Here is a 144,179-nt window from a genome sequence, read left to right as displayed (position 1 = left end):
TTTATTGTTGTTCAGTTACAGTTGTCCCGCCTTCTTCCCCCTTGCTCACCCCTGCCCGGCCCCCTACTCCCAGTCAATCCCCCCATTGTCCCTGCCCATGAGGCCTCTATTCCTGTTCCTTTGCTTGCCCCTTCCCCTTCTACTCCCATTTTTTAAAAGATTTTATTTATGTATTTTTAGAGAGGGGAAGGGAGGGAAAAAGACAGGGAGAGAAACATCCATGTGTGGTTGCCTGTTGCATGCCCCCCACTGGGGACCTGGCCCCCAACCCAGGCATGTGCCCTGACTGGGAATCGAACCGGCGACCTCCAGTTCTCAGGCCGGTTCTCAACCCACTGAGCCACACCAGCCAGGGCGTTTACTTACTTTTAATCTGTATATTCCCTGCATAGGCATGGCATACTATTTAGGTAATATATTTAACAAATTTCCATTATTGAAAGTTTTTGTTTTGTTTTTTATTGAATTTATTGGGGTAACATCAGTTAATAAAATTATAAAGGTGTCAAGTGTACAATTCTACAACCCATCGTCTTTGTCCACCACCCCAAGTCAACTCTCCTTCCATCACCATTTATCCCCCTTTCCCTTTCTCTACCTCCCCCTACGCCCCCCTTCCCTCTGGCAATCACCATACCGCTATCTGTATCTATGAAGTTTTTTGTTGTTGTTGTTGTTTAATCCCTTCACTTTTTCCACCCAGCCTCCAGCCCCCTCCCCTCTGACAGCTGTGAGTCTGTTATCTATCTATAAGTTTGTTTCTATTTTGTTTGTTAGTTTATCTTGTTCATTAGATTCTACATGTGAGTGAAAAGAAGTTAGTGTTGTCCCTATAAAAATTTAAGACATATGGTCTCTCTATTAGGTGTAGTGCCAATGAAGGAAACTGTGAGTAACATGAGTCAGATTCTCCTAGGATTTAAATTACTCAACAGTTGTAAAATGTGTACCTTTGGCAGATGCATTCGCTCTTTCTGGTTTACAATACCTCAGGGTACTGTTTTGTGGTACAAACTGGAACCCAAGGGAGGTGACTGCATTTTAACATTTTAATTCAGCTTCCAACACACATAAATGCATGTGTATGTGTATATTTTCTCTGTGTGACTTAAAGCAAAAGTCAGAAAAAGTATTCCTCAAAACTTTAAGATACGTATTTAATTTCATCAGACTTCTGTGCTTCTGGCTAGAGAGAATTGAAACAGCCTAGAGAGTATGAGTCAACGTGAATTTTTTAAAGAAATTAAAAGCCCGTTTAAGATATTCTGTTGTGTATGAACACAGACTTGATCTTTTTAAAGTTGATCTTTTTAAAAGTCTCAATGAGTTTTAACTTTGTGTGTGTGTGTGTGTATATATATATATATACACATATAACTTTATGTGTGTGTGTGTGTGTGTGTGTGTGTGTGTGTACACATTTATGGATGGATTTTTTTTGAGTCATAAGTGTTAAAGTTTTCTCTGAGTTTTGCAGGCCAGTCTAGCATGAATTAAAGGACACTGAGAAACTTCACAGGGCCTGGAGTCACCATTTTTGGTGAGCAAGGCTATTGTTTGTGACAGAGGCAGGAACAATAAAACAGCTCCTCTCCGATCACGGGAGCAATCCTATGGGAGGGGTCAAAGACCATTGGCCTCTTTCTCTTTCTTCTGTTTCTTTGACTCTCTTATGCCTGGATAGGTGACCACTATTTGCCAGCTCTTGAATAACCGATGCTTCATTATCTTTAGTCACAATTGAGGGCTTTCTCCATGGTATTGATTCTGAATGCTGTGCAGAGAATGGCTCGAGGGGGTGGCAACTGGGAAAAGAAAGAGTTCAGAATCGGCTAGAAGTCCAAGACAGAGCTAATGACGTCTCGAACTAGGGTGGCGGTGGTGGAGATCAAGAGAAGCGATCTATTTTACAAGCAGAACAAACAAAACTTACTTAGAGATTGGGTGTGACGCATGAGAAAAAGAGGGGAACCAAGGATAAGTCCAAGGATTGTGGTCTGGGCAACTGAGTGATGAGGATCACTATACAATGAGTAGGGGTTGGGGGGAGATAAAAAATTTTGGTTTTGATACAGTTATTTGGAATGACCTATTAGACATCCAAGTGGAGGTCTTGAGTAGACAGTTAGATATCAGGAAATAAACATGAACTGGAGATATAAACTTGATAGTCATCAGAATACGGGTGCTGTTTGAAGTCCTGTTACTGGATTTATGGGTACGGTGTAGACATAGAGGAAAATAGAGGTTAGTAACAAGCCGTCAGGTGTTCCTCAGATTTAGAGTCATGGAGCAAAGGGGAAGCTGGGCCAGCAGAAGGAATCGGGACGGGTGATACAGAGCAATAGGAGAAAAACCAGAATGGAATATCATGGAAGGAAAGAGAGAAAAGGAAGTATTTCAAGAAGATTCAGTCTTGGCTCATGTGGCTCAGTGGACTGAGTACTGGCCTGAGAACCAAAGAGTCACTGGTTCGATTCCCAGTCAGGGCACAGGCCTGGGTTGCAGGTCAGGTCCTCAGCAGAGGGCGCTCGAGAGGCACCCACACGCTGATGTTTCTCTCCCTCTCCCCCGTCCTTCCCCTCTCTCTAAAATAAATAAATAAACTCTTTGAAAAAAAGAAACAGGATATGGCGCACTACATAAATGCTACTGAAAGATAAAGTCAGGTGAAGAGAGAAATTTCATGTTGGATTTTGCAACATGAAATGGTTGGTAACCTTGACAAGAGCTGTTTTAGCAGAATGGCGGGAGCAGAAGCAATGCTGACATGGACTGAAAAGTGAAGGAGTAGTTATAATGAGGGTTGATCATGTTTTGGAATGTTTACAGTGATACAAAGCAGAAGGTGAGGCAGTAGCTAAGAGATAATGTGGAGTTAAGACAGTTTTATGCGAAGCAAATCTGTATGTTAATAGTGATGACCCAGTAGAGATTTAAAAAAGTGAAGGTATAGGATAGAATGGGAAAAATTGCCTTCATAAAGTCCTCGTGAGGGCAAGGAAAAGAAGGACCTTGAACGCGTTTGAAGTGGGTCTTTCATACAATAGTTACCCATAATAGAGGATGTGAATACAGATGCAGGCTAGTCGGTAAATTTGGTCGTGGGACGATGCAACAGGTCTGATCGTTTCTATTTATTGCAGTAACAAGTGAGGCCATCAGCTGGGAGTAAAGAACATGGGGAAACTGGAGGTTTGTGGAGAGAGGGTGTGGAGAAATGATTGCCTCGGAGAGTAAAAGGATTAATTAATTGGGAAATTGGAGGATGGCCGGGGAGAGCTGTTGGACACTTTGGGGAATTTTTCTCATAAATTCTTTTTTAAAAAGATATTTTATTTACTTTGTTTTAGAGAGGGGAAGGGAGAGAAACATCCATGTGTGGTTGCCGCTCACGCGCCCCCTACTGGGGACCTGGCCTGCAACCCAGGCCTGTGCCCTGCCTGGGAATCGAACCGGCGACCCTTTGGTTTGCAGGCTGGCGCTCAATCCACTGAGCCACACTGGTCAGGGCTTTTCTCATAAATTGTAAAACCTGAAGTTCATCTGAGAAACTCAGATGAAGCCTTCCATGGTGCAGTCCACTCCTAGTTCTAGTTACTGCTGCCATAGATGGAGCCCGAACCTGTACCAATCGGTAAAATTTTATCTGCTTGGAAAGGGGAATGCACAGGATGACCACCTCGTGGCCTCCAATATATGGAGCACCTAGCCAGGCTATCCCAGAGAGGTTGGGTGGACCTGTGTGTCTCCCTGCACACGATGTTTGTGCTCTTCGAAATGCCGTCAGAGTTCCAGAAACTTCTTTGATTTCTTTACTTTTCCAGCCCTCATATGACCTTTTGTTCTTTGATCATATTCTAACGGCCCCTCCACTTGGCTTTTCCTTTATCCTTTGAAACTGTCAGGCTGGACCATGGTTTTAATGATATACTGAGCACATCTGTCCCACATACTCTCACAATGTCAACCTCGCTGTGGGTGGTGAGCAACGGAATGAATGATAGTGCCTATGTAACATCAAATAGGGTGTTTCAACATTTTCTGAAATAAGATAAGGAAGAGGAATTTCTTTTGATACAGAAATAGGAAGCCACACTGATTGCATTTCTGAAAAATATGGGGCGTGGGGAGGGCTCAGCTTTGGGTCCAACAATGGTGATTTTAAGGTACGGTGACCAGGATAGTCTCACTTTCTGTCAGTGGTTCCAGTGTAAACATTAACAGTCCCCTCAGTCACACTCATAAGTGTTCTCGTTTGGACAATTAATTATAGGGGCACTCTACTTCAAGGGTCTGAAATATTGACTAATTCTGGAGAAATCTGTCCCCAGTAGCTATCTGCTATTTTTCTGGAAGCCCGTGTGCTCGTAACAGCAGACCACCTCCGTCACCACTACCCCTAGGACCTGGTCTAAAAAAAAAAAAATCTCACCATGTTAACCTGGCCCTGCCTTCTACTCTATAATTTTCTATGTTTAAGCTCTACTGTCTGACTTCCTACTCTTAGGTTGTGCAGTATGCCATGGCTGTATGATAATGCAGGTCTCTGTATTCACCCTCTGTATTCTGTGTCTGAGTTACTTTTGTGGACTGTATTTTTTCTGGGGATAAGTGTTTTGCACACAGTACCAACAGGAAGTAGAGTTTGTATTTACCGTATTTAGCTGTGTCTAATGCGCACCCACATTTTGGGGCGCATTATACACGGGATTATTATGCCCATTGTTATACCCATGGTGTATAATCAGTATACCCATGGTATGTAATCATTATATCCATGTATAATGTGCATCATTATCTTTCTGTCAAAGATTTGGTCAAAAGAGAATGCATTACACATAGCAAAATATGGTAATGCTCTTGCCTTAAAGGGTCACTTAAAGCTTAAAGTGGCAGCTGAAATGAAACACTTTTCTACAACTATCTAGTTGAAACCAAGGCCTAGGTCTGGATTAATAAGTTGAAATTCGGCTCAAACTGGAAAACTTAAAGGTAAACAACAAGTCCTCTAGGCACTGGGACCTCCTACCCGCCCCCACTACTTTCTATGGGACCCTTCTCACTAACACAGCCATACTGCTGAAGCTAGAGAATCTGGGAATGGTCCCCAGATCCGGGCTTTAGATAGGCCTCTTTTCATCATATGAGGTACACTACCGCCTCTGGCTTGCTACAGAAAAAGGCCTGGACCCATGAACTGAAATCCTCCATGAAAGGTAACGTGGCCCCTTTAAGACCTGATGTACAGAATGTTCAGGATCTCTTGATTCTAAACACTGTGACATCAGAGAACAAAGGTCAGAAGTGCTGGCGAGAGACCCAAGAGGAGTTTCATTGCCAAGCTCTGTCTAGGTCAAACTTTTAAGAATAATGCTTTTCTTATTATGTTTTCTCCTGGTTGTTTGTTTCATTTTGAAGAAGGTTATAAAGAGAAGGCAGAAAAAGAAGGCCCAAAGGCAGAAGAAACATTATTAAAGAGAAGAGGAGTAATAATGGTTTGTCTCATTCTTCCTGTTTGTGTTAGTTTGATTTTTAGGTGATAAATAATCTTTATCTTATCTTTAATATTGTTACCAATAGAAAATTAAGCACCCCTCGGGGTAGTCGTAGATATAAGCTGATACTTTAGGATGAGTCATGGTATATGTTTCACATAGTACTTAATTTTTTAAAGCCAAGTACAAAAGATTACTTAACAGTCTACAATCAAATTTCTTCATGTTAAATTATGTCTATCGAAGTAGCTATGTAAAAAATGTCAATTGAAATGGTCCTTTTACAATGTTACCATGAATGTGTCTATACAAATAGGGTCTGGGTGGGTCTGGTCTGGATCCACTGTTATATGCTTCATGTTTGTGTCAAAAGGCCAATTTCTTGCTTTGGTGCCCACTAACTACAATTTACTCTTTTCTTCTACACTTAGTTAAAGTACAGTCTTTAAATACCAAGTGTTTATTAGTGGATTTATATGTGTTACCTTCCCTCCAAAACTCTCTGCAGTATGTCTTAGCTGTTTGATGATGCACACCTCTGTATTCACCCTCTGTATTCTGTGGTTGAATTACTTTTGTGTACTGTATTTTCTCTGGGGATAAGTCTCTTATAGTGACAATAGGAAGTAGAAGTTATATTTGATCCTTTTGGGTGGAAGGGCCACTTAATGCTTAGAGTGGCAGCTAAAATGAATCTTCCATATGCATTTCCTCTTCAGTAAGCCATTCTCCATTGTAAGTGGATAGATAGATAGACAGATAGATAGATAATAGATAGAGATAGATAGATGATAGATGAGAGAGAGAGAGAGAGAGAGAGAGAGAGAGACATAGAGAGACTTGCTAAGGTATCACTGTAATACAAAAGCAGTTGCCTTTTAACAATACCTTTGTCATTTTTTAGGATCAGGCCTGGGGACCCCGTGACTTCTAGATATTTAACATTCACAATCAATGTGGGCTATTGTATTCCAAATTTCCTTAAAATCATGGCTAACACTTCCTCTCTTCTTTAAACAAACACTATGTGCAGAGTCCCTGGAGCTTGCCCGTTCAGAGCGGCCTTTCGAGAAGTCCTGTTTTTCCACCACGACAACTCTCTGAAAGGAATTACAAGTAAGCTGTCCCTTAAAAAGAAATGTGCAGGCTTGTAAATACTAAAGGAGAAAGCAAAGTAGGGTCTTATTTAGAGTTTTAGTAGAGAGTTTTATGCATTTAGTTTTCAGCAGGAAGTGGGGTTGCAGACAAGGGAGGACACAGTAAGAGATAATGTTTCTAACTATGAATATGTACTGGTGTTCAACGCCAGAGCCGAATGAAGGGACTAGCCAGAGAACATGTCTGCGTAGCACACAGACACAGACGCCAGTGCATGACGACGGTAGGACAGAGGCTGGGAGGAGGAGGGCAAGGGAGGGGGAGGGGACAGTAATAGTGGCAACGATACAAATAAAGTAAAAAAAAAGAAGATAATTTTTTAACACATTTCCTGAGAAAAAAATCAACACTGCTGAAAACTAATGTGTAAGATTTTTAAAATTGTGCTTCTTTCATTTGTCTAAGCATCACAGGAATTTCTCAGAAATTCCACAAAGGAACATAGAAAGTCTTCCTTCTCCAACCCCCTAATTTTAGTGACAAATAGCATAAAAGGAGAATTTTCTTTTTTGTATTATGAGCGTATCATTATTTTATTATCTCTACTTAAGCAATCTAATGTGACTTCTGGATGTTTGGATGATTTCATTTATTTCTTTTCTAGAAAATATGATGGTCATTTATTTCATCACAACTCAACACTGTGTGAGTGTTTCATTTTTTAAAGTATCCTGAAATCTTTCATGTTTATCTTTTCATTCACAATAGCCTAATGATTCAAAAAGAGGATACTCCATACAGCTACCTATCTTATAATTTGAATGGCTCTCCAGGGACAGCAAAACCCGAAGAAAATTATGGCCCCAAGTACTCCTCAGGCATGCACATGGAGCCGCTCTACGTATGTATCATGCATTTCAGCTTCTATACATGGCTATCATCACCATAGTTTAAGTAAACACAACACAATGATCAGACCTTGCTGGAGCAGAATGATACCACAGAATCAGTTGTGATACAGATATGAAAATTTAAGTTTATAACACTCACTATCACTGTTTCACTGTGTAAAATGCCATTAAGATATTGAGTCATAGTCAAAGATATATATATATGTATTTCATGGTATATATAATTATACATTTTTATATACAGTGTATGTACTAATAGTATACTATATAGTATATGGATATATATAGTATTAGTATATATACTATATATACTAATACTATATATATCCATATACAGTATTAATTTCCATATAATATACTAAGTATCATAGTATATATAAGAAGTTCTATACAAAGCATATATGAGTCACATGAAAATGTTAGTGAATGGAATAGTATATATACTATTTCATATGTATTGATATACTATATACATGTACGTATTTACAGCTTACTTAAATTTGCAATCTTTTGAAAGGAAATTAGGGATCAAAGGAAAGCTGATTAATTGCCATAAAACTAACTCAGAGGTCTCATGGGTCTCGTTAACATAATTAGTACATTGTCATAATTTACCAAGGTCAATGGTTTTTTGTGTAATGTACTTGATACATTAAATAGTACATTGCTCAAGCTAATGCTGAACACTCAGCTACTTTCTGATCTCTAGTTACAAGATACATTAACAGCATACAGTGCAAACTGCGTTTCTTTGTACAAGTTTTAAAACAGCAATCAGATAAAAACAGTGAAATGGATGATCACTTAAAAGCTATCTTTTATGAATTTTGTTGACAAATGCAATGAATTACAGAAAAAATAGAATGAATATCTGGTGTTTGTTGACATTGTGAGGGGGGTTTTTTAGGGTGGGGAACATGTTTAGTTGAGTTGACCACAGAAAAAAAATTAGCTTCCCCCCAAAACCCACTATGAGGAGACTGATAGCACCAAGATGGCAACATAGGCCATTCCTGACTTCAACTCCCCTCACAAGAAAAGGAACTAGCAACCATTCATGAACAAGACACCACCGAGACAATCCTAGGACACAGGAGGGAGGCAGAAACCAGGAGAGGCTTCATTAGCTGGTTAGGACACGTGGCTACAAAGCGGCCGCACTGCTCCACTGCCTCCTCTGAGTCTCTGCTTCCTCCAGTGGCCAAAGGGAGCCCAGCACTCTGACTGGGGAACTCACCGGGAGGCGTGTTTGCCTGATTTGGGTCCTCAAAGGAGGAGCTTTTCTGGCCCTAGGCCTGGTTTACCCACACTCAGTGGAGGGGCTGCGTCATAGGCCCGCCCACTGAGGAGACTGTTTCCCGGCCCCTTCCGGTCAGAGGGGCTGGAGAGAACGCCAGGAAGCTGCATAGCCCGCAGGAGTCCAGCCTCCGGAAAGGCAGGCAGAGCTGCTCGCCTGCAAAGCAAGTTAGTGGCCCTGCTCAGTCAGGGAACTTGGCTGTGGCTGGCTTGAATTAAGATAACAAACACAGAGCTTTACTGGCTTAAGAAGCTGCTTCTAAGACTGTGCCTTGGCAGAGAAACTAATTCCCAGACCAGCTCATTCATAAATTACAGCTCTTATGGGAGAAACTCTCAAAAACTCGGCTCTTCTCACCGACACAGTAAAGAATTACAGGCTAGCGCCCAACTAGCGGACAAGGAAGGTTGACTAATGCTAAGTTCTCCTACGAAAGGAAAGCAAGGGTGGCTCAGGGATGGCAAAAGGAGGGTGGCCAGAGGCCGGGGGGGGGGGCAGCACCCAGATGGTCAGGGGCCAAGTGGCTAAAAGCCGGGTGGCCAAAAGGGGTGGCCAGGCCCCCTTCCCCACCAGCCAGGGGCCGGCTGGCCAGGCGTGTGGCAAGAGAGCCATGAGGGCCAGAGAAGAGTCCTTTGTTCGGAGGACTTACACACTTGGTGGGATGGGGGAGGGAGTGGCCTGTGGACTGTCCGGTGAAGGAGGTGCCAGCTCCCCCCCTCCCCGGGGGACGTGCCCACCCAAACGCAGGTGCGGGCGCGGCCCGTTAGCCCGAGTCCTTGTCTGGCTCCAGACTCCGTTTGCTCATCTTGCACGGGGCGCGGGCAGGCGGTGACCCAACGCTGCTGAGGGGCTTGTCCGGGGCACCGCGGGCCCCTCCCCTCCCCCTTCCCGGCCTTGGGCGGGGCCCGCAGGGCCCAGGTTTCCCTTCCCGGCCCGCGGCGAGGTGCACACAGACTTTTCAAGGCCCCCTCCTGCTCCGCCGCAGTTTCCCTTGTTGTTGGGGCGCCCGGCAGCCGTGTCGGACCAGGCCCAGGATCGCAGGGCCAGCGGCTGGGCTTTCGCTTTTGGCCCCCGGACTAAGTTCCCTGTTAGATCCCAACGGCCAGGGCCCTGCCTTTATTTGCCCTCTGGCTGCTCATCCCATGGTTACATTCCCTCTCAAATAATAGGGACCCAAATCTTTGGGGACTTTGGGCTCAGGGCTTCTGGGTCAATGGGCAAGGCATGTCTCCTTCCTCCTCTCTGCCTTGGTTTGCTGTATATCCTAATATTCCCCCCTTAAGCATTCAGAACCCAAATTCTGGGGTTCCACTCTGGCAGGTTCCTGCTGTAAAAGGGATGTTCAACCTTCTTTGGGTTCTGTCTGCTCTTTATCAGTCAGACGAGGTGGAGGGAAATGCCCTTCCATCGGCCCATGATAGATGTCCGGAGCCTCCTGTCCCAGAGGTTGACAGTTGTTCATAACGATTATCTGTAGCCTTTATAGCCTCTATTCTAGAAGAGATAAATGTACTTAGTAAGTTGCCAAATAGCAACATTAGTATTATAATTAATAATGGTGCCGTGTGGTGGATCCAGGGCTCGATTCCCAACATCTTTAGGGAAGAACGCATTGTCAGCAGGATGTCATAGGGACCCGTCCATTGTTCGGCTCGCTGCTCTTCAGGGTCTTGTCTTCCAGGTCTTTACTAAGACTCAGTCCCCTGGCTGGAACGGGTGCAGGGGCTTGTCACGGGGACAGAGCAACGTGCAATGAGCAAACGTGTGCAAAATGAATAACTGACACAACCTACAAACGAGTCTCTGAGTCTGCAGGACTGTCTTTTGCAAGGCCTTAGCTGGAATGACCTTTAACAGGGGCCATTGGCAGATGCTTCTTGCCTGTCAATTGAGCACTTTTGATGATGTTACAAACCCCGTTACAACTTCCAAATGAAAACAAACTTGGAAGACAGTTGGCTGGACTTGTCTAATGTCTACCACTGAGAACTGTGATTTTCCTGGAATCATGGTTTTTTTCTTAAGATCATCCTTATTGTCACCAAAGGGACTACATTAAGTCCAGTTTTACTTTTGCCTGTTTGTTCGCATAAACACAACTAGAGCAGCAATTGATCTTTAAGTCCGCTTTCCTGGAACTTACACAAGGAACCTTTTATTTATTTATTTATTTATTTATTTATTTATGGTTGTTCAAGTAGTTGTCTCCATTCCCCCCCCCACTCTTCCCCGCCCCACCCACCCCCACCTCCCACCCTCAATCCAACCCCTTTTGGCTTTGTCCGTGGGCCCTTTATACATGTTCCTTGAAGACCCTTCCCTTTCTTTCCTCTATTATCCCCCTGCCCCCTCCCCTCTGGTGACTGTCAGTTTGTTCTTTATTTCCATGTCTCTGGTTCTATTTTGCTTGCTTGTTTGTTTTGCTGATTAGATCCCACTTACAGGTGAGATCATATGGTATTTGTCTTTCACCGCCTGGCTTATTTCTCTTAGCATAATGCTCTCCAGGTCCATCCATGCTGTCATGAAGCACAGGAGCTCCTTTCTTTCTGCTGTGGAGTATTCCATTGTGTACATCTACCACAGTTCTTCGATCCACTTATTTACTGATGGGCACTTAGGTTGCTCCCAGCACTCGGCTACTGTAAATTGTGCTGCTATGAACATTGGGGTGCACAGGTTCTTTTCACTGGTGTTTCAGGCTTCTTAGGGTATAATCCCAGAAGTGGAATTGCTGGGTCAAAAGGCAGTTCCATTTTTAATTTTTTGAGGAAACTCTATACTGTTTTCCACAGTGGCTGCACCCGTCTGCATTCCCACCCACAGTGCACGAGGGTTCCCCTTTCTCCACAGCCTCGCCAGCACTGTTTTTTTTGTTGGTTATGACGGCCATTCTGACCAGTGTGAAGTGGTATCTCACCGTGGTTTTAATCTGTAACCCTCTGATGGCTAGTGATGAAGAGCATCCTTTCCTGTGTCTCTGGGCCCTCTGTATGTCCTCCTTGGAGAAGTGTCTGTCCAGGTCCTTTGCCCATTTCTTAATTGTCTTCCTGGAATGGAGTCACATGAGTTCTTTATATATTTTGGAGATCAGTCTGATCTCCAAATGGCAAATATATTTTCTCATATGGTTGGTTTCCTTTACATTTTGCTGATGTTTTCTTTAGCTGTGCAGAAGCTTTTTATTTTGATGTAGTCTTATTTGTTTATTATTTCCTTTATGTCCCTTGCTCTAGGGGACATATCAGTGAAAATATTGCTGCGGGGGGTATCTGAGATTTCCCTCCCTATGTTCTCCTCTAGGACTTTTATGGTGCCGCGACTCATATTTAAGTCTTTTATCCATCTTGAGTTTATTTTGGTGAATGGTGTGAGTGGGTGGTCAAATTTCCTTTTTTTTTTTTTTTTTTTTTTTTTTTTTGCATGTAGCTGTTCAGGTCTCCCAAGACCATTTGTTGAAGAGGCTACTTTTACTCCATTTTATGCTCCTGCCCCCTTTGTCAAATATTAATTGACCATAGGTACCTGGGTTTATTTCTGGGCTCTCTATTCTGTTCCATTGATCTATGTGCCTGTTCTTATGCCAGTACCAGACTGTTTTGATTACAGCGGCTCTGTAATATAGTTTGATGTCAGGAACTGTGATCCCTTCTACTTCGTTCTTCTTTCTCAAAATTGCTGAGGCTATTCGGAGTCATTTACGGTTCCATATAAATTTTTGAAATGTTTGTTCTATTTCTGTGAAATATGTCATTGGTACGTCCCGCAAGCGCAGCTAGAACTTGGGCATGCTGGGCCTCCTTCCACCCGTCCTCCTCAGCCCTGGCTTCCCTCTCCTGGTTGCGGGGCGGGAACGTGGATGGGAAGGTGTCTATGGAATGGCTTAGGTGGCACTGTGGTAGGAAATGGCTTGTGTTTGTAGCATAGGCCTCCTCTGTCCCTTAAATGGAAGTACGTCTGTACATATGGGACTTCTGAAAAGTGATCAAGCTGGAATATGGTATTGTAATTTAAGCTCCTGTATACTGGCTAAGATTCCCCGTCCCCAGCATTGACATTGGAGCCAAGCAGTGTTGCAAAAAAAAAAAAAAAAGATTTAGTTTTTCCTTTAGTTGTAATTGATTTAGTTGTAAAAAACCTCTTCAGAGGTTTTTTTTTTTAAACAAAACTGACAACCCCTTTGCTAGACTAATCAAGGAAAAAAAGAGGGAAGACCCAAATCAACAAGATTACAAATGAAAAAAGAGACACTATAACTGATACCACAGAAATACAAAGGATCATAAGAGGCCTTGGAAGCATGTGACCTACCAAAACTGAATAAGAAATATAAGATCTGAATAAGCCAATTATTTGTAAAAAGATTGAATGAGTAATCAAAAATCTCCCAACAAAGAAAAGCCCATGATCAGATGGCTTCAGTAGTGAATTTTACCAAACATTTAAAAATTGACATCAATCCTTCTCAAAGTCCTGATACCAAAGCCAGGACAGGGTACTACTAGGAAAGAAAACTATAGGGCAACATCCCTGATAAATATAGATGTAAAATTTTCAATAAAATACTAGCAAACTGAATTCTGCAGCACATTAAGAAGATTATTCTCCATGAACAGGTGGGACTTATCCCTAGGATGCAAAGCTAGTTCAACATGGGTCTTGGTACTGATATGTAGAAGTCAGACCTAACGTATAACCAAGAAAATCAAACATAAACAAGCATCCAACCAAAAACTTCTCCACAGCAAAAGAAACCATAAACAAAGTGAAAAGACAACCTACAGAATGGGAAAAAATATTTTCAAAGCATGTATTGGATAAGGGGTTAATATCCAAAATATATAATGAACTCATATACATCAATAGAAAAAAATAATCCAATATTAAAAATGGGCAAATAGACATTTTTCCAAAGAAGATATGTGGATGTCCAACAGTAGCATGAAAAGATGCTTAACATCACGTTATTAGGGAAATGCAAAATAAAACTACAGTGAGTTATCACCGTATGCTTGTTAGAATGGCCGTGATTAAAATAACAAGAAATGACAAATGCTCGAGTGAATGCAGAGAAAAGAGATACTTGGGCACAGTTGATGTGATTGTAAATTGGTACAACCTGTATAAGGAAAACAGTATGTAGGATCCTCAAACAATTAAGGAGAGGCCCACCATAAGAGCCAGCAACTTCACTTCTATGAATATCTCCAAAGGAAACACAAACACTGGCTTGAAAACATACATGCACCCCCATGTCCGTAGCAGCGTCGTTTACAATAGCCAAGGAATGGATACAAACTAAGTGTCCCTCAATGGAGGAATGGATAAAGAAGTCGTGGTAATCCAGGCCCCGTTACCATGACTTCCTATCCATTCCTCCATTGAGGGACGCTTAGGCCATTGTAAATAATGCTGACACACGGACACAGACAACAATGTGGTGACAGCCAGAGATAGATACGGATGGCAAGCGACTGTGCTCTGGGCGAGGGGCGCAGATGATAATTTGTTGAGTTGTACACTTGAAACCTGTATGGTTTTGTGAATCAATGTCATCCCAATAAATTCAATAAAAAAGATACAAAAATAGAGAGAGGGTATAACAACAAATAAAAACTTAATTTCTTTCCAAAAATAAGCTGTACTATAATTATACAATGAAATATTATTCATCCATAAAAAAGGAAATCCTACCATTTCTGATGACATGGATGGACCTTGAAGGCATTATGCTCAGTGAAATAAGTCAAATACAAGCACTTTAGCCCTGGCTGGGGTGGCTCAGTGGATTGAGCACCAACCTATGGACCAAAGGGTCGCTAGTTTGATTCCCAGCCTAGGGCACATGCCTAGGTTGCAGGCCAGGTCCCTCATAGGGGACGCGTAAGAGGCAACTACACATTGATGTTTCCCTCTCTCTCTCCCTCCTTTCCCCTCTCACTAAAAATAAATAAATAAAATCTTAAAAAGAGAAAAAAAAAACAAATACTTTAGTACAGAGACTCTGGATTACACAATATCTAAACTTGTCTGGGTGAATTATTTTACAACTAAAGTATTGAATGCTTATTCAAAAGCAGCCAAAAATTCATTTGCTAAATGAAAATATTTTCATGATATTTTAAATCATTAAAATTTATAATGGTGATTAAACAGATTTCGAAAATGACTCAGATATTATATGCTCATTTCTGCAATATATAACCACATCTAAACAGAACAGAAGTTTTATTAACCAATGTCACCCCACTAAATTTAATAGTAAAAATTTGATTAAATGCCATTAATTGACGTTTGCTATTTTTGCCTTCTTGCAGAAATTTCCAGCTCCAGGACTTCCAAAGTCAAACTACATCCCGAGAGAGAAACAACAAATTGGATACCAAAGTTCTGAAGAGCAAGAATTCCCTTATAGGATAGGCCGTGTGCAGATAATACCTGATTATTAAAAGTTTCTTGCAATCAATTCTTATCTCTTTTATACCTTTCGCTTTACCTTTCCCCTCCCTCTGTGATCACAGAGCAAACTTTCATTTCCAATATCTAACTTCATTAACTCAGTAGGGGAGGTAAATATGTGTTATCTCCAAAATTCAACATAATACTTGCTTCCCGATTTACCGCATGTATCTTCATAAATTGCTCAGTGAAATGCACAGAAGGGTGGTTACAAATTGCTTTTAGAAAATTTTGATTACTTTAGATTTACTGGAGAAATCTAAGAAATTGCACCGACATCTCAGCATATAAATAATGAATTTTATTTGAAATGCGCAATTTGATTATACATTAATTCCTTAAAATAAACTAAGAATTGCTTAATGATTCCTGTAAACCGAGCGTCCCAGTGGAATGATCCCAAGATCTGGGTTCCTCTTTCCTTTCTTTCCCTTCTTCCCTTCTTTCTTCTCTTCCTTTATTTCTCCTTCCTTTCATAAGTGGAATCTAATGGAAATAAACTGACAAACGAAATAGGACCAGTGGCATGGAGATGCGGAACAGGCTGAAGAACATGTGTGCATATATGCATGGTCCAGGGACACAGACGGCAGTGCGGTGGGGGGGGGTGGCTGGGGGGCCGAACAGGGGGACACAGGGGACATCTGTAATAGTGTCGACCAGAAAAATAATAACAAAATAAAATAGAAATAGAATAGAAATAGAAATAGAAATAAAAGAGAGAGATTGCAGGCCCTGGCCAGTTAGCTCAGTTGGCGAGACTGTTGACCTGACACATCAGGTTATGGGCTGTCTCCGCTAAGGGCACATACAAGAACCAACTGATGAATCTTTAAATAGGTGGAACAAGACATTGATGTTTCATTCTCTCTTTTTCTCTCCCCCCTTTCCCTCTCTCTCTCTAGAAATCAATTAGTAGAAAAAGATAGCCATTTCACACCAACTCCGTGCCAAACACTGGTTAGTTACTAATGCACAAAGATGAATCTGAGACAGTCCCCGGAGCTCAGACTGGTAGAAGAGACAGAGACAAAAAAAAATATATCACTTATTACCCCATGTGATCAATACAATAATAAAAATGTATACAAGAAAATAGAAAATGTCAAAGAACAATTAACCAAGCCCAAGGAGAAGTGTGAGGCTAATGGTGAGAAAGAAGGCCATTAAAACATGAGGTGATGCCTAAGCTGTCATAAAAGTGGGAGTTAGCTTTATGAAGGGAGGTTGCGAGAGAGTTTTGAGAGGAAGCAAAAAGCACAGAAGTAAAAAACAACCCGGAGCACACAGAGACTTTCAAGGGGGAAAAAAGTGAGGAAGCAAACAGTGTACAAAGTGAGGCTGAGAAGGTAGGCAAATACTACTTCATGGAGGACCTCAAATGCCTTGTTTGGTCAGAATCTTATTGATGATGGGAATAATTGAAGGATGGTAAGTAATCACTCAGATTTTATGTTTTAGACTGAGCACTCCAATGGCGGGGGAGAGGGTGGATTTGAAGGCCTTAAGATGAGACACAGCGCAACCTGTCAGGAGGCAGAGATGACAAGTCCTGTCACTGGAGCAGTGAGAGCTGACAGGAAGGGCTTAGAGGAAGCACAAGGACAGGGCCTGCAGGCCCAGGAGATGCCACACATGAGAGGAAGGAGTTTTTGTTGTTGTTGCTTCAGAATAAAATTTTTTAAGAAAGACATTATTTTATTTTTTTTTAATTTGTTTCTTTTTAGACACAGGGGAAGAGCAGGACAGGGAGAGAAATATCCATGTGTGGTTGTATCTTGCGTACCCCCTACTGGGCACCTGGCCCGCAACCCAGGCCTGTGTCCTGACCGGGAATCAGCCCAGTCATGTGTCTTGACTGGGAATCGAACCGGTGAACTTTCAGTTCTCAGGCCAGCACCCAACCCACTGAGCCGCACCAGGCAAGGCAGGGAGGAAGGAGTTTTTATGATTGAAAAGATGTTGGCACTATTCAGGGAGGTAGGTCTCTAGTGGGTCAACAGGTCAATAGGCAGGCTGGGTGGGGCTAACAGAATAAAAGAGCTCAATGAATAGAGGCAGATTAATGCCAAAGTAAAGCCGTGCCTGCCAGACTCAATTGGGCCATTAACGCCACCCAGTCATGTGACCACAGAATAGGCCACTTCCCAACACCCCGCAGTGATTATCTGACATCTTTCCCTGAGCTGTGCCCCATCCCGCTCTCACACCCCCATTCTCTGGACATGACCTCGCCTTTTAGTTTAAAGAGTAAATGGAATCCACTACACGGAAACTCTTGACCTTCTAAATGGCGCTGCGTCCACCCTCTTATTCCAAGGTGTCACCCCATCTGACAGCAGCACGTTTACCTTCCTGGGAACCCCAGCCTCCCTGGCCTGTACTTAAATGTCAGTTCATCAAGTTCCCTCCTTTTCTCCTGCATATCTAGCCCTGGCTGGTGTGGCTCAGTGGATGGAGTGCGGGCCTGAGAACAAAAGAGTTGCCAGTTCGATTCCCAGTCAGGGCACAGGTCTGGGTTGTGGGCCAGGTCCCCAGTCCCCAGTAGGGGGTGCACAAGAGGCAAACACACATGGATGTTTCCCTCTCTTGCTCCCCACCCCCATCTAAAAATAAATAAAAATTTTTTTAAAGTTTCCTGCATATTTTCTTCCTCTCTCTACTGGCTCCACCTTATCAGCTAAAATATATATTGCACTTTTAAAAAGTAAAATATATGGTATTTGTCTTTCACTGCCTGGTTTATTTCACTAAGCATAATAATACTCTCCAGTTCCATCCTTGCTGTTGCAAAGGGTAGGAGTTCTGTAACTGACAGGGATGGGGGGCAGGGAGGGTGATAACAGGGAAAGAAGGGGAAGGGACTAGTCAAAGAACAGGAACAGAGGACTCAGGGGCAAGGACAACAGGGTGGGGACAGACTGTGGGGGGGGGCGGGGCCTGGGAGAGCAATGGGGGGAAAAGCTGGGACAACTGTCACTGAACAACAAGAACAGTAAAAAATAAAACCCCTCTCTGGAAGCCACAAGAATATGCTTCAGAGACCTCTAACCAAGGGCCCAAGCTACCTTGCCCTGAAATCAATGCCTGCATTTGCCTGGATAGGACACTATTGTGAGTCCATTTCCAAGAGCCACGGGACTCCCTCCTCTGCTGGAGGACTTCCTCATGGCTTTGCTGAACCTTAGATTGCACAGCAGTCCAAGACACTTCCAACTTTTCTTCCCTTTCTCCTTCACTCCAAGTAAAACTCTCTCAGACTTTGGAAGATCCTTCTCATTGTCTCTCTAAAAAAAATAAAAATTATTGCGTATTCCGATCCCACACTGATGTTTGCGCCTGGGAGGACCTACGTAAACATGCCCCCTGAATGTCGTATCCCCTTGCAAATTCACTGTCGTTCCCTTCACAGTCAAGCTTCTGGGATGAGTTGGGCACTCCCTGTTCATTTCCTTCTCTTTCCCTCATCCCTCAGTTCGCACAGATGAGGGTTGAATACCTACTACACATATTGCCCTGTGCAGATTAGGGTTGTGATAGCCCCTGTGTCACCAGATCTAATACATGACTTAGAGTCTTTATTGTGCCTCTCATCAACACCCACCGCCAATGACCTTGTCTGGAACATTCTCTTCCTTTGGTGTTGTGAGGCCACGCTCTCTTTGTCTGAGGCCTGACTCTCTGCTGCTTCTCAGCCTCTTTTTGCTGGCCTCTCCCCCTACTCAATTCACTAGAACTGGAGTTAAGCCCTTTTTTCTTTTTACCCTATTCCTTCTCCATAAGCAATTTAATGGCGCCATTATTTTAATGATCATGTGCCACAGCTCTCAATTCTATATTGGCAGGTCCACGCATCTTCCCGACACTCCCATGTGGCCAACCTCTCTACTGGGATATCTCAAAAGCACTAAAAGCTTAATATTTCTTTTTTAAAAAAGAAAGACTTTATTTATTTATTTACTTTTAGAGAGGGGAAGGGAAGGACAAAAAGAGGGAGAGAAACATCCCTGTGTGGTTGCCTCTCGCGCACCCCCTACTGGGGACCTGGCCCACAACCCAGGCCTGTGTCCGGACTGGGCATCGAACCAGTGATGCTTTTGTTCCCAGGCTGGTGTTCAATCCACTGAGCCACACCAGCCAGGGCTAAAACCTTAATATTTCTAAAAGGGAGCTCATCTATCTAGATGCTTGTATTTGGTTCCTTTGGCTACTGTAACAAGTTATCAGGAACGTAGTGGGTATATAACACAAATTTATTCTCGTACAGTTCTGCATGTCAGAGGTGGGACTTTGACATGATGGATTTTACTGGGCTAAAAATAAGGCCCGGACATGGCTGCATTCCTCCTGGCACAGGAAAGAATCCATCGCCTTGCTTTTTCTAGTTTCTAGAGGCTGCCCGCACCCTGGGCTCATGGCCCCCGCCAATGCCAGCAAGGGCGGAGGGCGTCCTTCTTACACGGCGCCACTCCAAACTCTCACCCCTGCTTCCACTTTCAAGAATTACATTGGGAAAGACAAATACCATAGGATTTCACTCATATATGGACTCTAAAGAGCAATATAAATGAACAAACAAAACGGAAACGGGCTCATAGAGTCAGGGAACAGGCTGATGGCTGCCGGGGCGGGGGGGCTGGGGTACTGGGTGCGGAAGTTTTAGGGATGAAGGAGAACAGATGGGCAGTTACAACATAGTCGTGGGGATGTAAAGTACAGCACAGGGAATAGAGTTGATAATATTGTAATAGCTCTGCACGGTGCCAGTTTGGTACTGGAAATATTAAGGAGAACACTTTGTAAAGTATATGACTGTCTAACCACTATGCTGTGCACGGTACACAGGGCAATACTGAATGTAAACTGCAATTAAAAAGAATTAAAAAGAATTAAATTGGGTCCGCCCAGATAAATCCAAGATAATCTCCCTATCTTGAGATGATCAGCCGATGAGCACCCTTAATGCCATTTGAAACCTTCACACCCCATTACCTTTTAAGGCGACACTCAAAGGTCCCAGAGATTATCACCTGGATGGATTTGGGGGAGGGACACTATTTTGACTATTGCCTAAGACAGAAACTTGAGAGTCATCATTTAATTCTTAAGCTCTTTAGCACTCTGTGTCTTTTAGGGTTACATTCGCAAACAAGTAAGGGGAAACCTGATTCAAGTAGCTTCAAGAGCTCACGAAAGACTTGAGGATATCTTCTGGGATATCTTCCCAGTGCACTGGTCTTGGCACGTGGCTTTCCCCCTCAGCACGTGGTGACCATCCAGGTACAGGGCGACTGTTTCGACGACAGCATCACATCCATGTTCAGGAGGAAGGGGTAATAGCAAATGAATAAAGGGGTGAAGTGCCAAATATTTGTCCACTGTCTGTCTATTCTAGAAAACTTTCATGAATATCCCTGCTCAGCCGTGGTCACGTGGCTAGTCCTAATTTCTAAATGAGTAACTTGCTTTGATAGCAATGAGGGTTTTGTTAACAAAAGGGGAGGGGAGAATGGATATTGTAAGTGTGTCCAGAGACGTCTCACACCCGCCGTAGATAGGATTCTAACCCATGCAGCACTTTTTTTTTCTCTGACAGAAAGGCAGTTAAAGGTGGGTAGACGAGGGATTGACTTAACAACTGTCTCTTCAGCTACGCTGTTGTTTCCAGAAAATGTTCAACTGCCACTAAATGCTCAACAGTGAAGTTGCTGCCACTCTTGTCAACAACTAAAGAGGAGTTCATACGATTATTCCAAAGTTGGGGGAGGAAGTGTGTAGCACAGTGCTTCTGGAAACTATTATACTCCCTTGTATCAATAAAGGGGTAAGATCTCATTAGACTTGCTTTGTATAGCAGATGGGAGCATCTAGCTATTCTCTAGGTCTTTGAAGAGTAACTAAATAGACCTCCCTCATTCCTTAATTACTCTCTCTCTAGTTAACATTCGGTCCCTTGGTATTCATTACTCTCTTGCTCTGTTTACTCTTCCAGAACCCTTTCCTCTTTTCTTTTCTTGGCCCCGCCCCTCCCTGCCTTACTTTCTAGCTCAGTGTCACCTGGGAAGCACCCTACAGAAATGACCAAGTTTCTGAGGCCCCTTAGGAGTTCTGCAAATTCCATGGCCTGCAGTATTGAATGTAGCATTTTTTTTTTCCAGATTCCATGAATGGAGGTGAGAGGGAAAAAATGTAGGTCTTCTAGTCTAGGCTACAGTGAAGCTAGTTCTTCCTTAGAGCATTTAAAAGCAGACACAGTTTCTCCACCAAAACTAGGACCCACACCCTCCTGGATTTAAGATACATCACAAAGTATCCTACACTAACCTGTCAACTACTTGTCCTATTCTTTATCGATCTCTCTTTAATCCCCTGACGCGGTGGGTGGAGGGATAGAAGGAGTAACTGACAAGTCTCAGTTGCCTTTCGGTGTAATTAGCCACCAATCCCTGTTCCTCCTACTTCCTAGTATATCTCAAATATGTTCTCTTTCCCAACTCTGTCTCTATGAACTCTGCCACTTCCCTGGGCTAAGACGTCATCTATTTTTTCTCCGGGGCTATTTGCAAAAAAAAAAAAAAAAAAAAAATCTTAATTGAATTTCTTATATCTACACTTGCCTCCATTCAATTCTTTTACCACAGTACAGCAAAGGTAATATTTTAAAATGTAAATCTAATCTTGTCCCTTCTCTCCTTAAAACCCTTCAATATCTTCCAATTACCCTAGAGTAAAGTTCCAAAAAAAAAAAAAGAAAAGAATAAAGCTTCAAGTCTTTCATAGAGTTTAAAAGGCTTTCCCAGATTCCATGACCCAGGGTCTCTATTTGTCTCTATGTATCTATCTCTCTATTATATCTATCTATCTATCTACCTACCTATCTATCTATGAATCTATATATGTATCTATCTCTGATCTATCTACATGTCTATGTCAAGTGTATGTTAGTGTGTAATATTTATAAAATACTAAGATGTTAGCACAAAATATTGTGCATGTGTTATCTTATGCAGTCCTCACAAAGTCCCTATGAGGTAAGTAATACTATTTTTCCCATTTTATGAATAAGGAAATTGAGGTTTTGAGTAGTTTAGTAACTTGTTCAGGGCCACACCATTAGTATCAGAATCAGGACTGAAATACAAGCAGCTTAACCCCGAAGTCTGTAACCACCACAGTATATTGGTTCTTCACACGCCCTTCTCTATCTCGCTCCCCGCTCTAGTCATACTGGACTTTCAGTATCTCTTCTAAGGCCTGTTATCCCTCTGCCTGGGTAACCTAATCAGAAAGAAGCCTCATGGCATTTAGATGCTCTTTCTGTGGAAAATGGGGCCATCCCCCAAAATATACAATGGGGTAAAGAGCAGTAATAGTGGACATCCTTCCTGATTTTAGTGAGAAAAGATTTCAGCTTTTCACCTTTGAGTATAAATTTAGCTGTGCATTTCATATATGGCCTTTATTATATTGAAGTCTATTTTATCTATAGCTACTTTGTTGAGGTTTTTTTTTTCATAAATGGATGTTGTCTTTTGTCAAATCATTTTTCTGCACCTATGTAGATGATCATAAGGTTTTTATCTTTCATTTATTTATCTTCAAAAATGGTCTTGGAAAGGATAGACGCAGACATGATAAAAAAAAAATGAAACCAAACCACCTTCTTATACCATATACAAGGTAAACTTAATATGGATTAAAGACAAATGCAAGATGTGAGACCATGCAACTACTAGAAGAAAACAGGCAGTAAACTCTTTGACATTGCTTTTAGTAACATTTTTTTTTTGGTTGGGTATGTCTCCTTGGGTAAGGGAAACAAAAGATAAATGACATTACATCAAACTAAAAAGTTTTTGCACATCAAAGAAAACCATCAACAACATGAACAGAACACCTCCTAAATGGAAGGATATATTTGTCAATGAAAAGGGGTTAATATCCAAAATACATAAAAATCTCATACAACTTAACAAGAAAAAAAAATCTGATTAAAAAATAGTCAGAGGAACTGAATAGAAATAGATATTTTCCCAAAGAGCACATACAGATAGCCTAGGGGCCTCTGTAATCATGAAAGAATTGCAAGTTAAAACCACAGTGAGCCCTGGCTGGTATGGCTCAGTGGATTGAGCGCCGGTCTACAACCCAGAGACGGTCACAGGTTCAATTCCCGGTCAGGGTATATGCCTGGGTTGTGGACCAGGTCCCCAGTAGGGGGCACTCCAGAGGCAAAAACATGTAGATGTTTCTCTCCCTCTCTTTCTCTCTCCCTTCTATCTTTGTCTAAAAATAAATAAATAGAATCTTTTTTTAAAAAACCACAATGAGATATACCTGTCAGAATGACCATCATCAATAAATCAACCCTCGTGCACTGTTGGTGGGGTTGCAAATTGGTGCAACTTCTAAGGAAAATAGTATGGAGTTTCCTCAAAAAGTTAAAAATAGAACTATTAATACCATAGGACCTGACAATCCTACTTTTGGGTATTCATCCAAGGAAATCCAAAACACTCATTCAAAAAGATATAGTCATCCCTGTATGTTCGTTATTTCTGACAGCCAAAATATGGAAGCAGCCTAAGCATCCACCAATAGAGGACTGGATAAAGAAGATGTGGATAAGCAAGGAGCTGTAAAAGAAAGCACATAATAAATATTTTTAGAACATTTTATCCAAAACTTGCAAAATATACATTCTTTTCAAGTGTACATGAAACATTCTCTAGGTAAGATCATATGGTTAGGCCACAAAACAAGTTTCAATAAATTCAAGATTAAAATGATACAAAGCACCTTTTCAGATCACAATGGTATCATACAAAACTAGAAATTAATTAAAAAAAGAAAACTGGAAAAAACACAAACATGTAGAGTCTAAACAACATGTTGCTAAACAACCAATGGGTCCCCAAAGAAATCAAAGAGGAAATCAAAAAGTACCTTGTGACAAAGGAAAATAAAAACACTACTTTCCAAAATCTAGGAGACACAGCAAAAACAGTTCTAGGAGAGATGACAGTGATAACAGAAAGAAGAAAATTTCAGATAAACAATCTAACTTTATACCTAAAAAAGCCCTAGAAAAATAAAACGAAGGCCAAAGTTAGTAGAAGGAAGGAAATAAATAAACATCAGAGAGGAAATAAATGAAATAGAGACCATTACAAAAAATAAAAAAGATCACTGAAACAAAAAGCTGGTTCTTAGAAATGAAGAACAAAATCAATAGACCTTTAGCCAGAAATATCAAGGAAAAAAGAGAGAGAGCCCAAATAAATACAAACTGGGAATGAAAGAGAAGTTAACTGACACCACAGAAATACAAAGGATCATAAAAGGCTATACTCTTAACATTATATGCCATTTCAATACATTGAAAAATCTAGACGAAAAGGATAAATTCCTACAGACACACATCTTTTCAGGACTAAATCATAAAAAAATATAAAATCTTAATGTACTGATTACGAGTAATAAAATTAAATCAGTAATTTAAAAAGTCTCAACAAACAAAAGTCCAGGGCCAGAAAACTTCACAGCTGATTTCTACCAAACATTTATAGAAGAGTTAATACTTATCCTTCTGAAATTATTTCAAAAAATCAAAGAGGAAAGAGCACTTCCAAATTTCATGAGGCCAGCGTTACCCTGATTTCAGAACCAAACAAATACACCACACAGAAAAGAAAATTATAGGCCAATATCCCTGATGGACATAGATGCATAAATCCTCAACAATTTATTAGCCAAACAAATTTAAAAATATATTAAATGGATTATACATCACGATCAAGTAAGATTTATTCCAGGGATGCAATGATGGTCCAAAATCCACACACCAGTCGATGTGATACACCACATTAACAAAATAAAAGATAAAAACCTTATGATCATCTACATAGGTGCAGAAAAACCATTTGACAAAATTCAACATCCACTTATGAAAAATAAACTCTCAACAAAGTAGCTATAGATAAAATAGACTTCAGTATAATAAAGGCCATATATGAAACTCACAGCTAAATTTATACTCAACGGTGAAAAGCTGAAATCTTTTCTCACTAAAATCAGGAAGGATGTCCACTATTACTGCTCTTATTTAATATAGCTTTGGAAGGTCTAGCCACAGTAATTAGGCAAGAAAAAGAAATGAAAGCATCCAAATTGAAAAGGCAGAAATTTAACTGTCACTTTCTGCAGATGACATGATAATATATATAGAGAATCTTAAAGATTCCACCAAAAAAACATTTCAACTGAAAAATTAATTCAGTAAAGTAACAGGGTATTAAATAAAATTAATTTTCAGAAATCTGTAGCATTTCTTTTTTTAGCCCTCACCCAAGGATATGTTTCTATGGATTTTAGAGAGAGAGGGAGAGGGAAAAAGAGAAACATCAATGTGAGAGAGAAACATTGATTTGTTGCCTCCCATATGTGCCCCAACTGGCGATCAAACCCGCAACCTAGGTGTGCGCCCTGACCGAGAATCGATCCCCCAACCTTTTGGTGCATGGGGCAATGCTCCAACCAACTGAGCAACCCAGGCAGGGCAGTAGCACTTCTATGTACTAATAGTGAGCTATCAGAAACAGTATTTAAGAAAACAACCCCATTTATAATTGCACACAAAAGATTAAAATACTTAGGAATAAGTTTAACCAAGGAGGTGAATGACCTGCACTCTGAAAACTACAAGATATTGTTGAAAGAAATTAAAGACAACACAAATAAATGGAATGGTATATTGTGCTCATGGATTGGAAGAACTAATATTGTAAAAGTGCCCATACTACCCAAAGCAATATACACATTCAACGCAATCCCCATCAAAATTCCAATGGTATTTTTCACAGATCTAGAACAAAGAATCCTAAAATTTGTATGGAACTACAAAGACCCCAATTAGCCAAAGAAGTCTTGAGTAAGGAGAACAAAGCTGAAGGTATCACGGGCTCTGATTTCAAACTATACTGTAAAGCTATAGTCATCAAAACAGTATGGCACTGGCTCAAAAACTATTGCATAGATCAGTAGAATGGAATAGAGAGCCTAAAGATTAACTCACATAAATATAGTCAATTAATCTATGACAAAGAGTCAAGAAAATTCAATTGGGAAAAGATAATCTCTTCAATAAATGGTGTTGAGAAAACTGAATGGCTATATGGAAAAGAATAAAACTGAACCAGTATGTTACACCATATACAAGTCCTTTACACATTTTCAATTGGGTTTTTAGTACTTCTGCTATTAAATTGTGTAGGTTCTTTTTATATACTTTGGATATTAACTCCTTACTGGGTTATGATTTACAAACATTGTCTCCTGTTCAGTAGGTTTCCTCTTCATTTTGTCGATGGTTTCCTTCACTGTGCAAAAGCTTTTAAATGATGTAATCCCTTTTGTTTATTTGCTTTTGTTGCCCTTGCCTGAAGAGACTCATTTAAAAAAAATATTGCCAAAACATGTTTCAAAAACTTCACTTACTATGTTTTCTTCTAGGAGTTTTATTGTTTGGAGTCTTACATTTAAGCTTTAATTCATTTTCAATTTATTTTTGTCTTGTTCTTGATTTTAGTGAAAAAAGATTTCAACTTTTCACCACTGATATAAAGTTAGCTGTGAGTTCGTCATATATGGCCTTTATTATGTTGGATATACATTTTTCCTAACAAGACATACAGATGGCCATCAGACATATGAAAAAATGCTCAACATGGCTAATCATCAGGGAAAAGCAAGTCAAAGCCACAGTGAGATATCACCTCACACCTGTCAGAATGGCTATTATCAGAAAGACAAAAAAAAAAAAAAATAAGGACGGGCAAGGATGTAGAGAAAAATGAACCCTTATACACTGTCGGTGGGAATGTAAAATGGTACAGCCACTATGGAAAACAATACAGAAATTGCTCAAAAAATTAGAAGCAGAACTACCACATGATCCAGCAATTCCACTTCTGGTTACTTAATCAATGAAAGCAAAAACACTAATTTTAAGAGATACATGTTACCCCTATGGTCATTGCAGCATTATATAAAATAGCCAAGACACGGAAGCAATCTCAGTGTCCATAATAAATAACTGAATAACGAACATGTGCATATATACACACACATACCATAAACGGCTGTCAAACAGCATCCCGAGCTGATGCAGGTTGAGTCCCATGCTTCTTCGTATAGTAATCACAGACAGCCCTGCTGGGTGTCCTTGCCTATGACTTGCTAGGCATTGCAACTGTCTTCCAAGCTCTCTTCTCCCTAGCTGATGAAATAAAGTAAGCACATCTAAATAAGTAGACATAGGGTGTTAAATGAATTAAAAGAATTGGCCCTGGCTGGTGTGGCTCAGTGGATTGAGTGCCAGCCTGCAAACCAAAGGGTCACCAGTTTGATTCCTGGTCAGGGCACAGGCCTGGGTTGCGGGCCGGGTCCCCAGTAGGGGGCGCGCGAGAGGCTGCCACACATGGATGTTTCTCTCCCTCTCTTTTTCCATCCCTTCTCTGTCTAAAAATAAATAAAATCTTTTAAAAAATTGTGATTTCTGTGATTATTTGCATATGTTCTACAATAATTAATTGCATTTCTTGTGTAAAGAAGAACTTGCTCTCATCAGAATAGGGCTATGTGTCTGTCCTGAAATAGTTCGTACAGGAAAAACAGAATAAAATCCTGAGTTCTTTTCTTTTAATTGGTAATTGTCAGAGTAAGGAGCTGGTCTTATTTACATCAAATGGTACCCAATGCTTTCTTTAGGACTATGGGTGGGGGGAGGTCTTTCTCTACTTCCTCCTTTCAGTATTCTTTTTTTAAAATTTTAAAAAAATTTTTTATTCATTCACACTGAACAGCTATCGTTGTGTTGGCTGTTGTCATTTTTTAAAATTTAGTTTTAGAGAGGGGAAGGGAGGGAGAAAGAGGAGAGAAACATCAACCTGTGGTTGCATCTCACGCGCCCCCTACCGGGAACCTGGCCTGCAACCCAGGCCTGTGCCCTACACTGGAAACCGAACCAGCAACCTTTTGGTTCGTAGGCCGGTGCTCAATCCACTGAGCCACACCAGCCAGGGCATTGGTATTCTTAATAAAGTGGGGATTTTTAATATATTCAGTGTGTTTCAATCACTTGCAGTTACTATTTTTTTCAATGCTCTGTGTACTTTTGACATGATCCTATTAGTCTCATTGTTTTCTTTCTCATTGACACAACCATATAACACAATCTCATCTTATTTATTTCCTATGTCAAATCCCAAATTAGCTATTTTCCCCAAGAAGTCCTGATACTTCTTATGCAGGATAATATTTAGAGACCTTTTGTGGGTCATTTTATATTGTTTATTACAAACTAATTTCAAAAAACTGTACTCTCAATGTTGATTTAAATTGTTTTATTACAAAGTTATTTAAACATAAACAACAGCAGAGCTATGTATGAATAAGTGCCTTAGGCTTACAGTGCTTATCGATCATAAAACCAAAACAATAAACAACAAAACTAATAAGTGAACAGCATTAATTTTATGCTATGCATTATATGGTTTTGCTAGGACTGAATTACAGTTCATAACACGAATGTGACTCCATAGTGGCGTATTGAGTGCCGCTCGTCTTATTATACACTATGGGATGACTCACTTCCCCCAGCACTTTATTCTAACTCCCAAGAAATTGTATTATGTACAGCACGTCTGTCATAGGAGCATATAATTTACAAACAAAAGTCCGACACCATTTGAAATCAATCCCAAAACAAAGTGGTACTATCTGGTATCAGTGTGCTTGTAAATACAAACACAAGTGTGAGAGTTGATCACATATGCCAGTGTTCAGTTATAAGCTGGTCTTCTAGATGACCCAGAGTGTGCTATGTTAATTAATTTATTTGTAAAGATTTTACTTTTTTTTATTCTTAGACAGAGGGAGAGGGAGAGAAACACCCATGTGTGGTTGCCTCTTGCGCACCCCCAACTGGGGACCTGGCCTGCAACCCAGACATGTGCCCTGACTGGGAATTGAACCGGCGGCCCTTTGGTTCACAGGCCGGTGCTCAATCCATTGGGCCACACCAGCCAGGACAATTTTAGATTATTTCCTTGGGAGATGGTCAGGTTACTATTAAAGCCAGAAGGCTAAGAGTTTTCCCAGAAGAGGCCGAGATCAAAGGGAATATAGCTCACAACAAACTGCAACTGCAGGAGCAGATAAGGAAGGAGAGACAGCAATATGTGGTTTCTAAATGCACCACAGCAAGATACTACTGGCCAAGATTAGGGAGGTAAATAAGGGGCCTGAAGTGAGCGGGCTGCAAAACAAAGCAAGATGCAAATTCCAAAGGGTTTCTGGCACCTCATTAATATTATTGATCTTGGGGCTAATATGAAACTGCAAAAACTCTGAAGCTTGGATATAAAAAACACTATTTAAAATCATAGCACAAACAAACAGCCATCCTTCATGTAGCATTCAACGCACCCCTTTAAATGAATATTGACCAAATATCTCAAAGACATATGTTGGATGGTCCTCTATGTTGTTGCCCAAGTGAGATTCCCATAAGCCGCCTTCTGTCCTCGCCTGGGTTCAACCCTGACTTCTCATGGGAATGGAGAGCAATGTTTAAGCAGCGGAGTGAGATAATCAATTTTTTGTTACGCAAGCGATCTCTGTGGTAGTATGGACTCTACACTATAAAAGTTATCAAGTGGAGTCAAGAGAGACTTGAAGCAGAAGAATGAATCAAGGAGCTACTGCAGAGTCCTATTTGGGGGGGGGCTTAATTTGAGATATTTTTCTGATTTGGTGATTTCTGATTTCAGCATCTGATGAGCCAATGCTCGCAGAGAAACTCCTTGGGAAGGTCTGGGGCAATCTAGATAAGAAGGTATGTGAATCTGAATGAGGTAATCACATTAAGTATGGAAGAAAGGAAAGAATTCCACAGCTATTAAGGGAGTAGAATTCGCAAGACATTTTTGATCAAGCAGATGTCGGAGAAAGATGGGAGAACGAGGATAATCTTCAGGTTTTAAAAATTATGTACTACCATGTACCATTCACGAAGGTCATTGCTAGAAAACCCCCCACATCGTTCTTAACTCTCTTCCATCCATGTCCTGTTGGAATTGTCACTGCTAGGAAAGTTTTCAAGTAGCATTTGCCAGAGTATCCATCATAGAAACACGTCATGTATAGGAATATGCTCATCAAAATACCTTTCTTCATCTAGGTGGGGAAATCACAGTGTAAATATCAGGTCCCGCAGAAGTAAGGCCGGCTTGAGTGTGCTTGGTAGGGTGATAATGTGGGTGTCACATTTTATAGTTTTCATTTGAACATTTCACCCAAAATATTGTATGATGTGCTTGAGTGTGATAGTGTTATGTTGCTGAATGACAGGTTTCTGATTTTGTAATAAAAGATTTTTGTAATAAAAAAGGGGCCTCATTTGTGCTGGACCGTGTATATAATACCTGCAGGGGATGGCAAAGGGCAGCGTACAGGCCAAATCTGGAGGGTTGTCTGATTTTGTGAAACTCTTGTTTGTACTTTATTTTATCTTTTGCCCTTTTTTCATGGCTGCGACTAAGAACGGTTTTTATGTTTTTAAGAAGGTGGAAAATATTCAAATAAGAATTTTGTAGGACACATTAAAATGACATAAAATTCAAATGTCAGTGTCCATAAATAAAGTTCTACTGGAACACAGCCATGCTCATTTGTGTACACATGGGTGCTTTTGTGCTACAGTTGCAGAGCTGAATAGTTGTGCCAGAGACGGTATAGCCCTCAAAACCTAAAATATTTATTACCTGGCCCTGTGCAGAGAAAGTTTAAGGGAGCCTGGTCTGGAACTGCGGTGGGGCTTTCACGTCCTGTGTTTATTTTTCTGAAAACCTTTAGTGGTGTATTAGGTTAAGTGATCCGGAGAAATTATCTATCTAATCAAGAGCTATAAAGTGTTTCACTTGTGAAATAGTCCAATTATTTACACCAAGGCAGTGAGTTACTTTGTTTATTTTTAAAGGCGGCTACCCTTTCCCGGCTTAAACACTGCTGTTTATTTCAAATGCTCATAGTACTGAAGCTACATTTTCCGAATACAGCATAAGGCTCTTTGCAAATGCAAGCTTTTAGCCACATTTCATCACTTTTCCCCCAAGCCGTGAGCAATGAGTTTCTCACTGTTCTCCCATTTTGTTCCGACACAAGTCGAAAGGGACAGATTCAAAAGATATTTAGTGTTCACTTCATTTGGGTCCGTTGTCCACCTTTCCCCTTGCATGCCTTTCTTCACTCTACTTTGTTCAACGAATTGCCTCCCATTACGGACTATAAAAGGAATGACGGGAAAGAGGGAGGGAAACGGCAAAACACACATCGGTTTAGCGGGGAGAGGCGTACCTGTTATCACTGTGGTCAGCCTCATGGGTGAAATCCTCGAGGGTAGGGCCGATTTTTAACAAACGTAGTCCAACATCTATTAGGGGTTCAGGGAGTAGCCATTCAGTCATTGATCCCTGCCTTCCCCCCGCCTCCGCTCCCTCGGGAAACCCGGAAAACAACCTCTTCCCAAGGAAACTAACCAGGGGCGCGCCGAGATCCGGGCTCGGGCAGCAGGACCGGCCCGGCGCCGCGGCCCCCGCCGCCCGTTGGCCGGGTCTCTAAGCCCAACGGCCGCGCGGGCTCCTCGGCGGCCGCGTGCGCGCGTGCGCGCGCCGCCCCTCCGGCCCCTTCCCCTGCAGCAGCGATGGTGTGACGTAATGCAGCCTCAGCATGTCAGCGGCGAAATAAAGGAGGACGGGCGGCGCGCCTCCCAGACGCAGAGTAGCTTGTGATTGGCTCGGGCCGCGGAACCTCGGAAACCCGAAAGCGAGGACCTTCCCGAGCCACAGCTGCCGCCCCCCGCAGAAATCCGGAGCGTGGTCAGAGTCCGACCGGCGGCGGCGGCGGCGGCGGCAGGTAAGGAGGCTCCTGGGGACAAAGTAGAGGGACTCGGGTCCGGTGCGCGCGGCGCGGCTGCTGGGAGGGGAGGAGAGGCTCGCACCCAGCGCGTGCTGTGCGGCGAAGGGAACAATGGAAGTGGCGTCTAGTCCCTGGGCTTCCCTCCCCTTCGGGCGCACGGTTGGGCTCCCCTGCAGCAGCTGGTGGCCGGAGGGACTGAGGGCGGTCGAGTGCCTCCTCCTTCGCTGACCTCTTCCCTCCGCAGGCCAGAGCCTTTGGGGGCAGGAGCCCTCGTTGAGGCCGTCGGTGGTTTAGGGTGACGGGAAAATGGCGGAAAACAAAACGGTGAAGCGAAGAATGCGACGTCCTACTGGCATTTTATTTCTGCGATCCCCCCCCCATATTCGTTTCACTCGCCCCCCCCCACGTCTCCCCAGCCCCTGTCCCCCGCCCGCCGCGAATGGTAACCTTGGAATTCGCGAGGGATGGCGGCGTTTGCGAGGAGGTGGCACCGGATCGGGCATTTTAGGGGATAGGGAGCCGTCAGAGCCGGGAGGGGGGGCGTGTGCTGCAAGTGTCGCCTCCGCTAAAACACCACCATTTTGGTTCTCCGCCGTCTCCCATGTAGCGGGGCACAGCGGCGGGAGGAGGGACGATGAAGGGTTGGGCAGTACGGCGTGGATCGCAGCGGTGGCGACCGCCGCTGCACCAAGTGGAAGCGGGGAGGAGGGGAAAGGCATTCTTGTCTCTTCGCCTTTCCGCGGCGGTGGTTCTCCTGTTGGGTTAAAGATCCGCTCAGATGGGTTATATTTGAAAAGGCACGTGCGTGCGTTCTGCTCGAAATGATTGAAACTTGTCATGTTCTCGGGAGAGGGAGACTTAATGCAGGAAGAGGGTTGCGTCCAAAGCTGCAATACTGCTACTTGCCAGGGCTCCTTTGTCTCCTATCTCTGCAAATACTACTTTCGCATTCTCTTGCTCTCTGCTTTAGGATTTCTCTTGCATCCTTCACCCTCTTTACATCACCGAAAAGCTAGGTCCTGAATGAGCTGTGTTTACAGCAGATGGCTGAGCGTAACGTTTGTCTGAGATGTGATTTCTGCTCCTCGTACATTGCTGGAAAGATGTTTACTTGAAACATACTTGGTGGTTTACCTCCATTCAAGAAGGATTTAGGATAGACTCTTGGGAAGCCCGAGGAGCCTACCGATCTACCGGCTATTGAATACTTAAACTGATGTTCTCATACCTCATTTATTAGTGATCTTATTGAAACTTCCTATATGGCAAAAGAGGTGCTCGAATTTATTTATTTGGTATTCAGACAGCGTGGCACTTCCCATAATAGTTGCACGACGTGTTCAAATTTTTACACTTCACTGAGCGCTAGTGCAGATTTTTCTCTGTAGATTTGGCAAGGATAAACCTTGTCCTTGGTTCTCTTTCACTTTCTAAAATACGATATTGCTAGCGATTTTTCAAATGTGCTTTACACAACATTTTGGTTGCACGAGGTGGTCGAATTCGCTTATTTGGTAGTAGATACTTGTTTCTGTTGGGATCCCTTTCGTTGCTTTTTAGATGAACAGATCTGAACACATCAGCCCAACTGAAAAGGGTAAAGAAAAATTCTTGGTTGTGTAAGAGATTTCGTTTCAAATGTTTTAAAATATCTAATTTTAAATATATTTTTACAATAGGTAAAGAAAACGTTTTTCCAAAGAAAATAATATAGTTCAGAAGGAAAAATAAAAAGACATTGCTGCACATTGTATTTTACAATATGTAAGAAAATCTACAGTTTTTTCAAGACTCTATACTAAGGTGATTAACAAATTACAGTGTTTTATTTAAGAACTAAACAAAATTCAGTGTTGAAAACATTTTAAAGACATTTATAGTTGTTCTAATACTTAGTGATAAAGCAAGCAATTGCTCTAATTAAAGTTGAAACAGTACACTGCTTTAATTTTAAAAATAAGTCCTCATGATATTTTAATTTATCTCTCAACACACAGGTAATTTATTGTGAACTCGACTTCATTTTGAAGGCGGAAAACGATGTGATATTTCTTAAAAAAAGATAATTACAGCCATGAATTTCTACAATCTTGTCATTTTGCTCATACATAAACAAAATAAGCTCTGAAACATTGGTACACAGAAAGATCACCTGCTGCTGTAGGATTGTTGTGTACAGGACTCAAATGTTGATAGAGGACCCTCTGTGGGACTCCCATGCCTCCTGTGCATCTATAGAACTTTAAGGCAAGGAAACAAATCTTAGTGATCTCCTGCACTTAAGGAATAAAGCGATTTTATGGAAGCTTTCTAAAACGCTCATTAATGATGTGACACCATCTTTTGTGCAGTACAGACCTGTTTATTAAACACTCCTATCTAAAAATGAGATACACGTTTTAAAAAAATTTGCAGGTTTTTGTTAATTTACTTAGAATCTTATCTTTGAAGGGAAAAGACACATAAGTAATAGTAAGAACTATGTTGAATGACAACATCTGACTTGAGGTTCCATACTCTCTGGTGGTCTCAGATATACGATAAGCCATTTGAAATGAAATGTGTTGATCCCTTGCTTTCAAAATTAGCATGAGGCTAGCATGACTTTCTTAATCATGAATGAAAAACAAAGTTGTACAATTACAAGTGAACTATATTCTGTAAGAAACAATGTGCTAAAATGTTGGTATGTGATTGATCTTATCTCTACCATATTTAGGAAGCAGTCATGTTTCATGAGTCCTCAAAACTGTGAGACAAGAGAATGTAGTAGAGTGAGCTCAGAAGTCCTTACTGACTCAAAGAACTCCAGGGAAACTGGGATAGAACATTTTACAGTCTAAGTAGAACCCCCGGAGCCGGAGGTGAAACACCATATTATCTGCAGAGCTCGCTGCAGGGCTGATGTGGGTCTGGAAGAGATGGATGAAATTCACTAATACTAGACACCCGAGTCCTCTAGTAACGTATAACTATCCCAACTATTGTCTGTTGCCATCTTTTCCTTCTTTTTTCTTCTGCTTTTATAACCTATATTTTAACCGGAACTTCAACACGACAGTTTTGTTCTTTTGCTTGCTTCTTTCCACTTCCCTATGGCTCATCACCCTTCCTGTGTCTTATCCTCCATGAGCTTTGCTTTACTTCCACTTAGACCTTTAATTTCTGGTTGTCACGTGAAGCATCTAATCAAAGTTTTTGTTTTGTTTTCCTTTGTGATGAGATTTGCTCGCCTGGTTGAGAGGCGTATTTTCAATTGCATTTTTGTCTCAAAACAACTGACTGGCCTACGTGTTTTTAAACTCTTTTAAAAACCATTTCTTTTACAGAGATTTGTGAATGAACTTTGCTAAGTATGGATTCAGGTGGAGGAAGTCTTGGATTGCACACCTCAGACTCTAGAATGGCCCATACCATGATTATGCAGGATTTTGGTAAAGCATTTTCTTTGTTGTATTTTTTTCTTTCTTTTTTTTAAACATTACAACAAACTAAATATCAAAACTGAGTTGAGGAAGGGGAGAGTTGCAATGACAAAAAATGTTCTTTTCCTAGGAAAATTCATTTGTAGGGCTTATTTCCTTAAAACATTCTTAAAACTTTGTGGGAAGGCTGAGGGAAGGAAACTTGGAGTATAGTGGTGATACGCTGTTAGAAGCGCAGAACTCAATTTGCATACATACCTATCAGTTCTTACCTGTGCGAAACACTAAATTAGCTTTCTAAAATACATTTGAATATGAATCATTAATACAGCCGGACAAGGAAATTCTTCAGTCCTTTTAAAGAAGTTAGATGTCTCTACGGTGATACAGGAAAATTATACACTAGGTGATTAATTGTATTATGATACTATATTCTCAGAAAGTTGTGACAAATACTATTACATTTAAAAACCATTAAAAGATTCCCTATGTTTCAGTAGTCTCTTAAGAGTAGCCATTGGGATGAAGGTGATAAGCTTGCTTTCACAGTCTCTGAAGAAAGGAATTTGGGCAAGGTCAATCTGAATTGTAGAAGATAGGGGTATCTGAAGAGTACGAGCCAGGGTTAGGATACTAACTCTTGAAGAAAGATCAGAGTGAGAGTATCAGAGGCAAAAAGACAAATGGTAAATGGGGATAAAAAGTAAACAGAAAACATGAGGTACTGTGAAATTGTCAAAGATGAAATTAAGGATGCGGACTCTTTGCTCAATTAAGAAAACTACTACTACTGTTTTCAGATAATATGGTTGGACATATTATTATTTTGTACTCTTGGAAGGCCCAGAAAACATTGGATTCCAGGCTTGGCAGTCCATAAACTCTCTGTGTAAACTTGGGCAAATTACTTAGTTCCCTTTTATGAGGGGGTTGGACTAGAAAACATTTCAGGTTCTCTCCAGTGTTTGGATTCCTTGATGTTTCTTCCTGATGAACAAAGGTATGGTGTGTAGTTCAAGATCAAATGCGGAGGAGATCAAGATGAGCGTGTAGTTAATTGATGAAACCTGAAAGGAATCATGGATTTATTCTGCTAAGACTCCGCAGTGAGTTGCATTGATTATGAATGACTTGGAAGTGAGTTGGGGTAAGAAAAGTACAGGAATAAATTTTACAAGAAGGGCAAAGGGCTGAAAAAAACAAAAACAGATTTTGCAAACAATTTTGTGAATTCTTTGCTAGAGATAGCTTTTAAAATGCTGGAACACTTGAACTTCAATATGTTAAGTTTTGGTTGAAATGTTGACTTTAATTTTTTACTTTTTAAAAATAGATATTTTTAAAATGTAAGAAATACAGTATTTCTCCATTTAATACAAAATGTTACCTACATTGTAGCATTTGGTAAAGTACCAGACCTCCTCCCTTCATTCCTGAGGAAGTTACTTGTTAGCAAGTAAAGTTCCTTTCAAAGACTGGAAAAAAATGTCCAATTGCTGCTGGTGCAGTGGATATTTATTTGTGTTCCTCTTAACTTCCTTTTCATTGTTCCTCAGTGTTTTTTGAGGGTTAATTAATCCTTTATTATGTCTAATATTTATTTTCTCTTAGTCGCCAGGGAAATAGAACATGTGTATGGAAATATTTGTGTGTACGTTCTTTTTTTCCTATTTATTTTTATTGGTATAATATACCATACAATTCACGCTTGGGAAAGAATACAATTCAGTGTCTTTTAGTATAAAATGCAACCATTGCCATTACCTAATTTCGGAACGTTTCATCATCATAAAAATAAACCTCATACTTATTAGCAGTTACTCCCTCCATACCGCGCCCCGACCCCCCGACGTAGGCCACTAATATTTCTGCCTATGGATTTCCCTATTCTGGATATTTCATATAAGTGGAACCATACAATATGTGGCCTTTTGTGTCTGGCTTCTTTCACTTAGCATAATGTTTCCAAGATTCAGCCATGGTGTAGTAAGTATCAGGACTTCATTCCTTTTTATTTCCAAATATCTTTCACTAAGCATAATGCTTTCAAGTTTCATCCTTGTTGTAGCATGTATTTCATTCCTCTTTATTTCCACAATAATACACCACTGCATGGGTAAACTCTCGTACATTTTGTTCATCCATTCATCAGCTGACAGAGGTTTGACTGGTTAAAATATTTTTAATGCATTAGAATGCTTTTGTGTTTGACCTAAAGCTTTGCATCTTAGACTGGAGCATGCGTGCCCTGGAAGGCATGTGGCGATGTGCCAGCATGTACCTCAAAGCCCTGGATAAACAGCACGTCTTGGAATACCTTTCATATGAACCGGGGAGAATACACGTAGACACACAAAGACACATTTAGACTCCTGTAAACGTGTTACAGGCTAGAAAGCAAAGTTTTCATTTACTCTCCCCTTTCTTTTTATGAGTAATTAAAAGGGAAAATTTGAGAACCACTTTTAGAGTTTTAATTCAAAGCCCTTTCTAAAAGGAATTCAATAGACTAAACCAACTTTCTTATACCATAAAAAATTGAAAGCCACAGTTTTTTGTTAAACAGCCGTTCATGATTCAGTTTCCTAGGAGTATTTTGTGATTATTGGTTTTTGAAATGATGCACTCTTTTAAAATTCTTTTTAAGTTGAATTTTATGATCTTTTAAATTTAACTGAATTGACGGCAACTAACTCGATTTTACATTTTTGGTTAAATTATTTTGCTGAATATCCAATTAGGTCCAAAATGGCTAATATGGGTAATATCCACTCATTTGTGTTTAGGGATGTTATTGACCTAAAGTATACATTAGGTCTCCATTTGTCTTTAGTAAATAAGTTCTGAAATCTTGGAGGGTAAGAACTCTTTATATTTTTTTAAATGTGTAGTTCTAAGCTCAATCTCATATATTGGTGTTTTCATTTTTTTTGAATGTTTTTTTTAAGAAATGCAAAGGTCTCAAACAGATCTAAACCTAAAGGGACCTTTATTGGAGGATTCTCAGCCCTGCTCATTTAGGTTTCCTTCTGAGAGCAGACTCTCTCTGATTAGTGCCCCCTCCACCCATTAAACTTTCCAAATTCTGAAATGTAATTAAAAAGTAGGCATATTCTCTTTAAATTTCTGCTAACATGAAAGATAGATTATTGCAAGCCCATCCATTAATAATATCTGTGAAACGGAGTTCAGCACACACAGGTAGAGCTAGCTAAGTAAATACACCGTGTGGCACAGGATCTCAGTCTCTAAGTTCCATAAGGTTCTTGGTTGGGGTGGGATGGCTACTCCATGAAAAATCTGAAACATGAATTTAATGCAGAAATTCATTACACTGCTTTCTTTTGAAGAATATTTGAGATTGTAAAATTTACAGCATTATGTAATAACCTTGCTCATGTCTCAATATAATGGTTGTCCTTGGAATCTGTGCCATTGAATGTACTAGTTGTTGAAGATTTTATTGCTGCAGAAAGTCTGTGTTGCTTTGGAACCTAAATATAAAAAAAAGCAGCCTTAGATAGTGGCCCAGGACAGACCCAACAAATACCAAATTGTATACTACCCCTCTCATGAAATTCCAACTATTTACATTTAAGTGAAATAACTTTAATAAATGGAAAATCATTGGAATGATGACTTATTTCTTACTGTTATCTGCTTATCTAATTGATTTCACACTTGCGAGTGATTTTTTTCTTACTGTTTACAATTTTGTTACCTAGTGAGATAAAGTTGAATGCCATTTAATGCTTTGAAATTTAAGTGAGTGCCTATGTGGTAGATCTTTTTACTCTTTCTCAAACTATTCCTTGAGTAGTGATCCATTTGGTTAATTGTATAAATCTCTTAAAAATAGTCTCTAGAGTAAACAAATTCTCTTGTTTTTTAGGTAACTACAAAAAAAGTAAGTCCAATCTGGAGTCCAACAATCCTAAACCATACTTACTTTCTATTTAAAATGTGGATAATAACAACTCACCTTATAATACTTTTGTTCTGAGGCTTAATGAGATAACGTATGTAAAAGCATTAGCAAGTTGCTTGGCGCATAGTCAGTGCTCAAAATATATAGCTATTGTATAGCTAAATATGTGACTTTGCTTAGAAACACAATGGACTCTAACAGATGAGCTGATAAGAGGAAAGAGCAAAATTTCATAGGAGCCTTGGATCTAATTCTGAGTAATCTGCCAGTATTGTGGGAAACTTATCAATTCTTGATCTAGGCTCTTTGAGAGGAATTCAGGGTAAGCAAGCATTTCTTTTGGTTTAATCTGATTTATTTTGACCTGTAAATTCCTCCTAGAGTAGAAGCTAGGTGAACTGAAAAGCACTTGTTTCATTTTTGCAGTCTTTCCAGCCGGGTTAATCTGAACCCAGGCCAGCGCTAGCATTATTCCATTCTCTCCTCGTGTCCACGGTCAGGAACCAAACTCGCCTCCAGTCATGCTCTAAAATAAAGGGATTTGTCCATAACTTAAGTCTGACTTGTGCAAAGGTTTTATCAAACATTAATTCTATTGTTTATATACATAGAATTTCTTTTTTTTATGAGCAAATCCACATTTATTTTAACACCGTGTCATTTTCAACATTTCAAAACCTCCAAAGTTAGCGGGAGCCCTAGTTCCCTGGAACAGCATGGCAGAGTTCCTGAATGACATTTGTCACCTTTCTCTTCAAATCCCTAGCGATTCATCCGATTCAAGTTCACAGCTTTAGAAAGCCAGGAAACATCCTTCCAGCCAGTCTCCTCCTCTGGTTCTTGGTCTGTATTTCAAGGGAGGGAGGTCAAAATGTTCAAACCAGGGAACAAAACTAAATTTGTCGATCTTTTTAGTCCCTTTTTTTTCTGCAGGGCTCTCCCCTGCCTCCCCCAAAGCTATAAAGGAGGGATTCGTTGTCTTCCTTTGCTCTTATCTGACATAGCATTTCAATACTGTGAATTTTATAGGCTTACCATTTAATTTCTCCTTGCTAAAAGCCATATTGCCAGTCTAGTTGAATGCCAAATGCGAAATCTCCCCTGGCCCATCTCTGAAATGGCCAATGGCGTGACAAGCGAAGAGAAAGTACTACGTGTATGCATGCTCCCTTTGTCTACAAGATTCTCAAGATGGAGGCTGTGTTCTTTTGGGGTAATACAGCGATTCAAGTGAGAGTTTGAGAATACTGAGAAGGATACAGAAGGGTCAAAAGGAATAATCCTGAAAGGCAACTTTCTCTTCTCCCTTTGTGCTTTGATCGGTTAGGGCGTTAACAGTGTCCAGTTGTCTTCCATAATGAATTGGTTAACGATAGTGAATACTGTATAGCAAATGACAGGTTCAGGTATCACTTTCTAGAAAGTGAGCATTATATGGAAAAGGCTTTCTACTGGATTATTTCACATAGATAGTTTTACAACCTGGTCACAAAATTCTGTTACATTGTTTTCTGTACTATCCCAGGGAGACAGAATTTAACAGATTTCTTCATGAAGCGATTATACACGCTCAGAATATACACGCAGGGGAAGTAGGAGTTGATGTTTATCATGGCGCTCAAGAAAATATTATTTAAAGCTTTTTTTCCCCTGCAGATTAATTTAGAATTTAGAGTCCCTATCTAGGATTTCTTATCAAGACAAATCTTTGTCTAAACTGAGTTTGTTTTCTCCCCCAGAATCAGAGGGTAAAGATGCCTTCCACTTTTCTGTGTAGTAATTCTTATAAGTTAAAGAAGTTCAGTAACTTTTATGGTTATAGTACATATTTTATAATATGTGTTATATTAAGCTTCTCATTTTTAACTCACCTAATTCAACATACTAGCTAGCATTCTTTTATGTTTGTGTGTCCTTTTTATCTTTATTTTAATACTTTGAAATACTAGACTAACCAGAAGTAGAAAAAAGGTACATAGGGTTCCATTTACCCTTTACTCATCTTCTTCCAGTGGCGACATCTTTCTAATTGTAGTACAACGTTAAAACCAAGAAAGTAACATTGGTCCATTACTGTTGACTAGACTACAGACCTCATTCTGTTTATACCATTTGTAGCACACATTTGTGTATGAGTGTGTGTACTTCTGTGCAGTTTCTTCCCATGTATAGGTTTCTGTAAACACCAGCACAGTGGAGATACGAACCGTTCCATCACTACATGTATGCTATGCCAATACATGCACACACACACCTCCGCCATTGGCAAGCACTAATCTATTCTCTGCCTGTATAGTGGTCTGATTTTGTGAAGGTTAAAGAAATGATTCCATTTATACATTATGCAGTATTGTAAACTTTGGTAATTGGCTTTTTATCACTCAGCATACTTTTCTGGAGATTTCATTCAAGTTGTTGGGTATACCAATAGACTGTCCCTTTTTTTATTGCTGACTAGTACTCCATGGTAAGGATGTGCCAGAGTTGGTCTAGCCAGCCATTCACTTCTAGAGGACATTGGTTTTTTGTTACTATGAGTAATAGTTACGATGAGGTATTATGAATATTCATGTAGAGTTTTTTTGTGTAAACATATGTTTTTAAAAAGATCTTATTTACTTATTTTTAGAGAGGGGAAGGGAGGGAGAAAGAGGAGAGACACATCCATGTGTGGTTGCCTCTCGCGCGCCCCCTACTGGGGACTGGCCCGCAACCCAGGCCTGTGCCCTGGCTGGGAATCGAACTGGCGACCCTTGGGTTCGCAGGCCAGCACTCAGTCCACTGAGCCACACCAGCCAGGGCTAAACATATGTTTTAATAACTCTGGAAAAATGCCCTAGCGTGCAGTTGTTGGGTTATATGGTAAGTGCATGTTTAGTTTGGAAAGAAACTGCCAAACTGTTTTCCAGAGTAGCTGCTACATCTTACATTCCCTCAAGCAACATATGTGAGATCAACTTTCTCTGCATCCTCACCAACCTGTGCTGTTACCATGTTTTTTTTTTTTTAATTTCAGCTGTTTTAATTGGTGTGTAGTGATGTATCACTGTGACTTTATGTTTTCCTTGAAAATAAAGTACATTATTTTTAAGGTCTTAATTTAGATTTTATTAACATTGTTTTCACCCCACTTTCTGGCTGGTGATGGTTTTTATTGCAATCAAATTGTCGGTGATTATTTATTTTTTTTAACGATAGTTTGCCCACGACTGTTTCATACTTAAAAAATATTTCATGTCATCTAATAGATCACACAGAGTCCTTTGAATTAATAAAATTACTTTCTGGATAATTGTTTGTGTTGTAGTGGCCGGCATGGCGGGCACTGCGCATATCGATGGAGATCACATTGTTGTTTCCGTTCCTGAGGCCGTGTTAGTCTCCGACGTTGTCACAGATGACGGCATAACCCTTGATCATGGCCTTGCAGCTGAAGTTGTCCACGGGCCTGACATCATCACGGAGACCGACGTGGTAACAGAGGGCGTCATTGTTCCTGAAGCGGTGCTCGAAGCCGATGTTGCCATTGAAGAAGACTTAGAGGAAGAGGATGGCGATCATATCTTGACTTCGGAACTGATCACAGAAACCGTCAGAGTACCTGAGCAGGTGTTCGTGGCTGACCTGGTCACTGGGCCTGGTGGACACTTGGAACACGTGGTCCAAGATTGCGTTTCAGGAGTCGACTCTCCCACGATGGTATCAGAGGAGGTTCTTGTAACTAATTCAGATACAGAAACTGTGATTCAAACAGCCGGTGGTGTTCCCGGATCTACAGTTACCATTAAAACCGAAGATGATGAGGAGGAGGAGGAGGAGGATGATGTCAAGAGCACTTCTGAGGACTACTTAATGATATCACGTAAGTAACACATAAAGTCCATAATTACTTGAGGCATTGCTTTATATATAGCCCGGAAAGGTTTTGTGGAATGTGGGATCTATTCAGTAAAAGTCAGGGGGGTAATTTTGCTGAAAAATAACAAACTGACAGGGACCAGGGCGGGGGTAACAGGGAAAAGAACAGGGAGGGGCACGCAAAGGAACAGGAATAGAGGCCTCATGGGCAGGGACAATGAGGGGGTTGACTGGGGGTAGGGGGCCGGGCAGGGGTGAGCAAGGGGGGAAAAGGCGGGACAACTAACTGAACAACAATAAATAATAGAAAAACAACTTTTTTCAAGGCTGTATTGTTGAGATGCCTTTTTGAATTGGCTCAGATTCTTAATTTACTCAATGAAAATTCATACCCAAATGAGAGTAAATAATGTAATTTAGTAATATCTTAGAACAGAAGCAGATTCGGAAGGTTCAACAGGAACATTAACTGATACAAAATTTTAACAGTAAAAATATGTATTTTAAAATGGGATATGTATTTTAGGTAGTTACTGCTTTCTTTTTAATATGGCAAGTACTAGAAGTGTCCGTTCACTTCTTAGGAATTTGAACATGACGTGTTCAGGAATGTGTAATTAGTTTTGAACGAAATACTTGAAAAGGAAATTATAAACTCAGGTTGTTTTCTACAGTTGTTTTTTTTCCCCCCTGTTTGCGTCAAAATGTGTGTTTATTCCAGACCGCTTTACTATGTTCTTAAGACACTTCATCTGAAGGAGGAAGATAGAAATATCTTGTTCTCCTTCTGAGTGGTGGGGTTTGCCTGAACAGCAACAATAATAAAAATCTAATAATACGTCATTGAGGGAGATAGATGTAGGGCTATACTTCCTAAAATTGGAAGGGATTATGCTGGAACTAGGAAAGAGTAAGTGAAGACTTCACATTCTATGGAGGATTTTTGTCCTTTTTAAAATAAAAAATGGTTGGGAACTAGAGTATGTGCTCTGTGTGTGTACAGTGATTGTATGTTATATGCGTATATCAGTGAACTTAAAATGAAAAACAAATTAGATTAATTTGTAAATATGATTCTGAAGTCTAATACGTGTAGTTTTTCCTCTCTGTGCAACGTTGAAGGTGAATATTTACATTGTTTTTAAAGGAATGAAAGATTCCTTTTTAAATTAATGAGGATCCACTAAAGCAACTCCATATTTACACCTTAACCTGCATTTAAAAAACTATTCTTATGATTATATAAAATAATGTGGCATAGTTGATAGTTTTTCTGCACCAAAATAAATTCAATATGCCCTTCAAAGAGTACTTGTCAAATTGAACTCTTTGGTATTGATGTAGTCTAAAATTTAGATATCATTATATATTGTGACTAACATATCTTCTATGATTTGGTTCTACAAAATTTTTTTTTAAGTTTCTAGAATAGTTGAGATTACTTATCTTCATATTATTATATATGTCAAATACAGAGGATTTCTGTCCTTCTACTCTAATAGACTGAAAATTACAAAGAACAGTGTATTGCATGAATAATATTACAACTACAGAAGGGCCATTCTAAGGGCAACTTAAACTGGGGATTAATTAACTCCTTAATTATTAGTAGAGAAACAGCAACAGTTTTCTAAAAGTCCTTTGAAAACTTGAGCATTTTTTATTTTTGGAAAGCAGGATATACAAATACACAAACATTAAATATTTTGATATCACCCATTTTCCCACCACCCAGCTCCTTCATTATATTTTATAATGGTTTTAACAGTCACATTGGGTCTAGGTACTCTTTCTTACAATTTTCATATATTTTATTCTACTCTATTGTATATATTAGTTTTTCTTTTCTTTTTTTCATCTCTTAATCTTTACTTCATTTTCTTTACCTCTTGGTTTATGTTGGCCATTGAGTCTTTAAGGAATTAAGAATATATTGCCTTGAAAGGACTTAGTGTTAAATTAACTTTAAGCATCTTCTTCTTTATTTTTTATCAAGATAGAGATTTTCAAAATATCTACAAGAGAAAGCTGAGGACTGGAAACAGACTTCTGTCTTGTTCCTGAATCCCCGAATAATCCTAGAAGGAAATCCTGACAGTAGCTGGGTTTTAGAGGCAGAGAGTTCAGCTGCATCTCACTATCTGAGCTGCATCTGAATTTTTCCTGCTTTCAGGCCAAACTTCACAAATTCCTTGTCGTAGTAGCTGGTTAGGCTCTCTCACTTGTGCCTGGTAACTTGGATATTAATATGGGATAACTATCTGTCTAAAGTTACCCTAGATTTGTTTTTGCTTTAAAAATACCTAACACCCATTAACACATTTACCGGTGATTTCCTTTATAAAAAACACATCATTGAAGGAGGGAAGTTCCTTTAAATAATGAACCAACGTAATGTATTTAGATTATGTTTGACCTATAAAATCAGCTTATATTTCTTTCAGGAACATATTTTTATATAAGCAAAATATCTTGATAGGGCCATCAGCTGAGATCTCATCACTCATTAATTTCAGGGGTGAAAGAGAAAAGTTAATACATTTTGTAATCTTTTTTTTAATGAAATAGCTTTATTGATAGATAGATAGATAGATAGATATAAAATTCACATGCCATACAATTCACCATTTAAGTTGTGCAGTTCAGTGGTTTTAAGTATATTCAAAGAATTCCACTACCAGCATCATAATCGATTTTAGGATATTTTCTTCAACTCACAAAGAAACCCCATACCCTTTATCAGTCACCCTGGTTCACTTTACCCCCACCCCCTACCAAGCAACCACTGATTCAATGTGTGTCGCTATAGGTTTGCCTATTCCAAAATTTTTATGTAAATGGAATTACAAAATATGTGTCCTCTTGTGTCTGGCTTCCCTCACTTAGCATAATGCTTTCAAGTCTTATCCATGTAACGTGTCAGGACTTCATTTTTATTACTGAGTAATATTTTACTGTGTGGATATACATTTTATTTATCAGTTGATGGAGATTTGAGTTTACTTTTTGGCTGTTATAAATAATGTTATGAATATTCATATACAAGTTTTTGTGTAGATACATATTTTCAGACCTCTTGCATATATATAGCTAGGAGTAGAGCACCTTTGTAATTAAATGTCACTGATTTTTTTGTTTCTGCATTGTAAAAACTACAAATCCTTTACACATATCTTGACCCCATCCCTGTGGTACATCAATACATTGTATCCTTTAATATATCCACCGTGTAATTTTAGAATGCACATAACATAAAATGGATACAGTAGAAAGCCTACTTAGCTTTATAAAAGAACATTACATTGTACATTTTTCTAAAAAGAAAGTTTAATTATATTGTATCTATGGTTTATAAAAGAACATTGAACATTATGAGCACTTTCCACTGCTGGCCAACAGCGCACCTTACTCGTTTACGTTCTGCTTAGTGCCAGCAGAAATCTATTGAGTAGGTAATATAACCTACTTCATACCGGGCGGAATGGCATATAAGTTGAGAAACAGCACTGTGGGACTTGAGTATTGTAACCCTTGCAACAAGCAGAAAGGTTCAGTTTCAATGTGGGGTCTTTCGAATACTACATGCATTAAGAAGAGTCTTTGAGGATCTATTTCTAAAGTTGGTGCCCTGGCCACCACCATCCCACCAACCCCTGCCAGGACACCCCTCCCTCCTCCACACACACCCCCACCCCCACCCCCACCCCCACCCCCTCCCCAGGGGAGAGCCACTAGCCCAGCCGTAGAACTGTTAGCTCTACCCTCTCAACCCCTGGTGACCCTAGCTTGCCAAACTTGTGCTCCGCCATTTTGTCAGTGAGTTGTGGCCAGCCTGGTCCCCAGGCACAGAAGGCTCTCCAGGAGATCAGGGCGGACTCTGGGAAGAAAATGAGTTGTGTGGTTCTTGGCAGGGGGCATTTTCCCCTCTCACTTCCACCTGGCTCCCCCCCCCCGCCCCGCCGTGCTGTGCAGAACCTTCCCTTCCCATGACCAAACCTGAGTCTTTTTTGGGCCTGATGAACTTGGCTGTCCTCACCCTGAAGACTCCCTGAGACCATTTAGCGGTACTGGCTGGCCTTCATCTACCGTAAGAAGCTAGAAAAATCTCAAACTATCTAAACTTACACCTTAAAGGAACAAGAAAGAAACAACAAGTGCAGGCAAAATAAGTAGAAGGAAGGAAATAATAAAGATCAGAGTGGAAATAAGTGAACTAGTACCTAAAAAACTATACAAAAGCTCAATGAAACCAAGAGCTTGTTCTTTGAAAAGATGCACAAGCTTGATAAACCTTTAATCAGACTCATTAATAAAAAAATAAAATCAGTGATGACAAGAAGTAACCTCTGACACCACAAAAATGCAAATGACTATAAGAAAATATTAGGAACAACTGTATGCCAACAAATTGGACAATCTGGACAAAATGGATAAATTCCTAGAAATAAACAGTCTTCCAAAACTGAATCAAGAAGAGACAGAAAATCTGAACAGACCAATTAGAACTAACGAAATCAAAGCAGTAATTTTTAAAAAGCCTGCAGCAAACAAAAATCCTGGACTAGGTGGCTTCACAGGTGAATATTACCAAATATTGAGAGAACTAACACCTATCCTCCTCAAACTATTCCAAAGAATTGAAGAGGAGGAGACTTCTGAGCTCATTTTGTAAGACCAGCATTAGCCTAGTTCCAAAACCAGATAAAGACACCAAAAATAAATAAAATCATAGGCCCGATGAATATAGATGCAACAATCTTCAACAAAACATTACCAAACCGAATACAGCAATACATCAAAAAGATCATACACTAAGATCAAGTAGGATTTATTCTGGGGGTGCAAGGTTGGTACAATATCCACAAATCAATAAGTGTGATACACCACACAAACAAAATGAAGGATAAAAACCACATGATCATATCAATAGATGCAGAAAAATCATTTGATAAAATCCAGCACCCATTTATGATAAAAACTCTCAGCAAAGTGAAAATAGAGGCAACATACCTCAACATAATAAAAGCCATATGTGAGAAACCCACAGCCAACATCATACTCAGGAGAAGCTAAATATGTTTCCCTTAAGATCGGGGACAAGAAAGGGGTATCTGCTTTAGCCACTCTTATTCAACATAGTACTGGAACTCCTAACCACAGCAATCAGACAAGAAGAAATAAAAGCATTCACATCGGAAAGGAAGAAGTAAAGCGGTCATTATTTGCAGATATAATGATACTGTATGCAGACAACCTAAAGATGCCACCAAAAAATGCTAGAACTGATAAATGAATTCAGTAAAGTGGGATACAAACTTAATATCCAGAAATTGGTTCCATTTTTATATACCAATAATGATCTATCAAAAAGGAAAAGTAGGGAAACAATCCCATTTTCAATTGCATCAAAAATGAAACTACCCAGGAATAAAATGAACCAAGGAGGCAAAAGAGCTGTACTTGAAAAATTATAAGACACTGAAGAAAGGAACTGAAGAAGATACAAATAAGTAGGTGCACATACCGTGTTCATGGACCTGCACAGGAAGAATTAACATCACTAAAGTGTCCAAACTACCCAAAGCAATCTATAGATTCAACGCAACTCCTGTCAAGATTCCAATGGCGTATTTCACAGAATGAGAACAAATTAATCAAAACATTTTTATGGATCCGCAGAAACTCCGAATAGCCTCAGCAGTCTTGAGAAAGAAGAACAAAGTTGGAGTTACCACAATACCTGTTCTCAAACTATACTACAAGCTATAGTAATCCAAACAGCATGATACTGGAATAAAAACAGATATAAAGATCCATGGGACGGAATAGTGTGTCCAGAAATAAACTTGCACCATAATTAGCACAATATTATTGACTGTATTCCCTATACGGTACTTTGCATCTCTCATAAGTACTTTGTAACTATCAGTTTGTACTTGACCCTTTCACCTCTTTCCCCAACCCTCCCAACCCCCCTCCCTGTGCCAAATCACCACTCAGTTCTCTGTGTCTATGAGTCCATGTCAGTTTTTTTGTTTATTTTGTCCTTGAGGTTCCACCCATATGTGAAATCCTATGGTATTTGTGTTTCTCTGATCTATTTCACGGAGCCTAATGCCCTCTATTTTAGCTGACTTTGTTCAGCATAACATTCTCAGGGGCCTTCCATGTTGTCATAAATTGCAGAATTAATACCCCCTGTGTGAAAAGAAACTATTATACCAAGAATATCAAATACTTCACCATCTTTTCAAAATTTCATTTTAATCTGCTCCATTGCCCTTCCACCAATATATCAATATTTGCCCAAAATGTAGTAATAGAATTAGAGGCTCTGAAGGAATTACATTATTCCGTTTACTTATTTTGATCATTTTGGTGCTTTATTTCGTAGACAATAAACTATTTGAACTCTTCAGTAGTATCAAGTAGTTTATATTTAATCACAAAGTTAAAGTAAGTTTGCATTGTGAAAGAATTTCTGAAATTTATTGTCTTTCACTATTTTAAAAGGCGAAAGGAATATTTTTGAAAATATAAGTATCAAACTTGAAAGTGAGGTAGAGAAAATCAAGAGTTTGATCCATTTAGATCTTCCTGAACTTACTTTTTTAAGAGTACTGGGTTAATCACTTTTTTAGTGTTACTTTTTATTCTGTTTTCAGTAGTTCTGGAATTGTTCATATGTAGTCAGAAGCTTCATAATATTGTGTTGCATATATGAAACTATGATGTCCATAATAAGGAGCACATTTTCAAATTATACTACATTTTAGTTTTTCAGGGACAAGTATTGAAATAAAAATTGGTAAGCATTTAATATTTGGGGAAAATATATTTAATATTTATGATCAAAGAAGAAAGTTTATTAATATAATCATTGCCTAGTTTGTGCATAGTTGCTATGTGAAACTAACTGTTATTCTTAAAGACTATAGCAGAGAATCAGAATTTTTAAGTATACTTAAAATGTAAGTAATATTTTCAAATAATGTTGCTTTACCAATGTATATGATTTTGAAGTAAAGCATACATTGGTCAGTGTTGAAGTGTACAAAATCTCTGGTTTGAAGTTGTCTTCCATTGACTCAACAGAAATTAAGAGTATTGACTAATATTTTATTTTTTTAATGACTTCCAAAAAGTCCTTTTTAGAAAATCATTCAGGTGTTTTCTGTGTTTCATCTCTTTTTTTTCATTACTAGATTTCATATGTTGGTTTTAGAAATACTGTTTTTCTTTATTTGGGAATTGTTTATGTGACCATATTTCATGAGCACATTATGTTATTAATTTTAGCATTAAGATTTAACTTAAAATGTTGGACATGATGGAAGATTGTTTAATCTTTTCCCAAACCATTTTAATTAAAGCTGCAGTGTTATTAAATGTCATATATAAATTGAAAGCTGTGAATTGTGTTTTTTAATATAATTGTGATCACTTAGTATATCTGATTTTTACGCCATTTTTTCATGAAGCAGGCCCCTTTTAGTGGTTGCATAATAGGTCATTAAGTGAATATAGTGGGTGAGCGATTAACACATAATTTCATGTGGCTTAACACCCACTAAATATCAGTGGTACTTTTTGACTGAAATAGTTTCCTCTTTGTATTTTACAGTGGATGACGTGGGGGAAAAATTGGAGCATATGGGGAACACACCATTGAAAATTGGCAGTGATGGGTCACAAGAAGATGTTAAAGAAGATGGATTTGGTTCAGAAGTCATAAAAGTGTATATATTTAAAGCTGAGGCTGAAGATGATGTTGAAATAGGTACGAAGACCAATGTTAGTTTATTGTTGTAACAGAGATTAGAACGTATCTTTCCTGGACACTATGCTAAGACGGACTTAAAAGTACAGATTGTTTTTATAGGTTTCCTTGGGGGTGGAATATAAAAAATTGTACGTGAATGTGAAGCAGGAATGCAGAATATATCATCCTTAGATTCTTTTATACATGAGTAGAATATTACAGTTGACTAGTAAAACAAACAAGAGGATTTGGTTCAGAGTGGGAAATTATAGTAAGTATTTAGGGGCGGGCTGAAGCCAGAGACAGCCTGCTTGGATTTTAATCCTTCTGCCATTTAGCTGAGTGGCCTTTGGGGAGTGAGTTAAACTCCTTCTGCTTCAGTTTACATCCACAAAGTAGCTGTAATGACAGTAAGTACCTCCTAGGACAGTTGTGAGGATTAAATGGGGAAATCCATGTAAAAGACTTCAATAGGGCTTGGCACGTAAGTTTGATGTGTTAACATTTGTTATTTGTCACTGATGACTGTGAAGTTAACGTGTAAATTATGAGAAAACTCTCTTGATATTTAGAAGTTTATGTAGGGGGATATTTTTCTAAAGGAAAGTATTTCTTCTATGTTCTCCTTCTTAGGTTAGGAAATCATTCCATGGTACTTTGCTAGTTTGATGCATGTTTTCCTTTTTAAGGCGGAACAGAAATTGTCACAGAGAGCGAGTATACCAATGGACATTCCGTGGCTGGAGTGCTTGACCAGAGCCGAATGCAACGGGAGAAGATGGTTTATATGGCAGTGAAAGATTCTTCTCAAGAGGAAGATGATATCAGTAAGAAAAAGGGGCACTGGAGTGACTTATCTGTAGCTACCCTGAGTTCTTTGAAAAAAATTAAGCAATCTCAGAGATAGACACGTTGTATAGGAACAAAAGTCATTGAAATGAGCCTGACCCTTTGCTAGGGTAAATGTCTTTGCCTTTCTGACCATTCACACAAACATGAAACACTATGTCCAGACACCAGGGATAAAGAGATCAGTGGCGTACTGTCGCTGACGTCAGTGTCCCCGCAAAGATACAGGGAATTACGGAGAATCTAATTTGTGTGTGTTAACGGCTATGCCACATGTCTGTTCTCACTGAATTTTCACAACTCACCTCTGAGGGAGCTGAGACTACCCGTTTTATGCAGGAGAAGATGCTCAGGGAAGTTAAGTAAGTACCCATGATCATCCCAATAGGGAGGAAGGCAGAGTTTGAATTCCTCTCTCTCTCTCTCTCTCTCTGTCTCTCTCTCTGTCTCTGTCTGTCTGTCTGTCTGTCTCTCTCTCTCTCTCTCTCTCTCTCTCTCTCCCTCTCTCCCTCCCCCGCCTCTCTACGTGGCTGTCAGCGCTGTTGGCCTCTCTGGATTCCCCGGTGGAAGGGCTCACTGACCCTTTGTCTCCTGTCCCTGAGGGATTAGCTGACTAAGTATCCTTCCAAGTCCAACTGCCAGGACCCTTACTCACTATGCTTTTGAGGGTCTCCAAGTAGTTGCTGCTTAAAGGTTCTTGGGGCTGAGGACCAAGGGGCGACAAAAGACTTTCCAATTTCCTTTCCTGCCATCTCCGTAGGAAGACGTTCTGTTCTCTGCCTCCTGTCTCCTCGCCTCTCTGGAGGAATGCAGGCCTTCCCTGAGGCGTCTTCTGTCCTCTTGCCATGCTGAGAAAAAACCACTTTGTCTTGCCCTAGAAGGACAAGAGCGTGACTTGGACAGGACCCAGCTTTACGTACGCTGCCTTCTTGTCCCCACTCCTCACTTCCTCCCCTTAGAGGCTGTGGGCAACTGAACTCCAAGCCCGAGCATGAATAATAGGCCACTCCGGAAAATATCAAAACAAATGAGACGAGAGGATTTAACTGGAGACGTAGAGAGTTAAATAACTTAATTGCTATTTGCTCTTTTATTGTTTCAGCCGTTGGTAAGGAAAGGGGTGCAGGAGAAGGCGGGGGGGGAGATTGAAGCTTGGGTTAGCTCATTCCAGAAATCCGTGGGATGTGGGACACTTAGGCCAATGACTCTTTCTGCTTAATTTAAAGAACAGAAACTAAGAAGAGGAGCACTTTTTTCCCACATTTTTTTCCACGTTGCTTCTGTAGTGATTAGAAGATCCCATTATGTAAATCAAAAGAAAAGCATAAATCCAAGCCACTTTTCTATTTAACAGGTTAAATCCAAATGGGTTATTTCACATGAAATATACTAATTTATCTTCTAAGTTTAATTTTTTTTTTACATCAACACTATATTTTTAAGAGTCTCACTTATTGTTTTGTTCCTCAGTAAAGTCTCGGAAAATCCTGCCTCTTAAAGGTGTCCGCATATCCTTGAGCACCAGCATTATACATATTACACGTTTAATGATTTTTATTCAAAATTGTTCCATTACTAGTACTTTGACCATTTTTCATTGCGTGCACAGTACTGCATGTAAGTTTCAGTACGTGAGATAGCATGGACCACCTTCTAGTATAGATTTGATGAAAATGCTTTCTGCGTTTCAAAGAACTATCAGATAGAATTATGGAATACAGTCCTTTTAATAAAGTTGTGATGCCCGATGGACTGTAAAATCAGTCAGTATATTTCAAACGCACATGTTCTATGTAATCTACAAGTCATTTTTATAGGACTAGGTTCTAAGAGGAGAAAAGAATTTTGATAAATGATTGTCTCTTCATGGCACTAGCTTCCGAAGGGCCTAATGTAATTTGCAAATTAACCAAATTGAAATCTTGAAAGTTGAAGGCTTTAAATTGTTTGGAATTTTTACCTACCTATTAACTATTTGGGGTTCTAAACAAGCAGTTATTTTTACGATTTAGGTTGCTCTGAAATAGCAGCTGAAGTTTACATGGAAGTCATTGCAGGGAACAGGAAGGAACTTCTGGTGTCAGTAACAACATTGTCCCTGTTGTCGGCATTTTCACCTGATAAGTACATAACATACCTATCCGATCGGCCTTTAGGTCGTTAAATATCCTGCCCTTTATGAGTTGGCTAATGGTATAATATGTTCTGCTGTACACTGATTCGCCTCCAGTTACCGACGTGATTTTTGGACCATGTAAATATCTTGTGTTATTTAAAATGAACCTTGCTTAATGCATTATTTTTTCAAGTCAGATTTATTTTAAGTCCTACCTATTATAAGTGAGTGCCAAAAAGTTTTATTTTTCTAAAATAGGAATATTCTTTGAAAATTGATCCTCCCCCTTTTGGAAAATCATATTTTCATGTATTAACACCACAAATAATAAGATTTTGGGATTTTTAAAAGGAAAAGAAATCCAACCAAGTGTGATCTTCTAGAAAATACATAATCAAAGGTAAATTTATCAAGTTATTTTTTTTCTTTTCTGTTTCATCTCATTCCTACTTAATTTCCAAGATGGTACAGGTATACTCTTTACTTTGAGAAACTCTGGTGTTCAAATGCATTAATTTATCTTAACTTGGTTTTCCTAGAGGTCCATCCATTCAGTGAGCATCTTCAGATTTCAACTCTGCAGAAATATCTACCAAGTTTTTGTTTAGAAACATTGTTCGGGACACTAACAGTTCCGAGGATGCTGGCGGCGGGCCTTTTGTTCAGTGTATGAGATTACTTAACCCATGGGAGTGGAGAAACTTGGCCACCAAAAAAGCCTAATCCAAGGAACGGTGGTCGAGCAAGATTTTATAGATTAAGATGTGACCCGCTAGTAATCATTATATTCAGCATATCAGTGTGTAATTAGTCTTTTTTTTAGGAGATGAAAGGAGAGTTTCACGAAGGTATGAAGATTGTCAAGCAGCAGGTGAGAGAGCTTTATAAGTGAGCTGTAAATTGAACAGCCAGTTTTACATATTGCTTGGCAAATGAAGAGTTATTAGTTTGTATGTACAGACATATTTCTCGAATGGGCTCTTACTTGCTTGATCGTATCTGATTGGTTACATAGGAATTTGTCTCTTTGGGGGATTGATTAATCTATATACAGCATAGTGTATGTTATTCTGTGAATGTAGTTAATTTAGATTTACCTCAAGATACACGTATCAGGCAGCCTACCACACGGTCCACAAAAGGCTGCGATGGAAAAATATAAAATAGGAATTATTTTGACAGAAATGTAAAAATTGTCCATGACATCAACTACTTGGTCATATTTTCCTTGGGGAAGCACTGTTTTCTAATTGTTTTTATTGCAGCCTATAGATTTATATAAGTGTTACATAAAACCCATGAGTTAGCGTGTATTTTTTTTTAGATTTTACTTATTTATTTTTCAAGAGAGAGGAAGGGAAGGAGAAAGAGAGGGAGAAAAACATCAATGCGTGGTTGCCTCTTGTGCGCCCGCTACTGGGGACCTGGCCCCGAACCCAGGCATGTGCCCTGCACTGGGAATCAACCAGTGACCTTTGGGTTCACAGGCCGACGCTCCATCTGCTCAGCCACACCAGCCAGGGCGGTGTGTTTTTTTTTTTTTATTTTAATATACTCCATATTGTGTTATACCATGGTTAAGAAGTAGTTCATTTTATTTTCTTAGGCCAAGAGACTTTCTTATGATATACTGTATGTCTGTTCTCTTTCTACCCTTAGGAGGTGTTTGACTCACTAAATGTAAATGTAGAATTTCAGAGGAAGTAATGAGGCAAAATCATGCTATATAAACTAAAGAGTTTTGTAGGTCTACATCTTTAAATTGCATAACACAACAGATTGCTGCAAACTGAGCTTTTATGAAGTGCTTTATTCTGTATGCATTGATCCCACTGAAACTGTGGTAAATTGTCTGCCGCATCTACCTCAAAATACCTTTTCATACTTTTCACATTAAGTAAACTATTCCAAAGCATATATGCAAGAGTTTTCTTGTTTGTTAGTGTTACTCATAGGCACCATGACGATAGTGGTCTACTGACATGTGTATTTCTGGGCTAAATCTCTCTGATTTCATAGCCTTCATTGTTGATAAATTCATCTGATGCCAAGGTTTCCTTTGGGGTCGTGACAGTTTTTCATGGTACAGTCACCTTATCAGTTTATTTTAAAATTCATTTTATGGCATATCCTCTTTAAAGTGTCTGCATAAACTTTTGTGTGTGTGTGTGTGTGTGTGTGTGTGTGTGTGTGTATGTAAGCGTGTACCAGAGGATCACATGGGTGTGTTTTGTGAAATTTACTACCCCAGTGTGGCATTCATTAGTAATGGCACCCCGAGGCCCTGTCTTCTCCAGTCACTGATCTAACAAAGAGCAAAAATGTAGACATCTCTGGAGTTTAATTGTGTATCAATTTTTCCAGGAAATACTCTGGATTCAACATTAGAAAACAGAAGTAGTACAACAGCACAGTACCTTCAAATTTGTGATAGCATCAACACGAATAAAGTACTTAAACAAAAAGCCAAGAAGAGGCGAAGGGGAGAGACGAGGCAGTGGCAAACAGGTAACGTATTAGTACTTCGTTTTACAAATGTTATAATGATTGGAAATGGGGAATTAGCTTTTTGGAACCGAAGAAAAAACCGGTTGTTTCAGTAGAGTTTTGCTCCCACATACCTGTTTGTGTTTGGTCTACATAGTTAAGTTTCTTTTTTTTTCTTTCTTTTTTTTTTAGTATGTTTGAGTGGTACTTAATAAAACGATGCTTGTTTGCTCTTTACCCAGATGATGTTTTTAAAGAGAATTTTCAGGTTGGTTTTGCAGTAAAGGCTGCCTGTTTCTAGTGTACAAACTGCATGTAATATAGTATTTTGGCAGATGAGTATTCTATAGCGGAGTGCTTCTCATTAATTTTTAATGATCCACTTTATGATAAATTGCTTTCAGTGTGCATTTTATCTTACAAGATTTTATTCCACTAGCGTAGTTCTCACATTGTGAATGTCAGGTAATTTTGGCGCTTTTGTTATGAAATCCTTTCAACAGTCTGGCCAAATGTCACAACTTCCCTATTTTTTTTTAATCTAGCTGTTATAATAGGCCCTGATGGACAGCCCCTGACAGTATACCCTTGCCATATTTGCACAAAAAAGTTTAAATCAAGGGGATTCTTGAAAAGACACATGAAGAATCATCCTGATCATTTGATGAGAAAGAAATACCAGTGCACAGATTGTGACTTCACAACTAACAAGAAAGTGAGTTTCCATAACCACTTAGAAAGCCATAAGCTCATTAACAAAGTTGACAAAACCCATGAATTCACAGAATATACACGAAGATACAGAGAAGCTAGTCCACTGAGTTCCAATAAACTTATACTAAGAGACAAGGAGCCGAAGATGCACAAGTGCAAATACTGTGACTATGAGACTGCAGAACAAGGACTATTAAACAGACATTTACTGGCTGTTCACAGCAAGAATTTTCCTCATGTTTGCGTCGAGTGCGGGAAGGGCTTTCGACATCCTTCAGAACTCAAAAAACATATGAGAACCCATACTGGTGAGAAGCCATATCAGTGTCAGTATTGTGTGTTTCGGTGTGCAGACCAATCAAATCTGAAAACTCACATTAAGTCTAAGCATGGTAACAACTTGCCATACAAATGTGAGCATTGTCCCCAAGCATTTGGTGACGAGAGGGAGCTTCAACGCCATCTGGATTTGTTTCAAGGACATAAGACACACCAGTGTCCTCACTGCGACCACAAGAGCACCAACTCAAGTGACCTTAAGCGGCACATCATATCTGTCCACACTAAGGATTTTCCTCACAAATGTGAGGTCTGTGACAAAGGTTTCCATCGTCCTTCTGAGCTCAAAAAGCATAGTGACATCCACAAGGGCAGGAAGATCCATCAGTGTAGGCACTGTGACTTTAAGACCTCAGATCCGTTTATTCTGAGTGGCCACATCCTGTCAGTTCATACCAAGGATCAGTCATTGAAGTGCAAAAGATGCAAGAGAGGGTTCCGACAACAAAATGAGCTCAAAAAGCATATGAAGACCCACACCGGAAGGAAGATTTACCAGTGTGAGTATTGTGAGTACAGTACTACAGACGCATCTGGCTTCAAGCGACACGTGATATCGATACATACAAAAGACTATCCACACAGGTGTGAATTCTGCAAGAAGGGATTCCGAAGACCATCAGAAAAAAATCAGCATATCATGAGGCACCACAAGGAGGCGCTTATGTAATGAGACCAATATCAAGAAAGAAGCTGTTTGGAGAATTTGATATGCTACGTGGCAGGAAAATTTCACAAACTCTTTCATCTGGTTACAAACTTGATATTAAATCATAACTTTACATTCTTTGTATTAAAGATATTTGAATTGACAGGGGGATCTCATGGCCCTTGGAAAATTACTGAAAGAATTTAAGAAGCACCATAGAATGGCTGTAGAAACACTTCCTGTGTCGATTTAATGGGATTATATGCATAAACTATGGGAAGAGCAAAGACTATGACTTTATTTGGCTGATCATACCAGAGATGTGATTCGGAGAAAAAACATACATAATTGAATAGTTTAGCAAGGATTTGCTATGACAAGTAAGTCTCACTTTTATGGAACCTTAGCAATGAGATGGGAGGTAAAATGCAGCCGCCCCTCACTCATGTACTCATTGAGCCCTTTATATGGTACCTGGAAAATAAATTCCAGAAATCCAAGTTCATATATTAAAATCAATTCCACTAGCAAACGGGTGAGAGTCATTCAATACTATTCAAAAGAATTTCAGAGCTGTTAAAATGGTGATCACAGGGCAGGGTGTTTGAAACATTAGCATTCCGTGCTAAAGTCTGAGGTGAAATCTAAGGATTAAAGTTCCCCTTTTCCTGATGTTCAAGTTGACTGTTGTTCCGTATGGCATATATAACAGAAGTATATTTGAGTCAAATATGGCTTTCTAGAACGGATGCAACCGGTAGTGTTGCAAACAAAGGTAGCACTATATTTCTTAATGATTTAAAGATTAAATTGAGAGAACGCAGTTTTCTTAAATATTATTACGTTTAGAAGGTTTTTTTAGGACAGTCTCAGCAAGTATGATGGTTCCAGTCTTACTTGCTCTAATGTTTAAAGGTGCAATTTTATGCCATTATTGAAATTTTTGATTTTTAAAATCTATATACCATATAGTTAACATGAATTTTCAATATGAGGCAGTGTTTATTGTTTTGTTAACAAAACACTGCGCTGCCAATAGACTTCAGAGGTGGATATTCCGTTTACAGTGTATAAATTTAAAATATGCATCCCTTTAACAACGCTTTGTGTTAGCATGCTGCAAATCAAAATGGCGCTTAATATAAAAAGCTGGTTTAGGGAAATTTAATGAAATCCTGTTCATAAATGTAATGCATATGATGTGTACTTTTAAGTTTTAGTTGCTTCATGTTTACACTCAGCTGTTCAACATAATTAAAATGTAATTTTACTTCACACTATATCGTGGCTTTGTGTTTTAACTGATGTTCACCTTTCTGTTTTTGCACCAGATAAGAATCAGTTCCTTGAGAATAAATTTTTTATCTTTCTTAACTTCAGAATATTAAATTTGGAAAATCTAAAATTGTGTGTTATGTGGCTGTAAATGATGTACACGCTGTAAAATAAGATTGTCAATGTTACGTGGGATTATTATTTCTAAATGTTACTCATTGAAATGAGCATACAATAAAAAGCATTTATTGCACTTCAAAGTTGTACGAATTTATTTAAAGTGTTGCTGAACTCTTCATTCTTTACCGAAAGATTTTCCACTGAAAATTGCCCTTAGGCAATGTGGTCTGCAGTTTAATGTGTTGTAGAATTGTGTGCATTACCAACAATGCAAGTTAGGAATTTAAAGTAAACAGTTATAATGACTGGCATGATTATTCCTCAGAAGTGTAAGCTTTTGCTAAAACCATGACAGAAAAGCTCTAAAGGTGCCCATCTTAAGACTTGATATTTAATATTTTAGAAAAAACTAAAAATTTATAACCTAATTAATAAGTAACACAATCCTGGGAAATGAATCTAAAATTACATTCCTAATAGAGCATTGCACAGTCAAGAGGAAAACTGTTAAATGTTTGAGAAAGGTTTCTGCAAATGAGCATAAAAATTATCTGCTATATTCAAACTAGTCATCGTTCAGTCCAATTCATGCACCTGGATATATAGCACTGTTGCTTAAGACTGTCAGTTGGGTTAATTATACTTTAATGATCACTAACAAAAAGAATATGCTAGTCATTCCTTACATGGTACATCCGTGCTTTTTTAAGCTTTAATATCTGTAGAATTCACTTAGGGATCTTGTTAAATACATATTCTGAGTCGGTACTTGTGGGATGGGGCCTTCAATTTTGCATTTTCAGGGAGCTCCCGTGTGCCACTCCTATGAGAGACAAAAGTCCCCAGTGTGATTCTTGCACTTTTTGGCAACTTCACTTACACAGATAGCTATGGATGCGTAGATAGAGGCAGTCGGTACTAAGGATATGGCTGTTGAGCTGACACATAAGTGACAAGAAGGACCCAGTCACATGAAGATCTTGCAGAACAACATTCAAGGCAGAGAAACATGCCAGTAACCTTTGGCTGGATCTTGGTGAGGGCGACTGATAAGAGATGAAACGCGGGAGAATTTGAAATGGGAGGCCATTGGAAGGTTTTAAGGAAGGGAATGTGTGATATGATTTATATTTCGATGATTATTTTGGAGGCTGTGGAAGCAAAGAAGCTGAAGGAAGTAGGAAGCCTTGTAAACAGGTTATTCTAGCTGTCCGTGGTTACAGTGGAGCTGGAGAAAAGGGGATAGACTTTCTATCTTTCTCTTATAAACTGGGTCTAGAAAGCCCCATCCAAGATAGAACAAATAAAAATTTAGCCCATGTAACAAACAAAAACCTGTCTTAAAAATATAAATTTGAGGCCCTGGCCGGTGTGGCTCAGTGGATGGAGTGCCAGCCTGTGAACCAAAGGGTCGCTGGTTCGATTCCCAGCCAGGGCACATGTCTGGGTTGCAGGCCAGGTCCCTCGTGGGGGGCGCGCAAGAGGCAACCACACATGGATATTTCTCTCCCTCTCTTCCCGTCTGTCTAAAAAATAAATAAAACTATAAACTATATTTATATAAAAATTTGACTGCACAGACCTGTCTTGTGACAAAACATTTCACCTAAAAATGCAGGTCAAAATACCATCTTAAAAAAGGAGAAATAATTTGGTAATTATTTTAAAAGCATTTTTCCAGAAAAGGTCAGGGCTATTTTGTGGAAATGGGTTTTTCTGATTGTCACTTCTACATGATGGGGAGGAAAGGATTATTACTGTCAGTTGGGATTGCTACTTTGATATGGCTCTAAAATTGAACTCAAGCTCATACAGGACAGCCAGCAGTTTTAGACTTGAACTGCCCTTAAAAATATGATAGATCTATTTTTCCACCACATATAAAAATAAAAGAACAGTATATTGTTCTACTGGAGTATATAAAAGCATCTTAAATAGCCACCCAGCCACAATATCTTAAAGTATATAGCCACCTAGCTTCAACAGTTACCATTTCACAAACAGTTTTGTTTCATGTATATTCTCCCTCCCTCCTTCCTGTACCCACCTACCCGATTGGTTTATTTTGAAGCCACCTGATCTCATTGGTTTAATTTGAAGTAAATCCTAGACATCCTTTTAAGGGTATTTGAAAGAATACATAGCGAAATTCTTCATCTTAAATATGCCTACTTCCAAAAAAGACTCATCTCACAGGAAGCCAAACAAAAGAAACCTCTCCTACAGATCTTTGACTGTTTCCCCTTGTGAGAATAAAAAAAATACTGGCTAGACTTGGAATTCGATCCAATAAAGTTTTTCTGGCTAGTAAGTCTTCTTTTGGAGAAAATGCAGAACTAGATTAGTACCCTAAAATATCATTGTATTATGGAATGGTCTCAAATTTGTTTAGTTCCAACTTGTTCTTCCAAAATAATTAGCTTGTGAAGTCCACAGTGACTTAAAAAGATCTCTTAGAACCTTGGATTGTAGGTAAGAACCGGCAAGTGTTATTGGCAGCTTAGACACCCTGTAAAAGAGATTGTGACATTTGTAGGGTCCAAGACTAGCACTAGGTAATTCTAAACAACAAAAATGTTTTCACCTGCCTTGTTCCAGTTGCTAAACCTTTTCTTTTAACATTACTAGAATAACTATTTCAAAGGGAACGCTGCCTCATGTTTCATTTTGGACCAATTGGTAATACTTAAAACTATCCCATTTAACCCATAGTATAAGGCCCAGTCACCTCCCCCTGACTCCAAAACATTGTCATCCTAGATCCCAGTACCATCTACCCATTATGACATGGCTGGCTCACCAGACCCCTCTAAGGAACTACCTCGAGAAGCCTATATATTCTCCCATGTTAAGAAACCAGTCTGATTTGTTGTATCTTGGCACGTGAGCCAGGGGTGTTCAACACTGATTGTGTTAGCAAACCAGATATTGAATCACAGCATTATATTACAAAGGCGATCCCTTAACATAAAGGGGTTCTGGAACACAAATTGAATCACAAAAGTATTTTAATGTAATGGGATGGAAAACCAAACCAAATACCCTGGACTTAACATCTCACCTACGAGAGGCCAATTCAAGGAGATCCCCAAGAGTGCCTGGTTATCATGTAATGATGTCATATAACAATGCCAGTGTTCCTTTGTAGACTCAAAGATGTGTGTCTTATTTTGTCACTAAATAGTAAAGATTTTATTAAAGCAGATGCAAATGTTTATTACATCCTTTATTTTCAAACATATTTACTATTTTATCCTACGATGAACATGAAATAGTTTGTATTTTTTATTAGACAGAAAGTACTATAGAAATCCAATAAACTTGGTAATGGTGTGTGTGTGGGGGGGGAAGGTAACCTTGTAAGGAAGCCTTCTTCTTAATTTGAAAATAATGAAGTGTATAGGGTTATTTTCTTAGTTTCTCTTTCTGAAACGTCATTATTATGAATAATAATATAATATAGGGTTATTTTCTTAGTTTCTCTTTCTGAAACGTCAATATTCAGAAATGTTGCCAATTTCTGAATATTAATTTTGTATCCTGCTACTTTGCCGAATTCACTTACTAGTTCTAGTAGATTTTGTTGAAATCTTTAGGGCTTTCTATTGCAACAACATCAACAAAAAGGTGCCTAGGAATATATTTAACCGAGGAGGTGAAAGACCTGTACTTATTTCTTAAAATTTTAGGACATTGAAGGAAGAAATTGAGGAATTCAAATAAGTAGAAGTGTAATACTGTCTTCACGGATTAGAATTAACATCATTAAAATGTCCATACTGCCCAAAACAATCTGTAGATTCAGTGCAATTCCTATTAAAATACCAGGGTCATATTTCACAGATTTAGAACAAATATTCTAAAAATTTATATGGGAACAAAAAAAGACCCAAATAGCCTCAGCAAGCTCGAGAAAGAACAAAGTTGGAGGGATCACAGGACCTGACATCAAACTATACTACAAGGCCATTATAATCAAAACAGGCTGGTACTGGCATAAGGACAGGCATATAGATCAATGGAACACAACAGGGAGCCGGAAATCAACCCACGCCTATATGGTCAATTAATATTTGACAAGGGAGGCATGAGCCTACAATGGAGTAAAGACAGTCTCTTCAATAAATAGTGTTGGGAGAACTGGACTGATACACGCCAAAAAATGAAACTGGACTACCAACTTACAACATACACTAGAATAAACTCAAAATGGGTAAACTATTTAAATGTAAGTTGCGAAACAATAGAAATCCTACAAGAAAACATGCAGTAAAGTCTTAGTTCTCTCTAGCAATATGCTTGCCAATATATCTCCTAGGGCAAGGGAAATTTTAAAAAATGGGACTATATCAAATTAAAAAGCCTCTGCAAAGCAAAAGAAACCACCAAAATGAAAAGGAAGTCCACTGAATGGGAGAACATATTCACCAGTGATACATCTAATAAGGGGTTGATTTCCAAGATTATATATATAGCCATTGTATAAGTTACACACACACACACAGTTGTATATTCAGATGTGGATTACTTGAGTTGTATATACTTTATATATACAGATATAAATATATATCTTATACAACTGAACACCAGGAAGACCAATGATTCAATTAAAAAATGGGAAAAGGACCTGAATAGATACTTCCCCAAAGAAGACATACAGATAGCCAGTAGACATATGAAAAGATGCTCAACGTCACTAATTGTCAGATAAATGTAAATTAAAACCACAATGAGATAATCACCTTACACCAGTCAGAATGGTCATCAATAAATTACCAAACAACAAGTGCTAGAATGGATGTGGAGAAAAGGGAACCCTGGTGCTCTGTTGGTGGGAATGCAGACTGGTGCAGCCACTGTGGAAGGCAGTATGGAATTTCCTCAAAAAATTAAAAAAGAAACTGCCTTTTGACCCAGTGATCCCACTTCTGGGACTATAACCTAAAAACCTCAACACACCAATTTGAAAGAATATATGCACCCCAATGTTCAATTCAGTGTTAATTACAGTAGATAAGTGCTGGAAACAGCCTAAGTGCCCATCAGTAAATGAGTAGATCAAAAAACTGTGGTATATTTACACAATGGAATACTACACAGCAGAAAGAAAGGAGCTCCTTTGCAACAGCATGGATGGAACTGGAGAGTATTAGGCTAAGTGAAATAAGCTGGCCAGAGAAAAACAAGTACCATATGATCTCACTTACACGTGGAATCTAATGAACAAAATAAACTAACGAACAAAATAGAATCAGAGGCATGGACACATGGAACAGGCTGACAGCTGTCAGACGGGAGGTGGATTGGGGGACTGGATGAAAGAAGGGGAAGGGATTAGCCAGATCCCTTCTATATATGCGAAGCCCATATATGAACATATATGCGAAGCCCATAGACAGACAACAGTGTGGTGACGGTCAGAGGGAAGGGGACACTGAGTGGACGCAGGCAGGGGGGAGAAACGGTCCATCTGTAAGTGTCAACAATATAAAAGACAGGAGCGTGGTCTGTCTGAGCAAGTTGGCTGCTGCTGCGTGGGGGATGAGTCAGCACTGGGATCCTGCCGGCTACTCTCAGTTCTCTCCCCAAAGCCTCCTTTCCCAGTCTTTCTTCAGGTGTCTCTAGCCCACTCTGCTCCCGCCTTTGCTGGAGCCCAGGTTATTGGTATTAAGATGACATGAACTACAGACTTCCAGCCAAGATGGCAGCGTAGGTAAATACACTTCGCTTCCTCGCACAACCAAAACAAGGACAACAAATTTAAAAACAAAAAATAACCAGAACTGCCAGAAAATCGAACTGTATGAAAGTCCGACAACCAAGGAGTTGAAAAAGAAACATTCATCCAGACAGGTAGGAGGGGCCGAGAGGGGCAGCCGGGGCGGAGAGGACGTGTGACAAGCAGCAGCTAGAGGGCAGGGCAGGCAAGGTGGCGGCTGGTGGACGAGGTGGTCCCACATGTGCATGTGAATAAACCGGAGGAACAGCTGGGGAGTGAGACAGACCGCGCAATTCAGGGTTCCAGTGTGGGGAAAAGACAGCCTCAAAACCTGTGGATGTGAAAACCTGTGGGGGTTGCAGCGGCAGGAGAAACTCCCAGCCTCACAGGAGAGTCCGTTGGAGAGACCCACGGGTTCCTAGAACATACAAAAACCCACCCACCTGGGAATCAGCACCAGAAGAGCCCAATTTGCTGGTGGGTAGAGGGGGAAGTGACTGAAAGCCAGTGGAGAGCCAAGCAAGTGGCATTGTTCCCTCTTGGATCCCTCCCCCACACACAGCGTCACAACTCAGCGACCTGGGTTGCCCTGCCCTGGGGACCACCTAAGTCTCTGCCCCTCCTAATGTAAGGCGTGCGCTGAGACAGAGAAATTTGGCCCAAATGAAAGAACAGATCAAAGCTCCAAAAATAGAACTAAGTGATGAACAGCTAGCCAACTTATCAGATGCACAATTCAAAACACTGGTCATCTGGATGCTCACTGACTTGGTTGAGTATGGTCACAAAATGGAGGAAAAAGTGAAGGCTATGCAAAGTGAAACAAAGAAAAATATACAGGGAACCAACGGTAAAGGGAAGGAAACCAGAACCCAAATCAATGATTGGGAGCAGAAGGAAGAGATAAACATTCAACCAGAACAGAATGAAGAAACAAGAATTCAAAAAAATGAGGAGAGGCTTAGGAACCTCTGGGACAACTTTAAATGTTCCAACATCCAAATCATAGGGGTGTTAGAAGAAGAGGAAGAGCAAGAAATTGAAAACTTACTTGAAAAAAATAACGAAGGAGAACTTCCCCAATCTGGCCAAGGAAATAGACTTCGAGGAAGTCCAGAAAGTTCAGAGAGTCCAAAGAAGTTGGACCCAAGGAAGCACGCACCAAGGCACATGATAATTAAGTCGCCCAAGATTAAAGATAAGGAGAGAATCTTAGAAGCCGCAAGAAAAAAAGAGACAGTTACCTACAAAGGAGTTCCCATAAGACCATCAGCTGATTTCTCCAAAGAAACCTTGCAGGCAAGAAGGGGCTGGCAAGAAGTATTCAAAGTCATGAAAAGCAAAGACCCCCATCCAAGATTGCTCTCTCCAGCAAAGCTGTCATTTAGAATGGAAGGGCAGATAAAGTGCTTTCCATACAAGATCAAGTTAAAGGGGTTCATCATCACCAAGCCCTTATATGAAATGTTAAAGGGACCTATCAAAGAAAAAAGAGATCAAAAACTATGAACAGTAAAACAGAGGGGAGGGAGAAGGGGAAGAATGGGGGGAAAAGGTATAGGGAATAAACAGCATAAATAGTAGGTACAAAATAGGCAGGGGGAGGTTAAGAATAGTATAGGAAATGGAGGAACCAAAGAACTTACATGCACGACCCATGGACATGAACTAAGTGTCCAATCAAAATTCTTTTCTCCTCTTAGAACCTAGTCCTATAAAAAAGATTATATTAACTCCACAAAATATATAAAAGAAAAAAAAAGATGAAGAGAGAACGTGACAAAAAAAGAATTATGTCTACATATCATCTTTGTAGGTTACAATAATATAATGGGAATGAAGTAAGAAAAGCTGTTTGTCAAGGTGGTGTGATGAAATTTTTTTAAGCTTCATTTTGATCCTTTATTTTGTTTGTGTTCAGAAAAAGACTGCACTTAAAATACTATTACAAGGATGGGAAGAGTGCTTTACGGAATCATAATTTGCAACAAGTGAGATACGGACATTAGAAGACTCGGTTTGTAAGACTAGGCTTTTCTTTTGAAGCAGAACCTTCAACAACTGGAGGTTTAAGTATGTTAAATTGTGGTCACTAGTGATCCACATAATCCACATCAGGCCCCCCTTTTTTTAGAGAGAGGTGTTTTTTGCTCTAACATAAACATTTATATGTCAGTAACTTCCTGGGAAAAAAACGTATAGCTAAAAATCCATCCTATATGTGTTTTACTAGGACTTTCACAAAGACCATACAGCTAGTTCACGTATTTTATTCAGACACTTAGATGGTTTAGCATTTCTTGCACAGTCTCCATTTTATTTGACATCTAAAGTGAAACATACCAGGATGGAAATTGCATTACAGGCATCTCTCACCTGACAACATTTTTGCAGTTTGCAGAGATAAGCTATGTAAAAGTTGTGAGAGAAAAGAAATCACTGCTCTTTTTATTTACTCACACATTGGAAAAGAAATACATCCATTTAGATTTATTAAGTGTAATAAGTACCACTAGGCGTGGATGAAGTGAGCCCATGATGTGCCGACTTCTCAACGGTCCCATGTTATGAACTGTTATTTTGGATTGTTATTGGGAAAAATTCCACTTGTTCTAAGTTTCAAACAGTTATAGTGGCAGTTTTCTATTAGGATACTAAGAGCTTCCATTTATATTAAATGTAATGGATATATAACATGACATAATATTGTTACAGTTACATGTGTGAGTAGTTTGCAAGAGAAAAAGTGCCCTGCTGTTTCCACACCGCAGGGAAAAATGTAAGGACTACATAGCTCATGAGGAATATTAACATTTTCTATCACAAAATATTGATAAAATTAGAGTTGTATCAATCCATATTATAGAGCTAGACATTTGAGTCAAAGTATTAAGATAACAAAATAAGGCTTTTAGCTCCATATCAAAACCTACTTGAAAATTATGAGTATTAATAGCATTTTCTCATTTATGGTTTTATTTATTGTAGTGTTTCATCTGTTCCTATCTTAACAGATATGACAGAATTCTATATAGATATTTGCAAAACTCATTCAAATGTAACCCAGATATATTTGTTGCCTTAATCCATATTTTGTCAAATGCAAACATTTTAATTTTTGCTAATTATCAACTTTAAGCAGAGTGCTCGTAATTAAGAATTTAGAAAATATTTTTGTTCACTTTGTAAGGTCACTAGAACCCAATGAATCAACCAACTTCTAAGCACATTAAATACTCTTACTATAAAATCTCTTTTTCCCAAGTAGCATACAGATATTGATAATTTGTCGTTACTATTTTTCTTTCTTAAGTTAAGCCTTTTTGCAATATTTCAATGTTACATTATGTATTCCCCTATAAAAATGTCTACCTTTTTTTAACCCACTACTACAATATATTGTTATATGTTTTTAAGGAAGGAAGTGAGCTCATTTGGGGATGATATACTTTGAAAGCAGAGATTTGCCAAGCCACTGACATGTACTTAGAACCATAATAGTGCAATGTGCAAACTAGTGGATTTATTTATTTGAAAAGATATTAATCCCGCTTTCCTACTTAATGAAGTTAACCATCACCTTTGATTTAGTTATGTCTCTGAAAGGTATAAATAGCATGTAATGAAGCATCTTTTCTAGTCACAAGGTTCCATGTGAGAAAAACAAATATACACTGTATACACCATACACTAAACTGTTTTTTTAAATTCAACAGTCTCTCGCCTATTTTTTTGATAACAAACAATATCTATCCTTGTAGCTGAATTGCATATCTAATATCAGAGAAAAATCATTTAATGGAATAACTTATAAAATCTCTACCCTGACCAGTTAATGCAGTATCTAGGATGCATCCTCTTGAAAAATAGTGAATTATATCCTACATTGTCTGCAATGGAAGTTTACATAAGCGGCGAATTCTATATTGAATACAAGAATGTGATAGGATTCAGGCCTCGTAAGTGGCTGGAGAAACTTGTGTGGAGAACTAATTCATTCCATTAGATTCGCTGGTAGTGCCATTGTTCAGAATTTGGATTGGCCTCTAGTTACGGAAATATAATAATTAAAGTACTAACGCAGACCCCTCCCCCCAAAATAATCTTCTTCTTTGAGTTGGAGAGTCGTTCATGGCTAGAAAAGAAAAAAAAAAGTTCACTACTGGCTCATAATTAATTTTAGCCATTGTTATGGTAAGCACACAGTTTTGAAAAATAATTTAAATCGATAGACATAAACCAAAGGGAATGTATAGCTTTATTGTGATGCTCTTTTGTGGGGCTCTTTCGATGAAACTGCTTTGTCTGACTTTAGTCAAGGTATATATTTCGAATGGCTTTACGCGGTAGTGAGGGAGGAGTCAGTAAATTTCTTCCTTGGTGTCATATTTAGAGGTTAAATGTGACCACATGTCTTTAATAAATATAGATATTCCATCTTTAATAAATATAGACATTTCAACTCTATTTTGGACTTACTGTCAGTATCTAGTCCTTTAAGATACTAATTTTGATATTTATCACTGCACGTTTCTAATGGAGAGAGTAGTAATGACTACCATTCTGTGGACCCTTTATTTGCCATATCTTCACATCGAGGCCACCTCTGGGGCACATGTGGTTAGGAGCAGCAATTTGCTTTTCGGTCTTAAATTTCACCATCAAATAATCTCTGAGGAACGAATTTTAACACCTATACTGACTTTCCCTTGCTGCTCATCTGCTTCTGGAGCTATCAAATACCTTTTATTAGTTGACAACTCATGGTAAGTAATTCTCAACTAATGAATGACCTAAGAAACACAAACATATGTCAAAGGTCAAATTATTTTTATTTTATTGATGAGAGAGAACCATGTAGACAAGGTCAGTGGCTCGATTGTGATTAGAAAAGGGCTTCAGAGCTAAACACTCTCTGAATTCTTTTTTTTTTTCACTTAAATATTTCATCTTGTTCAACCAAAAGATAACTTTAAAGTGAGTTATTTAATAGATGCTTACTTTTATTAACTATGCATCTATAGTATTTTATTCACTATAAATCTGTGATCTTCAAGGTTTTTCAAAAGCTTCTGCAAATGATTGATTGGAATTTGTATATTTGTCTATTGCTCATCATGGTATGGTTAAGCATTTTAAGGCCTTTATTGAAGTATAATAAACATTGTAGGGTTGTTTAACAGTATCCCTGGACTTTACCCACCAGATGCCAATAGTACCTAACCCCTAGTTGTAAAAACCAAAAATGTCCCCAAACAGTGCTAAATGTCTCCTAAGGGGCAAAATTTGCCCCTGATAGAGAACTGCTCTGGAAACATATATCCCAGTATATATTTCAGGAAATATATCCCGAGATATATTTCCCAGGAATAAGAAAAAGATAGGGAAACTATATCCCATTTGCTGTTCTAGGTCAATAAGTAGAATTTTTAGGAAAGTAGTTTTCAGTCCTTTACAAGAGTAAGTTTTCGTAATCAGCCTCCTTAGCAATGTACTGGACTATTTAGAAAGATGCTAAGGTCCGTATCATCTGGTCATCCTAGAGAATGTTATAGAAGGTACATAGTAGAGTACCTGACCTTCATGAGCTTAACTATAACTAGGGGATTTAAAGCTAGAATATCTTGTGGTCTAGTTAGAAAGACAGACACACCTCCTCTCTTTCAAAATCCTAAAAATGTATGACCTACAGGAATAAGTATCGCATACAGGGTTGCAAGACAAATTATATTAAAACCTGCTTCTCTATTTTGCATTCCCCTTTATAATTGCCTATGACACTTTCTACCGGCTTTAGAAAAAATAAGGTTTTTTTGAAAATTTGAATAGGATTGGTTCAATAATTCCAAAATGTGCAAGGCAATAAAATTAGTACATTGCCAATGTTGTCTTCCTTTTTGGGGTAAAATCCTATATAGTTTATTACAGTTTAGATACTCAATTATAGTACCCCATGTATGAATCAGTTCAAAGTTTCTTAATTCTTACTATGTATCAGCTAGGAAAATATGGAAATATCTTAACAGGAAAAAAAAATCCAAATTCTGTAAGATTTTAGCTCATTCTGATATTTTTACCAGAGTTTTTGAAGGCTGCTATATAGAGAATATATATAAATCTTTAGTACTAATAGGACTGGATAGGCCCAAGTGAACTTACACAAGTCCATTTGTCCTCTGTTTTCTCAATCACGACTGTATGTGTGTCACTACCTGGTGGTATGTATTCATAGTCATCATACAGGAGACCTAGGATTGGATATTGGGTCTTGTACCTGCACAGAAAAAGAGTTAGTTACAAGCTGCACAAGGAAATCACTTCCATTCCTATTTCATCACTCCTAGTTTGATTCCCCTTATGAGATTAATTTGGTTCTACGTGACTTAACTTTTTCCAAAAAAAAACAACAAAACTCACCTGTTAGTGTATAAAGATTCACTACCATTATTTGCAAAAGGGTAAGAGGGAGGCACTTCTATTTCTGGGAATAATAGACCACAGGCAGCACAAGATAGTGACCACAAAGGAGGGACGCAAATGACAGGCTTCTTACAAAGTGCCTGAAGATTTCCTTGGTCACAGTATAGGGAAAGGGAAGCCAAACAGATCCTGGCAGGCTCACCCAGCTGAGGTGACAGAATTTCAAGTAAAAGTATGCCAAAGCAGCCAGAATTGGTGGAGCAGAATAACAGACAGGAGAGAGCTACACATGTGGGGACAGGTCAGGACACCGTAGAGGGTTCCCCATAAGCCTTTGGGTGAGTGTAGGAATGTGAAAAAGGTACCCAGGGAGGGGAAAGAACCACTGGCAAGGAGTAGTATGGGAATTCCTCCAGCTCGCACAGTAATGGGAATAGTTTGTGTTCCATTAACCAGATAGGAAAGAACTAGTGTGGGCGACATCAGGCAGAAACTACGGGAAGAGCGTTGCCTCAGTAGTAAGATGACAGTTCAAGAGCAAGACTTAAGAGTACTTAGCTGTTTCTAAGTAACTTAACTTTATCTCAGAACAAAACCACAAAATATTTAGAGTGATATTAAATATATTCAGAACTCTAGTATCTAAAATCACAATGTTTGGTATTCAATGAAAAATGAGCAAGCGTGTATTGAAGCAGGGATATATGACTAATAAGAGAAAAAGAAATTAGTAGAAAACAGACCAAGAAATGATAGAGAAAAGAAACAAATAGGCAAGTGTACAACTATTAGAAATATGAAAATATAGCCCTGGCTGGTGTGGCCCAGTGGGTTGAGTATCAAAGCAAGGGGTCACCGGTTCGATTCCCAGTCAGGGTACATGCCTAGGTTGTGGGCCAGGTCCCCAGCAGGGCGAGCTCAAGAGGTAACCACACACCACACATTAATGATTCTCTGCCTCTCTTTCTCCCTTCCCCTCTCACTAAAAATGAATAAATAAAACCTTTAAAAAAGAAATATAAAAATATAAAATATATACTCAAATAATTAGCAGAAAGCATCAACATTATGAGAAGAACAATGAAGGATATAAAGATCTACATTGGACTTCTACAGGTAAAAATTACATTGTATGGGATTAACAGCACTTAGGCACTGTAGAAGAAAATACTACTACACTTGAATACATCAAGGGAAATTATCCAAAATAAAACAGGAGAGTAAATGCATTGAGAAAAATGTACAGAGTGAGTTAGCTATGGAAAATCTCAGGTGCCCTCATAACGTGTCATTGAAGGATGGGCAGCAGACAAAAATAATTGACAAAATAATGACCAAATTGTTCCCAAAGTTACTGAATACTGCATGCACACAGAGCCAAGAGGCCCAATGAACATCAAGGAAAAGAATGATGAAGAAAAACACAGGCATTCATTATTGCCAAATTTTTGAAAACCAGTGGTAAAAAAGATTACAGATAAAAGAACATAACTCAGAAGGGAAAACTGTCATAAGAGAAACAGCAAACTTATCGGACAGTGAAAATCAGAAGACAGTGGAAGAACATCTTTAGAGTACTGATAGAAAAAGTAACTATCGACTTACTATTCTATACACAGTAAAAATGACTTTGAATAATGAAGGCAAAAGCCACATAAAAAGTCAGCAGAGGAGCATGACCAGAAGCGTTAAAGGAAGTTCCTCAGGCGGACAAAAGATGATATCAGATGGAAACGGGGAGCTCAGTGAAAGAATGAATAGCAACAGAAAATATAAATATGTGGGTACATTTCAAACAGGATCAGATTTTTTCTTATTCATATTTCTTTAAAGATAATTGACTATTGAAAGGACAATAATCCTGTATTGAGAGTTTATAATATACGTAAAAGTAAATATGTGTGGCAAAGATAGCAATAAGATTGCGAAGGAGAAATGGAAATACACTATCATAAAGTTTGTATGCTACATGTGATGAGGTATAGTAATATTATTTGAAGGTAGACTGTGATAAGATAAAGAATATTTTAAGCCTTTGCAATTATAAAAAAGAAGCATACCTAATAGGTCAATAAAACAGGTGGAATACAATGATGAAAAAAATAACTAACCCAAATGCAAAAAAAAAAGAGGAAAAGTGCAACAAAGACAAAATGGGACAAATAGAAAATAAATGGCAAGATGGTAAATTTAAATGCAAACAGATAACCACATTAACTGTGAATGGGTTAAACACTCTAAGTAAAAGGCAAATATTGCTGCATTGAATAAAAACACAAGACCCAACTACGTATGTTATTTATAAAAAAAGTTTTAAATATAAACAAGTTAATAAACCATCAAGAATAGAAACATATTTACCATGCAATCTGTAATCAGAGAAAGTTAGAATAATTATGATATCAGATGAAGTAGCCTTCAGAACAGAAAGCGTTATGAGGAGTATAAAGGGTCATTTAATGATGACGGAGGTGTGACGTCATCCACAAAATGCAACAGTCCTTAATTTTGTTCAGTAGAACTGAACAATCCTAAATGTTTACACACCTCCTACCAGAAATTCAAAATGCATGAAGCAAAAACAGATAGAAATTAACAGAGAAATAAACAAATTCACATTATGACCTGGAGATTCTGGCATGCCTTCTAAGGTAATTATTCATATTAGACGTAGACAGAAAGTCAGTTAAGATACAGAAGTTATAAACAACACTAATAACCAAACTGAGCTAAATGACATTTAAAAAATGCTTCCTTCATCATCAAATTACACATTCTTTTTAAAGACAACATTTACCAAGAGAGTCTCTATTCTGGCCCCCAAAACAAATCTCAATAAATTTAAAATGTTAATAATGAATATTAAGTATGTTTTCTGACCATAACGAAAATAAATTAGGAATCTATGACAGAAATATACCTAGAAAATTCCCAAAGATTCGGAAACTAAAGAATACAGTTATGAATAACCCATGGGTCAAAAAACAAATTAAAAGGGAAACTTAAAAATATTTTGAACTGGATGCACATGAAACCACGACTTAAAATTGGAGGATGCAGTTAAAATAGTGGCTCTATAGAAACTTATAGTAATAAAAGCTTATATTAGAAATGGTCTAAAATCAATGTCCTATGTTTCCAGGTTAGAAACTAAAAAAGAGAAGATTAAGTGGAAAATAAACATAAGAAAGACAATAAAGATAAGAAATCAATGAAATACAAAAATAATAAAACAGTAGAGGAAAACGAATTAAAACAACCTGGTTCTCCAAGAATATCACTAAAATCCATATAGCTCTAACCAAACGTTATTAAAGAAAGAGATAACACGTAATTTTCCAATACCAAGAAAGGGAAGTTATCACTTCACACCTGTTAGAATGACTTGTATCCAAAAGACAAAAAATAGCAAGTGTTGACAAGGCTGTGGAGAAAAGGGAGCCCTAGTGCACTATTGGTGGGAATGCAAACTGGTGCAGCCACTGTGGAAAGCAGGAGGGAGATACCTCAAAAAGGTAAAAATAGATCTACCGTATGATCTAGTAATTAACGTATAAACACACACACACACACACACACACACACAATGGAATATTATACACCCATTAAAAATTGAGGGAATCCTACCATTTATGACAATACTCCTAAGTCAGAAAAAGACAAATACCATAGGATCTGAGTTACATGTGGAACAAAAAAAATACAAACCCACAGAAACAGAGACCAGATTGGTGGTTGCCAGAGACGGGCGGGGGCGTGGTGAGGAGTGGAAGAAATGGGTGAAAATGGTCAACAGGTACAAAATTCCACTTATCAATGTCTTGAGGATGTGATGTATAGCGTGATGGCTGTCGTTACTACTACTCTATCATATGTTTGAAAGTTGCCGGAAGGGTAGATCTTAAAATTTCTTACCACAGAACAATTTGTAATGAAGTGTGGTGATGGAGGTTAACTAGACTGAGACGTACACACTTTGCAGTGTATGCATATGAAGGATCATATTGTACACCTGAAACTAATACGATGTTATATGTCGGTCATAGCTAAATGATTTTGTTTTAAAAAGGGTGATCCTATGTCTTTAAAGCATAATAAAAAAAAAAACCTTTGTTACAAAGGCATAATAAAGGAAATTATCATGAATTTATGCCCCCAAAACTCGATAACTGAGAAAAAATGCACAAAGTCCTTGAGAGAAACCACAAGACAGGAATATTCACTCTTGTCACTTCTCTTTCACATCACTGGAGTTACTGGGGCAGTTAGATCAGAAAATGAAACAAAATGCACCAAGATTGTAAATGAATAAGTCACACTATATTTGTAAGTGGTATGATCTTTTAGAAACAAAAATTTTTAATAAATCCAATAAAATTACTAGAATCGATAAATGAGTTCGGCAAGGTTAAGGAATACAAAGTCAATACACAAAAATATATTTTAATCCTATACAGTTGCAATGTACAATCTGAAAATGAAAAGATCAACAAGAATATAGGGCTGAATATTTGGTGACAAAAGATGCTTTGACTTTGGGTGGTGGGCACACAATGCAATATGCAGACCATGTATCATAGAAATGTCCACTTGAAACCTATATGGCCCTATTAACAAATGTCATGCAAATTAATTTAATTTGAGAGGAAAAAATATAATACTTAGAAATAAATTTAACAAAATAAGTGCAAGATGCATGCAATGAAAATTACACAATATAGTTTTAAAAAGTTAAAGGGGATCTGAATGGAAAAGGATCCCATGCTCATGGGTCAGAAAACTTAGTATTGTTAATTAACGTGACAATTCCCAAAGTTTCTACATATTCAATTAAATTCCTGTAGGAATCTCAATGGAAATTTTTTTACAGAAATTGACAAGTTTATCCTAAAAGTCATATGGAATATCAAAGGACCCAAAATAGCGTAAGCAGTCTTGAAAGCTCTCATTCCTGATTTCAAAACTTAACCAAAAAAAAAAAAAAAAAAAAGCTATGCTAATCCAGACTGTATGGTACTGGCATAAAGACAGACAAATAGATCAATGGAGTACAACTGAGAATCTACTTGAGAGCCTACAGATATGCCCTTATATTTATGATTGTTTTAATACTGACAAGGGTCCCAAGGCAGTTCAATAGGGGAAAGATTAGTATATTCAATATTCAACTATTGCGGGGACAGCTAAGTATCCCTGTGCACAAGAACGGACTTGGATCCATACTTTACACCATATAAAAACTAACTCAAAATGATCATAGAACTAAACATAATAGATAAAACTGTAAAACTCTTAGAAGAAAACATAGGTTTACGTTTCTATGACCTCGGATTAAGCAATTGTTTCTTTAGTAGAATTCCTGGCCTGCAAAACACACCAAGCTCTAAGGTTATAAATAAATTTATATATTGCTATAACACACACACACGCACACACACACACGCACACATAAATTTAATGCTATAACTTGGATTATATAATAACTAAAACCAGATGAAATTTCATTAAAAATACATTACTTTTTAGTGGTAATTGTAGTCCTTCCACTACTGCAAGCTTGGTTATGAGATGAATATATTTCTTGTCTCAACTTCGAGAGTTCCTTGCAAATTAAAGACAAGTATAATCATTTGAAAACAGTAGAAACACGAGATAAGAATGTTGTTCAATCGCTTAACAATGTTCCGAAGAATAATTACTTGTTTTTCTTCCTTGTTAGCCTTGAGGTAAAAATGTTCTAATCGCACTTGTTGAATACTACACATTCTTGCTTCATGGTACCCAATAAGTTACATTATATGTCTGTATAGGAATCCACTAACTGGTATAGGATTTCTATATTTGAGGGATAACATGAGATTGAATGGACATGGCTCTCAAGATGACGTGGAAGTTTTTGTCCTAAAAAGCTTGACAAGTAAAGCCAGAGCACGAAAGTGCTGAAACTTCAGTATGGAAGCAGGTTATTATTTCTCAACAGAAAGTTGATCACTGAACCTTACTACAAGTACCATTTGTTCAATAACAGCAATACGATATCAGCCACTATTTTTGGTAGTTCTTCCCTTTGGTACTGCTTTTATAATAGATCCTGGACTATGTGCTACAGATACAGAGAGGAATATAACACAGTCCCCTGCTAAAACAGCTAATAATCTAGTGAAGAGCTCTCAGTCTTACTGGGAGTTCCACAGGTAATGACCTATAAAATCAATGTCTTAAAAATATTAAATGAACAATGGCACTTATATTTGCTTCAACTCTAGCTTTCATTTGAATTATTTCTCCTGAAATATGAATCTTCCGCCTCTCCACACTCACATTCTACTTCATGAATAAAGGGAGTCTTGGCAACGTGTCTTCCTCTGGTTCACGGACAGTGGTTATCTTGCAGGACTGAGCTGTATTGTTCCCCTGTGCCCTTACCTCTGTGTACTCACCTCTGATTGGCGCTTTATAAGGGAATCCTTCTCTTCCAGCAAGCTTGTCAGTTCATGAAGCTTGAATTGGAAGTCACTGCAACTTCCTTCTCTTCTCAGTACGTCTTTTTGGTACTGATTTAATTGAGTCTAAAGATTTAAAAAGAAACAAGAATTATTTTAATTCTCATTTACACAATAAGTAACTGAATTCCAAGTGACATAAAGTCATATAGCTAGCCATGAAATGAAGAGCAAAATACTAATAGCTATAAACACTTACAGAGCTTTATGAATGTAAAATATGAATTGAAATGCAAATTAGAAATTTGTCATTTTTTTTTAAAGTGCCTTTACTGTTTAGGAGAAAGCATCACCTAAGCAACAGTCTTAGGCAGCGATAATTAAAATAATGCTAAGAAAACAGGCACTTGAGATTCCTCCGAATTCTAAGGCAAACTCAGTAGTAATAGCTACTATGTCATGACTTGCAGTTGACAAAATATTCCTCCTGCCTGACTTATCCCAATTCTCAAGGTAGCCCTGTGAGGTGTTATATAATAGCTCACAAAACAGGTAGATGAGATGCAGAGAGGTTAAATGACACAGAGATAATACAGCCAATGAAAAGCATGATTGCAACGAACTCTTAAGACAGGTCTTCTGACCCTTCCAAATCCTGCCCATTTTCCTCTTTAGTCCATTATTTGTGCATAGATGGCCATGAAGTTGAAGTGTTATAGTAACATTGAGATGGAAAAAAAAAGTGGAGAATTGTTTGCTGAACTCACTAGACTTGTGAAGAAATTATATTTTGTTGTATGTTGATTTTTGGTCCAGATTGTACAGTGATATTCAGTGAGAAACACCTGCAGTCAGTTTTCCATTAAAATATTCAACAGATTTAGCTACATTTAGGAATCATTAAATTGACTCAATTTTACCTAAAATTACAAGATGAGGCAATGTATACTTATTCCCACAAGTATCACCCCAATTTTGATGCCAATTACTTGTACATAATTCCACACTATTTCTATCCTTGTGCTTGACAAAGGTCTTGCTATGTATCATCCCTCAAAGTCAAGTGTGTATATGCATGATCATCTCAAACGTTGCTCTTGCCTGCATAAGAATGCTTCAAGCAAGATCATAAAGGGTCCCCTTGCTATCAAATAAATAAATAGATAAAAATTAAAAACCCAAACCCTGAAGTCAGTGTCTTTTTTCCTTTCATTTCCTAGAAAGCATTAAGCTACATGAGAAAACGATTTAGCAATATTCTATACACAGTGTTACGCATTTAAAGAAAAGGGTTTATGGCATATTCCTGAAACTACCTTCACTTGATTTTTTCATGTGGCTTTAAGCTCGAAACCATTGTTATCCTATTAGAAATGTTGTGCTGGTCTTTGTAATGCAGTGTAGGATCAACATACCCTTAGTTTGCAGATCTCTCTGTCTTTCTCCATTCTTAAGTTTTTTACCATTTCCATGTAATGGTTGCCAACCTCGTCCATTTTAGCCTGCAGCATCGGGCCTGTGCAAGTCTCGGAGACCTACCCAAGACAACACAACTTTCTGTGATTGGGTTGTTCTGAACGAAGTGGACATTGAATGACAAGATTGATTAAAGTCACACGGTTAAATGAGAAATTGAAATAATCAATCAGAAAGAAGTCCATGTTTGTTCTCAAAATAAATAGGATTGCATATATATAGTTATACAGTCGAACTACAAATATATATATTTTCCAATGCTAAGATCACAATAGTATAACGAAGGCAATAACATGTATTTAACACAAAAATTTAATACCTGCATTCTAAGATTTTTATTTTCTTGCTCTAAATTATGTTTACAGTATTCCAGTTCTTTTAATCTATATTCCATGTCTGACAGTGTATGTCGAAGGGAGAGATTGCTTTCTTCCAATGATTGGCATTTAGAGTTTGAGTCCTGAAGTCCTTGCTGTAAAGAAAACATATAAGTAAATAAGATGAATGGGTTCTACTTCAGGGGGCATAACGCTCTTGTATTTGATTAATTCTATGAATGAAGCAAATATTTTTCCATGCCTAGTTTTCTTAGATATTGACCTTTAAATCGTAAGTTGAATCAGCCAGGTAAAATATTACAGTAGGTTTTGGCCCTTAGTCTGATTGGCTATCTTATGAGAGAAGGAATCAAGACTAGATGAATTTTCTATGTATCAATTTAGCAAACTGACTCTTGTTAGTCTTTGGCAATACTGTGCCCTGCCTTCTAGAAGGCACCAAAATCACCATGTGCCTGATTATTTATGTGACAACTGGGACTTCTCATGGGAGTGAAGATTAGGAAAGGATCATCCTCAGAGACTCAATACAATTTCCTAGGAATCAACTCTGCTCAGACATCTGGAGAATGCTTCTAGAGTTGATTCTTTCACTTATTTATTGAACGACCACACGTTAAGATCCTTAAAAAACTTTTTTCATGACATGTGAGTAGATTAAATCAATGAGTGAACTCAGGTTTTTAATATTTATGCGATTATTGTCACCCAACAGCACAGGTAATGTGGACTGTGTCAACTTACTATCTAAAATACCTAAGGTTATCTTTTTCTGAGAGGCTTTTCAGTCATTGGAAATATCAAAAACCACTCGATTCTCATATGAACAAATTGTTCCATCATATTTTAATTGCGTTTGGATTGTATCTCAGAACTCCAGTGTGCTAGTAATTATGCAGAGGAAAAGCCATCAATCTAGTTTATCATCAATGAAAATATCAAATTACCTGCTGCTGACGGTTATTTGCTCTCACCGATGCCAAGAGTTCTTCATATTCTTTTATCTGAGTTTCTTTGAAAACCAAGTCTTTTTCAAGTCTTAACTTGTCATTTTCCAGGGACTAAAACAAAATTATTCGTTATGACTCAGAATTACAGAAACTGGTTCAAAGTCACATAAAACAAAGACTCATTGAAAGGCTTAAATAAGCACCTTTCATTTGTAGTTGCTTAATAAACAGCACTTTTTAATTTAAGCAAAATATGGGATACAAAAGCATTGAGACTTTAAAAACTTGCACATTAAAAGAGACAACTTGATGTACTGACTAATTGAAAGTCCAATGAAGCAGAACCTTTTGAATGATTTTAACATTTTACCCCAGTCTACAAAGACTCCTTGTTAAGGTGGTGAATTTTCAAAGTAAAGTCTAAATGTGTTCATCAGAATCAAGAAAAAAAAGACTCCAACTCAAAAGTCCTCAAGGAGTTATTCATTGTATGAAAAATATTCTGAGTGTATCTAGCTGATGGCACCAAGAACAACAATTAAAAAAGAAAAGCTTAAATTCTTGGAGAAAGACATTTTCAAGTATTCAAAGAAATTCAAGATGTGTTCTATTATTACAGAAAAGGGGGAAATTCCCATTCAATGAGTCAGATTACGCATTCCAATTTTACAAGCTACTCCTGAGCTTTAAGGGGTGGATTACCTTACTTCCAAACTAATTAATAAGTGCATTCTCAAGTTTCTTTCTTTTTACACAGGACAGCTTTTCTCTGCTCTCAGCCTCAATTAACTGTTTCATGAAAGTAACCATGTCTAGGTTAAGGACAAAGTTGTGTTGTACTAAACTTTAAAAAGGTAGACTGAACGCCTTGATTTCTATGCTAGGAAGGTAGGAACCAGAAAGGCTTGGGAAAGAAAAAATTAAAATAAATGTTACTGTCAAGTCGTTTTGAAGATGCCGAAGTTCCTCTCGTATGTTGCTGAATGTGGAGAGCAGCAGCCGGAGAGATTTTTCAGACATCCCCCTCATCTGGAGGGAGAGAATGATTAATGGTTTATTTTCACTAACATTTCAAACGAAGCGATAGAAGTGATGGTGATCTTATTTTTCTGTTGCTACAAGCAAACTTATTGGCAGTTTCATTGTTGATATGGCAATATTACTAATAACATGCATAAGTAATTCAAGCAATTCTCCTGAAGAGATGGTAGCTATGCAATTAGGATAGAGTCTATTATTTTTTTTCATGATGAACTAATATCAGTTTCACAAGATAGAAATTTATCATCACATTCTCAAATTTACTTTTATTCTTTATTTAAAGTTTCAAAAAATGACACGGTCAACCTTCAAATAATAAAATGCACCTTCCTAAGTATGCTGCCAAATGCCTGGATTTTGCCTGAGATGAGAAGAAAATATACTAGTTAAGTTTAACCTTAAAGTATAGAAACATTTAAAACTTTAACCAAGTGGGATAAAAACACTTTTACTAAGTTAAACTACTTTCTTTAAAGAAAAACATATTTAAAGTCAATTGTAGTTTCTGGAAAGATGAAGTAGAAATACTTTTTCCTATTCCTCTTGCTAAGTTTAACTAAAAGTCCTGGGTGTTTGTGTATAAAAAACTTGGAAAGGTGAAAAGAAGGCAGTCTGGTAGGGAACACTGGGACCGGAAGTACAATACAGAAGTGAGTTCCTGGGATTTCTTTGTGCTTCATGTATCACAGATTGGTGTTGGGGAAATCAATAAGCCAGAAACACCAATCAATACAAATAACAAAAGTCCCCGGAAAAGCCTGCTCTTTGTGGGCAAAGGACCAAGAAAAGGGGAGCTTAGCGAGGTGGAGAACTTTTAGATAATAATCCCTCTTCTCCAGCTAAACGCCACGGGGGTGGGAGGGAATTCAACGGCTCTACTCCCACCAAAGCCATCAAGAGCCAGGAAGGAAGCCTAGACTTTCCCCCTCAACAGACCTTAACAAGGCGCACCAACACGAGTCACCAGGAAAAGGGAGGGTGGAAAGATGGGGCTTCCATCCCCACTGATCAAAACCGAGACCTCAGGCATTGCATTGTCTGTTGCGACTACGAAAGGACGCTGTGCTCTCTCACCTTATTTAGTAGTAACCAGATACTGCTCCACGTCCCCGCTAGGGGGATGTCGGTGGGTGCTTGGTGGCAAGTAAGGACTTCTATCACTGTCCAGTGGAGATGAGACCACCCCACTTGCAGCGCCAGTGAAGGCCAAGACGGGGAACAATATTGAGGCACCCCGTCCTATCTAAAGCAGGCCCTACAAAAGCCTCGGTAGAGAGCCACAGTGCTGACCTCTGCTCAGGAGGAACAAGAAGCTCTTCTGATAAACGTCAGCAAAGGTTAAGTGCGAAACTTGTTCTTCCACCCGCCTGCTCACAATAACAAACAGCGCCCGCACGCCCCCTTGGTGTCAGCATCAGGGGAGGCCTGCTGATAAAGAAGATTTGAAGATCCGGAGGCATAACACAATACTCAAAATGTCCAAGTTTCAATTTGAGTAATCACTGCCAAGAACCAGGAAACTCTCAACTTGCAACTGGGAAGTCTCCAAAAAGAAATAGAAGATATAAAGAATAAGTGCATGAAAATTTTAGAATTGAAAAGCTCTGTCCTGGCTGGGGTGGCTCAGGGGACTGAGTGCCGGCCTGCGAACCAAAGGGTTGCCGGTTCGATTCCCAGTCAGGGCACATGTCTGGGTTGCGGGCCAGGTCCCCAGTGGGGGAGGTGCGAGAGGCAACCATACATGGATGTTTCTTTCCCCCTCTTCCTCCTTTCCCCTCTGTCTAAAATAAATAAATACATACATACATACATACAATCTTTTAAAAAAGAAAAGAAAAGCTCAGTAACCAAAAACCAAAAATCTCACTGGATGGATTAAAAAACTGAATGGAAAGTATAGTGCAAAGAATTGGTGAACTTGAAAATAGGAAATAGAAAGTACTCCATCTGCACATCAGAGAGAAAATATATTGGAAAAAAATTAAACAGGGCCTGGGAGACCTGTGGGAGTATAAAACATATCTAACATTCATGCCACCAAAGGCCTAGAAAGAAGTAAGGGTGGAGCTGAAAAAGTACTTGAAAAAATGACTGAAAACTCCAAATTAGCAAAAATCATGAACATACGTATTCAAGACATAGAACAAAGTCCAAATATGATAAATCCAAAGAAATCCATGCCTAGATTAGTTAGTCAGATTTCTCAAAACTAAAGATAAAATTTTGAAAGCAGCAAGAGAAATCTTAAGTATTAGGCGTAACATTTCAAATTACAGCAGATTTCTTATCAGAAACCATAGAGGCCAGAAGAAAGTAACATACACATTGTAAATGCTGAAAAAAGAACTGTCAACTACAAATCCTGTATGTAATGAAAATATCCTTTAGGAATGGAGGGGAAATCACATTTTGAGATAAAGGAAAATAAAAAGAATCTCACTAAAACCTACCTTGAAAGAACAGCGTAAGAGAAACAGTGATACAAAGAGGAATTTGGAGCATCAGGAAGGAAGAAATAACATGTATATATTTATTATGTAATGTTATATTAATATTATAATATATTATCTATTAATTAAATAATATATCATTATAATTATATATAATTACATTGTATTATACTTGAAGATTATTATGCTAAGCAAAACAAGCAAGTCAGAGAAAGAAAAATACCATAAGGGCCTCATTTATATGTGGAATCTAATGAATAAAATACAGTGATGAACAAAATAGAAACAGAGGCGTGGACGCATGGAACAGACTGACGGCTGTCAGAGGGGTGGGGGAGGGGCGACAGGGTGAAAGATGATGACATAACGTATATGCATGACCCACGGACACAGACAACTATGAGATGAAGGCCGGGGTTGGGGGCTGGGTGGAGGTGGGCAAAAGGGAGGGCATCTGTAATATTGTCAACTCTCTCTCTCTCTCTCTCTATATATATATACACTCACACACACATATACACATATATATACACACACACGTATATACATATATATAAAGTAAAAGGTTGGAAAAATTATACTGTGCAAACTTTAATCAAAAGAAAACAGGCATGTTATATTTACATTAGATAAAAATGACTTCAGAACAAAGACGATTACCATTATCACATAATGATAAAAGCGTCAGTCCACCGAAAAGACATAGATAGCAATTATGAATGTTTATGAACCAAACAAGAAAGCTGCAAAATGTATGAAACAAAAACTGATAGACTGAAAAGAGAAATAGACACATCCCCCGTTACAACTGAAGGCTTCCACACCCCTCTCTCAGCAACTGATAGAACCACTTGGCAGAAAAGGAGCAAGAACATAGAAGAACTCAACAACGGCATCAAACAAAGGATCTAATCACCATTTATAAAAGACTCTATCCAACAACAGGTACACATTCCTTTCATGTGCCCATGTAACATATAGCAAGATAGGCCGTATCCTTTACCGTACAACAAAAGTTAACTATTTCAAAAGAATTGCCTTCATATGGAATATGTGCGCTCCACTCAGAGTGGAATCAAACTAGAAATTGATAATGGAAAGACAACAGGAAAATCTCTAAGCACTTGGAAACAAAACAGCACACTTAAAAATAATCCACTTCCACTTGGTAGGTTTTAGTGAGATTCTTTTTCTTTTCCTTTATCTCTAAGCAGAAATCTCAAGGGAGGTAAGTTACCAGAGGGAAGAGGGGGTGGGGGGAGGTAAACAGGGTAAATGGCGGGTAAATGGTGATGGAAGGAGACTTGGCTTGGGGTGGTGAACACCCAGTACAGTGTACAGATGACGTCTTATAGAATTGTACACCTGAAACCTATATAATTTTATTAACCAGTGTCACTCCAATACATTCAATAAATTAAAACGGTAAGAGGAATGCCTAGAACTGAAAGAAAATGAGAATACATATCATAATTGGAGGGACACAGCTAAAGCCATGACGAGAGGATATTTTAGTGCTTACGTTAGAAAACAGGAAAGGCCTTAAATCAATCTCACTTCCTATAGCAAGATACTGGACAAAGAAGAGCAAAATAAATCAAAAGTAAGCAAAGTAAATAAACACTGCAGACAAGAGCAAAAATCAGTGGCAGTGTAAACAGGACAACAGTAGAGGAGATCAATAAAACTAAAACCTAGTTCTTTGGGGAAAAAAATCAATAAGCATGATAAAGCTCCAGGAAGACTGACAAATAAAGTCAAGGAACATGAGTTGAGGACTCATGGACAATGGGTTGGGGACCGATTGTGGGAGTTGGAGTGGGGTGGGCGGGGCATGGGAGAGCAACAGGGAAAAAGGTGAGACAACTGTAACTGAACAAGAAAAATAAATAATTTTTTTAATGAGAAGACACAGATCACTAGTATTAGCAATTAAATAAGGGTTGGTAATACCGACCCTGCAGACATCAGAAGGATAGTAAAGGGATACTATGCACAACTACAGGCATCTAAATTTGACAATTGAGATGAAATGCACTATTTCCTTGACAATCACAAGCTACCACAACTCATCCAATAGGGTACAGATCATTTGAATAGACCTATAACTATTAAGGCATTGAATTTAGAATGTTAAAAAACTCCTGCCAAACAAAATATCCAGGTGCAGATATTTTCACTGAGGGATTCTACCAAATGTTTCAAAGAATTAATACCAAGTCTACGCAGTGCCTTCCAGAAAGTAGAAAAGGAAGAACCACATCTCATTTCATTCTATGAAGCAAGCATTATTATTCTGATAACGAAACCAAAGATAATACAAGAAAACTACAGACCAATGTCTCTCATGATCTTAGATGCAAAAATCCTTGGAAGAATTTTTTTTTGTACAAATAGGCCATGAATGCGCTTTGGATAAACATCCCACCTCCAGATATACTATCAAGGATGTCGCCAAGATTCATTCCCCATGCCACCGTCTCTTTATAACACAGACTGTGGGCCACTAAAAATAATAATCATTTAAGTTTTACAAATATGACACGAGGCCCAAAATTCAGATGATCACCAAAGATGTGAGAACAAATATCAAACGTAGAGATTGTCTTCACTAGACAAAACCAAATTATCTTCAGAATCCTTTCTTTGACACATGTATTTTTTTTTTTAGTCATAGTCCCACACTACCTATCTTAGTCTATCTCTCCCTTTATTATAGGAGAACTTCTCCGGTGGTCTCTAGCCTTCCTACATTTAGGAAAACAAGGTAGCAAGGCAAGACAAAGGAATAATTAATGAAAGACACTAAGGAATAATCAACAGCGGGGCAAGAGTAGGTTGACAGTTGTTCATATGGAAAAGAATACAATATTAATAAATAATATTACGAGAACGAATTCTGTGTTTCGCAGTCTCTCAACTGTGAACCTACCCTAATCCCATATTTCTAGAAGGCTTTCCTGAGTGCTAGTCATGTACGACTAGTGTTTGACGGTCTGACCAAACTGTAAGGCAATCAAAATCAAAATATAATCAACTCTTGCGAAAAATGATTTTTATTAGAAAATTTCTGTTCTTAGGGAAGCATCGTAACCTAGTGGTTTCTTAGGATTGCTCTCTCACCTGCTCTTGATCCCAACTCACCTGCAGAATATAGCGAATTTGCTGTTTCGTAAACTCTGACAATCCTTTAGGAATCAAAGATTCAATGTCTTCCAACTGTAAGAAAAGAGAGGCTTATCCATTAGTATTTTAATCCACAGACTTTTGTGCATCGGGCTTATTTTTACGGACATGAGAATATTATTTTACTTTTCAGGTAATAGTTGTTAAAAATTTCATTTCTAGGCTTATCGGTTCTTACTTTTAAAACATAGATTATACTACATTCACCTCAGAAAGAACCCTGAATTTCAGGCATTTTAGGGAAAAGTTTTGGGCAACCAATCATATGTTCCATTTCTATTTTTTTAAAAAGAGTAATTTAAAAACAAAAGAATGGCCTCTTAAATCCCATTAAACGCTTTATTTCAGTGTCTCTTTCAAAACCTCCCAGAAGTTTTGTTTTGTGGCAGATACGACATTTAAGAGGCTGATTTTAAACAATGAAAATTTGGGAAAATAAAATAATATTAAGAGTTTATTGAAAATTTACATAGAGCTGTGGTGATTTTTGCAAGATGATGTTGCTACAGCAGTTTAGAAGCTTCAATTGATTTTAAGTGAGAAGTTGAACTAAAGTCAATATTTTTAAAGGCAATTTAGGGCTTACTGAATAATTATAATAAATGCAATATGTCAATACATTGGAAACACATAAATATTAATTCAAAAATATTTTATTACATTGAAATCTGTTCTTTCTCTATTTGATGACTTATTCCATTTAAAGTAATTATTAACAAGCCTTGCATATATAATAGAATTAACACCTGAAAAAATACTTCAAGTTGCTGGCTCTTTGACATGGAACATACATGTTTTCAAAATACACTGAAACTGAATTTGCTATTTATTTAGCTAATGTAGATTTCCGTTTTATAAAACAGAGACTATATAGTCAATGAAATGTTAAATGTTCTAAATGTTTTGAATCATAAAGTGCCAACTGATACAATTTTTGGTGTGAGGGATTTAAGATTACTACTTTTACAGTCGTTACAAAGATATAAATGGCTATATCATTTCAAAAGCAAAATGATCATTATTTCTTGTTCTCAGTTTAATGAAGATAGCAAATGAAGCTGTGTTCCCAGTCTAATAAAGGCACCAAACTAAAATAATATTATTAGTGCAAATATCGGAATTTGCCTTGCTACCAAATATGTTTGAATTTAACTTACCTCATCTGTGGACTCAAGGTCCTGTTTGCTGCAAGAATGAAAAGAAAAAAAGACAACCTTAGGAAAATGTATGCATTGATCATTATAAATATTTATGTTCTATTTATTTTATCTCACTTTTTAATATATCATAATTTATAATCCAAATGAAAAAATTTCAATGTATAATCCAATTTATAATCCAAATGAAAAAATTGCAATAACTAAATGGCACTTACAAATATAAAGAAGATAATTTTCCTGTAGCTAGCTAGTCTGTTCCAAATAAACAATACCGAAATAACAAGCCAACAGAATATGCAGAATTGGTTAGTACCATCCGCTCACACCAGCCCTTCAGAGCCTGGCAATAAATGCTACCTGAGTGAATGTATAATGATAACAGTTGTTCTCTATTTACACCTTCCTTTGCTCCTCGCATTCCAATGCTGATTCCAGCTTCTCTATATAGTGTCATCAAGTTTTATCAAAAATCCAAACTTGCAAGACAGGACTGAGTAACTCATTCAGTCTATGCTACAGAACAATTAGCAGAGGCAAAGCTTCAAGGATATTTGAATGTTGGTATAGGAACAGACCTTAAGCAACATGACCAAAAGTTTAGTAGAATAATAGCACGCCCAGCATCAAAATGAGGGTTTGGCCATGAGGGTTGGAAGGCTCTTTTTGAAGCCATGTTTGGTAGGAAAACGCTGCAAGGGAATTGTTCGTGATTATATCATTTTGGCACTTGCTTCTTTAGGGTGAAACCTGGGAAGGATGCAGTTCTGGGGGGGGCGCAGTGGCTTTTATTTTTGCCTACTTGCTCCATCTGCACTTAGTGAAAGAATTGGGCCCAAAATGCATACAGTGAACACACTTCTCAAACAAAAAACCAGGACACATGTTCTGAAAGCAAGATAGAATACATTACACTACAATAAGACAGTCTTAGAAAATCATAGATCTGCAATCGTCATATCCTCAGTAAAACAGAAATGTGTTTTAGAGATATTAAGAGTACATTAGCTCCTACATTTCCCTTCTAAGTAACTGTTTATGAGCGATGCATTGCTTATTGAAATAAATGGGTCACTCAGTATGCAAAACCTGTTGCATGCATTCTTAAAAATGTACAAGGAGAGCTCAAGATTCCATTGCCCAAGACGTAACTGCATATGTCCAATCATATATGTATGTATGTATGTATGTATGTATGTATGTGGTATTTCCTGTGTCACCCAAAATAATAGAAATTGTTGGGAGGCCCTAGCAAAATAAAATGAAGTATCTTCTACTTATTTAATATTTTACTAAAGTACCTGCATGCATATATTGGAAGGTAAAACAAGTTAAAATATGACTCCCAATGCAGTTTTAGTAGTCTTGCATTACTGTTAACTGAAGTCATCACTGTATTAACAGGCCTTTTATGTTTAAAATTCCAATTCCAATGCCGACCGAATGTATATGTCCCTAGTCCCTTCCTTTTTTCTACAAATAAGAAAACAGTACAAAGAAACAAAACAAGAAACAGTCAACAGCTCTTAATGTTAGAATGTTAAACAGTATCCAGAATGGCCTCATGAAACAGCCTTCCTTAATTTTGACCCTGGAGCCCGCTCCAGGCTGAATTGCAACCTGGAATGAAAAGTGGAGACAAAAGAGGAGGGAGAGAGGGAGCAGAGCTGAGCGGGAGGTAGAGGTGGAAAGGTCAGCGTGGATTGCACCTCTATTCAGCGCTGAGGGGTGGAGGCTCCAATTACGCTGGGAGGAAAAAATAAATGGGCACTCACTTCATTCCCTCTCATCTCCTAAGAAGACGGAAATGTAATACACACACACACACACACACACACACACACACACACACACACACACAAAGAAAGAAGGGAAAGAGGGAAGGGATGACGAGCAGAAACACTGGCAGCTTCACGACCAGCAAAAACATTTAAACGCCACACTTTTGAGACCCTGTCCATTGTGGACTGTTCCATGTGGAGACGAACTTGAGCTTTTGTTTTTGGTATTTTTAGCTACTCTAGGAATGACATTGAAAGCTTTGCAGTGCTTAATTACACATTTAGGTCATCCATGTGGATTTATCCAAACCCCTAAATTAGAAGAAGTTATTTCAAAACCCCAGATTACACCTTTCCCTGGATGATTATTATGAAATAATCAAATTTTCCTTGATCAGCTACTTTGTCTATTTCTCTCTAGCATGAGGCAATACATTTAGAATATATTGGACTCTCATTCTGAAAACTTTCATTGAGTCGTGACTTTGTCAAGGCCACATGTTTTGAACTATATGCTCCTGATTTTACAAAGTGATACTTTGAGAGAGATATTCACAGGGCATTATGAATGCACGGAAGAGGAACATCGAGAGTGAAATCAGTATCTACGGAACACTGCAGAAAAGCTAAGTCACAGTGTCTAACTAAAGAGTACTCAGAAATGTTTGAATGCATCTCAAGCACTCAGAAGGTGTGTAATTTACCCTTTTGGAGTCTTCATATAAAACAGTCTAGGGTTATGGTGCAAATTAGATAATATAGAAAAAGCACAGTGTAGCACATAGTAGAAAATACATAACTGACTACTCAGAGTGCAGGAAGAGTTTAAGGTATTCAAACGGGTGAATCTGTGAAATAGTATTTTGGGTAATCAGAGAAGGTGTTGATTAGTATAAACAGTAATAAAGGCTTGGCTTTGAAAATGGGAGTGATGCATTTATAATGACTCCAATTCAAATAAATGACCGTCCTTTGCTATAACAGTGCGTAAGTGCATGGATGTAGCGGGACGGAAGGCATTCCTTCATACATTCAACAGATATTTATTGAGTCCCCACTAAACCAGTCACCAGGGAAACCAGGGTAAAGAAAAGAGCTTAATTCTAGGGGTGATGGGGGCTGGATACTGGATGGAGGAGAAAGTGATTTAAAAAAAAACAACCACCACCAATAAATAAAGCAGAGAGCTAAACTAATCCAGAACTGGGATTTCTCTAAGTGGGAAAGACAAAAAAATCCATAGGCAAGGAAGTTGAGAGTAATCATAAGGAAATGATTGCAGTCATGAATATAAAGCAATGAGTCAGGGAGAAAGGAGCTAATAAGTGGAGAAAAAAATGGAAAAAATGGAGAGGAAAAGAGATGCACAACAGATCAAAGATGTCTAAGAAATACTAGAATCTAGTTTGGGAGCCAGAAATAGAAAGAATTCTACTGACTTTCCCCTCCAGATTTTTATGAATTTGTGGAGCTCTCCCAGGTTTTGCCTGATAGATGACCACATATATGGGGTGGGGCAAAAGTAGGTTTACAATCATAAGTACGTGAAACATGAAGTTTATTCCTGTACTATTATTTATTAACTATTGCATTACTTTTCCTATGAACAACTGTAAACCTACTTTTGCCTCACCTAGTAGAATGTACTATGTAGTAGAAGACAACTTTGGGGATGTGTAACATACATATTTTATTTATAATCCTTTATAGATAATTATATAATTTATACTTGATACATCATATGCAATATATTATTAAAATAATATATAATGTTTATAATATACATTGAATGTATATTGAACTCTGGCCTTCATCTGTTGGGAACGCGTCAGTGAAAACAGTCATGTGCTGGCTTGTATCATAAGTGCAGCATCTTAAAATGAGTCATAGTATGTCATGTATCTTTTTTGAGTTCTTTCTCCAAGAGGCTGCATTTACCACCAAAATACAGTACAAAAGAAGGTGTACAGAATTCTTTCCCTGATTCTAACAGGGCTGGTGTGATCTCTTTGATGATTTTCATAAAGAACATTAACTCTTAAAATGAGACATTTGCTTATATCTGTTTACATAGCTGTGCTGTTTCTCCACTGAAAGCACTAGAGTTTTGCTGTCAACCAGAAACTTCTCTAAAAATGGTCTGTTAAAAATACTAGATTATCACCCAATGTTTGATAGCTACGCTGTCAAGGCAAATGAGATATTTACCATACCTTCCTCCAATTCTCTGCAAATGTTCTAATAGGCAGTGATACAGATCTGTATTTTTGCGGCTTAGATCGGCAAGTAACTCTCCAAAATATTTGGGGTCCAATTTTTCAGGGCCATCATCCTGAATTACCACCTGAAGAAAACATCAACCTCAATTAGAAACGATATCAAGTGTTTCTAAATGCACAGATGTTTTTGATATAAAATGGAAAAAGTGAAATAACCAGTTAATACAAGTAACTCGTTACAAAGTCATCACATAAATCAAGCTACTGAACTTTTTTGCCTTTGGGTATACATTTTGTTCAATATACAAGGAATTTAAAGGAAAAGCAACATTGGAATGACATTTTTTATTTCATTTCACACAAGTCTAAGTGACCTAAAAATGCAAACTTGGATAATTGATATAAGAATTCTGATATATAGATGCTTAAATAAAATAGTAAAACAAGTAAATCAAAATGTCTGAATTGCCCATTATCACCACATGGCTTACCCATCTGTCCCATTTTGGAAAAGAAAATGTGAGTCATTCAAATTATACTGAGTATAGAAGAATTAATTTCACTGGGACTTGCCTCTTTTCAGTGAAAGTCAGCTTGATTTATTAGCATATCTTAAAGTTACAATAAATAAACCTTCAATGCCATGTATTTGTATGTATTTCTTGTTGGACGCCATCCATTTATTACTTGGGCTGAATATCCAATCCATCAGATATTGGAAAGAGTAGCTCAGGGCTAACTATAGAAAATTCTTATACCCCAGAGACTTCTGAAATCCTAAACACAAATTACTACAAATAGTGTCCTAAATAAGACCTGTTCTAGTCACTTCATATCCTTTGGTACCAGTCTTTTCAGCGTTGTTATCCACCTTGCCTCCCATGCCCAAGGTTAATCAATTAGGTTGCGTTTCATACTACCTTTGATAGTGCATGTGGGGCAAAGATGCCCTATAAACACACATATTCCTAAGCATGTGTGTGATAAATGAACTTCAATTTTTTTTATTTTTTATTGCATTTATTTGGGGGAGACCTTGGTTCATAAAATTGTATAGGTCTTAGGTGTACAAGTCTATGTACATCATCTGTATATTACATTGTGTGCTCTCAACCCCAAGTCAAGTCTCCTTCCGTCACCATGTGCCCCCCTTTGCCCTCTTCCATCTGCTCCCAATCCCCATTTCCCTCTGGTCATCATCATACTGTCGTCTATGCCTATGAGGTGCTGTTTGTTTGTTTTTTCTCTTAATCCTTTCCCCATTTTCACATAGCTCCCCAAACCTCTCCCATCTGAGGGCTATCAGTCTGTTCTCTGCATCTGAGTCACTTTCTATTTCGTTTGGTAGTTTATTTTCTCCATTAGATTCTACATATAAATGAAATCCTGTGGTATTTGTAAAGATAGTCCATTCAATAAACGGTGTTGGGAAAATTGCACAAATACGTGCAAAAAATGAAGTTAGACCACCCTCTTACACTACACACAAGAATAACTCAAAATGGATTAAAGAATTAAATGTACAACTTAAAACCATAAAACTTTGAGAAGTAAACACAGGCAGTAAAATCTCAAACATTTCCCTTAGTAATATTTTTTCTGATATATCTCCTCAGGCAAGGGAAACAAAAGGAAAAAATAAACAAATGGGACCACATCAAACTAAAAAGTTTTGCACAGCAAAGGAACCCATCAACAATATGAAAAGACAACCCATTGTATGGAAGAAGATAATTACTGTCTAAAATTTATAAAGAACTCATACAACTCAACATCAAAAGAGCCCAAGCAACCAAATTAAAAATGGGCAAACCTGAATAGGTACTTCTCCTTAAAGGACATACAGAGGGCCAATGCTCAGTGTCCCTAATCATCAGAAAAATGCAAATTAAAACCACAATGAGATATCATCACCTCACACCTGTCAAAATGACTGTCATCAGTAAAGTAACAAATTGCAGGTGCTGGCGAGGATGCTGACTTCAAGTTTGACCAATGATACTTCCTTTTAAACCTGTCCTTTGGATGCAGACCCTAAAAACTCACGCATGCTGAGGCAAGTGAAAGGACTGCAAAGTAAGCAAAGATGAGCTTTTTAAAAATTTTTAGTTTTAGACAGGTGTAGAGAGGGGGGAAACACAGGGAGAGAAACATCCACGTGTGGCTGCCTATCGCACACCCTCTACTGGGGACCTGGCCAGCAAACCAGGAATATGCCCTGACTGGGAATCAAACCAGCGACCCTTTGGTTCTCAGGCTGGCATTCAATCCACTGACCCACACTACGTAGGCTCAAAGATGAGCTTTGATAATTATAACCCATTCAAAAATATAGTTAAATAGAAAAAAACCACACTCAAAATACAGTATACTATCATGTTTTTATTACTATATACACTTTTCACATTTTCAAAAGTCTGAATGCATCACAATGTTACTTTGTCCCTGTACCCTTTCAAGTTGCTTTCTTAGAGAAGTAACTATTACTTCCCAGAGTAGTCTTCTAACTAAAATCCTAAGTAGATAGATAAACTAGTAGAGTAAATATCATCACACAGCATATTTAAATGCCATAGTATTAACAAGTTGTTTGTATTCAATATAAAATCTTTAAATGCTTACATGAATATAGTAACATATTCTATTTCCTATCATGTTCTCTGTTCCAGCAATAGTAACTTTCACTTTCCTGGGCATACACCATGTTATTCTAGCCTCTAGTCTTTACTCGCATTTTCGCTGCTTCAGATACCCTTTAATTCTTGCTGTCTGTCTAAATCTTACCCATTCTTGGAAATCCATCTCAAGATCTACTACCACCATGAAAACTGAAACTATGCTAGCCAACAAGCTAATTCAATTTAGCTTTTTGTGCTCAATTATCTCGGATATTTTTCATATTATTTTACATAAGTAAATCTTGTTCTCTCAGCACCCTCTCCCTACTTAAAAGAAATAAATTTAACAGTAAAAGAATGAATCATACAAAGTCTGTCCAGAAAAAGTCCAGCCATTGTTAATATAATAACAGTTTGCACGGCATTGATGTCACCTGGCAGCCAAGGCAAGTGGGCTGGAATGCGCATGTGTGAACAATGACGACTTCACTGTACTAGTCAGTGGGGGTGGTAGACGCTGTTGAGTGAGCATGTGGACTGTGTGCCCGTCGCATTCAAAATGACTGAGGAGAGCACCAAATCAAATCTGCATCAAATTTTGCATTAAGTTTGAATATTCCTCTGCAGAAACCATTCCAATGATTCAGAAGTCTCTTTGGGATGACTTCATGAGTGCAGTGCAAATAAAAGTGTGGCACAAATGCTTCAAAGATGGTCGAGAATCTGTTGAAAGTGATTCACATTCTGGAAGGCCTGCTACAAGCAGAGCACCTCAGAACATTGAACGTGTATGGGCTGCAATCAACTAAGATCGGCGACTGACAGTGCGAGACCTAGAAGCTGATCTGGGGATTCCAAAAACTATTGTGCCTGAGATTTTGATGCAGGATCTTGGCATGAAACATATTGTGACAAAATTTGTCCCATGGCCTCTGCTACCAGAAGAAAAGGAACAGTGTGCTGCAGTTGCTCATGCCTTGATTCAAAGCGCTACCAACAAACCAGATTTCCTCAAGGTCATAACTGGAGATGAATTGTGGATCTACCGCTATGATCTGGAAAGAAGGCCAGGTTGTCCCAATGGAAGTTGCCTGGCTCTCCACACCCACAGAAGGTGCAGCAAAGTCACAGCAAGACCAAGGCCATGTTAACTGTGGTTTTTGAGTGGGAAGGTGCCATCCAGCACGAGCACACCCATCCAGGTCAAACAATTAGTAAGAGGTACTACCTCAATGTTCTTCGTTGGTTGAGAGATGCAATATGATGAAAATGGCCACAGCTACGGGCAACTGGTGATTGGCAGCTTCATCACAACCATGTGCCTGTTCATGCATCACGTCTCATGCAGAGTTTTTTTGCAAAACATCAAATCCCCCAGGGGACTCAGCCCCCCTACAGCCCAGATTGGGCGCCCCGTGACTTCTGGCTTTTCCCAAAACTTAAATCACCTTTGAAAGGGAAGAGATGTCAGACTGTCGATGAGATTCAGGAAAATACAACAGGGCAGCAGAAGGCAACTGGGAGAACTGTGTGAGGCCCCAAGGTGCCGACTTGGAAGGGGACGGAGGTGCCATTGTCCTATGGACAATGTTTCTTGTCTCTTGTATCTTCTTCAATAAACGCCTCTATCTCTCCTACTGCATGGCTGGATACTTTCTGTACAGGCTCATACTTTTTGTTATACCCCATAGTATGTAGTACAATATTGATCAAACATGCTATAGTTGCACCTTAAGTACTTGTTAAATTGAAAGAAGCCAACTCCCTGGTTAGATGTGACCTCAAATGCCGACTGATTTTGGAAATAGCTTTTTTTATGTTTTGTTTTTTACAGATTTCTCTCTTAAAGCAGCTAACCAAGAATGATGAAGCAAGCCGAAAAGAGCACAGGCAACACTTCCCTAAGGATATCACTTCCCTTAAACCCATTTCCCTAAGTGCAGAAAAGTGTAATTACAGGAATGAACCTGAACTCCTAGTAGAGAAGGAGACTGACATTTGAGCTCTACCTAGATTTCTAGAAGGTGGCAATCAGATCTTCAGTGACAGACCCCTTTCAGGAAACAAAGGTCAAATTAAGCAAATATGTATTCAGAATAATCATGAATACTTTTGATTTCACATTTCACTCATGCATTTCTCCCTTATGGAACATCTACATATTCACCAAAATGGGACTGGTCTCAAAACACGGTTCCAAATATGATTTTAAAAATCAACATTAACTGCCAGTCTGCTGTCTGTGTCTCTGAGTCTCTTGCAATTTTGCTTGGTGGTTGCCAAGAGCAGAGGGGTTGGGGGAATGGGTAAAAGAGGTGAACAGATTAAGAAGTACAGACTGGCAGTTACAGAATAGTCACAGGGATGCAAAGTACAGCCCAGAGAACATAGGAATATTCTGAGAAATATGGAGCCGGGCGAGTACTGGAAATATTGGGGGCGCACTTTGTGAAGTATATGATTGTCTAACCAACCAGCAGGCTGTACAAATGAAACTAATACAAAATAGTATTGAAAGTAATAAACTGTAATTGAAAAAATGTTTTAAAATCAAGCTGAAGTGGATGGAAGGAAATCTAGCTGTCATGTCAATAGCACTGCATTGCTTTTCTAGGTTATTTCACGGCTGTAGCTGGCCAGGTAGGTCCTGCTTTCCTGCCTCACTTCTTTATGAAGTTTCCCAGCTAGGAGACAGCATTTATTTAGCCAAGCGTATTCAAGTACTGGGCTCCCCTGTTAGACTCTCCAAACAACTAGTTTGATATGTTTAGCATTTTTGCACATTTTTTTCTCATAGCTGATTATAATCCCTTCATCATATGATGAAAATTATGGTGGTTTTTTTTTTTACCTTCAAGTTTGATTCATTTGCCATAGTACTTTCATAGTTTCAAATTGTTGTGAAATCTTTATTTTTTATTTTTGCACAAATGCCATTACTAAAATGTTTTTTTCTCGCGTGATTTCTTTGTGGTAGGATCTTTAGGTACCCAAATAAAGAATCACGGAATCCAGGATAAGGAATGATTAAATTAACATCGTGTCTGTTTTCATAGCTAGAAAGAAGTGTTAAAACTTACTAAAGGTAAGTGATTTTATTTTGAGAAATTATATAATAACTAATATTTATTAATCTCTATGTGCCAGGCATTGAGCTACAAATTTTACATAAAGATTAAATGAAGTAATTCTGTCTTGTAACTGCTCACATATTGCCTCCTCAAATGACCTCTTCTGTTTGTTTTCTTAGTTATTTTGGAAGCACACTGTTCCTAACGGTATTAGTTTGGAGGTTAGTTGTTTGGTTTTCTTAGTTTGCAATCATCCTAAGTGTGCCTGAAGTTCAGATAATAAATTTTAACCAGCTAGAGAAAAAGTAAGAGCATGAGAACCGAAGAATTGCTTATTTTAGCAAAAGAGATGTCAAGGCGGAAAAGCAGGAAACAAAATTTCACTCCTTTGTGTGTATATTCATTCTTTGTTTTATACAATGTATAATTTACAATAACGTTCAAGTAACACTCAGTAATAATCCAAACCCAGTGGGCTCAAAAGTCAGCTTCTCACCTACTTGTAAGTCTTTGACAAGACTATGCTCAGCAATAAGATGACATTTCCTAACCATAAACTGTGATGTGCCGGTTAGCGATATTTTCCATTTACTAAATCATGGGTTTTTAGAGCTTCTTACTTTTATTCTGTTTGTGGGTGTGTTTTAAGATCTCTTTTAGAGTTGGCTCAACACAATGCCCTCATTGCCTTGAAAAACGCAGTAGAGGGAACCTTCCAAGACAACATGAGTTTTGGGTCAGAATAATAGTGGCTCTTATGGATGGAGGTTTCCTCTCTGTGACTATATGGAGTTGATAGGACACTTGAGATATACACATACCCCATGTCTATTGTTTTTTACCTGATGAATGAAAGCTATTTTGAGTGTCAGTCTTGAATAATAGCTTTAGCTTTTTATATATAAACAGGGCAGAGATACACAAAATGTGATATTTCTCAAAAAATATTAAAGAGCCTTCAGTGTGGCTCAACTGGTTGGAGCTTTGACCTCCTGTAAACTGAGAATTGTGGGTTTGATTCCAGGCCAGGCCAGATACGTAGGTTGTAGGTTTGATTCCCAGTCGGAGTTCATACAGGAGGCAACCAATCAATGTTTTTCTGGTACATCGATGTGTCTCTCTCTGTCTCTTTCCCTCCCACCTTACCCTCTCTCTAAAATCAGTGGGTGTGTCCTTGGGTGAGAATGGGAAAAAGTATGTTAAAGATGCTTGAGCGTGCATCAATCAAGTAATTTAATTAGATTACTATTTGACTATAATAATGGGCCGAGCAGTCCAATACCTTGTCTCTGATTGCAGGTAAACACACACACACACACACAACTTTGATTAGAACTGCTGCCATAAACCCAAGGGAAGGCAACAATGCTTAGGTGGGAAAGCAGAGGTAAATTAGTGATCATTTCTCAGAATATTTGTAGTAAGTAATTTCTTTGTAAAAGGAAAACATGGGTCACACCTCATTACTGCCTTGGAAGTTCGTGTCTTGGTTTCAGTTTGGGATATCGTTCCTTATTTGTGGTCTATGAGATTCCAGGGGTGGGATTTGCTTGCTACAATCAACATTATATTAACTTCGATATTCTAAGACGATATTTTTGACCAACCATATTTACAGAGTTCAATGCAACGGTAGTGATTATAGAACCCTGCAGACAGTCAGCACACAATAGCTATGGATTTTGGCTGAGCTATCTATATTTTCTTGCCTGCTCCATCCCCTGAAATTTAATGGCACACATTTGTGAGAAATGTTGCTCAGGACCAGCGACAGTTTGTGAGCAAGGTACAGTCACAACCCAGCAGTACAGGGCGTTGGCGTAATTAAATTTATTCCCACTAGGTAACTGGCTTAAGTGTGTGCTTTTTCACCTGTTTAGAAGCGTTGCTTAGCAAATTATCAAGGGCTTAAAATGCCATGTTATATAAAATGGATTATACATAAATGCCTAACCGTCTAAAAGGGCATGAACGTGTTAAGAAACAAAGTTTACTCTGCCTAGACCTTAGTGGGTGGTAACTTTTTGCTATGTGAAAACGAAACCATCACTATTAATCAAAGGTCATAATGTCATGGTAACATGTTTAGACAGTAAGGTTACTGCTTCCTTTAGTTTGCTTTGACTTGGGACATTTAATAGCTATTAGGCTGATTGAAACCACAGTTAATCTAGTGCGCGTTAATCCCTGGGAAATTAAATGCATTTCAGGTGCAATGTCATTTGGCTAATGGGGGGAAAAAAAAAAGAAAAACAGTGCCCTATTTTGTACCACAAGAAAGAATCTTAGTAAGAAAAAAATGTCAGAATTTCAGGTTCTGAAAATTCTTACTTCTCTTTTAATCTTCATAGATATTTTAGTACCAAAAAAAGTTGTATTATACAGTGCCTGGTACATAGATTTTCAATAAATGTTGCCACTGAATTGAATGTACTGACAACAGTCACAATTCTAAGATGAAAACTTACCCGTAACAACAGTTCTGTTCTTGAAATAAAGGCTTAATTTAATTTTCTCTGTGTGTAAACCTAGACAGCAAAGCACTGCAGGGAAAAAAAGAGTGGAAATTGGAGCCAGAAGCGCAGCTCCCACTTTCTAATTGTAGATTAAGTATATTGTTTCACCTCTCTGAAGTGCAGTCTCCTCAACTGTAAAATGTAGGTAATTTAGTACCTACATCCTAAAGTCGCGGGAGGTATCTCTGTCGCATTTTGTTCTGGTAAAATGTTAAACCGTCATATAAATAATGGTTAAACTTAAGGCATAAGGACAATTGTCAGCTGGAATAATGATAGAGGGATATTTAAAAGATTGGTACAAAGTCTATGAAGGCTGAAGATGTATTAGAAATGGCAAAAAAAAGTGTGGATAATGAGAACCAAGGGGACAGAGTATGGGAAATATCACTGATGTGAGTGGTGAAATTCTCATAGGTAATTGTAGGTCAGGGGTCTACCGGAAGTGAAGAAGATTGTAAGCCTGCCAATGAAAGTGTGGAAGGATGGAGCGAGGGACTCGAAGGTCAGTAGAGAGTGGTAATACAAGCCACGAGGGGTTGTGGATACGGGCTGCTGGGTTTTAAAGAGAGAAGACGATCCACCAAACCCAGAACACTTAACCGTATAAAATTGCATTGAGAAAAGAATTAGCAATAGACACCTGGAACACAAAACCAAAAAAAAAGAAGCTACTAATACCAGCAAAAATAGTCATACTAATCAAAGAAGCAAAATAGTATGCAAACTGGCTCAGCAAGAAATAATATTTTCATGGCAATAGTAATACAAACAGTGCATACTAATTTAGCCAAAAATGGGGATTTACAGAATTAAATTCTATATACCAGAATTATCGAGTGATACTATACAACATCCATAAATCAAGAAATAGCAGCATAAGTATGTGCATACTATTTAGCTATGTGGATGTAAACAGCAGAAAAAAAAAAGCTAAGAGTTGGAAATCACTCCCTCTGAAGAGGCTTGGAACAGGGAATTCCTATTTCTCATATACCTTTTGGTATTTGACCTTTTTAGCTCTATACATGCATACTTTTAATTCATAAAAATAAAAACTAATTTTTAAAGAGCTAATACATAATAATTCTTGTTTGCCACAAAACAAGAGTTCAAAAGGGCACCGGGGCAGGAGGGAGTGGGAAAGAAATAAGGGCGGTGTTGGGAAATCACGGGCCCAAAAAAGATATGAATTCAATTCTTGGAAGGATGAGCAGGGGGCAGAGGTCGGTACAAAAGGCACTCATTTGCAGTAATTGGGGTGAAGAAAGCAATAAATACAGAGAGGGACATGAGCCACGTGTTAACAAGTAAGGGAATAGGCGGAACTGCTGAGTTTATTGAGTTAAGCAGCCCAGAGATTCCACCATTAGTGAAGGACTTATGTTAAATAAATTTCGTGGCAAGCTTCCTGGATACTTGCCAGAAAAAACAGTTGACGCCGAGCACTGTGCTGTCTTGATGTCGACAACAATGGAATTTCCAAATGAAAAAGCATCGCAAGTTGGAGTATTTTCGTTAGGCAATAGCACTATCCAAGTAAGCAAGGCTGTTCTCTTTAAATCTTCCCGTGACTCCCAAAGGTCTCGTGGAAGCCTCAAGCCAAGTGGAAAAGAGTTGCACATACGATAGACATCATTATTTGTCTTTCTTGTAAACCCTGCCTGTATGACAATTTGTCAAATCAGTTCAGCTGAGGTTTTGCTGCCTTATTATTGCCACCCCAGTTATACTTTAACTCTCAACACAAACTACAAATGGGCCAACCTTTAGTTTTAAAAGAGCCTAACTTAATTCTGCTCTATTACTCTTTAAAGAGACTCTTCCGCTGCGTGGAAGAGACATGTAAACACCAAGGCGCCTAGGTGGGAGAACTCACTTGCTACCGGCCTTTGTCCACGGGATCTGCACAGCCAGGCGGCTCCATCTCCACTCTGACAGAGAACGGTCCCAATGCCATGAAACTCACACATGGGGAATTATGAACTCTAAGCTTCACAGGGCACTGTTCTATTTTCAGCCGTACTTCAACTTTACCATCAAAAAATACTGGAAAAACTGGAAAAATCGATACAAAAAGCCTCCAGCATTTAAAAGATCTCAAACTGAAGTACGAATAAGAAAGCAGAAAATAATTTAATAGTTACCCAACTCTACCGTTTTTGAAGTATACACTACCTGGTCTGGTCAAATATATTATTAGTTGTACTGACCTAATGCAAGAATATAGCATCGCCTTTGCCACTGGACAAGATTCTTAATCTGATGTTATTATTTTTTTAAAAGATTTTATTTATTTATTTATTTTTAGAGAGAGGGGAAGGGAAGCAGAGAGGGAGAGTAACATCCATGTGTGGTTACCTCTCGAGCGCCCCCTTCTGGGGACCTGGTTCACAACCCAGGCCTCTGTCCTGACTGGGAATCAAACCAGCGACCCTTTGGTTCGCAGAACGGTGCTCAGTCCACTGAGCCACATGAACCAGGGCTCTTAATCCTATGATATTATTCCTATGTCTGATAATTGTCCCTCACTCCTTTCCTACTGTTATTATTCTAGTTTAAGTTTTACACTTAGACTACTGAAATAGCTCCTACTAATCTCTCTGTAAATCCTTCTCTATGGTATTTTTCATGTTGTGAACTTTATACTTTATGAAGCACTTTCAACATACATCTTCACTGAGTCTTTACATCAATCCTGTGACGTACACATGACTGCAAACATTTTATGGATGAGGGTGTTTCTGAGAAATTTAGTATTTAAGAACACACAGCTTGCAAGGGACAGAACTGGAAACAGAATCCAGGTTCCTGCCCTGAAGCTGGTCCACTTTCTGTTATATCGCCAATATGTCCCCACTAGTGGACTCTTAAACTAGTGCTCTATTTATATTTACACCACTGATCAAGGACTCTCCACATTAGTGACTCAACTCAATCAGCTCTAAAGTTCAGCTACCTATGTAGACCCTTGGCTCCACCACATACTAGCTGTGCAAGGCCTTGCAAGTAACTTAACCTCTCTAACTTTTAGTTTCCTTCTTTTTTTTATTGTTGTTCAATTATAGTTGTCCGCATTTTCTCGCCATTACTCTCCCCCACCCCGCCCCGCCCCCCCCACCCCCCCCATTCAATCTTCCCCCCACTCCCCTGCTTGTCCTTGTCCATGGGTCCTTTATGCATGTTCCTTGACTTAGCCCTTCCCCTTCTTTCCCCCATTCTTCCTGCCCCCTCTGGTCACCGTCAGTTTGTTCCTTATCTCCGCGTCTCTGGTTCTATTTTGCTCATTTGTTTATTTTGTTAATTAGGTTCCCCTTCAGGTCCTTATGGTAGTTTCCTTCTCTGAACACTAAGGGTAACATTGACACCTTCTTCATCTGATCGCTGTGAGAAGAAAATGAATCAATATTCCAGCCTATCTTGTACAAAGCTGCTAGGATTAACCTCCTGAAGCTCACCTATCAGTGTTTTCCTACTTAATAACCTTCACTCACTCTCCATTGCCTACCAAACAAAGGTCAAAATTTTAAACTTAACATTTGGATCTCATAATCTACTACTCCTCATTCTATGTCTTCCTTACAAAGCAAACCACTAACTGAAAACATACTCCTCAAGCCCAAAATGTAAATACCCAAACCTACAACCTTTTTCATGTAATTCCCTCTTTGGATGTCAGCTCTATGGCACACCATAAGACCACATAGAAAAATCTGCTCACTCTTCAAAGTCCAGTTCAATTCCTGCCTCCTCAACAAAGCTTTCCTTGACCTCCCAGCTGAAATTAATTTCTTCTTTCTTCTGTTGCCAAAGTACATTGCCTGTTCCTCTTTTATGACAGACAGTACTTTGCTTTGTATTTTGTTTTATGTGTTTGCCACTTTCCCATTAGACGGTGAACACCTATATGAAATGCGACAATGTTTTTTACCTGCTTCTGTATTGTTGGTAGCACCTTGCATGAAGGTTTAATGTTTCTCAGTGGTAGTTTCTCAATGGTAATTACTACTAAAAACTAATAATTACCATTTGTTAAGTACTTACCAATGGCACTCAACTATGGTAAATACTTAACATACAATATACAATTTATTCTTAGAATAATCTGTAAGAAATGGATGATGACTCTTTATTTTATAATGAGGAAACTGAAGCAAAGTATTAGATTGAACTGTATGATATGGTTGCTATTTGACCAGCTTTGACCCGTAAAATGGCAATTTCAAATGAATTAACCTAATAAGATGCTTTATAATGATTATTATTAATTCATTCAATGTAAGAAATTCAACACCATCTGGACCCTGTCTGACAGTAATTCTAAAGGTCAGTATTTCCATACACGATATTCAGAAAAGATCATTTTAGGCCTTTTTAGATGAGAAAAATGTGGATTTTCACATTATTTGTGACTAAATTATTTTTGACTAATATGGCTAAAATGCATATTTCAGATTCAAAGTCATTAGAACTAATCTCATGTATATTTAATATAAAACAATCAAATTTGTATGCAGACAGGCTCCTTTGTTTATTTTTTCTTATCCTTTTCCTTTTGTGTTTTAGTAAGAGTTGCCTATGAAAGGGTCAATATGAGCAAGTTATTGTTACTGCAAAAACCAAATGATGTTGATTCCCCATTGTTCCAGTTATTATTGTTAGTTTTACGAATATACAAGAGAATCTTTTTTTCCTTTAACACTTGTATAACAGACACTTACAAGGTTCCAAAGTCTTCAGAACAGAAATTAGTCACTGACAATTTTATCCCAAGAGATTACTCCTTAGCAACTAAATTTTAGTTTCTATTTTGTGGATGTAACATACAATAAACTGTATGCATATTCTAACTTGACTTAATATACCATATTTTCAAAGAAGTCATATAGGAAGTAATCGCCAGCCCATGAAGTATGGCCAGTACAATCAGCTTCGATAATATCATTTGCAGTTCATTGTTCATGTAAGCACCACACCTCGTGAAATTATTGAATATTTTTTAAAAACATTGAATGTTGACAGCCATTAGGCCCAATTTAAAACTGAGGATCAGCTAGAAATTAGGTATTCATTCATCAATTCATGATTTCCTTCATAGATTTAAGGTCCTAGTAGACCTGAATTATTTTGTCTTCCGAGAGGAAGGGGAAATTTAGTTTTAAAAATGCTACCATGAAATAAAAAGAGCAGCGCTAGAACTCTTCACTCTATTGAGGACAATTTAATATGGATACTTGTACAATGGAGCGAGAAGGCTTTAAGAGCGCCCTTTCAATTCTGTAAGGTACCAGCCGATCGATCTTACCTGCTCATGTATATGGCTTGATTCCCCGTGGCACAGGTCACTTCCAATGCTTGTGGAGATGGAGTCGCTTCCCGTGAGGGTTTGCATTTGCTGGCTAGAGTGGGACTGTTGGCAGAGGGGAGAGTGGATGACCTGGGGCTGCTGGATAATGTGATGATGGCAGTGGACCTGCGGATGGCACTCCTGAAACACACACGCAGGCGGAAGTGACCGATCAAGAATAACCCAACCGACATTGTCTTTAAAATGTTAATGTATTCTTTCTTTTTTTTTTTAATTAATTAATTTATTTTTCCCACTACATTTGTCTCTGCCCACCCCCCCCAGAATCTATTCTTTCCCAAGGTAATTCAAGCCTTAGGATTTGTAGCGTTACTAAGTGCTCTATGAAGTATTTCTTTTTACTTGCTTTTATGGATTTTCAACTTCTAGTGAGTTTATTAGGGTGACATTGGTTCATAAAGTTATGTAGGTTTAAAGAAGACCATTCTATAATACATCTGTATATTGTGCTGTGTGTTCACTACCCAGAATCAAGTCTCCTTCTATCAAGATATAGCCCCTCTTCACCCTCATCTACCTCCCTCACCCCCCTTTCCCTCTGGCAATCACTGTAGTATTTTTCACCCAGTTCCCCAACCCCCTCTCCTGTGACTGCTGTTCAGTCTGTTCTCTGTATCTATGGGTCTGTTTCTAGTTTGCTTGTTTATTTTGATCAATTTGAAATTATTCCATTGGGAGAAATTTGATTTGTATTTGATCAGGTGGATGTGACCATCCAAGTACTTAACTCAGTTGGCCAGGGATTTGCATGTTCTGATTAAATTAATATTCTACTTACAGTTATCACTAAAACTATCATGAATATTAATATTAAATCATCTTTCTTCAGCATCTAATTGCATAATAATACTATAATATTAAAGTACTAAAGCTGTAGATGAGTATAAAATTAGAAAATAATATAACGTATGATTTTCAATGTCAGGAATCACAGTGGGGGCGGGCAGTTCTTACACTTATGGAAATCAAGCATGTATTAAGAAAAAATATTCAAAAACAGTGACTGAATCTTCAGATCCAGAAACTATGGATTTTAAATCTGACTTTATGACTTACTGTGTGATCTTGGGAAACTGTATATGCAAGCTTTCTCCTTTTAAAAAGTGGAAATAGTATGTGTCACATTGGGTTGCTTTGAGCAGTAAATGAACTGCTCGATGATTATCTTAAAATGACACAACTAATTGGTTGGAAAATTGGAACTGGAACTCCTGATTTCGAGATCACAGTTCTTTCGGAACATTCAGATGAATTTGCACTGTGCTTAGAATATTCTGGTGGGCAGGGCCAGGGAGAACAAGGGGAAAAGTGGGGGCAACTGTAATAGAACAACAACAAAAAATTAAGAAATATATATCCCCAAAGCAACACGAAAACAATATTCTGGAACTTTTTTAAAACTAAACCTTTGCTATCTGCTTGTTCATTTGGCATGGTGTTTTTCTTTTTCCTCATAAGTACAGAGCACGGAATAAGAAGAGATCTCTGATTGCTTCAGTTTGGGGACTTAAAGACATTTTCAAAGAAAAAAAATAATCTCTTTTGGACCATAGTTCCACATTCATGCACATACAATTAGCTGTAAAGGTATCAACTCAATGCTTGATTTCCTTTCACTGTGGAGAGCTGACCTGTATTCATAAAGGAAAACACTTCGATCTCCAATTTTTCATAGGGAACAATTTCAAACTGTGTTACATGGAAGCAGCAAGATGCATAAGAATGAAGGCAGTGTGCTCCCTTTGTATAACATTTTAAAAAATGTACACACATGCATATTTACAAATACATGCGGCAGCTTTTAACTACAACTTTAAGAGTGTGATTGCCTCTGGGAAGTGGAGCTGAGGGACAAAAGGTTCGTGACAGAGAGGCTACTTTTTTTCACCACATACATTTTTATTCTCTTTTTATGCTGTTTGGTAGCTTTTTATACTTTTTATGCTTTGAAATTTGTAACCATGTGTATAAATTATCTTTTCATGTATATAAAAATACTTGAAAGAAAGGAAAACATGCAAAGGAATACATTGTACAAATATAAACTGCCTTGGTTGCCATACAGACAATAAAGATCATAGAATCAGTTGACTGAATCATTTTCTCTAGGCTCTACTAAAATAGAACTTGACAAATATGCCAGCACTAAGACGTCCACAGTTTAGAAGTCCAACTGTATAGTAATCAGGGAGTCTTACACAACTTTGGGGAGTAAATGTATTATCTGTTCTTTTATGTTACAAAACACCTTTCACAGACCGGTGAGAAAACTTTCAGTCAGTGGGGAGCTGAAATAGAATTTCCCATGGAAAATATGATTCTTAAAACAAAAACAGGTTAGGAAACACTCTGAAAGGACACATCAATATAAGACAATAAAGAAAACAAAACCCAGTTCTCGTTCATCTTCGTTTATTAAAGCATCAGTTGCCTCTTGCATAGAATGGTAACAGTCTGTCTCCCTGAGCCTATTTGGCCTCTGACCCACTCATTGGTACCACTGAAGTCTTAGCAGGTTCTCAATTTTCAGTTCTCACACCTGACTACTGAAATGGTTGTTCCAAAGCAGGATATTCACATGTTACTCGTACTTTTGAAGCATACCAAAAACTGAATTTTTGATGTAAGAGGCACCAAACACTTCTGATTTATCATATCTTGTGTTCTTTGAGAGAAAAAAAATACACACAGCACAATTCATAAGAACTGGCTAATATCTTGCAACTGGCACTACGTTACCAGCCTTCCAAGACAAAGACCTTTTTCTTGGGTAGGTCCCATCTCCTAGAGCTAGTCTTATTTGGAATTTACTCTCATGTCACATTAAATAGGTTCCTCCAGGTTCTAGCTTTGTCTGGGTCACCCTACTGTGTTTCTTTTTTTAATTTTTTAAATTTATATTGACTGTTGACACTATTACAGATGTCCCCGTCTCCCCCACCCTTTCCTGCCTCCACCCAACCTCTGCTCCCCTTCCCTGTGGCCTCCCCCACACTGCTGTGTGTCTGTGGGTCACACATGTATGTTCTCTGGCTGATCCTTTCCCCTTCTTTCATCTGTCCCCCAACCCCACATTTCTATGCCTCAATTTCTGTTTTATTTGTCAGTTTATTTTGTTCATTAGATTCCACATGAGTGAGATCATATGGTATTCGTCTTTCTCTGACTACCTTATTTCACTTAACATAATGTTCGCCAGGTCCATCCATGCTATCATAAAAGGTAACAGTTTCTCTCTCTCTCTTTTTTACAGCTGTGTAGTACATTCTACTGTATTTCTATCAATGAGAAAACTCAACTACTTCAAAGCAGTTGTAGTTTGTTCTACGTGTATGGCTCCTTCTCTCCTGGGCCGTCTTCATGGCTGTCCATTGAAGTCATTCATAAGATAAGTAGAACTTTGACACAGAAATGTGAATATTGAAGTTAGTACTAAGTAGTGGCAATGATCTCTTAACGGGGTTCTTCTTTAAGTATTCCAAATGGAAAGCAATAATAATATACAGGATATCCAATATTTTCCTCTAGGGACCAAAATTTAGAAAAGTTCTTTATTTTCTTTGAAACAAGAAGTTAGAAGCAGCATGAAATGATATGCCTCAAACATTCTTCATAGTTGAAAATGTGCCAAACTTATTGTTTTGGCAGTCCAGTAGGATAAAGGAAAAATGTTATAATTTGGTAGCTTGCAGAGAGTGCCCCTTGAAGAACTAATATAGTTTACAAAATTTTTGTATTTGGTGTCATAATGGTTAGAAATATTTTGCTGCTCTTCTGGAAGATATGTATTCTGTATTCTTCCGACTACATCCAGTTTTCCAAGGAGCCCAGAATCTTAAAGATTTGGGTGTTTATGATTTTAAGAGTTTATTCTATTTCATTTTTATTGGGCAGCATATAAGTAATATGCACTCGTTCCCATAAATCTGGTAACAACTGCTCATAAGTGTTCATAAAAATAACACGTGTTTTCATGCGAAGAAAATTAAAATGAAAAATTTAGTATTATCTTAATGTTTTATTGGTATATGAAAAAAATTATTTTTGATCACAATTCATTCAGGACTATTTAACTGCCTGTTTGGGGTTGAATTGTGCCCCTTCTCCCCCAGAAAAATATGAAATATGCTAAAGTCTTAATCTGCAGTCCCTCAGCATGTGACCTTATTAAGAAACAGAGGCATAAGCAACGTAAAATGAAGTCATTAAGATGGATCCTAATCTAACACGACAAGTGCCTCATACAAAGGGGAAATTTAGACACAGAGATGGACATGTACAAAGGAAAACGATGTGAAGACACAGAAGGAAGATGCCATTTAAAAGTGGAGAATTAAAGTTATGCATCTACAAGTAAAGGAACACTTACGGCTACGAGAAACCAGAAGACAGGTATGGCAGACTCCCTCCTCTAAAGGTTTCAAAGGGAGCATGGACCTGCCAACGGTGTGGTTTCCTAACACTAGCCTTCAGAACTGTGAGACAATACATTTTTGTTGCTTTAAGCCATTCAGACTGTGGTAGTTTGTAACAGCAACCCTGAGAAACTAATACACTGTCTAGCTTAAAAATGCCCAAGAGGTAATTCCTAGGCTTTATCTGGGCTGGGCATACTTGAACCCACTAAGCAGATCATGTGGAAACTTCTGCTAGTTACAGTAACAGCCCTGCTTTGAAGGACTGGGCCTCCAGCCCTGGCTGGTGTGGCTCAGTGGATTGGGTGTCACCCTGCGAACCAAAGCGTCACCGGTTCAATTCCCAGCCAGGGCACATGCCTGGGTTGTGGGCCAGGTCCCCAGCGGGGGGGGGGGGGTGCATGAGGAGCAACAGCATATTGATGTTTCTCTCTCTTCCCCCTTCCCTTCTTTTCTCTCTAAAAAAAAATTAATAAATAAAATCTTGGACTAGGCCTCAAAATGTCATGGAATTTTTTTCAGATTTATTTTATTTTAGACAGAGGGGAAGGGAGGGAGAAAGAGACAGAGGGGAAGGGAGAGAGAAAGAGAGGGAATGAAACACCAATGTGTAGTTGCCTTTTGGTACCCCCAACTGGGGACCTGACCTGGCCCACTACCCAGGCATGTGCCCTGACTGGGAATCGAACTGGCAACTGTTTGGTTCACAGGCCAGAGCTCAATCCACTTAACCATGCCAGCCAGGGCTAAATGTCATGGACTTTTTAAAATGTGATTTGAAGCTTTACTTATCTAGATCTTTTACAGCATATGGTGTTTTATGTGTCTGTTCATATATCGTCATTTAATATTTTGTTTTGTAGTAAATGAATTAAGATAAAATTATAACATTTGAAATTATTACTTTTGTGAGACCAGCTTCAAAGAAACATACAAAGCATGGGATATCTGTAAAAGTTTGATTCTATCATTAATTTTCCGTGTGAGTTGATACATCTTTCCTTTAGTTTCTCAATCAGTATAACATGCAGAAAAAGAAATGAAAGCGTTAATGAAAATAGGAAGGGTTGTAGACATAATAGGTGATTATAATGACTTGTACTAATCCTGCCCAGCACTTGACATTTGAATGCCATTTTAGCTCTATTAAAACATTCATGATTCCAAAGTGTACACTTATGAAATAAGCCTTAAAACACATTTTCCGTACCTGATCCATATTTAGCTTCTCCACTCTTCTTATTGTTTTTTCATAAATGACATTGTTTCCTGGGAAGAATTGGCCTCCTCTTAGGAATGGAGACAGTGGTTCCTGTGAAGACAGTAAAAACCGTGTTGTGCTTTGCAAGGTGCCTTTTCGGGGAAACGTTAACTTGAGCAAATATCCAGTCTCTAATAAACTCTAAGGCAGTGGAAGACTTCAGCAGAAGAGTGGTCTGATATCCCATTAATGTCTGAGAGAAGTAAGGGAATAGTACGAAAGACAGACTATTTTCTCAAACAGAATAAACTGGCTGTCTCCTCTTACATTTAAGTAGGCCTAACACGGTGTTTCGGGGAAATAAGAAGAGGGCAGAAGAGATAATTTGTTTTCATTCCTAAGGCGGGATATAATGAATTTCCTCTGAGGTACCTGGGCATGAGGTCGACCTCATTTAAATTGAGTTCACTGGCAGGTTTCTCTGTATGCAAAAGAATTCTCGGAGAAATGCAAAATAAACATATGTCAGCACCGGTGAGCAATAAAGTAGGAAGAACTATATTAAATATTTCTTTCCCTGGAACTCCGTCTGGGTACTCTTGAAGTGTATGATTGTTCCTTGTGATTATAATCAAAGCTAAGGCTCTCGGTACAACATATACTTTGAATACTGAAAACAGAGTAGATGTTTTAAGCGCCACTGTATCTCCATGTAATCAACTAAATTGATGTAGCATTATGTTAGAACATGTCAGCTAATGAAATAAAGGCTGGTGACATGTCCACGATCTGAAAGAAAGCAGGGAATGGCTAATAAGAATCAGACTGGGAGTTAGAAATAAATGTAATGTGTATTATATTCCTTTCCCTTCCTTTGGTTTTCATTTGAGACTTTAACTTGTAGGGGAGGAGTTGGGAATTGTTTTATTACAAACCAAAAATAGCACTCATCTATTTTTGTATACAGGGCAACAGTTTACAAAGGGACTGGCCAAGCGTGTTACCAGTTCATGTGTTTTAGAGCCATTGCAAAATCAACAAAAGGTTCTAGCAATTTTGGAGTCTGCTATTGCAAAATATCTTAGAACAACTTAACTGAAACACTGGATGTTGAAAACACAGGACACTCTTGAACCCAAAGATACATCCTTCTTATATTGATGTTTGAATTAAGGATGCTTTAATTAAATGTCCTTGGGATACTTTGGTAAAAAAGCCTATGTGATTAAGTTTGACTAGCTGATGAATTAATAAAAGTAAAAATGAATGTATTTAGAGAAATTCTCCTAGAAGCTATTTTGTATCTGTTTTTTGGGGGGGAAAAAAGCTCCTTTGATACTTATTTGTAATCATGTAACATGCTTAAGAGTTTAAAAATATACAAAAGTAGAGTTTATATCTGTTTTGAATACCACATAGAGAATGAACAGATGATTAGACCAAAAGGGATGAGCTGAATATCTCAAGGACGTAGCATCTTCTAACGGGGGGAAAACCAATTTAGCAAAAGCAATGAAATTTTCTTCTCTGTGACCTAAAGTTTACTATAAATGCTGAGTTATTATTAAGAAGAAACATGGGTTAGGTGTTAATTCTCTCAGAAATGAGTGTTGGACTTATTATTTTAAATAACTTACGGGAGAAAATCTTTCAAATTTAGAGGACTATTATTTTCGCAAGATCTATAAGAAGGTAAAAATAAATAGTACTCTGAAGAAATCATTCTGAGTAAATCAGGTTACCAAAATAAATGTAATCTGAAGTCTTAGATTTCTCACAAAGGAGCTTCTGAACAGTTGGACTCTTTTGGCAGCTTATTTTTTCTACCTGTGCATTTGAATTGCTGCCAGATCCACCCTAAAAATTAACAGGTGTTTTCAAAGATGGCTGATCTTATAATTATAATTGTTACTTTTAGGACCTCTGGCAATAGTTCTCACATTTAACAAAGTCCATAATCCGCAACATCTACTCTACTGTTCCCAGGCCACGAAACCTTGCTGGAAAAAAAAAAAAAAGATAGACTCAGGACAAATTCAACTTATCCAGAGTTAGGAGGCCTCCCCAACTCTCATGGTTATACTTGTATTCATCAAATTCTCTATTAACTATGGTTACGAATTATTTTAATTGTCCTCAATCTTCTATGCTCATGTTCCCTCATTGTCCTTCTACTTTGGGTGGAAAGCAAGATAATCTATCCGATGTGGTTACCTCCCTTTCCTCCTCACCTCAAAAATCTCACTTCAGTTTCTGCTCCTTCCATCTCATTACAGTGAAAGACATGCTCCTCTTTTTCCCCTCAGAAGTCACTGCTCTGTCGGTACCTGGAATCCTTTCCTCTCATGTCTCTTCCAGAATCTATCTTATCCCAATTGTCTCCATTCTCTGATACATCTTTAGTCTTGCTTATTACTGGTTTTCTCTCTCTCTCTCTCTCTCTCTCTCTCTCTCTCTCTCTCTCTCTCTCTCTCTCTCTCTCTCTCTCCGAATGTCTCAGATCTCCAAACTTTTATTTTCTCCTTTAGCTACTATCTCCTCTCTCCTTTTGACCAATACCTCCCTTACTTCCTCCCCTTCTGGATCCATTCACCTATTAGCTTTTGGCTTCTGGATTTGCCTCCGCAGGTGGTCTCTCAACTGTCACCACTGCCCTCCTGACGGTCATACTCTATTCTCAAACATCATCCCCCTTGGCCTTTTTGCCACTGGAGACCGTTGACTACCCCCCGCTCTGAATTTGCTCCAGTTACTCTGTGGTCACGTCCCCCTGTGGCAGATCCTCTGCCTGTGGAAGCAACTCTTTCCTTCTGGTCCCTCTACAGGAGGACTTTCCCAAGGTTCTAACCTCAACCCTCCCCATTATTTCACCCACTCCCACAGCGACGGTGATAATTTTGAGAGGAACAACCACCGTGGTTTCTATCCGAAATATGACCTTTCTCCAGGTCATTTTTAACTGCCTGTTGGGCATTTTCCCTCCTACGCACCTCAAGCACCGCTGGTTCAAACAAATATAAAATCTCCCCTTTTCCCAAATCAGCACCCTCTCCTCCTCCCTCCTTCGTCCTTATCGTTGGCCTCTCCCACTGTCTCAGGCTCAAAAGCGTAGGGTCATATATGACTGCTCTTCTTTTAACCCCAAATCCAATATAAGTTAACGAATCTTGTCACAACTGCTCCCAGAATAACTGTCAGAGAAGACAAAGAGTGAAAGATTTGGAGTCAGAAGATCCACGCATGCCGCACTTACTTAAGTTTCAGCCTCCTCATTAGTGAAATAATACTGAGAACACTGTTCATTGTAAAGATACCTTAAATACCACCACAAAATCTTCTGGGATTCCCTCCCCCAAACAAATGCGTTATCTCCAACCTCTAAACCTCAGTGCGACTTCATCTGTATTTCTGTCATGGCATCTATCATACACCTCACCATGTGTTTTATATGCTATTTGTGGCTCTATCTTATTTCCCTTCCTAACAGGAATTGTAAGCGCCTTTGGTTTGGGGACCATGTCTTATTTCCTTTGTTTGTTTGTTTGTCTGTTTGTTTGAAGGCTGTACAGTGTTCTCTCTGCAGCAAGAGAGTCACACTAGAAAATTAATGTAACTGATTAATGTCAATTGGAATCTAGCTACTTGAAGGAACAAAAATATATCCCTCATTTCTGGGTCACGTTATATATCATGATGCATAAGTCTTGTGACTCAAAGGACAATAAATGAAGACTACAGAAGGTCAGGAAACAACCAAAAATAAAAAGACCGAACAAAGGTTGAAGGAATTCATAGCGAGAGAAGTGGAATGAGCTCAGTTTAATTACAGGGAGGAGAAAGAGGATAAAGTTGCCACTTAGGAGGCTCTGCTTGTTATAAATATTGTAATTAAGCCAGAATCTTCTCCTGGGGAAATTTAGAAGAACAAACAAAAAGACATATACTTAAGATAAATAAAATGGAGAATATATCTAGGCAGGATTTTCAAGCTGCTTGGTAAAGCCAATTAGATTATTTTTGTTTATAAAACATCCGATTGAAATTCGCTTTAGTTCTCAAAAATGGAAAGACTTAAAAGTGTTAAAATGATCTTCTTAACCCTCTATTTGGTCTTCTCTGAAAGAGACCATTTGCTTCTTTGTTACACACTTGCATACACGCTTCTAATTTCTCTGTGCTTCTGTTTTCTCACCCTTTTAGGATTAAATGGGATAAAATATGTAAATTGCCTAGCAGAGCGCATATATCCAATAAATATTAATTCTTCCCTTTCCCCATTAACTAAAGAATAATAATTCATCCAAAGTCACATAAGAATCACTGGCAAAGTGGGCTGGAATTCAAATGATTTGATATTTTAAATCTCTCTGTGGATATATGCTCAGCAAACACAGCAATTCTCACATTATGAAAAAAACCCCCACTAAGTAAAATTAATTATTTGAAAGCCAGGGTTATCCAATGAAATATGCATGCAAATATGCACATGTTCCAGTCTGTGTGTGAAAGAGGCACACTCTCATCCTCCAAGTCCTCCCTGTGACCTCCTCTCCCACACGCTTTGCAAATTTTTTGCTTAAACATTTGATTCTGCAAAAGGAGGAGCCAGCAGCTGCTTTGCTGTGATCATAGTCTCTTTTGATATTTACATGGATATATGAAAACTCAGGCAAATGTCTGAAACAGTCGCCCCAAAGCAGAGACTGTACGCTCACAGGTCCTCGCTCTCCCTTTCCCTCTCTCTCTCTCTCTCTCTCTCTCACTCTCTCTCTCTCTCTCTCTCTCTCTCTCTCTCTCTCTCACACACACACACACTCTCTCTCACACACACACACACACACACAGCCTCTCTAGCTAAACAGACATGAGAAAATGACTTTAAAATAGAGAAGAGGCGAGACAGATACACACAGAAGAATAGTGCATCCTCTCTATCTACATAGAATGGTAGCAAGTGTGTTACTCTAATTTAACCTTTTGCTTTCCAGAGCGGAAGCAAATGATCCCATTTATTTTGAGACAAAGGGAAGGATTGTTTCCTGCAATAGTGGAGATTTACAATAAAGAGCAAAGCGAAGCACTGCTGTGTTATTATCTGGGGCACACTGTTTCTATTTGGGAAACTTCTGTCTTTTTTCAAAAAGAGGAACCTCCTTGTTGCTGCTAAAGAAGGGCCATGTGTGTGTGCACGTGTGCCTGCATGTGTGTGTGGTGTGTTTGAGGAAGGCTTACTACTATAGGGGAAAAAGTTTTCTTAATCCTCAAGATTAGACAGATAATACCCTAGTTCATAAAATATAAAGTTATATAGTTTAGAAGAAAATATAATTATGTAATTTTCAAAAGAGCTCATCAATAGGCACCAAAGTTCATACATCATAGGCAACAAAGGCATGGGAACACTTTCAAACGGCATGTCAATGGCCAATGTAAGTAGCCTAAAGGCTCCATTCTCAGATGTAACAACTGATCGGTTTTATGTGAAGCCTATGATAGAACTTTGTCCCTTTTTTCCTTTGGTTCAAAGTGCACAAAAGCCCTCTGGAGCACAAGGGCGGGGCTAGAGAAGCAGAAAGACTTTATAACCCAGGGATTTCCATGCTGCTTGGAACTCTTGCAGCTCTGAGTCAGAAGGTCTGGTTGTTTGGAATTAAAGATGATTAGAAATTAACTTTATGATCAGAAGAAAGTCCAACAATCTGCTTTTAGGCCTATGGTAACTGACTCACACTTCCTGTTTCTACTATGGACTTCTAAGGAATTATAGATTGGGACCAGAGTTGGCGTAACATAGATTACCTGTTCAGGATTTTGTACTATGTATCTCCTAATAGTGGTCTGTGGATATGAAGTGACTTTCACCACTGGAGAATGGAGTTCCTGCGAAGAAAAGATTTTTAAAATGCATGTAATTATAGTTATTTACTGACTTTGGAACCATCAATAATAATGGGGAGCAACTTTCAGATTAAAATTGTTAGTTGTTTGCATAAATGATGACATCTGAATTTGTGTGTTAGTAATTTCAGTTTCAAAAACATATATGAGAGTATCTGTGTATTTGCTGGGTATTTCTATTATATTTGTTTCATGGTAAATCCATCACACATTCTAAACTATATGTGATGAGAGTTTCAAAATATTTCTTTCACTGTAAATGCTCCCACATGATTAGAAAAATATAGCTTAATACTTATTAATCAAATCTTCCCTTTGAAAAGGACATCCTATATTTTTAAAAAATGGAAGGAGATGCATAGAGACACTATGTATGTGCTCATTTGTGTTTGCGTGTTTAAACATCTAAATATTCAGTGTGGTAACATTAAAAAGGAGACAAAACGCTAAAACAGTCACTTGCAAACTCTTGATGGAAAAAGGGTTGATATTGTTCCTACAATGAGAGTTATTATACCTCAATAAGAAAAATATCTTCATGCTCATAGAAAAATGAGCAAACAACGTGAACATTTAAATAGAAGAAAAGCAAATGGTTATTAAGAAAAAGTGGTCCACCAAACCAGGAATCAAATAAACATAACAAACAATACCATATTTTACCTGGAGAAAGTTTGAAACGAATAATGTTGAGATGGTGCAGGAGAAGGAGCACTTTCCCATGGAGAAAGGAAGGATTAAATAACCGCCCATAGGCAGAAATGTGTAGCCATCAACATAACCGTTGTGAGTAATACAAATTTACATGAAAAGAGCGTATAATATTTTATAAGGTTAAGTGAAAATGAAGATATAAAATGGTATATGGTATATTCACAGTCTTTTATTTGAATGGAAGAAAACAACAAAACGTGAAGAGTAGTGTCTGTGGGGAAGGGAGGGGATCGTGAGTGAGTTTTATTTTTCTTCTTTATATCCTTTTAGAGTGCCACAATTCTACAGTAAACACATATTTTTATTGTCAGAAATAATACATATAGTAAACCCAATTGTAAAGCCCTTTTATTATGAAAAATACCACTTAATGCAGTTTTCTTCCTGGATTTAGGCATAGTGAACAATGCTGTGATTTAAGTGGGCTTCTCTGAGCTAATTCTATCTTGGTGGTTCCACAGGGCTCCATTTTTTAACTCAGCTGTGGCCTTTATCCTACTCTCTTGTGTTTTGTCATGTATGTGACCCATGCTGGCCTGTGAGCTCTCTGAGAATACCGGTTGGATCTAACTCATCTTTGTGCAGTATTTGGTGCATAGTCAGCACTAAGCAAATGTTTGCTGGTTAAGTGCATGACTATAACTGACCTAGCTCTGGGTGAGGTCAAATGAGGAAGAATTGGGCAACCTTTTCTTCAAGAATCTTATTTGTTCTACAAAACATCACTTTTTCTCAACTGTACCCAAGTTTACGCCCTGACGCATCATCTGGGAAGGTCTGTCTGCTTAGAACGGCGTCTTCCTCTCTCTTATCCTCCAAATCCCATACACTTTATACTCCCCTCCTACGCAGTAACAAACTTTGGATGGTTTCTATTTTATGTTCTTAGAATTTACTTTTTGAAATATGGTGATTAGCTCATTAAACACATTTTTCTTACTGTGGTATTTAAGTATAGTACCCTTTGAAGATATAATGCCTGGGCTCAAGAATAATCTCACAAGTGGGATTATTAGGTCATAAATACTAAGGAATCGAGATACTTGTGTGTCTTTTAAATCATGAACCGTTGAGAAGGGCTAGTTCTGGCACTATTAGTTATTCTCCCTGAAAGTAAACTTACAGTTCTATCACTCATGCAAGTCATCTTCAATCAGTCCCGGATCTGCGTACTTCATTTGTGCGCAAATCAAGGACCCTTAAAATATACATAATCACAAGGAGATCCTTGGCTAAAAATAAACTGCCCTCATACGAAAAGCAATCAGATTGAGTAGACAATGGCACTGGAAAATTTCAGCCCACAGCAATTATTTCGCCACTTGTTTCTTATTCCCCAATAGGCTGAGCTGATGCTCCTATGTGACAATGCCTCTCTAGTTCTTTGTTCTGGGCATTTTTCAATGTGTAAAACCTTCTGAGGGCCCAAATATTGTTTAAACATGTACGCAAGGCTTATATGAAAAGAAAATAATTGAACACAATCTATAAACTCTTTTACCTGTTCAGTATTTGGAGTTATGTGTAGAGCGCTTGGAGCACAAGTCGATATTTTCAGAGTTGGAGAATGCAGTTCCTGTTGAGAGAAAAAAAAAACCGGGGGGATTCAGAAACTGTTACTGAGTAGTGTCATTTGAATGTCCTCTGTTCTTGAGCTATTATTTTCTTTATTTTTTATAGTAACCCAAATGATCAGAAATGAGAATATTTTATGCTTCCTTAGATAATGTCCATCTATCCAAAGAGCATATTACTGAATTCCTCTCAGCTTTGCCAGTAACATAATGATAACATAATTTTAAAAGTGCTTTCATGATAATGCATTTTTCTATACTTTTAGGTTGTGTTTCTTTTTTTTTTTTATTTTTTGAGAACTCTGCTAATATACACCCCAATGTAGACCATGTCTGCAATTAAAACAAGATGCAAAATTGACCAATCAGAAACATTAAATGTAAAAATTCTCAAACCAATACAGGAAACTCCTTTTGAAATCTCAACTAAAGACTACTGCCCTTATATTCTTTCAAGCTGGCTCATAATTATGCTTTATCTGGTCTACTTCTGCTTTAGTTTCAAAGAATAGGCTCTGATGTTTAAAAAACAGTCCATAAAACTGACAGTATGATTTTAATAATGAGTAGATAAAAGTCATTCTATTGATTATCTTGGCATTCTTTATTTTTTTCTCAAATGAGCAAAGATGCATGACTTTATTAGTGTGCAGAGAATTGATAGCATTACCTAATCTCTTCATACATTACTATAATTTACAACCAATTGATACAACTCCAGGATATATTCCCACAATGACACAAGTATTGTTTTTTCTCTTCAGAACAAGGAGGCTATTAAACGGATACTCGTATGGAAGTACAGTTCTAATGTCAATGTAACATGCTGTTCTTAAAACAGGACTATGTATTTACTTGAACCGCCAAATATACAGCACACTGCGGTTTTTCTTTTGCTTTTCCTTTGGTTCAACTTGTACCATTTTCATTCTCCCTCTCCCTGTTAAATCAAGAGCAATAATGCGAGCTTAATGTTACAAGGAAGCCTTTGGATATGTTCTCAGATGTCTGTTGGTGGCTGGGGAAAAGTGCTGGACATATGCAGATAATTAAAGATAGCAGACCAAACAGGTACGGGTTCCTCAGGTGAGGAAAATGGTTACAAATACAAGCAAGATCAGGTGGGTTTGGCCCCCAGATACAGGAGGAGCGTGTTCCGAGAGATCGGGGGGAAGGGGGTGTTTTCAGTTACGCAATAGTACGTGAACACATTCTAACATAAAATTTTATACAGATCTTCCCCCATGAAGTTCAAGACATTCCCTTAACTATCCTCCCTCCATGCAAATCCCTTACCCAGAAGTAACCATCATTGTCAGATGTATCTTTACATAAGCATATACGTATAAATAATACTATTGGTTGCCTTTATTATTCTGCATTATTTCTTGTTTTATAGATTAGATATATGTCTTAATTCATGATTTTAAATTAACACAAAATGCTCCATAATGTCTGTTTGATACCTTATTTATCAAAGTCTAGATCGTTTCGGGGTCTTCTCTGCCCCTGCCATGAGCATTCTGGTGCAATGTGAGGATTACTCTGAAATCCCACAAAGAAGTGGCATCGCTGAGGCACTTCTGTGTGTGCTATTGGTTTTAACAGATATGACTCAATTCAATTCCCAAATGTCTACATCAATACACACCCACCAGGAGGGAATAAGACTATTCATGTCTGGAGGGTGCGTTTCTGCAAACTTTTACCCTTTTTGGGCCAGAGCTACTGACATTAGGATCACTTCGAGAAGGCGGGACCCGGCACCTGGTAGACATTCTATGGACAGCAGCTCTTCCCACCCCGCTTTAACTAGCTCTGATCTCAGGGCATCATCAAATTAAACAGAATGAAACTCACTAGCCGAGTGGACTAGCTTTTAGGATAAAAGAATGTACTAAGAAGTTTTATAAACTTGCAGAAATAAACACAGGTAGGACCACACACACACACACACACAAAACACACATATCTGTACCTATATCCATATCTATATCTACCTCTATATCACACCTTTAGGACATTTATTTATTGTAGTATAGGCATGGTTACTTTATTCAGATGCCAAGATAGTAAATATGTAAAAGGCAAATTAGTGCATTTGCACAAAGACTAGTCTGCTTCTAAAATAAAACATACGAACTTCTTATATTTAGAGAGCTGCTACATTCATCCCATAGATTATAATTTACTTTATTATGTTGAGTCTTCATTATTATAATTCATACAGGCAAATGTGGCTCACAACCCTCAAAAAAAAAAAAAGGAAAAATGGGGTAGCTACAAAAATTGAAATATTAAGGTGGTAGCTTAATATGTACTAAAGACATTATACATATAATGTTGATCACGGTAAACAGAAATCATATTTGGCTGATTATAAGATGGGGGAAAAAAAAGATCTGAATGTAAAGTTTATTAATCCCAGAAATACTTGCTAAAGATAACTCTCTTCCTTGGAAGTCTACAGAGTTGGGTGAGACAGTCTGAGTAAATGTCCAAAAGGAACATTATCTTGACAACGGAAGGTACCTCAGTGGTATCCAGTTATAGGCAGGATGGCAGGAAGTCATCCACAAATAAGGAAAAATGTTTGTGAATGGAGAGGTCTTAGTTTTAAAGCCACCTCAGGAAGGAAGGTCTAAATCGGCATCTTTTGTTCTTATGCCCTTTGTGCCACGGCCCATTCCTTATAACAAAATAATTACAAGCTGGGGGAGGGGCGATGGTGATTATGATAAAGTTGTAAAAAGAAACCTGGCCATTGAGTCAGAAGCCCTGGGTTCATGTCACCTTCCTGAGCTCCAATTTCCTCCTTTGACGAATAAGATGTGGGTGTGGGTTAGTGTGAATTAGGGAATCTTGAACTCTCCTTTCTATTTCTAACATCCTGTGAAGATGGAGATCATCCCCAACGTATTTTTTCAGAGACAAAACAATTTCAAACCCTATAAACTTGTTGGTCTTGTTTTCTTTTGATGATGATGATAAGGAACACCTATTAAAAGCTTTCTATGCCAAGTCTGTTACACAGATTAGCTTCACATTCCAAACAACCCCATGGGGAAGATACTGCTGTACCCCCAGTTCACATATGAATAAACTTAGTCAAAGATGGGTTAACTAGATGGAGATCACACAGTTAATACTAAAGTGTTGGGGCTGAAACTCAGGTAAAATGACCTCAGACCTCATGCAGCATATAGAGCATATATCATTCCATTTTCTGCTTTTCCAGCTGTGGGCCATAATCCCACTGTTAAATTTGATTTATCCTTATAATAGGAGGCTAGATATCTGTTGTTTTTATTATTTACTGTCAAAGGCAACCTTTGGGTGCCTGAAAACCAGAGATCCACCCGGAAGTGACTGTGAGAGAGAATGGCTCTGATGAAATAATTTAAATTTCTACAAATCCAATAGATTTTTTTCTAAGCTGCATAATAGATTTATAGAGTGTACTCTGAAGCTTCTCAAGTAAAAACAATTAATTTTCATTTAATACTTATATCACGTAAGCCCTTCAGTTTTGCAGGAAAACCCTACTTTTTCTGATAAAATATTCAGTGTATGTTATTTATTCCTACAGCCCAGATTTGCTAAACAGGTAAGTACTGTCTTGTTGGCAGCTCTCTTTAGGCAGAGGTATGGCGAAAATAATTTTGTTTATAATGATGTGGGCTCAGGCTTGGAATAAAGTCCAAGTCTTCTCTTCCCACACTGCCTAAAGTAATGATTTCCAACTTGGGAAAAGTTGTAGTAGCCCTCTTCCTCTTCTTCCTCTTTCTCTTTTGATAAACTAAATATGGCTAATTCTAAGATCAGAGTGGATTAAAAATCAGTCTACACTGGAGAAATAAGGGAAAGCAGAAGCCGGAGAGGTGTTATTGTCTTTTAGGTAGAAAGAAAACCTTAAAAACTTGGGACATACTCTAAATGCCAGGATTATTTCAGTGTAAGACCTTGAAAATCAGAACAGAAACTATTTTTGTCCTCTAATATATTTTTGATACTTTCCACTCTGATAATAGAACATTAGAATGGAAAAAGATACAGTGAGGATAATCATCAAATGATTTGCTGAAACCAAAAAATACAAACTTGTTTAAACTGAAAATATTTTAGTATCTAAGGTTAATCAAGTGAGATAGCTGATACAGTAGAAATATCAAGAGCTGGTTCCTAAACACAGGTTATTCATTAACTAGCTGCTCTGACTTGAAAAAGTTATTTTGAGCTATTTGAGCCTTGATTACTTTATTTGTCCAAGACAAATCATATACAATGCATACTTTTATTTGTACACTGCACAATTTGTACAATGGCCATAATAATAATTTTTCTATTTAACATTTGGAGTCGTAGTGAGTAAATAATATGTGTAAAAGAATTGTGAAAAATCAAACATACCATCTATTACTATGAGGCATTCTTTTTATTGGATTAGTTATATGTGCAAAAAGTTATTTGTTCAATATTTTTTTACGTAATGCTATTGAAAGAGATATAAAAGAAATGTAAGGAACTTACTATGGAAGTTTCAAGGGCTAATAGACAGCTTCGGCCTGGGACAATTTGAGATTTCATCACAAGGTTACCATTGAGGAAAATCTTGAAAATTGGTATGGTTGCAGCAGATCTAGACGGTGAGGCTAGGGGATAGGCTCACTTCAGGTGTAACATGAGCAAATGTGTAATTGTGGAAAATTGGCCACAACATATAACACCAAAATGGGATTTCCGGGATGTAAGTAAGTTCATAGAAGCCAGAGAGTAGAAAGTCAGAGTAAGAAATTTGTAGATAGTGTTTTTGAAGCTTGTGGGGCAGAAGAATATGAGATGTTTGATATGAGATAGGGGGTTTTAAGCAACTTTTCTAGAGAATTTTCTTAGATGTAACCAGATTTGTGAAGGCTTTCATTTTTTGATGGTTATTGCTTTTAATGTGTGTAGTCATGAATGTATTTACAAAAGCGTTTTCCTTTTACTGTACTTCAAACTAGTGTTCCCATGCTCATATGGGATAATAAGTAATGGCACCTGTATTTGTAAAGATTTGTGAAGATTTTTAAATAATTTTATGCAGGAACCTATGCATCCAAGCTGGAGCTTGTGTTAGAACAGAAATGGGTAAAATATCATGTTTAAGGACAAAGATATTTCCTTGGAAAGTTCTACATGTATTTTGGTGTGTGAACAGAGCCAGTCGTTTTTATGAGGGAATCTTGGGGCATACAAATAAACCAATTAGAGAATAACTAAGTAACATTCAATAAATAAAAACATTTCACCTAGACAGAATTTCAGCCACAGGGGAGGTAGAGGGACTGTCTTTATAAGCAAATTAATTAGCACCTTTAAGCTAATTTGAGTAGAAGAAGTACCACAGCAAATCCCAGGGAAATGATATAAGGACAGATAAGCATCATGAACCCTTTCACAACATTTGACATACTAAGTAATCACAAATATTCTCCCATAGGGAAAGCAGCATAAATGAAATATAAACAAGTCAAATCCAGATGCTTAATGAGACACAAGAACCAGAACAGAAAATTAATTGACATGAAATGGTTCCTTCTATTGAATATTTTATTCCGTTTTTTAAAGGGGCAATTCATGCACCACTATGCACTTTCAGTTCAAAAAGAGGGCAGAGAAGAGTGAAAGCCACAAACAATCCTAATCATATATTTTTATTAAAGCCAGTGCTGGCAGCCACATTCAGGCATTTTTGCAAGCCATAATCACAAAGACGGGGGAGTCGGGAGAGGGGGAGAAAAGGGAGACGACAGAGAGAGAGAATTTTCATTCTGTTCCCTAAAACGTTGATTTCGATTTGTGTAGAGTTTCGGGGGGAAAAAAAGAACAACAACAACAACAACTCAACCCTCAACAGTCCGTGACGGCTGGGAAGAAGGACAACAGAAATAACATACTACTGACTTGATATAAGTGCGTGTAGTTAAATGATGAAAAACGAGACCTGGGTTCAAAGGAGACACATCCAGGATGAATTTGGGAGTAGAGTCTTGCATTGAGAACATGGTTAAAAGACTCAGGGTTAGAGAAGATGTCTTGAGGAAGACGGCTTTCCAGATGGGTTTGGAGCACTAGGTGGAGTTCCACAGAAATGTGAGGGAAGGGGGAATGTTGCCGGAGCGGGGAATGCAGTGAGCAAAGTGGGGTGGGGTGGGAGGGACGCAAAATGCTCAGTTTATTTATGAAACTGAGGGCAGTACAGTGTGTCTGGAACGCAAGGTGGGAGGAAGTGGGTGGTGTGAGATAAGACTGTAAAAATAGGATGGGCCTGTCCTAAGGAGGCCCTTTAACATCAAGGCAAGGAGTTGGAACCTAACATTGGACCTTGATTAGGAAAGATTTTTAAAGGATTCTAAATGACGATTCAAATGCCATTTCATTGCTGAGATCTGAATTTCCACAGTAAGGTACAAGCCAATTTTATATCTTCATAATATTTCTATCCAAGTTCTGCCAAAGCATTTATGAGCTTTAAATAACTAAAAATTAATCAACTTATTACCCACGGATGGAGCCTTGTATATTTTTATACAAAAGAATCAATAAAATTTATGGGAAAATATATTTAAAAAAACCAATTCTGAAGAGCAACAAAAATATCTGCCTTCTTGGGAAATAACATAATATTTTAAAAGCATTGAAATGTTCATTTACATTATTTATTTATGGCCTGGCTCATGTCTCAAAAGATTTTAGGTGGTTCATAGTGGGAGCACATATAAGAAAATGTGCAGACCAGGAATACGCAGTATACCATGCGGGTTACAAGCACAGGCCTGGACCTAGGATTTCAATCTTCCCGGTCTGTGTTCCCAACCAGCACGGTATACTGTGTATGCCTGGCCTACACGTTTGACTCATGTATTATTATACACTCTCCAGTACCTGATTCCTATTTGCCCGTTAAAGCTAATCACGTAAATTGGCAGCACTTTGACTACACTTTTGTACCAGCATGGATTTCTTCGAATGGGATCTCTTAGAGGCACTCCCATACTTAAATGAGCAGCTCGAATATGTAGATCGGCCACGTCCAGTAGACCTCTGTGCAATTTTGTTTATCTGTACTGCCCAATGCGGTAGCGACTAACCATATGGGGCTGCTACACAGTCAGGGCCATGCTACCGAAGAACTGAATACATGTTTCAATGTATTGGATGTTAATTAATTTAAATGTAAATAGCCACATGCTACCCTATTGCAAGTGCAATTCAACAGACAACATAGGCAAGAGGCAGACAGCAAGCAAGCTTTCATGTTCAGTGTCACTACATTTTAAAAAGACAAAAGAAAAATACCACAGACCAAAAAAAGTCCGTTTCCAATATTGAGGTTCAAGTTCAAAGACGCTAAGAGCGTGAGAACTTCCAAATTACTCTTTCTAAAGGATATTTAGGTCAGTAAACATTATAAATACATTCCTGCTGTTCCAGCCTTTTGATCATATACCATGAGTTTTAGAAAATTGCTTTAATGCTTTTCCTCATTATTCTTTCTTAGCTAGTGGGGCCCTCATAGGCTTTCCAAGCATACTCTTTCCAGTGTGAAAGGAACTCTTACTTTATAGTTTACTCATTGAGTTTATTAACTTACGTGGTCTGTGCCGCTAGGGGTTTTGTGGGCTATTTTTTTAAAAATAAATTAATAATACCAATGGAAAGAATTATTTAGTGCCAGTCACTCTGCTGGACACCTTCACATGTTACATTACGCAATACTCACTACCACCCTGAAGAAAGGTGTTATTGTCCTCACTTTACACACGAGGACACCGAGGTCCTGACAGGTCAAGTCATGTATTCTGGGTAATGCATCATTAACCCTTACTGTGTTTCAGGGCACCGTGCTGTGTGTTTTCCGCCCTACATGACTGCATTTGCCTCTAATAACAGTCCTATGAATTAGGTACATGACTCCATATTACAGACGAGGCAACTGCTGCATAGAGCTAGCAAAGCCATCACACCAGGAATTAAAGCCAAGAGGGTTAAAACCGAAGCCACTACCCCAGCCAGTTTCATAGTTTGGTGCTGCTAAATCCATCACTACACAATCATTCGCAGCCCTACACAGACACATGGAGACACATACCACACAGGCTCTGTATTTTTTTCTGAATAGTATGGGAGATGCTTTTGTTCGAACCTTTCAAAGCCAGTGACGTGGTTAAACACCTGCCTTAGGTTATTGTGGAGACGTTGTTTTGAACCTTGTATAAGGATAACTGTGTAACTTATAGTGATCTCTCTTTAGATGAAACAAACACTTCCTTAATTAAAATCTGTGATTCTGTTCTCATATAAAGAAAGCAATAGAAAATACTAGAATGTACTAGTAATAGATTTCCTTCCCCTCATCTCTTCCCTCCAACACCAATTCTCACTTAAGAGACTCATTTCAGGATACTTTTCCTTCTTTCCCTACAGGAAACTAGGAGAGCAAAATAAAATATACCGTCTCTTTGTAGTGCATGTTTTTTGTCTTTAAAAAATATATATGTTCCCCTGGGAGTCAAAAAAGTATCCTTATTGAAATAGCTGCTGGTATGAAGAAAAAGTTACCTCAAGGAGACTTGTTTAGAAAGGTTTTCATTTTTAAATGGGGCTTAAGAGCATGGCAGTTCTCCCAGTTGTTTTACCATGAATCATCAAGAAAAGAAAGTTGGCCAAACAACATGTATGCATATATGCATAGCCCATGGACACAGACAACAATGTGGTGAAAGCTGGCGGGGCGAGGGGGGGGGGTGCGGGGGGAGGGCCGGGTGGCGGAGGATGAAGTGGAGGGGGAGCCATCTGCAATAGTGTCAACAATAAAAAAGGAAAAAAAGTTTGGATCAGGACAGTTAAAGGACAAGTTCATCCCCCTCCCCCTTGCCCCACCCCCATCACCTTGGCGCGCGCGCGCACCACACACACACACTGACAGCTTGTGTGTAAATGCCATTGACGGAAAACAGGCTCAGGGATTTATCAGACCTCCCTCAAACAAGAGACGAAGACAGTTGGCATGAACAATTTCACCCAGCAATTAGTTGCACTCCCAATTCTATACCTCCATTTATTTGTAGGCGCTAAAGGGATGATCAAGGCTGAAAATGTGTGCCTCTTTATCCTATGACCTCATTCCTTTTTCAGGCAACCTACTTCCCTGAACAATCATTCACTTTAGTGACCACACCTTTGAGCAAATCACACCCTTGAACAACAATTTACCGAAGCACCACATCCCTCCCCACAGAACAGGTACATTTTCCGATAGTGTACAGAAATCCAAGCACAGTAAGGGAGCTATCCGTCATCTTTGATCTTTGTAACAAAAGAAAAAGGAAGAAAACAATGTAACAAAGGTAAGTCCATGCTGGATAATTACTGAGATCAGAGGCCGTGTATAAACACCCATTTTCCCCTGGACTGCTTCTTTGAGATGAATTTAATTGCAAGTTTCCAATTCAAAAGAATGGTAACACATACAACGCATACATGGAGGTTCTTTCATCAAAACTTCTTGTAGTCAATAAAATAATCAATGGCCCAACCACAAAATAATATTTAAAAATGAAATATAGACATTTCAGACAGACTACGTGCTATGCATTGGTCCTCAATGTAGCCTCTCCCTAGAGAGGCAAATGGTATTTATCCAGATAATCACCGTGCTTCCTACATAATAGGCACTTGATACATATTCAATGACTAAGTGGTATTAAAAAATTAATTTGATCTATTTCTCATGCCACAGAGCTCCTCTGAACACATGGAAAATACATTGAACTTCATGAAAAGCTAAATTAATGGGATGGAAAAATACATGTCCAGAGAGTAATTCACATCAATACTGTTCATTTAAGTTTTTTAAAAAGTTGAGCCATGAAGTATTTTTAATTTTTTTTGTTTTATATAGTTTCGAGAACTACATTTATTCACAGTACTGCACTCAGTTGTAAAATGCATCCATGACCTTGAGTACACCTGTGTTTGATTTTACCTGTTCACATGAATAAACCTAGTAATTGTAATTCTACCATCGATTTAGACAATTTCACCAGCAACTGCTTTCTCTATTGAATTTTCTCTGAGGAATGCTCTATCAGTCAGGCAAAATAATAACCAAGAGAATAATAAAGTTTATGTGATCAATTAGAAACCAGAAAGCAAGCCACATTAGATCTGGAGAAATGGAAGATATGTTTACATCTGTAAACACCATTTTAGTGCACAAGAAGGCAATAGAGGAAAAACATACACTAAGAAGCCAGATATAGAAAATACTAAAGTGCTGCAAAAAGCATTTGGTTAAATCTAAAATTAAATACATAAGCTAAAATTAACATTCAGGAAGCAAAGCAGAGTGGCGTCAATTTCGGTTTCCCAAAGGGAACATATTTTACTACTGGCAATTGTATATTTGTAAAAATCTTATGAATTCTCTGAATGTCATCCAAACACCAAAATGCTAAAAACAATTTAAAAATTTAATTGAATTCAGATGACCGGCCATTTTCCTAGGTGCCATGGTCACAAATTCTGGCATCAGAATGATTGGTACAAACCAACACAAAATGTCCCTGAAACATAGCACACCAGAAAAACAAACAAAAGAATTTTGAATACTATTTACTGCTTGCTTGTGCTTGGCATGGTACAAACAAAGCCATCGTCACATCTCACCCAGCCACATCTTAACCATTTTGTTAGCATGAAGGTGCTTGCCGATCAAACCTAGGTCCTACTTTACACAAGGCAATCCCACAAGACATGGGAAGAATGGAAAACAAAACAGAATATTTTCCTAGTCACATTCTTTGTGGCAGCTGTCAAAATTTCTTGAATGCCCTTTGATCTCTAGCTCAATTTGAACTGTTGTAGTCCAATTTTCTCTCTTCTTGTTTCACTAGGGGAATGAAGCTACTTCTTGTTTTATTCTACTGAATACCTAGAATCTTGCCTCGTTGGTTTTCACCAAACCCTTCTCTTTCTTTTCAATTACAAATAACTTCAGACTTCACAACATCCTCCATTCTAGTCTCTTATCCTACTGCCTGTAGCCATGCTTTCGGTTTCTCGGGTTCTCTATGGAGAGCTACATATTCCGATAAAGATAGTCTTGCAAGGATGACTTAGACAAATACCAGGTAGAAAGAAGGACAGGCTTGTAAAAAGCTCAGCCAGCTCGGTCTTGGGATTATTAAAAAGGTCAGCTGAACTAAGGAGCATACAGTAAAACGCAGTCCTAAAAGTCGTTCTGTGGTCAATATTTATGAGTTGCCGAATTTCAGCTTTTCAATTTTTATCTATTCATCTTTCTTTTTCTAGAAAGTGGACAAGAAAAGAGGTTAACCGTTTAAATGACTATGACAGGTAAGGTGGTTTGAGCAATCATGATAATGGCAACTGTTGTTTTTGAACTTCTCATTGTTTTGGGGCTACAAACAAACGTCCATGACACCCACCTCATTGTTCATTAGCATCTCATTTGCATTATTATCACTTATACAAATTAGTATTTTTAACCTTTATCATTTTCTTCCCCTTGACTTCAATACAGGTGGAGTTTTTCTCAATTAAGAAATTACTAACAGCAAATCATGGATTTTTCTTCATGTTTTTCCCAAAAATTAAGGTAAGGATGAAAGAAAAGATTGTGGCCTTTGTAGATGTTGGGTTCTCTATATTTTTTAAATTCTTTAAAAATAGTTTTAGTCTATATTTGAGAAATGTTGCTGTATATCCTCCTTTAAATTGAAGTTAATTCACATTAGTGCAGATTGGTATCATAATGCAACATAGGATAATGTTCCAATGTTTGTATTTTTTTTCTCTTTTTTTGAGCTCTTTACAATAGAAATTGTATCTTGAAAACATAATTTCAGTTTGGACAGAAGTTCCCAGAAAGTTTCAAGACATGAAAATTTAATGTAAAGAGAGTTTAAGAATGAAAACATAGAGCTGTTAATTTTATATAATCTCACAATGTTCCTGTATAGTCATTGGCATGATTACTAGCACAGACACTTATGCTAAAATAACTCCTTTAAAGACAAAGTTATTTCATTTTAAAGGGTGTCTTAGAGTTCCACCCTTTTTAGCTTTCATATAAGCAACTGCTTACCTCTTGATTTCCTTAATCCTATATCCACTCTTTCAATATTCTTTAACCAGTACTCATAAATTATTCACCTTATTTATATAAGAGCCAATGTGTCATTTTCAGAAAATGAAACACATACGGCAATTCAAACAGGGATTTATGCCTGTCATTTACCCTAGAAAAACATACTATTTGCCGAACACAAATATTTGTTCATCACTCTATACATGTCATTGTCTCTAAGCCATCATATTTGATACAAAAAGAATTATGACTTTCTGAAACGAAGTGAATCCGTGAGACCTGATTCTACAAAAATTATTGTATTCAAGGTGAGGATTGCTTTGTGGTAGGGGCAAAAGTTGACCTCAGATCCGATATTCCAGTCAAATTCACTAAAAATGAGCCAGCCTATGCTCTAGTAGGTTATATGAAAACCATTGGAACTGGAAACAACCAAGCACAGGCACTAGCAAATGAAAGCACAGCCAAGAGGTGAAACTTAGGTTCCTGTACATCGCCAATATAGCCGTGTTCCACCGAGAGAGAACATCCTTTGTAACAGAGACCGAGAAGCAGAAAGAAAAGAAATCGGGTTCAAAGCTTCCTCTCTCCACCAGCTGTCTTTGCGGTACCTGGGAACAGTCGCTCCACACCAAATTTTGGTAGGAGGATGATGTTTTGAGAGGGGAGAGCACTTCCCGTGAGCCGATAGGGTCCAAGGCCTGAACCACCTTATTCATGGGCCCGCTGTAGGTCCTCACTCGCTCATACACTAGATTTTTCTCTGGAAGCTGCTGAGTCCCACAGCTGCTGCTGCTACCCGCCTCATTCCAATAGCTCGAACTCATCATCTTCTCGGTGGTCAGTAAGGCGCTCTCCAGATGCTCTCCCTACGGGAACAAACAGAGACAGAGAGGGAGACAGAAAGAGGTCATGAAAGGAACGGCTAGAAAGACAGACAGGCCGGCGCACGTACAAGACTTTTATCAACCACCTCTGTCTCTAGTGGTGCCAGGAAGGAATGATATTTACCTGAGCAGCAGCAGCAGGAGCAGGTCTGGCAGCTGTAGTGGAGGCAGCAAAGTATTTGAACAGGAATGGAAAGCGGAGCCACCCTGTGAGATTGCTCCAGGAAATGGTACTGACACGCCTCTGAGGGGTGGATTCACCAGACAGGTTTACCTGCCAGGAGGGGCCCCGCACTGCCTCGGAGGTAGCTGCCAGGCTCCCCAGTAGGGAAGGGAACCTGGAAGGAGCGGAAATGGGGACTTTTAGGGCCCAAGCCGGAGCGTCCAAGTCCGCGGGCTTGGAAATTCACTCTGAACAGAAATAGGCAGACAAAGACATGCTCGTACCAGAAGTTATTAGAGAACAAAAAGTTACAGGAGTGACACAGAAGTGGTTTTGACCAGGTGCTTTTGAAACTTAAAAAGGCATGACTATGATCCTTCCAGAGTCGCAGACCGAGATCAGGTATTAGCTTAGGGACACACTGATTCACAGATAAATTTACATTTTTTGGCAAGACCCAACTGATAATTGTAGTTCGGGGGGCATTATTATGGGGTCTCCTTCTGGCCACTTTCTCTAATTTATGGAGAAATTTAGCTAATTTATCTTGCTTCAAGCCTACTATGGATCTCTAACTTACATTGAAGTAGATTGGACAAAATAATTGAATAGCCATTCACACATGGAGATTGGCTTTTTTTTAAAAAATCTAACAATTCCTCAAATGCTTTGCATTTTAGCCTTTAGATTTATACTTTTGCATTTGTTTACAAGAGAAGGTACCTCTATTTTACTTGTGTCTTAGAAAACGCTCGGTTTGATGACCTGTTTTAATAGCTAGTTTGTTAAGGGTTCTGCAAGTCCTCACCTAATACAAGATTTAAATGTGCTCAGCACTGATATTTATTACTGCTTGAAATGACAATCATACTGCCGATTTACCCACCGGATCTTGCCTTGCAAGGTACTTCAGCACCACTGAACACTAGAGCACCCACTGAGGGTGTCTTCAGAAAAAGGGGTGTCTTTCTAGTGTTTAGATACACCATTGAATCTGCATTACCGTCAACATTGTAGAGAGAAGGCAAATATCTTCAAACTGGCTAGCCAGCTTTTATCTGCTGAGTAAACAAAAGGTAATGATTTACTACTTGTCACTTACTATGCCTCGGTTACTGTGCAAGGGACTTTACGTGGAGTATCTGTCATTGTTACAACCTTATGAGGTTTCAAAGGTGAGGAATTGAGGCACAGTCACAGAGAAGTTAAAAAATCTCCCCAAGTTAAACAATGAGTAAATGGTGGGTCTGAGATTTGAACATAGTGCAACTCATCTTAGAGTCTAAGCTCTTATCTACATTATACTGCTAGATAAATTTGAAAATCATATTCTGCATCTGGCCATATAATAAACCTTCTAGATGGAAAAATAAAAAAATAGTTTTAAACTACTAGCTTGTAAGTGACTTTAAAAACAATCTTTGGATATTTTACAGGGTAGAGGTGTCCAAAATGGTGAAAATTGACCTTAAAAACTCTTTAAAATAATTGGCTGTATACTTCCATTTAACTTTGTGTGTTGTGTGCAGAGCTTTGAAGTCTATTCTTTGTTTATTTTAATGCTGCTCCTCAAGAATCAATGAAAAATTAATTAGAAACACGTGACCTGCCAAACAGCCTGGCAAAATATCATATCAATAAATTGTTAATTTCATTAGTAGTAGTATTTTGAATAAGTTTTATGGGTGACCAGGGTATGTGTCACCCAGATAGCTCTGATCCTTGAAATATAAATTTTTTAAATTGTTAAGTACATTTGTCTCCATTTTGCCCCCACCCCTCTACCCACCCTACTGACCCCCACCCCCACCCTCAAATCTACCCCCTTTGGTTTTGTCCATGGGTCCGTCATACATGGTCCTTGACGACCCTTCCCCTTTCTTCCCCCGTTATCCCCGTCCCCCTCCCCTCTGGTTACTGTCAGTTTGTTCTTTATTTCAACGTCTCTGTTAAGCTGCTGAAATGTAAATTTAAAACACGCACAAACACATACACACAGTGTTCTTAATACCTGCAACTAAGAGGTGACCTCGTAGTTAAGGAGACTGAAATGAAGAATATAAATTCCCTCATCCATTAACTAACGACCATACCTTCCCCACATATTTCCTTGCTATATGGTATTTTGGAGGCAGCCAACCAGATGCTGTTGGGCAAAAATTAATGTGTGAAACTGACATCCTCATCTAATCCTTGAACCTGATCCATCACTGTTCCCCATTGCTGGGTATGAGAAAGAAGAAACTTGAAGCTCATGGAGCATATAAGAACTGAGATTAGACACTATCTAGAAGACAGACCACATGTAACCAACTGTGAAGTATATGTTGAACAACCTTATTCACCTCAGAGAGTTTTATCAATTATTCTCACCAAATTTTTGGGCTGCTTCTCTGAGAATTCATATGTGCTTGCACTGATCTGCATCACCAACTGTTTTATTTCTGCTTTCTATAGATTGTGCTAATATTCACCTACATTTATTAATAAATACATATGAATATATTTTGACTGTTTTATAATGGTACTGGCCATGTTGTCTACTTAAAAACACAACAGATTGACAGGGTGCGTGCCGACAGCTTCATAATTCATTATGTTACCCGTCTAACATCACTCAATGGGACAGTAAAAATTGATTTCCTTATTCTTAGCTCAAGACTTATTCAGAGAACCTTTAATTACATTTCTGGCATTTATTTTGTTTCACTCAGTAATACAGATATTTTGTGTTCAGTACTAAAAAACCTCATTTATTGACAATGAATTTTGTTTCCCCTTAGAACTGATATCCCTTGAGAAGTTAATTCAGTTCTAATAGATTTTGAAAATCTTTATTATTTCTCATTGTAAAGATAATTCATTCTTTAAACATTCCAATAACTGTTTTCCACAGGGGCTGCGCCAGTCTGCATTCCCACCCACAGTGCACCGGGGTTCCCTTTTCTCCCCATCCTCGCCAGCACTTGTTGTTTGTTGATTTATTAATGTAGACCATTCTGACAGGCGTGAGGTGATATCTCATTGTGGTTTTATTTTGCATTTCTCTGATGATTAGTGATGTTGAGCATCTTTTCATATGTCTATTGACCATTTGTATGTCCTCTTTGGAGAAACGTCTATTCAGGGCTTTGCCCAGTTTTTAATTGGATTGTTTGTTCTTTTGCAGTTGAGTTGTATGTGTTGTTTTTCTAAAAATATATTTTATTGATTATGCTATTAAAGCTGTCCTAATTTTTCCCTCTTTGCCCTCCTCCACCTGGTACCCCCATTCTCTCCAGCAATCCCCTCCCTTAGTTCATGTCCATGAGCCATGCATATACCGTAAGTTCTTCGGCTTCTCCATCGCTTATGCTGTCTATTCCTCCTGTCTATTTTGCACTTACCAATTTGTACTTCTTAATCTCTGCACCTTTTCCCCCATTCTCTCCCTTCCCCCTCCCAGCTGATAACCTTCCAAATGATCTCCATATCTATGATTCTGCTCCTATTCTCTTTGTTTGCTTAGTTTGTTTTTTAGATTCAGTTGTTGATACTTGTACGTTTGTTGCCATTTTAATGTTCACAGTTTTGCTTTTTCTTTTGTAGCTCCTTTTAACATTTCATATAATACTGGCTTGATGATGATGAACTCCTTTAGTTTTACCTTGTCTGGGAAGCACTTTATCTGCCCTTCTATTCTAAATGATAGCTTTGCTGGATAGAGCAATCTAGGTTGTAGGTCCTTGCTTTTCATCACTTTGACTACTCCTTGCCAGTCCCTTCTAGCCTGCAAAATTTCTTTTCAGAAATCAACTGACAGTCTTATGGGAACTCCTTTGTAGGTAACTCTCTGCTTTTCTCCTGCTGCTTTTAAGATTCTCTGCTTATCTTTAACCTTTGGCATATTATGATGCATCTTGGTGTGGTCCTCTTTGGGTCCAACTTGTTTGGGACTCTCTGCACTTCCTGGACTTGTGTGTCTATTTCCTTCAACAAGTTAGGGAAGTTTCTTTCATTATTTTTTCAAATAAGTTTTCAATTTCTTGCTCTTCTTCTTCTCCTTCTGGCACCCCTATGATTTGGATATTCGTATGCTTGGAGATGCCCCAGAAGCTCCTTATTCTTGTGTTTTTTTAAATTATTTTTTCTTCTGGCTATTCTGACTGAACACTGTCTTTCTTTCTATGTTCCAAATTGTTGATTTGAATCCCATCTTTATCCCCTCCATTGTTTGTTCCCTGTGGATTTTTTTTTTAATTTCACTTAATGTAACCTCCATTTGTCTGGGTCTTTTTTATGCTGTTGTAGGACCCAGTTCCTGATCACCAGTGGTTTGAACTCTACATCAGATAGGTTGCTTAATCTCCATTTGATTTAGGTCTTTTCTTGGAGTTTTGACCTGTTCTTTCATTTGGGCCATATTTCTTTGTCTCCCTAATTTGGCAGCCTCCTTGTGTTTGTTTCTACGTATTAGTTAGAGCTCCTTATACTCCCTGTCCTGTTGTAGAAAAGGCACCTATGAATTGTGTGGGGCAGAGCCTTAGCTAGTCACCAGGGTGAGGCAACCTGTTTCATCACTTTGTAGCTTTGTGTGGCGGAGGGCTCACATAGGGGACAATGATGCTGCCTGAGCTCTGGAAACTGTCTAAGAGGAAGCTATCTCCCTGACACTCGCCCCCTTGCCAGTCACCTCCTTTTCTACCCTTCTCACCCCATGCCACTTGTGCCCTTCCAGCTGTCGCCCAGGTGCTGAATCTCAGAGGAGGTGGGTCTGCATGAGTCCTAAGTCCATTGCTGGCTCTTCAAGAGAAGTCTCTTGAGAATCCCACAGTCTCTTCTGCTGCCCCAACCTCCACTGGTTTTTGCAACCAGAAGTTATGGAGACTTATCTTCCTGGTGCTGGAACCCTGGGCCGGGTGGTCTGGTCTGGGGCTGGGACCACTCCCTTCTGAGGTATCCCTCCCAATTTTTATTCACCACACATGAACTGCAGCTGCCCATTCCACTGCTTTTCTATGCCTCTCCGTGCCTCTCCGTGTCTCTGAGTCTCTGCCCCTCTTACCCATCTGGATGAATGTGGCTTCTTTAAAATCTTGGTAGTCAGACTTCCATGTACGTCGATTTTCTGACGATTCTGGGTGAAATTTGTTTTGTAACCTAGTTGTAATTTTGGCTGTAGTTGTGTGCAGAGGCGACGCATGTTTACCTACATCTCCATCTTGGCCAGAAGTAGTTGTAATAGATTTTTATACATTTTGGATAGTAACCCCTTATCAGATGTATCATTGACAGACATGTTTTCCCATTTAGTGAGTTGTCTTTTTGTTTTGTTGATGGTTGCCTTTGCTGCGTAAAAACTTTAAAAAGATTTTATTTATGAATTTTTTAGAGAGAGAGAAAAGGAGGGAGAAAGAGAAGGAGAGACACATTGATGTGACAGAGAAACATTGGATGCCTCACTTGCACCCCAACGGGGACCAAACCCACAACCCAGACATGTGCCCTGACCAGAAATTGAATGTGTGACCTTTGACTTTGCAGAACACTGTCCAACCAACAGAGCCACACTGGTCAGGGCCAAAAACTTTTAAATTTGATTTTGTCCCATTTATTTTTTTCTTTTGTTTCCTTTGCCCAAGGAGACATATAAAGTAAAAATATTACTAAGAGAAATGCTTGAGACTTTACTGCTATGTTTTCTTTCAAGAGTTTTATGGTTTCAAGTCTTACATTTAATTCTTTCATCCATTTTGAGTTTATCCTTGTATATGGTGTAAGAAGGTGGTCTAGTTTCATGTTTTTGCATGTATCTATGCAATTTTCCCATAACCCTTTATTGAATAGACTATCTTTACCCCATGTTCTTGTCTCTTTTGTTGAATATGAATTGACCGTATAGTCGTGGGTTCTTTTTGGGCTCTGTATTCTGTTCCATAGATCTGTTTTTATGCCAGCACCATGCTGCTTTGACCACTATAGCCTTGTCTAAACACTATGCTGTACACCTGAATCTAATACAAAATAATGTTGACTGTAAGCTATAATTAAAAAATAATTTAAAAATAAGATAACTAAAGACATAAATAAAGTAGAATAAGAAACTTCCCATATTGATGGTTGGAGTAAGGGATAAGGATCAGGAATGTCTGCCGTATACATATTGGTAATAAAAAAAAACAGTGATTTACATTTTAACTAAGCTGGTTTTGTGGCCATCTGAAAAAGTCCTGATTTTAGTGCCTCATGCAATTGTTATGAGGGTCAAATATGAAAATTCTTTCTAATTATAATACACAATGCAGATATAATGTTTTAAATACATCATTCACAGGCAGTATGGTATGATTTTTGTGAAAGAGTAGGCTTTGAAAAGCAAATATGTACATCCCAGGAGGCTATGGCCCTGGTTTTTGAAAAGCTGAGCTACCTAAAACCATTAAGGTAAGCAGATTATTAATTAATTTATCCAAATTGCTGTACAGGACTATCTTAGAATATGAGACAATATAAGTAATTATAAATTTAATACCAAATGAATTTCATCACAACCGGCAGTGGAGTTTTGATGTATGTAACTAATCCTGTACTCTACCTCTTGCTTTATGGGGATGATGTTCAAATCCAGACCTGGTCCACTGCTTGAGGCTAATGGTACAATGGCAAAGGACAGTTAAAGAGGTTACTCAAGTCTTTCTACTTCTGTCTTCTTTATGATAAAGGAGAAGCATGTTCATACAGCCAGGATCAGCAGGCATTGGTCAGAGGGCGTGAAGCCTACGGTAGTGACATGATTGTATTCTATGTTTTACTGAATGGGTCCAAGTTATATGATCCAGCAGAACTCCATTCCAGCCTTCTGACAGAACTTAAAGTTGAGCTTGCTTAACTGCTCTTGGGAAACCTTAGACTGAGCAATGGTTCAGAATGTCTATCACATATGAAAAAAACAGTTGATTAAAAAAACAAATGGCAAAGTTAAAAACAGTTTAGCCTGACTTCAATTCAAGTTCAAAGTGTAGATCAGATTATCAGGTGTGTGCTGTTACATGTATTTAGAATAGAGCTAGGTGATCCCTGAAAAGCCCTTTGGTGTCCCCTGTCTTGGTCTCTGTCTCTGTCCTTAAGTAAATTTTACCTGTGGCATAATTTTGCTCAGGAATAAATCCAATGTTCCAAGAGCCATACCAGAAGAAACCAGACCTACATTCTGGGCAGAGTAAATAACTCTTTGGTGTCCTTTGAATGCAGTTGAACAGGCACCAAGCCTCTGTTCTGGCAGATCCCCAGGGATGCCTGACCTTTCCTGTAAAAAGGATTATTTTGAGCAGCATTTCTCAAAGCCTGTCCTGAATAACACTAGTCTACAGTGTATTCCATAAAGCTGGAGAAAAGTTTTGTAACAAAATGAGTTTAAAGAATTCTTGGTTGAATGTAATTTCAGAAGTAGCTTTATTAACAAAATTATTTTTAGTTTTTCATAAACTAATGTACACTGTGACCTTCTGAATGGGTCAATGATGTGTAGAGTTTCTAAAGTTTTGTTGGTGATGGAATGGACTTTGTGTGGAATAACTTCAGTGACTTATGTTCTTCAGATTTTATTTTCATCTTTATACTTTTTTCTCCATATGATTTAAACTTAACTCATCAAGTAAGTGTGAATTCATATCTAGTTTATTATTCTACAAATATCATAAAAACATACTAAAGTCCATTTCATCAGTCACATCACTGTATCGGTGATACTCAAAGTGAGGTCCCTGAACCCGAGGCATCAGCTTCACCTGGGAAGTTTTTAAAAATGCAAATTCTTGGGCCCCAACCTAGACTTATTGAGTCAGAAACTCTGGGGGATGGGGCCCAACAATCTGTTTAACAAACCCTCTTGCATGGCAAGGTTAGGAAATTCCCGAATTATACCAGTATGTTGGGAGGCAGGTTTGGGCGGAAGGGGAAGACAGCGATGAGACTTCCAATGTATTGGGTAAAAAATTGTCAGGACTATGCCATTCAAAGTCCATGGGTAAGTAGAGTTGATCTACAACCCTGGGTAAAATCAAATTTTTCTACATATATGGAGAAGTTAGGATGAGAACAAACTATATTGCGGTGTATTAGCTTAGGTACCTAAGTTATTCTAATATTACAAATCAAATAGCTTTATTTTAATAAAAGGAGACTGTTGTAATATATTAGAAAGTTATATAGTGTGGTGTTGATGAGCATAGCTTTCCAATCAGACAGACCCAGCTTTAACTTCTCGCTCTAGCACGTATTAACTCTATGGGCTGGTAAATTATGTTACTTCTCTAACCTTCTGTTATTCTTTTTTTTTTCTTTTTGACCTTCTGTTATTCTTAATGAAATGAAAAATAACCACTAACAAAGGCCTTGTTGGGCATTTTAGATAAAATGCATGTACAGCGTTTAGCGTAATGTCTGGTGTCCAGCAGCTACAAAATAAATGGCAATTCTTTAACGTTATGCTCTAGATTTAATTAGGGATGAAGGAAGAAAGGACTTGCCATGGTTTTGCACATAAAATCAGCTTACGGTAGAAAGCATTATATGAGGCAGCAAAAGCGAGGAAATTCCAGGTGACGTAGTCACAGAAAAGGCTCAAACAACTTAACGAAAAGAAAAAGGTAGAACGAATCTTGAATGTAAAAGAGTCATTTATAACTTAAAAAGCTTGGCTAGGATGGAAGAGCTTAGTTAAAAGGTAAAACCCTGTGATATGTTCTAGGTATCTGTGTTTTAATGTAGAGAAATTATAAGGAATAATTTTAGTGTAATCTAATTATTTTAAATATATCCCAAAGCAAACAGAAGAAAGGAAATCATAAATATAACTGAAGTCAATGAGATTAGGAACTTAAAAAGAATAGATAAAAGCAATAAAACTAGAAGTGGGGGGTAGCGGGGAAAGGAAGGGGAAGGGTGAAATCAAGGAACATGTATGAAGGACCCATGGACAAGGACAATGGGGGGGAAGGATTGAGGGGGGCGGTGGGGGTGGGTGGGGTGGGGGAAAGCAGTCACAGGAAAATGGAGACAAATGTATTTGAACAATAAAATTGTTTTAATAGAATAGATAAAAGCAATAAAACTAGAAGGTCATCCTTTGAAACAAATGGATAATCTTCTGGTAAGATAAAGAAAAAAAAAGAAAGTACAAAGAACCAAAATCATGAATGAAAGGAGACACATCACCACTGACTCCACAGACATTAATAAGATAATAAAGTAACTTAGGAACAACTCTATGCACATATATTCTCCAACTTAGGAAAAATGTATCAGCTCCTAGAAAACCACAAACTACCATAATTCACCCAGGGTGAAACAGGTAAAATAATTAACCCTGTATTTATAAAATAACTAAAATCTGTAATGATAAACCTTCCAAAAAGAAAAATGCCAAATTCCATCAAGCACTTATGAAAAAATCAATATATTTCCTATACAGTAGTCTCTTCCACAAAATAGAAGAGGCACATTTTCTATTTCATCGGGCCAGCATTATCCTAATACTAAAAAGAGACAAACTCCAAGAAAACTACAGAACAATAAACTTCATGAACACAAACTCAAAATATTAACAATTCAAATTAAATATATATTAAAATAATAATATATTATGAATGAGTAATTTTTATTCCAGGAATGCAGGGTTCATTCAACATTCAAAAATCAATTAGTTTAATGCACTATATTAACAAACTAAAAAAGAAAAAAATGTAGTCATCTCAGTATATGTGGAAAAAGCATTTAACAAAATTCACTATTCATGCCTGATGAAAAGTCTCAGTAATCTAGTAAAAGAAGAAATTTTCCTCAATATGGTTACAGCATATACAAAAAACCTACAGCAAATAAATTTTACAGTGAAGGACTTGATGCTTCCCCTCCCCGCCCCGTGATCAGAAACTAGCAAGGACGTCTACTCTCATTAAATATCATACATGAAGTCCTTGATATGGAAAAATGGAAAGAAAATGAAATAGAGGGATTAAATTTGAAAGAAAAATAAAACAGATAGACTCTTATTTACAAATGATGTGATTGTTTTTGTATACAATCCCAAGAGATCTATAAAAAGCTTTTTGGAACTAATGAGCGAGTTTGGGAAGATTGCAGGATACAAGATGAACATAAAAAAATGAATAGTATACTTACAAGTGAAGAATTAGAAATTGAAATAAAAGCAAACAATAGTATCCACAGTACCATCCAATGAAATATTAAAGTATATAGCAATATATGCATTATATACTGAAAACTAGAAAATACTAATGAAAGAAACCAAATAAATCCTAAATCTATGGACAGCTATACCATGTTCATAGGTAGGATGATTCCATATAATTGTGATACAAATTCTCTTGCAATTGGTCTATAAATTTAATTCAATACCGATAAAAATCTCAAGATGTTTCATAGACATAAACAAGTGGATGTTTAAAATTATGTGGAAATATAGAGGTACTAGAATAGCCATATTAATTCTGAAAAAAGAAGCAAAATTGGAGGACACACACCACTCAATATTATGACCTATTATAAGTCTACAATAATAAAGAGAGTGTGGTATTGGACATTTCTCAAAACAATATTTTTTTCTGATATATCTCCGTGGGCAAGGGAAACAAAAGAAAAAAATAAACAAATGG

General features: G+C 38.3%; 2 protein-coding genes and 1 long non-coding RNA gene across 4 annotated transcripts; 1 reads left to right on the top strand and 2 right to left on the bottom strand.

Moving 5' to 3' along the window:
• Positions 1 to 23,275: 23,275 nt before the first annotated feature.
• LOC129065328 (uncharacterized) lies at positions 23,276 to 31,978 on the bottom strand. Its single transcript, XR_008528580.1, has 3 exons — positions 31,680 to 31,978; positions 27,395 to 27,540; positions 23,276 to 23,899 (listed from the first exon to the last, which is right to left on the bottom strand). It is a non-coding gene; the product is annotated as an uncharacterized LOC129065328 (long non-coding RNA).
• Positions 31,979 to 32,133: 155 nt separating this feature from the next.
• Positions 32,134 to 59,833, top strand: ZNF711 (zinc finger protein 711). Of its 2 annotated transcripts, XM_054566646.1 has the most exons (8): positions 32,134 to 32,237; positions 35,570 to 35,674; positions 42,901 to 43,455; positions 51,076 to 51,231; positions 51,903 to 52,040; positions 55,002 to 55,049; positions 56,543 to 56,686; positions 57,211 to 59,833. In XM_054566646.1, exons 2-8 carry the CDS (start codon positions 35,596 to 35,598, stop codon positions 58,386 to 58,388), a joined length of 2,298 nt encoding a protein of 765 aa, XP_054422621.1. In that variant the 5' UTR covers positions 32,134 to 32,237; positions 35,570 to 35,595; the 3' UTR covers positions 58,389 to 59,833. The 2 variants fall into 2 exon arrangements, with proteins under 2 accessions (XP_054422621.1, XP_054422622.1); XM_054566647.1 differs by lacking the exon at positions 55,002 to 55,049.
• Positions 59,834 to 69,004: 9,171 nt separating this feature from the next.
• POF1B (POF1B actin binding protein) lies at positions 69,005 to 133,312 on the bottom strand. Its single transcript, XM_054566593.1, has 16 exons — positions 133,086 to 133,312; positions 120,245 to 120,319; positions 117,931 to 118,011; positions 112,141 to 112,242; positions 106,453 to 106,635; positions 92,937 to 93,067; positions 88,943 to 88,970; positions 87,744 to 87,818; positions 82,045 to 82,137; positions 81,106 to 81,219; positions 80,140 to 80,292; positions 79,760 to 79,879; positions 78,342 to 78,470; positions 77,421 to 77,503; positions 71,641 to 71,755; positions 69,005 to 69,616 (listed from the first exon to the last, which is right to left on the bottom strand). The coding sequence occupies exons 1-16, from the start codon at positions 133,302 to 133,304 to the stop codon at positions 69,611 to 69,613; spliced, it is 1,707 nt and encodes a 568-aa protein (XP_054422568.1). The 5' UTR covers positions 133,305 to 133,312; the 3' UTR covers positions 69,005 to 69,610.
• Between the last annotated feature and the right edge of the window lie 10,867 nt (positions 133,313 to 144,179).

The sequence above is a fragment of the Pteronotus mesoamericanus genome, unplaced genomic scaffold (genome assembly GCF_021234165.1).
Source record: "Pteronotus mesoamericanus isolate MK-2021 breed Mesoamerican mustached bat unplaced genomic scaffold, CSHL_Meso_final contig_177, whole genome shotgun sequence".
NCBI classification, from domain to species: Eukaryota; Metazoa; Chordata; class Mammalia; order Chiroptera; family Mormoopidae; genus Pteronotus; species Pteronotus mesoamericanus.
This window is presented reverse-complemented; position numbering and strand designations above follow the sequence as displayed.

Coding starts and splice junctions, on each gene's coding strand:
- ZNF711 (XM_054566646.1), top strand. CDS start 35,596: ATGGATTCAGGTGGAGGAAGTCTTGGATTGCACACCTCAGACTCTAGA. Junction 43,456..51,075: donor GGACTACTTAATGATATCAC/GTAAGTAACACA, acceptor TGTATTTTACAG/TGGATGACGTGGGGGAAAAA. Junction 56,687..57,210: donor GACGAGGCAGTGGCAAACAG/GTAACGTATTAG, acceptor TTTTTAATCTAG/CTGTTATAATAGGCCCTGAT.
- POF1B (XM_054566593.1), bottom strand. CDS start 133,304: ATGATGAGTTCGAGCTATTGGAATGAGGCGGGTAGCAGCAGCAGCTGT. Junction 118,012..120,244: donor TAACTCCAAATACTGAACAG/GTAAAAGAGTTT, acceptor TTTTCTTCGCAG/GAACTCCATTCTCCAGTGGT. Junction 77,504..78,341: donor TTATAAAGCGCCAATCAGAG/GTGAGTACACAG, acceptor TTAATTTGCAAG/GAACTCTCGAAGTTGAGACA.